This window comes from Osmerus mordax, chromosome 19 (assembly GCF_038355195.1).
Source record: "Osmerus mordax isolate fOsmMor3 chromosome 19, fOsmMor3.pri, whole genome shotgun sequence".
Taxonomy (NCBI): domain Eukaryota; kingdom Metazoa; phylum Chordata; class Actinopteri; order Osmeriformes; family Osmeridae; genus Osmerus; species Osmerus mordax.
The window spans coordinates 4,290,297-4,434,475 of NC_090068.1; the positions used below are offsets into that span (position 1 = coordinate 4,290,297).

The following is a 144,179-nucleotide window of genomic DNA, read 5'->3' on the forward strand; positions in this document are numbered from 1 at the left end:
GCTTGCTGAAGACCAGTGAGAGGAGAGCCGCCGCTGTGCTATAATTTCTTATAAAGCGGCGATAAAAGTTTGAACAGCCCAGGAATCTTTGCAACTGCTTTATAGTTGTGGTGTAGCCCACTCCAGGACTGCTGTTACTTTTGACTGATCCATTATTAATCCCTGGGGGGAGACCACAAAGCCAAGAAAGGTGGTGCTAGAAGTGTGGAACTCACTTTTTTCCAGTTTGACGAAGAGTCGATTTTGGAGTAGTTGCTGAAGCACTCGCCGGACGTGTTGAACGTGAGAATCTAGGTCAGAGGAAAATATAAAAATTTCGTCCAAATAAACAAACACAAAGTGATCAAAAAATTCCCTCAGCACATCATTAACAAAGGCCTGGAACACAGCAGGGCAATTAGACAGGCCAAAAGGCATTACCAGGTACTTGTAATGCCCCCGAGGGGTTATGAACGCTGTCTTCCACTTGACGCCCTCTCAAATTCTGACGAGGTGGAAGGCATTCCGGAGGTCCAACCTTGTGAAGATTGTGGCTCCTCTGAGACGTTCAAAGGCTGTGTTCAACAGTGGCAGGGGATACTTATTCTTCACAGTTATTTTATTCAGTCCCCTGTAATCGATGCATGGACGGAGCCCACCATCTTTTTTGCCCACGAAAAAGAATCCATCCGCAGCAGGAGAAGTGGACGGCCGGATAAGTCCATTATGGAGAGCGTCGTGAATGTAAGGATCCATTGCTTTGGTTTCAGGGATGGACAGGGAGTAAAGCCTGCCTCGTGGGAGCGCTGTGCCAGGAAGGAGATCAATTGCCATATCATAACTACAATGTGGATGGAGCAAGGCTGCCCTTTCCTTACAGAAAACCGCACTGAGGTCATGATACATGACGGGAACCTTTGGGGTACCAGCTAGGGGGGTCAGGGCAGCTGCAGCAATACTTGAGATCGTGGGCTGTTCTAGTGGCCGATGGGCTGTACAGGTAGGTCCCCATTGTGTAAGAGTGCTAGTGGCCCAATCGAAGGAGGGTTGATGGGTTATGAGCCAGGGGTATCCTAAGACAAGGGGATCTTGAGGAGTGTCAATCAAAAAGAAAACACAGCTTTCCAAGTGTGTGTCAAGTGTAAGCATCTTCAGGGGCCGGGTGCAGAACTCTAGTCATCCAGACCCCAGGGGACGTCTGTCAAGGGCCTGTACTGCTCTTGGAGCCTCACAATGAGTGATCGGCACCTGTAACTGGCGTGCTAGTGTTTGATCCATCAAATTAACTGCTGCCCCTGAATCCACCAAAGCTCGAACCCCTTGCTGGAACCCCAGGTTAGATGCACAGGCAGGGAACAGCGAGACGCGGGAGCAGAGGCGACCACTTCGCTCACCAGGAGGCCCCCGGCTCCTGGTGGGCGTGGCCTTTTCCCTGGGGGTTTGGACAGTTACTGCACAGATGACCCTGGCCTCCACAATACAGGCAAAGGCCCTGTCGAATCCGGCGCTGTCTCTCCTCTTGGCTTAGCCCGAGAAAGACCTAGCTGCATGGGCTCCTCCCCATCATGGTCTACGGGTGAACCGGCCCGAGGTGGTGGCCTTAATGGCAATGGACAATCGTGGACCCGGTTTGGCGGAAGACAGCCGGCCTTGCTCCGACTCCTTAGTGACACTTTGTCTTTTCTGAAAGACTTTGTCTTCAAAAGACAGCTAAGTGACTTGGCAGGACTAGAGGCAGGTCTCCACGCTGGACTTCTGTGCATGTTCATGTTTAGTTAGTGAGGTAACACTAATGTGAGTGAGTCCCCTCTATCAGCTACCCAGGGCCTCACTGAGCTGCACCATAAAACAGCACAACCCTGCCTGACAGGGCTCCTCTAAATGGGAAGACACACAATTGAATGTGTCAGCCAATTAGTCACTGTGCACTACAATCTACACACCAAAAGTTTCCTATTCCAACCGCCAGACACGTGTGTAGAAATTTCTATATAGGCATTGATGTTATCTTGAGGAGGCGTGTGAGTTCTGCAGATGGCTTTCTTGAAAAGCAAGTCCAAAAGGACCCAGTGACACGTGTGTGACTGCTCTTGTTTACTGTGCATGACGGAGATGGAGATCCTTGCGGTTTGTTTGGTGCACATCACCTTCCAAAGCAGGAAGTGTGCTTGCATGTCAGTAAAGCACATTAGGTTTTACATTGTTGTGGACTCCAGGTCTGTGTGCTATTTTTCTTTTACTTCTAGCAGTGGGAGTTTGTCTGGCCTTGAGTAATGATGTCATAACTCATTGCACTGCAGATTGTGATGCTGTTGTTTAGTGTATAAAAAAGGCAATTGATAAGGGGTGCTTGGCTGCATCTACTCAAACAGGCCCCTTAAAAACAGCCATGGAAAGAATCAAACCAATAATTTTTGGTTTGATTCCCCCCCCCCCGCACTTCAGTTTATCTCTGCAACTCCCTAGATTTCTCTGAGCACAGGCCCAACAAATCAATCTAATTCTCCTCCTCCTTTCAATTCCTCTTTCTTCTCTTTGTGGCTGATACATGAGTGAAATGAGTTCAAATTAGAGAGGCCTGCCATTTTGAAAGCTGAAGCCTCTGCCTCCCAATGTCAGATGGCTGAATGGTTAGGTAATCGGACTATCAATCAGAAGGTTGCCGGATTGATTCCGGCTGTGCCAAATGACGTTGTGTCCTTGGGCAAGGCACTTCACCCTACTTGCCTCAGGGAGAATGTTTCTGTACTTACTGTAAGTCGCTCTGGATAAGAGCGTCTGCTAAATGACTAAATGTAAATGTTATGTTCTTTCTCATTTGTAATTTTCCATTTCATTTGACTAAAGTTTGATTCAAAGAATATCACTTATATAATTGTGTGCGGTGTAAATTGTGTATTATCCTCTTTACCTTTTCACAATGCTTTTCCCCTCATCCCTGCGGGCAGTTACAACAAAAGGTTTCTCAGGAAATTATGACAGACATTGTCTAGAAATGGTGGAGGAAATTGCTTGATAATTTAATCTCTGGTCTGTAATAGCTGTTAATATTTTTTTTAGCCTTTTTTTGCAGGTCCACAATGTTAAAGAGGACTAGATAAAGCCTGGCATCATCTAACACCACTGTTTTGATTACGATGTATTGCATACTTTGACTTTGTACAGTACGTTCAAAATAGAATGTGCTATTTGGTTGACATCAGAGCAATAGTCAACCATAACATTCTTTCACTTCATTTTTCTTTAGTCTCAAATACAATACATGTGGTTATTATTATAATATGTGACTGTACAATACATACTGCGTAATATCTCTGCATGTTATATGGGAGATCATTTACATTTTCGTCTGCTCATTTACAGTACAGCTAGAGAGTAGAGAGTGGAAAGCGCCATCTTGTCAGTTTGAGGCAGAGAAAATGTGGTTGGCAACCCCCCTCCATGTTTGTCATTAGCATATTTAAATCAATGGCTATAAGCAACAACATAAGATATAACAGTATTTTGGCAGTAGAATTCATGCAGTGCGCCTGGTGGAGATCAAGTGCTGAATCAAGGAGCTGGAGTAGAACCTCCCATATAAATGATGAAGCAGTTGTTAAACTATGTTTTCACACAGTTAAATTAGCATTTATTTTTTTCAGTCTGTGAATCGTCTGTGAGAGATTACCTTGCATAATCTCTGTTCATGAATAACCTCATGATGTTTTATGGCAGCAAACATCACCATGGATTCAACAAAACCAATCAGTGTTTGTCACTTCAAGGGGTCTCATACAGCTTTTCTTGCCTATTGATGTAGCTGGAAACAGTATGTTTACTCTCCCCCTATGCAAACATGGATGGCATGCCTACGCCACTGCTCACATACATTGTGCAGTAATTTAGCTCTCCTTGCTGGTTCGGAGAAGTCTTTGACTTTGTGGATAGAGGACTGCCCAGATTCACTAGACAATGTATCGTTCCTAACAAAACCATTAGGAACTAATAGGGCTCTTTCTGGAACCTTTTTCAGGGTTTTTCCTGTTGTTTCTATAGAATAGGTGTAGGTGCTGATACATGTTCTTTTCCAGCATGATAGTGGATGTGGTAGCTTTGACATCTCAGCTATTTGATTGAACTGGCAAGTTGTGTCCAACTCCACATTCATCTTTTTTCAGTTATGTGATCATTATGTAACTAATAATATAGAACATAGAGCCATCTATTTAATATGTTGCTTTTAGCCTTTCCATAATTTTTTTTATCTGATAATCCTGATTTATATTGTTAGAAAGTAATGGAGAAATCATTCCCCCACTCTTACTCTCTCTATCTCTCTTTCTTCTTCTCTTACTGACCATACCATCATTGGCAGTGGTTTGTGAGGTTGCCATGGCAACTGCAGTTGGTGGAGCTTGATCTTCGTGAGCAAACAAAGTGAGCAGGCAGGAAAGCCCACGATGGTTACGTAACCAGTGTTATGTGAACAGCAGGCCCATCCAGTCAATCTCTATCTGATCGTTATTAGCTATTTTTGCACCACCAATTCAACGTGTGGGCACCGACTTAACTTTACCTCTTTGTTCCCTGTTCCTCAACCAAATACTTATTACAGTGTGGCAGAAAGCATAGGTCTTTGTACTGATCATCTGCTAAAAACATGTGTGTGTGTACGTGTGTACGTGTGTCTCTGCTGCCTTGGTTCTGCCTTTACATTTACATTACATTTACATTACATTTATGCATTTAGCAGACTCTTATCCAAAGCAACTTCCAAGAGAGAGTTTTACAAAAGTGCATAGGTCACTAATTATAACAACGAGATAGACCCAAACATTGCGGGTAGCCAAACATGATGCATACATTGTGAAAACCACATGCCTTTGCAGTTGTTATTATAGTTCTGGAGAACAATCACAATCATTGATGCTAAATGGCAAGAACCCAGTGCAGTACTACACAGTGAGCACAAAGGGAACTGCTAAGTTAGTATTGTTGTACACAGCATTAGAAGCAAGGCAGGTCCCCTCTATCAGCTACCCAGGGCCTCACTGAGCTGCACCATAAAACAGCACAACCCTGCCTGACAGGGCTCCTCTAAATGGGAAGACACACAATTGAATGTGTCAGCCAATTAGTCACTGTGCACTACAATCTACACACCAAAAGTTTCCTATTCCAACCGCCAGACACGTGTGTAGAAATTTCTATATAGGCATTGATGTTATCTTGAGGAGGCGTGTGAGTTCTGCAGATGGCTTTCTTGAAAAGCAAGTCCAAAAGGACCCAGTGACACGTGTGTGACTGCTCTTGTGTACTGTGCATGACGGACATGGAGATCCTTGCGGTTTGTTTGGTGCACATCACCTTCCAAAGCAGGAAGTGTGCTTGCATGTCAGTAAAGCACATTAGGTTTTACATTGTTGTGGACTCCAGGTCTGTGTGCTATTTTTCTTTTACTTCTAGCAGTGGGAGTTTGTCTGGCCTTGAGTAATGATGTCATAACTCATTGCACTGCAGATTGTGATGCTGTTGTTTAGTGTATAAAAAAGGCAATTGATAAGGGGTGCTGGGGTGCTTGGCTGCATCTACTCAAACAGGCCCCTTAAAAACAGCCATGGAAAGAATCAAACCAATAATTTTTAAAGGTATGAAACAAGCCAAATACTTGTTACAGTGTGGCAGAAAGCATAGGTCTTTGTACTGATCATCTGCTAAAAACGTGTGTGTGTGTGTATGTGCTGCAAACTGAATCACAAACTGGTCTCTCTTCTGCCTCGGTTCTGCCTATACATTTACATTACATTTATATTGTGTGAATGAAAAGTGTGAAAAGACACAGGCACGTTTCCCATCCTTTTCTCAAAGGTTTTCCTCACCTGGTTCAGTAGCCCCAACATGTAGTACTGCCCACAAGGCAACAGGGCATAAAGCATGGTTCCCTCTTCTTATTGGATAACAATTGTTTGTGCAGAATCCATGCAGCAGTGTGTTGTCCCTGGTGATTAGTTGTTAGTTGTGTGAGTAGCATTATCGTGAGTGGATATGAGCAGCAGGCGGGAGGAGAGCAACACTGTGACTGGATGATGACAGGACACGTATGGCATCTCCAGGGTGACCACCACACTCTTTAACGCTGTCTAAAGATGGGATGGGAGACAGGGAGAAGGGGAATGTGACGGAGTGAAGGGGTTAACTCATCCATGGCATTGAAGTATTACAGTTTTACAAGTGAGTTTAGTGCAAGTTGTAAGGACGCAATGCAAATCTGTGAGCGCCACAACCACACTTTGAGACTTTGAGAAAGGCATCAAACACAGTGTTCCATCCCAGTCTGTCAGCTTGCGTAGATAGACCCCTTGGTAGGATAGCTGCCTCGTCATGTAACCCAAGGGTCCATACAGACGGGAACAGCGGCGTGAAGGAGAATGTTACGGGTGAGGGCGGCGGTGCGGGGGAGGGGGTGCAAGGTTGCAGAGGGCATGAAGCAGGAACAGCTTGTGGCCGTTTTCCCGGCTGACCTATTCTATGCCATGAGGACTGTTGTGGTGTGCAGTGCACATAGGGTACTGCATAAACACACACAGACACACGCATGTGCGCACAGACACTCACACAGCTCCGCGGCATGATGGCCAGACTATGTGGTCATAGGCCATATGCCCGCCAGACACTCATGTACCAGGTTTCCCCTTTCATACATTCATACACACAAGCACACACAAACTCTCTCACCTAGCCACACAAAACAGGACATCATGTTTCTGTGATTTTAAATCACCCAATGCAAATCAAGCCAAATGATGCCATTAGAGGACATATTGGCATTAAAATAGTCCTCTTATGTTATCAAGACACACACATAGTATCATGGTTAATAAAGCTTGAAATAACAGTCCACCAGAAACTCATGTGTCTGTCCCTCATTAGTAGGCCAGGTTAATATGCTCCGCTGGATCTAAAGCTCTCTCAATGCCACCATGTTATGCGTTACTTATATAATGTGACATAGTCTGTAGTAGTCTCAAGTGGTGTGGATCGGCACTCTGCACACCAGCTCAACAACACGGACACTAACTTACACTAATAATAGTACTTCACTTTACAGAACTTTCCCATATATATGATGATAGAGCAAAAGAGAAAGAGAGACAATTTAGGCTGCTAATATTATCCTACATGAAACGAATATGCATGTATTCATATTTTGCCACATGCCCAGAAGAGACTAATAGTAGTAGTAGGAATAGTATCTTATGATGTGATACGGATAGTAATTCAGTTTATAACCACGATCCACTATTATTGTCCTTGAGTCTTTGGAAAAGGGAAAGTGACACACAGCCAAATAGTCTCACAAAGGTCCAGTGAGATAAGTGTTTTAGAATGTCGAGAGAACATTAATTGTCTGTTGCTCTGAGGTCGTCTTCCCAACAGATCCTGACTCATTTGGGGATTTTTGCATCTGAATTATCTTGGTGTTGACAGTCGACACTCACACACATACACACACTCAGTCTCCTGCTGGGCTCCAGGCTGGGGCGTGGGTTACATAAATGTGCTTGGCTAGGACTGTCTCTGTGTGTGGGTGTCTGACTGCCTTTGTCTCCATTTACCTTTGAGCTGTATTGCTCTTTGTAAAAGAGTTCCAGCGTTTGAGCATGTCACTTGATTCTCTCCTGAATCTCACTCAGAGGGCTCTGGGTTGTGTGAGTATTCAAGTCTGTAGACAGCCTACACTGATTAGACCCCTGAAATTATAATGTGTCTTGCCTCTAACCCTTAACTAGTTTGAAGAACCTGTGTAAAAAAAACATTCACTTGAGGTGTTGAGTGTCAGGATCAGGCAGTCTCTCAAGGCTGCTGGATAATTGCTGGGTTGGGTCGGAATAACACCTGCAACAAATTGCTTCACTACATTCAATTATCAATTAGATACCTGGGGCCAGCATTTCAAAACTTGTAATCCAGATCAGAATGATCCGATAACCAAATCCCCCTGTCGTCAGCCACGGATCAACCTGATCTATCCCGGTATTTCAAAACTTTGCCGGATTGGATCAGAGTGATCCTGATACCGGCAGATTGGGATGTCCAAATCCGTCCCGCCCCCTGGATCACAGATAGGAAACAGAAAATGGAGCGAACAATTTACCGAAAAAAGGAGAAGTTGACATAACTATTGTCTCTAAATGTAAGTATAATCTTGGTCTGTGTTGATGCGTCCTAAGACTAGATGAAAGGCAATCATTATATTAAGTTAACACATTTTGTAAATCAGCACAAATTATTAACATATTTGTTTTTCTTTACAGATGTTTGTGGAAAGAGAAGACAGCCAGTTAACACAGACCTGCTCCAAATGGCATAACCCTTGAGCTTTGGCTATGAGTGTGTGCTGAATGCATGTTAATAAAGACATTTACATTTACATTTAGCAGACGCTCTTATCCAGAGCGACTTACAGTAAGTACAGGGACATTCCCCCGAGGCAAGTAGGGTGAAGTGCCTTGCCCAAGGACACAACGTCAGTTGGCATGACCGGGAATCGAACTGGCAACCTTTGGATTACTAGCCCGATTCCCTCACCGCTCAGCCACCTCACTCCCTTTCATTTAACTGATTTTCAGTGAAGGTCTTTATCAGTGAGTATAACTTCACAAAAAACATTCATATTCAACCTTAAACATAGAAATAGCAGTTATGTCAAACAAAAGCACCAGGCCTTATCATTAATCACCAATGCTGATGCAGAAACAGTATTAGTGAACTGTTAAATGTTATGAGCTATAAACCATCATGAGAAATACAAATTGACCATGGCATTTCTAACTGCTCTTCCTTCTGGTTCATCGGCTTGATGTGGTGGTGGTGGCTGCAGCTGTGGGACTTCTGTCTCAAGTCGCAGTCTGTCCAGGTTTCCTTCGTTAAGTGGAACTCTTCTCATTTGTGCAATGTTGTGAAGAACAAGGCATCCTGGCAATTGAGAATAATTTTTTCTTGGTTTGAGTTATTTCTTCCTCATTATCCGGAAATCTCACATACTGATGGATTAGACCAGCCAGGGCTGATGCCACTGAATGCATTACGTGTCCCACTGTAGACTTTGTCACAGCCAGGCCATCTGCAATAACTTCGTAAAAAGATCCACAAGCAAAGAAACGTAGGGCAATAAGCACCTGCTCCTCCACAGTTAAGGCATGACTCCGTCTAGTAGGACGTTGTAGATGTTGGTGAAGAATATCACATATATACAAAATGTCTTCTCTTCTGAATCTATAGCGTGCATAAAGCTCATCATTTGAGTACTGCTCAAGAAGATTAGCTCGTTGGACATACTGACGAGGCTTGTATCGTCTCTGACGGTGCCGCACAACATGCACAATGGATGTCATGTTGCAGAAGCAAAGGTCATTGACCTTAACGAGCCCAGTTTTAAAGTCTGACCTGTGCTTTAACACCTGCTTTCAATTTATCTGAATGGTATAAAAGGCCTTTCTTAGTGATAGGGCTTTCTCAGACAACATGGAGAAGAACAAAGGAAGCAATTTTACTACAGCAGAGACAACAGCACTTCTGGAGGGTGTTCGTGCAAATTATCAGGCCTTTTTTGGAGCTTTTAGTGGCCCTGGACAGAGTTCTCTGTCATCCAAACATAAAAATGAAATATGGGCTGACATTACAAAGCAAGTTAATGCCACTGGTAGTGGCCAACGGCGGAATGTGGAACAGGTTCGGCTTAGGTGGAAAAACCTAAAGCAGAAGGCTACCAAGGACCATTCAGAGGCAAAAACTAAAAACAAACGGGAAACAAGGCCATAAAACGAGGGGAATTCACAGAAACTGTTTTGGACATCGTTGGAGGTGAGTTCTCAAGCTTTGTTTGGTATACTGCCAGCTGGTTCAGGGGAATCAATTCACCCCACTGAACCATTGAACCTGTCGGCTGAAATGATCACCCTCACCCCTGTGGAGCTTGCTTTTGTAGAGCCCTGCACAAGTCGGAGCCCTGTCTTGGAAGAGATGGGGAATTCACCAGCACCACCACCATGTAAATGCAAAAAGCAAGCTGAGAAAGGGGATGCCTACAATAATTTATTAAAAGTGGAAACAGGACGGGCTCAACAACAAATAATTCTCACAAATGAACAAATTAAACTGACACTGCTTAAACAAGAATAAGTTAAGCTAAGAATTCAGTTGCTGGAAAAACTGTTAAAAGATTAATGTTTAACACTTAGTGTAGCTGTCGCAATTATGTTTTTCTTTCATAATTCTGAGTTTGTAATGTCAGTTAATAGCCTATTGTTTAGTGCATTGCAGTGAACAGCGTAAAATGGCTCATGTGCTGCCGGATGATTATGTTGATGTGTATTAGTTGTTTTGGCGACGAATACGTTGTGTTTTTTTACTTCAGTTTTTCATGGTGTTTGCTGAAAAAGGAACATGCAAAGAAAATAAACATTGATCAAACAGCAGTGAAGCGTGGCTATGTCTGTATCAAACAAATAACTTTGGAAGCAGTTACACTTAGGCTGTTCAAACCTTTACATGTAATCTCCATCAAATCCCCCTCTGAGGTGGGATCAGGCTAATCCTGATTTTTAGGATCAAACTGATCCAGATTTCCCACTAAAGTTTTGAAATACTCAACAGCAGTTTTTATCCGGATCAAAGGCAGGATTGGATTCCCGAATCTGAATCTTCAGGATCAGATTTGCTTTGAAATGCCAGTTTTTAGGATCTGATCAGGATTTAATCCAATCCAGAAGGATTAATCCTGTGGGATCATTTTGAAATACCGGCCCCTGGGCATTCACCTGCACTTTCTATATTCCACCACTGATTCCACTCACGTCTCTATATAAAGTACTTATTCAGCCGTTGTGCTGTTTTTATTTGGAATTATAAAATAATAATCATTATAACAATCTTACAATGCTCCCTTTTTGGTGGACTTCAGGGTCAAAACAACATATAGTAGTTTGTGATTGGTGTTTTTTATCGATGCAGTCTTTGTGTGTTACCTGAGTGATTAGAGCTCTCAGAGTGCTGGGCAGCTGTATGTTGGCTGTGGGGCTTTTCTGTGTCCATGGTCTCTGAGACTCTTGTTTCCACCATATTGTTTCTGCAGCACACCAGCTGGCCACAGGAGCGCCGCATTTTCAGGATCAATGACCAGAGAAAACAGCAACATAGACCTCTACTTCCCTTGCAGAAGAACACACACACACAAATACCACACACATACAACCCAGTCTCTACCCGCCACACACATACAACCCACTCTCTACCCCACCACACACATACAACCCACTCTACCCCACCACACACATACAACCCACTCTCTACCCCGCCACACACATACAACCCACTCTCTACCCCGCCAGACATATACAACCAACTCTCTACCCCGCCACACACATACAACCCACTCTCTACCCCGCCACACACATACAACCCACTCTCTACCCCGCTACACACATACAACCCACTCTCTACCCCGCCACACACATTATCTTGTTATGCACTATAGTCTGATGTCTCTTCTCTTTATATCCTGTTGATACCGACACTCTGAAGCACCAATTATTTTTGAATCACACATTCATTAAGAATTCCCCCACTGACTTCCCTCAACTTTTGATACTATAATCTTAATAATTGTGCCCGTTTCAATGCCCTGCAGGGAAGCAACTGTAAAAGAGCCAGTTAACCATGACAGTAGCAGTCCAAATGAGGATAAACCCTTGTCATCATGTATTCCTGTAATGTGGTCTCATTAGGTTCGCGAATGAAACCTGCTGGATCAAAAAGAAAGAAAAAAGCGACAAGCTGGTCAAAAGAGGTCATTTGGTGATAGTCCACTGGACAGTTAATCTGTGTGTGATGAAGGCTGCCTCCTCTTCCTGTAAGGACTTGCACGTCAAATGATTAGTCGAACATTTGCAAAAGAAATGGAAATATATATATTTTTATTAGCCAGTCAGTTATTTCTAAGAATTGTTCTGTGTCTCTCTTTTTTTCTCTCACATCTCTCTCTCTCTCTTGAAAGACACTTCGTAGAATGATTAACGTGGTTAAATGTTCCCAATAAATGAGTAAGTGAACAAAGGGAGAGTCTGTTTTTCTTGATGTCATTGGATCGCTCTTTACAGTACCAATCCTAACAGTACCGTTCCTTCTAAAGAGTCACAACATAAGCTGGGCAATGTCAGAAGCTACAACTTAACATAATGTGCTTGGTATGGGGCTGGGACAAATGACATACTGTTGCCTTGCAAATATGCCCAGTGGTATACATCTAAGAGTTATACTGCATTCACAAGCCTACAGGCTGTTGTTTAGCTTTTCTCTGAGATAATACTTTGGAAAGTTAGAGGGAAACGCTTTAAAAGGCTTCTGGAGCATGGTGGCATATCAACATTTGTTGTAAACAAGAATGTGATGGTTAGCCCACAATGAGCTGAGTTGTTAACATGCTCTTGGGCAACTGCCACATTTGAATGGTGGTATTCCAGCCTAATGGACATGAGAAATGTAATGAGCCAGACATACCACTGTCTAGAGCACAAGATCACTGAATATTAGCTATTACTATATCCCTGTATATTTATGGCACCAGTATATTTTTCCAGTTACTATGTTTGTTTACTGAGACTCCATGACAATAGTAGCTAACTAAATAATGGCAAATAACCTTCCCTGGGTTAATTAGAGGGATGTGTTTCTAAGTTATCAATGGTCTGCATTAAATGTTCATTAATTAACTGTTGAAACTTTCTCAGTTTGAAAACACAAGATCCCCAGGTGTATATAATACTGCATGACATAAGAGGACGACCCGATCTAACTTCTGTCTGTCTCGTCCAGGTATGACATGCCAGGCCAGGAGTTCGTACGTGACCAGTGAGATCAAGTGGGGCTATCGTTTCACACCAGTCCTGACCCTGGAGGATGGCTTCTACGAAGTGGACTACAACAGCTTCCATGACATCTATGAGACAAACACACCCAGCTGCAGTGCCAAAGAGCTGGCGTCCCGTGTGCGCCTGCCGCTGACCTGGTCAGTGGCCAGCAGGCTGAGCCAGCAGGGGATGCTTGAGCCTGAGATCCAGGGCCGGGAGAAGAAGACCACCCTGGACACACAGAAGGAGGGTGTAGAGGAGCAGACGCAGAGGAACGGTGACATCGCCAACATGGAGAGCGAGTCCAAAGTGTAGGGAGAGATGGATCGGAGATGGGATGGAAAAAAGGAGGTCTGTGGTCTGTGTTTAGGCAGGTCATTGTGTCTCTGCTTGTGGCTGGCTAAACAGGCAAGCTGGTCCCAGTTTGGAGTTCAGGGCAAATCCCCCCCCCCCCCCCCCCCCCCCCACCCAATCATACGAAAATGGTTTGGTCCAAGGAGCCCTGCATCAAGAACATCCTTTGCCTTCAAAGGTCGTTTGTCCCTCAATGCTAGCTGGAGATGATGAAGACCACTGACCTAGACCGCTCTGTGTAGGGCAACTGCATGTTTTCAAAATATTGTTTTCTTTTCCTCTTTAGGAATATCAATTCATATTTATTATTTTCAGTTTTTTTATTAAAAGATTTAAAACCTCTCTCTATATACAAATATATATTCTAGGGCATTTGTATTTTTTGTATAAATATTTCAGTATTTGTTTTGTTGCAGAAGTGTGAATATTTGAAAGGACAATGTTTGATACCAATTCATTTAGGCCAGGTTTGTAAATATTCTATTCCTTATGTATGAAGCTTTCTTTACATTAGAGGTTTTCAGAAATATATACGCACGTACAAAAACACACTGTGGTAAATTGGTTCTATATTGTGTACATAATAGAACACCATCAGTAGTGGTAGGTGAAACAAAAGAACTCTTTACAATACTGAATGCAAACATTATTGAGGAGACCAATGGCATCCTGAGCATTTGGTGGAACTGTGGCAGTGCCCAGTCAAAGTGGTCGCCACTTTCTCATCCATTTATGAAGTTGTCTTGTAACCTGTGCCACTTGGAATCCACTAAAAAGGCATGCTTCTCTTAATCCCTCCCTTGGAAAAGCATTGGTCTGATGGGACATTGGTAAAAGCTGCAGAGGTGCATTCGCTTTCATCCATCCAATGGTGATCGATTAGAGATTACCTCAAGGAGGGGAAGAAGGAAGGCTTCCTTTGAAGTGTATTCAAATAAATGGATGTGGGCTTGAGCCTTTTTATCTGACTGTGAGACTAGCAGACTTACACCATGGCAGGATCTCGGGTCAGACTATGAACCCCATATTCCATACACCCAATCTTGATGACTTGAATCCAGACACCCCCAGGTTTCATGCAATGCCCTTTAAATTTGGACTGGTAGCTTGAAGGGAACATAATGCTGATGGGAGTTGGGCTGACAATGCAGACTGTCTGTTGGAATCAGTTATTTATGGGAGTCAGGTGGCTGAGCGGTTAGGGAAGCGGGCTTGTAATCAGAAGGTTGCCAGTTCGATTCCCGGCCGTGCCAGATGACGTTGTGTCCTTGGGCAAGGCACTTCACCCTACTTGCCTCGGGGAGAATGTCCCTGTACTTACTGTAAGTCGCTCTGGATAAGAGCGTCTGCTAAATGACTAAATGTAAATCAGTTATTTATTTATTTTTACCATCTGCTATAATGTTTTACTTTGGCTATAAAATTAACTTTTTTCAATATGATTTCGGGAACCAAGGAAGTATTTATGTCTTAAATTGGTGGTCTTAAGCAACACAGTCCAACAGAATTTGCATAACTTCATAGAATAAAGCCATAAGGAGGCCTAGGATGCTTTGACAGGGCTATCACATCATTTCTGTTCCACCATTTCAGTTGGTTTTCAGACTAGTGTGGGGATGCTCCATTCTGTCTCGTTGACAGAAAAAAATTAAAAAGAAGCTTGACTCCCATCAGAGCCCATCCTCTAGTAAATGCAGTTCTCTTAAGTGGTTGCATCTCATGTAGACCCCTAATCTAAATACTGGAAAAAAACAATGTGTCTTTCTCCAGATGCCTGTTCTCTGAAATTCTGCTTCAGTTACCAGGCAGTGTGTGTCAGCTGAGTCTATGGTGGTTGCCATGGGGACGAGTTGGTCTACTTTACAGTGTGCCACGAGCCAGTGTGACTATGGCATGTCACCCAGTGGAAGGTTTCCTTCAGACTCTACAGGTCCTGCAGTGGCTACTGGCCATGGTAGTGAAGGGGACTTAAGAGGAGCTAAATCTGTGGTTTATTTTTGTTAAGTCACTAATAGAATTAGGAGGATTCTATCAGATCCAGGTGCTTTTAATAAGCGTTAGTTAATAGGTTATAAGGCCCTAATAAGATGCTTATTAACATTAATACATGTTAATAAGACTATTTAAGTAATAATAATATAAGTAAGGGTTAGGGTTGAGGTAAGTGTTATCATAAGATGAAATAAGTGTTATTTTACAGGAAATAAAGCCCTTAAAAGATGCTTATTCACATGATTATGTGTTAATAAGGCTTATTAACTTACTAAGATCTATTATTTAACGCTTATTACAAGCAACTGGATCCAAAGTGTTACTGTGTCTACAAGGAACGGGATACATGGTACACAGTACAGCCGTGGCCAAAAGTATTGGGAGCGACATACATTTTGTGTTTGCAAAGCTAAGTTTGTAAAGCTGGTACATTGAGAAGCCATATTAGGGAAGGAGTAAAGTTTTAGTTCTGCACCTTCAACAACTACAGTTTATCCTTCCTGCTTTCTCTTATCTTATCTCCCATTATTCCTTAGATCTACACCCCTTAGAACAGCTTTAGGTTGGCATTGATTGACAGTTCGAATCTGAAGTCAAACAGGACAGGAGACAATGAAAAGCCATAGGATGTCTACCTAATACATGTATTTATTTTATCAGTAGAATATGATGTCTATGGCTTTTTGATTTGTTACCATGCATCAATGAAAAACCGACGTTTTTCCGACATTAGGTTAAATGAGATGGTCACAATATCACAATGACTTACTTGAAAGTCACTTTCGTAACTTACTGTTACTTGAAAAGTGCTGAACAGGAAAAGTTTAAGATCTTTGCTCACACTAGTAGAGGAAGGTATCAAGTGTGACCTAATGTATTGTTGGTATGGTTAATGTGGAAATTGCTGAAAATACACATTTATAGACAGACATTCAAATATGTGGTATTGGAAACACTTAATATAAAGTGTGACTAAATGCATGATTGTTTTACTGTTAAACTCTGAACAAAGGATGAACAAAACAGACATGTTTACAATACTATACTAGCTACTGTAAAGCAAATTGTATTTTTTTCTTTACAGTTCTCTCTATGTGTATTCATTTATATTGAAATTGGATGACTCCAGTAAATTCCAACATCCAGCATAGAACTTGTCTGCAATATGTCAATACTTACAATCTCTCGTTCATCTGTCATCGGTAACAATTTTACTCAATTGACACATCTTTTGTGATAATTTCCTGAAATATATTCTTGTTCTACAATATATGGTTTGTTCTGTTGAAATGCTTGATTGAAGTGGACACTCTTATTTATTATTCGGGGACATGGGTGAACTGAGAGGTCCAAAAGCAAGCAGTTAGCAAGAGTTAGAACAGGATGCTTCTTGTGTGTTAGCTTTTACCCCCTTGGTTCCTATTAATTAGTCTTCATGATGCTTCTTGGTCATTCATTTCATATATGAGCCTATCTAGCTAACCTAGCTAATCTCATTGATTCATCATTCCTTGTTATCTAACTGAATCTGAGTTTGATACATTGTAGATCTTTGAAACAAGGTGCTCCCTAGAACCTTAGGCTCTGGGATTGTCATCCAGTCATATCCACAAGGATGCCCCCCCCCACACACACATGATTTTGGAACGCTATTTTCTGAAAGTCTAGCATTATTAACAGGTCCCATCAGAACTATGTCTGGGAACGTTCAACTCTGCGTGTTGTTAATCATAGACTGGCGTTAAAGAAAGACCAGTGTTGCCTTTTACAGTTCATGTGTAATTCTGAAGGTGAGGCCACCCATTAAGATAGTGAAGGCACAAGGAGGGCGGAGGGGAATATTCATTTAAACAAGCCTTCTCATTAGCGTTTCTCTACTTGAGGGGAGAGAAGTGGGAAAACATGTGGGTGATTGTAATTAAAACTGGGCCTAGTCTACAAATAGTTTAGCAGCATAATTGCTTAACTTCAGAGTACTTGCACTGAATTGCTTTATTATGCAAATATGCTACTAATGAGCTCATTGGAAAATACTGGAAGTTTGACTGACAACGCGACACATTCTGGCTACTATAAGAGTTACTGACTGACTCCTCTCTGCTCTCCCATTATTTCCTTATTGTGTGTGAGGACAAAAGGTTACAACCTATACACAGGGAGATATGTTAATGTTTCATTCAAAGCAAACTCTAGATTTGATAAAGTGCAGGAAGTTTGCAGCTCTGACCTTGTGTATGTGTTTCATGAATCCATGTTTGTGTGTCTTTCTCTCTGTATGTGTGTGTGTGTGTATCTAGGTGTTGGGTATGTCTGTATGTATGTGTTCCTCAGCCTAGTCAAACTAAGACAGTATTTTCTATGATGATGAGGCGGCCATACAATTTTTGTGTCTCTCATGTAAAACACTCACTCCACGACTGTCTCTGAAATGTTTGTTTTAAAACTGACTGTAAACATGCAGTAACAGACCCTTTCAACAGTAACCTCAGAGTAACCTCAGAGTCTACAACAACCCATAAGTAGGTGTCAAAACACCTCAAGTTACCTTGCACCATTGATTAAATATAGATCTGGCTTTATTTTCATAACAATACGAACAGAACGCAGACTTGACAGTTAAGCAATAAAGCAATGCACTTTGCCCACAAGAACAGCCACGGCTGCCAGGTTACTGTTTGTGTATAGCAAGCAAAAGGCAGAGGAGAGAGATGATCTGTACCTTATCTGTAAATTTTCTATTTTCCTTTGCACAAACACACAGTGAGCTGAGAATCTAGGTTTTTCTTTGATGCAAAGGCCTTCTAATCAGGTGACTTCAACCATTTTCAATCATTGGATCAGACATCAATACATATCTAATTTATTTTATGATGATCATAAGTTAAATGCACAAGGAATGTTGTTTTATTTTATATGCTACAAAGCTCTGTATTAATTATATCCTTAAAATAAAACCTACGTTCTTATAAATCATTGTTAACATACTTGGCCTAGGTTTATCTCTATAATAAGAGTCCTACTAATTATTTCTAATAAGCACTTACAATACGTATTGTTTGCAAGTCTTCAAGTGTCAGCACTGCCACTTTGGCCCAGTTGCTCTCCTCGAATATCACAATAGTGAAAGTACAGCACAATGCTGGTAAGTTACAAGATCGCAGATATAGAGGTGTTGCTAACGGTCTTTTTCTTTGTAACTTCACATCTTTCTTTTTCTTTGTCTCCACCCAGCCCCATGCAGTTTTCCTGTCATGGGCTATGGATGAAAGCATGCTTTATATGAAAGCACAATAATTGTACAGAAACCTATAAGGATTATAGTGCCAAGTTTTTAAATAAATTGATACAGTATGTTTGAAAGAAACATGTTTGCGTGTTTAATTCTCATCCTGAGAGCAGTATGCCTAACCCTAAGAATGGGCAAGATGGAAGAAAGACCATGGGGATGTCTGGATGTGCTAGCTTTTCTTAGTTCTTATTTGGGCATTGGGACATTAAATACTTATCTAATGGGCATACAGAAATCACACGAATAAGATGAAAACCAATACGCCATCACAGAATCACGAGTAAAGCCAGTTCTTAATCTAGATGCCCTTTTTCGCCATAAATGATCCTTGTTTGTCTTAGAGAGCCCTCTAGTGTATTAAAATTGTACTTCTCGTTAATATCCTCAAGCCCACAGTATATGCCCTTTTGTAAACAACATACTTACAGCCTAGTCATTACAGTCCAATGAACTGAAGTTTTAAATAATAATGTATTACATGAAGTCAAGAACCTATGTGGTTATCTTCAAAACTGTTGATTGTCAGACAGCTCAAGGCTTAGTCAGGCTATCACATAATTGAATCAATCAAATTTTGTTTCTCCCATCTCCACAATTTCCATTTAAACGCTTGTTATACATCTGGATATGTGGCCCTGACAGATCATCAGCAAAACAGCTATACTAATTCTAAGTTGATGACTTTGGATCATCCAAGTCTGTGGAGCAGTTGCTTGCAAAAACAAAAGTTATGAAACTCAATGATATAGAAGCAAGACATGACAGGACCAAATTGATAGCAACGCTGTATTAAACACTAAGGGCCCAGTCATTATTGAGCCAGATTTAGAACACTTGCTTACACCGTCTTTCGTCAATGGACTACGGTTCACCTGTGTCTGTGAAATGACCCTTTGTAGTTGAGTCTTTAGTAAGATGTTGTGCCAACTGACAAGCCCATACTGGTGTCTTCATGCTGTTTTTAGAAGCCACACAGGTCATTTTAGAGAGTGGCTTAGAACAATATGAAATAAAATAAAATCTGGGATGGCCTTCAGTGGCCTTGGGAACACATTTGTTGCATGACCAAGTTCCCAGTTCTGACATTTCCTATGACATCCAATAGGCTACCTGCACCTTCTCTTTAAAAGCTGGTGACTGGCAGGTTCATCACATTCAGATCAGCTTTGTGACTCATGTTCACACACTGACTTGGTACAACCAACAGAATCTAGAATAACAGTTTAGTGCAATTATCTGAGAACACAAGAACATGAACGCACTTCTAAAGTGACCGACAAAGACCACACAAAAACAGAACAGACTCAATACAAGTTAATTAACTTTTTTATATCATACATAAGACCGTTTGAATATAATACAAAGGGTTTGTCCATTTTTTATCTTTTTGTAACATCATCATATACACAGCAAGTATTGACTAGATCTTACAATCTGTGGACACAGGTATTTCTCGTTTTCCCATGCTGTTTAAATCTTTACAGTGCACGTCAGACAACCTGTAACCAAACTGTGTTGTCAATCACTCAAAACCAGACTAGGGGGTCAGGGGACTGGGCTGGAGGACAAAAAAAAAGCCTTTTTCTGAATGGAATATGGTGCAGAGCATAAATCATACTTAACACTTGGGAGTTAATTGTTGGATGTTTGTGGTTATATTGTGTTGACTATCATGGCTTTCTACACACATGTATTAGCCTAACTTCAAAAATTGACCCACGGTTGAAGTTTAATCCAATTTCCGATGCAACAAAAAAATTGTTCCTGTAATATGTGTACATAATTGCTTATGTATTTGTTATATATTAAAACACTGCTGTCATTCAGATTCATAGACATACACCCACACACTATACCCTGTCTATAATATTTAAGGTATGAATATCTACTCTCTCCTGTTAAAATGTTTAAACCCTACAAGACTTGCATTTGTACTGGCTTTGTCAAACTACTTTGGCCTGGAAGCACTGTTACCCATTGACTAATATCACAGAAGAACTTCCACTGCATGGTCTCCACATTGACTTAAATGTAATCAAAATACCATTAGGAAAAAAGTAGTGAGTTCTAAACTTCCTTTATTAAAAAAATATAAATATATACATAAATTCTATTTCAACTATTAAAATGGGGTTGAAAAGTAAACACCTGAAGCCTGTGTTTTTTTTTTTTTTTTTTCATGGATACCTTTCCCCTAGCTGTTGCCACTCCTTTGCATTCATTTCACAACTGGCACAACACGGATGGGCCCAGTTCCACTTCCTTCTCCAGGCATCGCACGAAAAAGACTGGAGTATGTGTACAAACATCCAGCAGGCAGGGCTCACTTCTCACACCATCCCTACTAGTTTCCTTTTGGATTCAACACTCACGGTGAGTTTGTCAAACATGTGGATACACTCTAATTTTGAGAAGTTATCTCCCTCTCCTAAAAAACATATTTATTGAAATTTGAATGCGTACAGTGCCTCTGCTCAGCTAGATCAAATAGGGTTGCTTCAAATTTGAAGGGGGGGGGGGGGGGGGGGGGGTAGATTTTAGCCACTGCCGTGAAGACTGCCACTATAGGTTTCTAATGCAGCATTAGCCAAATAGGTAGGCACGTTTGAAACAGCCTATAAATCCTAGGTCACAAATTGAAGGATTAAAGCACTGTTCACGTTTAAGCCTTTCCCTCTTCTGACACGTGAACACAAGGGCTGGCCTCGACTCACAGCCACCAGACTGATACTCCGGAACCTGCAGAGTAGCAGCCAGCATCGCATCTCATGTCTCCTTCAAGTCCTTGATAACGGAAATAAGTTCTATCAATGAAAGAAATTTGTTTTTGTTAGTTTCATTTTTTGTATAAAAAAAAAATAAGAAGAATTACAACCAATTCTGTCGAGGATACAGCTAACAGTAAATTTACTGAGTTTAACAACAGTTCCAGTTTTGCTAAAGCAATAGATACAGCCATTTTTACTGACATTTAAAAAAGGTCTTGATACACCTTGTGTCAAAGTGCAGAACTGCTACATTATTGGTTACAGACATCTATGTGCTATAAAAAAAATAACAGCTTTGGTACAATAAATTATCAAAGGGAAAATAAAATTCTTGTAAAATTCACAGCATAATTGTGAGGCGGAGAAAAAAAACGGTCACATAAAATTCTGCATGTTTTCAATTTCAAGATGAACAGAAGACATTTGTGCAGAAGCTCTGTTGGAGGATCCACATGCTGAAGAAAAAAGCAAAGAAAAATAAAAGCAAGTATAAAGCAGGACAGGGACAGTTGTAGCAAATTTCATCCATCTCAAAACGAAAATACAAAATTAAACTACTTCTGTGGAACTCGCAAAGGTCCAGCAGTCAGGGGGCCTAGCAAGTCATACATCTTAAAGAAAGGCCTCTTGAATTACCATCCTAAAAACTCCTATATTTCCAATTTTTTCTTCTGATAATAATTAAGGGTTTCCTTTATCCAGACTTCAAAAATACAGGAAATATATTTTTCTCATTAAACTGTAACGTTCTTCTTTCACTTTCCTTCTGCATCTTTCAGAGAAGTAAAAAAAAAACAATAAGGCCAAAAGGGTCAAAAAAACAAAAACAAATCCACACTGTGTAGACTATGGGGCCCTGGTGGCCTGATGTTATTCAGTGCATCTCTTCAGTGTGGCCCTTCTGAGTCCTCCCATCTCTCACCACTCAGGGGCATCAGCCCTCTGCTGCCCTGGAGAACAGTTACCATCAGCCCCATGTTGCTGGCAGGCTCCGCAATGTATCACACTCCAACTAACGCACAACCTGATGGAATTTGTGCCGGCTTCCTTTCTTTCCTCTACAGGCCTCACATTGCTCCTTTGTGGAACTGCATTAACATGAAACTGAAACAAAATGAATAAATACAGAAACAATCAAAATCATTCTTGCCAGATATGGAAAGCTTATGCAAACAAAAAGTTAAAAAGTGTGGATAGGAATAGTTAAGGGGAATTGGAATGGTGTATAGCATTTCTGTTTTAAGAGCCAATGGCATAACAACTAAAAATCTAGGTTGATTTTTTTTCAACAAAAAGTTTAAACTCCAGGCTGACATTAACAAGGATTAATGCAGACCATGCAGAGTAGAGTGAGAGGTGTTTGTGAAATGAATGGATGATTAAGTATAATATGCAAGACGGTCAAGTCAATAAAACATTGGTAATAATCCCTGTGAAAACAAAGTGATGAGTCAGAAATCCGTGTGGAAAACCCAGAACCAAGGAGAGAAACTTTGGATGGAGGACAGGAGAGATGGCGGCTCTGCACACTTGTAGCGGGTCAGTAATCATCTCCCCTTGAATTTTAAGCAGCTTTTTGATCTCTATGCACTTTTCTTGTCAAAAAAAAAAAAAACAACACCACCATTTAAAAAATACACACAGAAAAAAGAAAGAAAGAAAAAAACATTATTGAAAGAAATAACAACCCATCCTCAGTTTAGTCAGGAACTGGCAACAGAACTCTGCTGTACGCAGACGCCTGCCATGGGAGACTCCTCCCTGTCGATGCCCTGTCTCATGCCCATGTGGCCCTCCGTTATGTAGTGACCGGGCCCCGTGTTCGTGTCCAGAGGGTAGGTGGGGTGGCCTGCCATGCCAGTCTCCTGTCTGGGGTTAGAGAAGGCACCCAATCCCATGGTCATGCTGCCATTCTGGCCAAAGTCCAAGGCTGCGTTGGCTGGGAGCGGGCGCAGCTGGTAGGCCTGGTTGCCCTGGTTCCCGGTGGAAGAGGAAGAGGTGGAGGAGGACGAGGCGGAGGAAGACAGGGAGGTCATGGACAGGTGGCCATGCACCACCTCCATGGAGTCCTGTGTGGAGGCGCTGTTGGTGGGCGAGTGGTAAAGGCGTGGCCGAGGCCGAGCTGGCAGGCCCTGCTGTCCATGGGGGTGGTGGTGTCCGTGGTGATGGTGTCCATGGTGATGGTGGCCGTGGTGATGGTGGTGGGAGGAGCTATTAGCACTGACCAGGGGGTGGAGGGCCTTGGGCTGCTGGGGGGGCAGGTGGAAGGTGGTCTCCTGGACGGGGTGGGTCTCCACCGTCACCTGCTGGGTCCCGTCACCGCCGTCCCAACCCGCGGGGGGGGGAAACGGCTGCCTGGACTGCTGCCACAACCACACAGCCATCACACACACACAGTCTTGACCTCAACACCTTACTGCCTCTGACTACGAACAAAGCTCAACTGACATTACTTACAACAAAAACAAGGTTCATGCTGTGTTCAAACCGAACGCAAAGCACATTTTTCGAGGTCAGATTACATGCGCGAATTCGCGCGAATGACGTGGTGTCGCGAAAGTTTATCAATGTTGAGATGTGACTGATGTTTTTGGAGGAAATGGAGGGTAAAAGTATTGTTGCCGTCTGTAGGCATCCTCTGCTATTCGACACTACTTTGTATTTAAAGTAGTTATTTTGGACTTGGTTGACGAAATTAACGGTTGGCTCCTAGCGATTAGTGCAAATAAACACAAAACAAATATTTGCTTCTCTTTCGGTGTGAACACAGCATTAGACCTGACAATAATTACTCCATTGAAAATTCCATTCTGCAGAACAAAAATGCCCTGTGCTTAAGAGGAGATTATGCCATTAGAGCCATGAAATAATGACCCGATTCTTTTTATTTTTGTCAAAAAACGAAAACCCCAGTGAGAGGCTAAATCCCTGAGTCTCACCTGTGGGCAGAGGTTGTCACAGTCCATGACCTGTACGGCAGCGCTGAAGTGTCCTCCGCTGTGCCGGTGCTGATGCGTGGGGTCTGAGCGTGCCCGCCCGCTGGTACTGGTGCCAGAGGAGCCCCCTGTGGACAGAACCACAAACACACATGGTTCACTCTCACGGGAAACAAGCACCAGGCATCCAAGGATGATCGTCATGAATTTCATAAAAATCTGTTTTGACAGGATAATGAATATGGAGGCAGAGTCAACCTGATGAGGCAAAGGTATTGTGCATTTCATTATTAATATATAAACGCCTGTAAACCAATTCTGTCTGTATGTAGAAACTAGAGATGGCACAGTCTCCGTCAACCATCGTTTGTCACGCGTGTCCCCGACAGAAGACGGGGGCTGCTGTGCTGTGCTGGCTGCGGTACCTGAGCTGGAGGAGGTGCTGGAGGTGGTGCCTGATGACTGGGACTGCTCCAGGGCCGGGCTGGTGGACACGCTGCTGCTCGTGTTGGTGCCCTCGTCCGCGGTCTTCTTGAAGAAGCTGTGCTGCAGGGCGTAGTAGGGCTGGATGCGGCTCTTGGCGTCGTAGTCCAGCATGCGCAGGATCAGGTCCTTGAACTTCAGGTAGTCGGCCACGGCGTGGCCCGACTCGCCCGCCCGCCGCCCCCCCGGCCCACCCGCCTCCACGCCCAGGATGCTGTGCAGCTTACGCGTCCCCGCCGGCTTATACTGGGAGGACAAGAAGAGAGGAACGATGTTGTACATCACCAAACAACAACAGTCTGTAGGTAAAACAGAAACCACATCAACAACCATAAAGGACAACTATCTGTAGGTAAAACAGAAGGTTAACGACCTGAAGATAGGTGTTATGGTTATAGCTAGGTTATGGATAGAGGATAAGTGAAGTTATGTCTAGATGATAAGTGAGGTTATGTCTAGATGATAAGTGAGGTTATGTCTAGAGGATAAGTGAGGTTTATGGCTAGATGGGTGTGCACCAGTAACTGAAGGCTTCTTACCCGTTTGCCATCTTTGGTCTTCTTTGCGCTCCATGTACTGTCAGACATTTTCTCAAAGAACTTCCTGGCCTTGGGTGCCTGGTCCAGTATGTGATTGGGAGGCACACCCAGCACCTCAACTATTTTATTCATCTGATCCACCTACAACATCAAGAAGTTGAGACTGTAGTGAAGCCCAACTTTAAAAAACTGGGCACAATTCTGAAAATCTGACTCCACTAAACTGCGTTTGTTTTGAATGTAGAACAAATGTCCTCATAACAAATGATACTATCAGCTTAAATTGAGTGAGAAGTTGAATCTTTGAAAAACTTTACATGGATTTCAGAATATCTTTGTATTTTGTTGCTTTAATAACAGTGTGCAAGTTCGAGCTAAACCTGATGACCCATGTTTTCCCAGGATGATTGAACAATGTTCCAGAGTTTCTTGTGATGCTTGGCTGTCTTCAATTTTTCCATTAAATGTTTAATGTGGTCTCAGGCTTTTGGACCCTACTATATACCACAAAAGCTTCCTAAAAAGACGAACCCTACCCTTTGCAAAACAAATACAATCCTTCAACACTGTACAACCCTCCATCAATTGCTAAACAGAAAATACACAAAAAATAAAGTACAAAATTAAAACTAAAATAAATAAAAAAGGTCCCCTCTCTTGAGCTCCCTCTACTGGTCAGAGAAAACAAATGTTTTCTCCATCTTCATCTAGGCCCAAGTCTGATAATGAAGTGTTTTCATACATGTCCCACAAAATGTGCCTTCTGCTAAACCCCCCATGTGTGGGTCTTGGCCAGGGCAGCACCAGGCATACAGAGAGCTCCTGCAGGAGGTCGCATCGGGGGGTGGGGGGGGACCTACCTCGTTGGCCCCGCTGAACAGGGGCTCCCCGGTGTGCATCTCCACCAGGATACAGCCCAGAGACCACATGTCTATGGCCAGGTCATAAGGCATTCCCAGCAGCACCTCAGGTGAGCGGTAGAAACGACTCTGGATGTACTGGTATATCTGAGGGGGGGAGAAACACTGTTTAGATATTGCCATTCCATAAATGACCATCTCTGGATTTTAAGAGATGAACACTTTGATTGAGTTTCTATGTATAGTGCGTTTAATACATGTTCATTTGTACATTGCAAATCTACATAATATTTGTGGGGAACACAGGACAAGAACCTTAACTACATCAAGCCCTCTATAGCTCTCTCTATAGCTCTCTCTCTCTATAGCTCGCTCTCTCTATAGCTCGCTCTCTCTATAGCTCGCTCTCTCTATAGCTCGCTCTCTCTATAGCTCGCTCTCTCTATAGCTCGCTCTCGCTATAGCTCGCTCTCTCTATAGCTCGCTCTCGCTATAGCTCGCTCTCGCTATAGCTCGCTCTCTCTATAGCTCGCTATAGCTCGCTCTCGCTATAGCTCGCTCTCTCTATAGCTCGCTATAGCTCGCTCTCGCTATAGCTCGCTCTCGCTATAGCTCGCTCTCTCTATAGCTCGCTCTCTCTATAGCTCGCTCTCGCTATAGCTCGCTCTCGCTATAGCTCGCTCTCGCTATAGCTCGCTCTCGCTATAGCTCGCTCTCGCTATAGCTCGCTCTCGCTATAGCTCGCTCTCGCTATAGCTCGCTCTCGCTATAGCTCTCTCTCGCTATAGCTCGCTCTCTCTCTCGCTATAGCTCGCTCTCGCTATAGCTCGCTCTCTCTCTCGCTATAGCTCGCTCTCGCTATAGCTCGCTCTCGCTATAGCTCGCTCTCTCTCTCGCTATAGCTCGCTCTCGCTATAGCTCGCTCTCGCTATAGCTCGCTCTCGCTATAGCTCGCTCTCGCTATAGCTCGCTCTCTCTCTCGCTATAGCTCGCTCTCTCTCTCGCTATAGCTCGCTCTCTCTCTCGCTATAGCTCGCTCTCTCTCTCGCTATAGCTCGCTCTCTCTCTCGCTATAGCTCGCTCTCTCTCTCGCTATAGCTCGCTCTCTCTCTCGCTATAGCTCGCTCTCTCTCTCGCTATAGCTCGCTCTCGCTATAGCTCGCTCTCGCTATAGCTCGCTCTCTCTACACACCCTCTGGCCCAGCTGGCAGGAGCTGCCAAAGTCCACGATCTTGATGGCGCTCCTCTTGGGGTTGCAGAGCAGGATGTTCTCGGGCTTCAGGTCACAGTGGATGATGCTGAGCTCGGGCGTGGCCAGGAACAGCAGCGCCGTGCACATCTGCTGGGCAAACTTGCGCGTGAGGTTGAGCGAGACGCCGCGGAAATTGGTGTTCCGCAGCAGGTCGTACAGGTTGTAGGAGAGCATCTCAAACACCAAGCAGAGGTGGTTCCGGAACATAAAGTGGCGCTTCAGGTGAACTGGGGAGAGGAGGGGGGGAAGGAGCCAATGGGAGAGAAGGAAAAGAACGCCATGTAAGCTCAACGACCAATGGCCACACCAGATGATAGGAAAATATGATCACATAACCTTTCCAATTAACATGAACATAAACTTAAAAACCCGCTCAACAGAATTCCTGCCCGAACATTCTACTGAACTGAAGATGTGGTTTCTGTGCATCATGTTGTATTGAACCTGCCATGGCAGTGTCTACAGTAGCACCCTGACCAGTGGAGAGATTGATAAGAGGGAGGTAGAGAGGGAGCGAGAAAGAGACTTACCTATGTAGTACTTCATCTCTGTGTCATGTTTGTTCATGAGCTCGAGGAGCCGAACTTCAATCTGGGCTTGATTTAGAAAAGCCTTCTTGTTCTTGATGATCTTAATTGCCACCCACTCCTGCTCAACACGGTCGTACGCTTTTACAACCTGGGGAGAACCCAACACAAATCACCATAAACACACATTCAGACGGGTGTAGTGCGAGTCTAACCATGAGGGGGGGACGAGAGGAGGGGTTCTGATTGATAGTGCTTATACACACAGATGCACTTATATACACACAGGGATATGGAGACGTCCAAGTTCTGCTGATTCAGCAGACGTCTGCTTCAAGAGAACAACATGCAACATTATAACAGTGTTTCTGGAAGGGCCTGGTGGAGACCACTAGCGTATCTCTGGGGAGGTGACTGAACAACAAACTCTGTGTGTACGGACACTGCTCTGTGATGAGATGATGTTAGGACAGGTACATGTGTAGATCTAACACACACGCCCGCACACACACGTTGCCTCACCTGGCCAAAGGAGCCTTTTCCTATGAGGGAGTCGATCTCGTAGCGGTCCATCCATTTCTCGCCGTTCTTGACGATGTAGTCGTAGTTGTCATCGTCGTGGCCGTCATTGTAGACCTTCCTCTCCTTCTTGTGGCTGGAGTCTTCTCCCTGGCCCTGCTGGTGACGACGCTTCTTTTTTGCATAGTAAACCTGGGAACGACAGCGCTGTCAGTCCTGTGACTGGGCCACACCTGGGGCTCTGTATTGACTAACGCTTGTCCGCTAACTCTAACAGGTCAGAAAGTTGAAGTGGGGTACAAGTGGAAAATGGTTGTTTTAAAGTTATGTGTGACGTAGCGGTGACGTGGTTGTGAAATGTGATGTGAGTTGTGTGTGTCACGGGCACAGAAACAACAATCTGTGAACACTGGCCGTGCGTGACTGAGTACAGGGGTGAAGGCGTGGCTGTGGGACGGCTGGTGGTATAGCTACCTCGTTGATGTGTTTGTAGGTTTTGATGAGGTCAATAGAGAGTTTCCTCAGGGGAGCAGAGGAAGGGTCGCGAAAGCACTGGGGCATGCGCCTCTGTAACATGACAACATCAGGGGTCACCTTCGAACACAGGACACACCCACACACATACAAGAGAGAAGAGGGGAAGGGGTTAAAAAAAAACACCACCATAAAAAGTTATTGACAAGACAAACTCACCACAGCAGTCAGATCAAAAGAATTAATTGAAAAAGCTGTGTGTTTCACTGCTGTGGGCCTGTCATGCGACTGTACAGGACTAGAAACATATGCTGCACTGAGGTACTCTGTGGTCAGGAGGTGGCATTCTAAACGTGGTCCATGATAAAGGTCTGCCATCAGACACACATATGATGGGAGCTGCTGAGCGTGTTCAGCAGCAGCCAGTAGATTATTTTTGGGTAATGGACTAGATGGTCAGCGGTAATAAAAATTTAGTGGAAAATCACCCTGTTTATTATTATTCCCCATGCCTCACACACACTGGCTGTGATGTTCCCTGAGCCCCCACCCTCCCAACCTCCTCTGACACATGGCTGGGGGGGGGGGGGGGGAAAGCTGAGAAGCTGCTTTTTTCCAGGAAGTGCGAGAGGGAAGGTTGCTTACATACTGTGTGTTGCATGTACCTCTCCAAGGAGCAAGACTGCCAACACCTTGAACTCTGTATAGGATAGGGGTGCACTTGTTTTGGGTGTGGTTCGTGGGTGGGTGCACCTGTCAGCTCCTGGAGCTGGAGAGCCTCACCTGGCTGCCGATAGACTGCTGTGCCTGCTCGCTGTGAGGCAGCGCCGGCCCGGCCGGCTCAGTGGGCTGCTGGTGCCGCTCACTGTACTGCTGGTGAGAATGGGGCATGGGAGCAGCCATGGGAGGCCCGGCGGCGTGGAAGGAAAACGAGGGGGCAGGCCGGACAGACGAAGGTTTGCATGCTGAAGTCTCTCCTCCTGGAGGGACGAGTGACAGAAGTGTTACATTGTGAAACACGAATACTGAACCTTGTACCAACAAGGCCCAACACGCTAGTTTAGACAAATACCGGGCAGGGCTCGACAATAAGGATGGCCCGATGGCCAGGGGCCAGTAAAAAGTAACGTCGTAACAGTTCAACTAGCAACTCACTGCAAATTATTGATTGAAAGAAAAATTCGCATTGTAAAAGTTAACATCCTTCATATGTTTTGCTATTTGCTAAATGCATAAATAACTTTGCAGCTCGTGGGGCGCACAGTTGTCAAATCAAGAGTTGAGTAATGAGGGACGAGTGGTTGTCAAATTGTAATTCTCTAATCTTTATACATTTTTTAACAACTGGCGCGAGACTGGCGCGAGACAATAAAGTGAAGATGGCAGCAAAGTAGAGCTACGAGCTCAAACGGAAGCAATATTTTTTATGGAACTAAGATACACTGTATTGTCTGTCGTATATTCCCGTCCAAAGCAGACAAAAGTGGATCTTCTTACACAGGCACCGACAATTTTCGAAAACAATCCCTGACCAGCCATGCTAGCAGACAGCACTTGGTTTGCGTGACAGCTAAGCGGATGGTTGACAATCCATCTTCTAGGGCCGTTGACCATGCTGGTCAGGAATTTAAATGCAGATGCCCATCGTGCACAACTTATAACAACGGCATATCAGGTAATTAAGACGGGCCAGCCATTCGCCACGTTCCCCCGGGCTATTGAACTGCAGCAGAAGAAAGGTGTCGACTTGGGTAGTATCATACTGATGAAATTCTATGGAAGCTTTTATATATTAGCATTGAGGGACCAGAGGTGTGCTTTGCCTTCGGCAAGGGCACAACCTTTGTTCTCTCACATATATATTATTATTATTTATTTTTTGCCCAACTAAAACTCAGTCAATATTTGGCCCACATAGACAACCTAAGTGTCAAAAGTTTCGTCTTGGTAGCGATTGAGTTGCTTCGATTGGCATTTACGTTCCGTTGCATGGTTTAGGCTCAAGTTAAGTTTTTGTGGCGAAAAGTGAAGCTAACGGTGGCTAATTTGCTAACCACAGTCACTGACGTTACTAAAGTCACTACGTCACTAACGTCACGAAAACACGCGTGACTACCTTTGGCAGAACATTCGTTTCGCATCTGTTAACTTGGGGGATAGCTAGGCTAACTATAGCTTTACTGCAAGGCAGCTGCAGAAACGCCACAAGAGGCCAGGGTGATAAGTATTTACTCATTTTACTTTGTGATGTGAAACACAATTGTGAAATGTAATGTACAATATTAGCTGATATTATTAAGGAAGTAGGCCCACATCTACTTTCGGAAACGGTAGTCTACTATTTCACTGAAGCATTAGCATGACATTAGCCTCTGTTGCCCGGGCAACACATACTACAGTGGTCTATGATGCATCTGTTTTCAATCGTTAAAATAAACATTCCTCACAAATACATTTTCGTTGTAGGATTTATTACGACATTACATTACAAGTAAACGATTTGTTGGTGAAATTATCATTACCTGTGGTTTCAAACCAGTGTTGCTCACTGCAACGCTGTAGCCTACGCGAGACACTACAAAAACATCTACACAGCTGTTCAGGAAGTCAAACGGCGACAGAACATGTTCGGCACTCCCCTTACTTAAATCAAGTCTTTCAATAGGTGAAACTATCTGACTACTAACCTGAACTTCATTGCCACAGCCTAAACTTTGTCAATCTGTTCATGATAATAACTAATTTCAGCCTAAACCGTACAACGGAACGTTAAATCGAATTCAACCAATGCAATCGCTACCAAGACGAACACAGCAGTAGTCAAGTACTGTACTGTAGTAGTACAATTACTGGGGCAGCTTCTCCACACAGGGCTATATCGCATTTTGCGTTGTTACTGACAATGATCGCTACCAGTGAGCTTTTTATGAATGAGCAATTTTCCACTAAATAAATGTCAAGCTTATTTACGTTTTTGGGGGCATATTTTCAGTTAGCAGATGGTACTGTTTGAATCGCGATTCTATCTTCTGCCGGTAACGTCGTAGAATAATCTTCAAAGGGGGTTCTTTATTAATGAATGAATGCAATATGAGTAGGCTAAATGCCTGAACATATCACGAGAAGGGAAAACTTAAAAGGACGTTTAAGTCATAGAGATTAGGTCCATTTTTACACCGGTCTGCCAAATTTATTTGTTTTGATTCAGCTATGAGGCTGCCTCCTGCAGGGGAAATGAGAAGACATCATATTTCGTTCTACGCTTCACTCGTATTTTGAGTTGTAAATGAGCAGCAAAAAAAAGATGCTTTTAAATCTATGTAATCTTTATAAATATTCAAAAACGGACCCCTGTGCAACCGACGCAAGCAAGCACACCCTACAATTTCCCCAGAAATTGTACCCTCTCTAGTTATGTATGCATTCTTATCATTTATGAAGATTACATAGATTTAAAAGTTTACATTGGTTGCTGCTCATTTACACTTCAAAAATAATGAGTGTATAATGAAACAGTTTATATATATATATATATATATATATATATATATATATATAAATATATATATATATATATATATATATATAAATATTTCCCTCTATATCAGCCTCCTTTAAACCTGGTCATTGATCCTGGTCCCTGGGTCAACTGTAACCCTGCAGGTTTTTAGATGTTTATCTGCTCCAAATGACTGGTTTGTGAAAACAAACGATAGATAACCTACGATTAATAAGCCCTACAACTCCCCCAACCTGTAACCATGTTCAGTCACTGCTGCTGTTGCTAGCTAAACTTCACTGATGGGATTGTTTGAATGCACCGGAAATGAAAGAAGTTTATTTATGTATATTTGAGTCCACACATTCGTAGATATAGCCCTACGTTTCAACTATATGGAAACGGATTATGAGGTTGAACCGATTAAATGAGCGAAAACTAGAAAACAATTTCCCCTCATCTGTCCATATGAAAGACGCCTATGGCAAGCTAACTAGGGCTAACTAGATAGAGCGCAGCCTGGGCATGTTATCAGTTTTCACAAACAGTGACAAAGTTTAGGCTGTGGCATTGAAGGATGCACCACACAAGATGGAGTTTAAATACATTATTTAATGTGACATTACTTACTGAACGCAATTCTTGAATTGCTTAAAATGTATGATGCTGCTAGTACACCACGGCACGATAGCCTACTTGCTGAGCAAGTCTTACTAGCACGTCGTATCTATGCATCGTTGCTCACGTATGCTGACGTTGTGATGTTAGGTCAGCACTGAGTTCCCTTGTGCCACACAAGGCACTTTTCTTTGCCACAAAAACGTTGTAAGCTCCTAAACCATGCAACGGAACGTAAAAAATAAAAATACAAGCAACGCAATCGCTAACAAGTAGGGGTGTAACGATACACTCAGCTCACGATACAATACGTATCACGATATTTTGATTTTGGTTGAAAATTAAACTGAAATTCAATTAACAGATTTATTTCCAAAACATTAAACATTTTCAATAACTTTCTTCGTTGTACATACAATTTAGTTAACTCAGTTCAAGCAATTTCTGTGAATGCAATGAATGCACGGATGACGCAGAGTAGGTCGCGTGCTGGTAGCTCAACCAATAGGATCAAACGGACGTTATATTGTAAAAATATTGCCATAACTCTACGATACATATTGTACAATTTTTGTATTGTGATATATTGTTCCACGATATATTGTTACACCCCTACTAACAAGACAAACATTTTGACACCGGTGTAGTCCAAATATTGAGGGATCCTTAGGGGTGGGAAAATGGTTGTGCTCACCGAAGGCTTGAACACACCCAATTACTTTAGGAATTGGAAAGTAATTAGTAATTAGCTTCAAAGTTGGCACAACAGGGACTGGTCTCTTGCACAAGGTCACAAAGCCAGTACACCCCAAATATTTGAACAAGGTTTCTTCTGGGTCATTGTGACAGCCCACATTGCTATACACGGATGCTGTGGAAACACACCTCTCTGGTTCTTCCCATTGACATAGGGAGAAATCTCAGTAAGAAGCCTTTATTTCCCCCTGATATTATTACTTAGTGGAAAGTAACCTATCATTACATCAATAAAACTATTTAAGAGAGGATGTTAATGTGAGAGTGCAGGTGCTTGAGATGGATCGCTGTTCAATACTGGAGCGAGTCAATGGAAACATTACAAAGATTCATTGGTAAATGGGGCCATAAAAAGGAGCAGAGCCATAGAAGTGCAATCACGGAAATCAACAGACGGGTCATAAAATAACACACACGCACACATACGCTCACACATGCAGTGTCCAATTTAGCCTTCAATGTTAACACCTCAGTACATAAATATGACCACACAAACATTTCCCACTTGACCCACTAACTTAATGTAATGGCACAGGGCTAATTGACTCTCCCCATTCATAAGCTGCATGCAACACACTGGACTGAACAGACTGCCACAGACTGGAGGTAATGCTGGTATAGCAGAGACCATACCAGGGAGATGTCATGCCTGAATACTACTAGAATAATTAATCAGATCCTGCATGATGGCCAGGAAGAAAAAAAAGCCTGCCGTGTTCACCAGATTTAAGGTTAATAATGTATTGGTGAAACTACCCCAAAACCACAGCAACATTCTTCTACTGGCAGAAGAGCAGAAAAAAATAATATTAAAAGTCATAGTGTAGTTCAATAAACATCTAGGTATGAAGATAAAAATTGCTTTAGAAACATAGGGTTAGGGCCACTGAAACTGCCTGAATAGTGGACCAAGCAAACTAGCATACACAGCAAGACTGGTACAGGGAATAGAAAAGTGGTTCCACAGTGAAATTCCATATGCATACTATAGTACTGTCAGCTTCAGAAGAATATAGAAGGAGAAGTAAATGCAAAGTTGGACAGTAGACTTCCAGTAGTAAATTGGGAATTTTCAAGTGAATTAGTTATTAATATACTTATATGAGAGAGGACACTGGTTGAAGTAAAAAAAATATGGGGTGGGCAGTGGAAACCTAAAGCACACTAGATGCCAAAAATGGCGATGTCAGAACGGCATGCAGCTTGCTGCTCCGTTGATGCACGCCCCCCCCCCCCCCCCGGATCAGGTTTCATCCTAAATGGGAGGAGACCCAGAGGACACAACCCACACAGTCACGCTTCTGTCACAAGGTTTCTCCAGCTTGCGATATCTTACTCTCTCCTTGTCTTTGTCTCTCAAACAGCTGGAGATTTCAGAGTAATAACAGAATAAGGAAATTGTAAAGGTAAAGGAGGCTGAGAAAGGATTAGGATGAAGAACATTAGCCATCTTTGATGGTGCTTGGGAGGAGACAGAGGTGCTGGTGGGGGGGCTGTGTCTGGGTCGTCTGCTGGCTAGTGACTCAGCATTGTGATGGGAGCACCGCCGAGCCTGCCTGCCCGGTTGCGTCGGCTGTTGCCTAGCCTTTCCCTCCACCTCCACACACTGAGGGCTGGGAAACTGCTGCGTCACTACACACACACAAACAAACTCATTCCCAAAAGCTGCTTGGGCAAGCACAGCTAAGACAGTAAAAAAATAAAAAAAAAATAAGGGAGAGAGACAAAAGAGGGACGTGCAGTGAGAAATGAGCTACTGCTATAAGCAGCAACCGAACAGCACCTTTCCCCTCAAATCCCTGTAATCTCTTAACGCATCACTCTGGATTCTAATTGTTCTAATCCTTGCTGTTTACTGCTCTGCTTCTCTGTAGCTGTAGTCAAATTACTTTAGATACAAATGTAATACATCACAATGTAAATCAAACCCTTTTATGTATTTGGCAAACGGACGAGGGTACAAACCTATCAAACCAATTAGGCTACCTTTGCGAAAAGGATAAATAGAAAAACAGATCATTGTTTACAGTCTTATGTTCAAAATACGAACATACGTTTAACTATTTATTTCCAATACAGTTTGTCAAGCCTGTTTGTTAATCAAGATAGAAACATTAGAAGTCCAAACTACTCAATTCAAAATCAACCAACCGATACACAAATGCCACGTATACCAAAAATGACAAGCAGTGATTTGCTTTCCCTCCCATGTTAAAGAAATTATACATTAATGACAATTCTGTGTTTTGACTTAAGACATTAGAAATAACTTAATTAGCACTTTTGTACGATTCCACAAAAATTTCTCAGCATCAACTAAAAGGCTGAATTTACACACATACAACCAGAACTTTCTGAAAACTACCCTAAGATTCAAATTAATCTTTCATGTTAAATCTACCACTTCAAACATTAACAGCATTGCCATTGACCTAATTAAGGGGCATGTCAATATTAATATATCATTTTTTTTTAATTAAATACTAATTGTGGTCCAACAACTTTTACATAATATTAAATAAACAAAATAGCATTTAAATAAAAAAAGCTAACTAGCATTTGAACTTTTAACTAGCCTAATTATCTTCCTCAAAAGGCAAATTAATCGAATATGCCTTATATTCTCCAATGCCAGTACAATTTCAATAAGAGAACAATTTAATTACACTTTGCATCTTGTTCAGGTGAACTGTCCTTTAACCATCATTTGTATAGAGACTCCAACATCACTAACAGACACAACATACAACAAAAAAATATAATTTAATACATAAATGATTTCCTTTTTGGGTACATTACATAATTTTAAACAGTAAACCAGCTTATGCAGATATACCACATTTAACAAAGACATTTTAAGACAGTCTTATGAGTCCTATGATATCCTTATTACTTTTCAGTAGGCCTAGGTCTATGGAACTAAATACTGCCAGCAACACACTTGCCAGATTTCTTATATAATTTAATCGTCTTGTATAAGATTCCTCATAAGTGAACATTTTCCCATGCCTTATTCAAAGGGTAGTTACAGATGTTCACAATTCAACAATTTTATCAACATAACTGCATAAACATAGAACATTTAGTTAATGACCAGCACATTTGCTAATTTAATTTTAACAGATGGGTTAGGGACAGTTAAAAACCTAGAAGGTAGCAGCCATGATGGATAAGATATCAGACAGACATTCACTGATTTCCGGTAGCATCGGTTGCTTTACTTGTCTGATTCAACAGAGCACTGAAAGCAAGCCTAAAGCCCTGTAATCGAATCTTCTCAGTTCTATTTTGAAATCTCAGTCTGTCTGCAGTGAGTGGGAATTCTGCAGATCATTAACTACTCATTTATCAACGTCTCTCACCAGGCAACACAATGCAGCAGAATCACAGAGTAACCACCCCTCTGAACCCCAGCAACAGTACCTAATTAGCATAGCCTACCACTAGGAAGAAACTGTGCGATTGGGCAAGCCGTAGAAAGCACAAGCCAATCAGAAGACAGTATGCAAATAACCTACTTTTGTTGCCAGGGCAGAGCTCCCATCTATTGTCCAATAGGAAAACAAGTAATAAACAAGAAAATAAATTTCACTTTGTCACATTTCCAAGCTCTTTTTTAACACATCGTTTGCTGGATGAAATGAATGTGGGATTTTAGAAGCAGGAGTCAATGTCTCAAGAACAAAACTCCAGCAACTGACCAAAGATGAAGGAGAGCAGAGCCCAACAACTGATGGGAAAGATTGACCTATATCCTGGCTGCTTTTTTTGCGTGTGCCCAAATATCAGACCTACAGTTAGTGATCAGAGAACAATTATTAATGCGCACCGATAGGCATATAATTGATCATACTTTTTATTATCAGCACAAACTAGAACATTACAAACAATGTGATTAAATTATGTAAAATTAGGGAGTCAGGTGTCTGAGTGGTTAAGGAATCGGGCTAGTAATCAGAAGGTTGCCAGTTCGATTCCCGGCCGTGTCAAATTATGTTGTGTCCTTGGGCAAGGCACTTCACCCTACTTGCCTCGGGGGGAATGTCCCTGTACTTACTGTAAGTCGCTCTGGATGAGAGCGCCTGCTAAATGACTAAATGTAAATGTAAAATTAAAAAAAGATTATAGTACTAACAAGATTATATATTTTCCCATTACTGAACAATTATACATATACTATAAATAAAAGCGTATTTAAACTTGCCTTTAATACAATCTTAGCACAAGACATTAATGCAAAATTTAAAGCTTGCTTGGTTGATTCTACTCGGCAGCATGAGTATGCTGTTGGGAAACCCAACAAGGCTGAGACAGCACATTTACGATTGCTTTTACAGTAAACTGGCTTTCCAATTTCTCCTTGACAGGCAGGTATAATCTAACACAAATACTCTCTGGGAAGGAAGGGCCCATGTCTTTTCTCTCAAAACTGGCATGAGGTTCTGAGGCAACTTCAATACGGTTAATAGTTGTTCTACTGTACAAGTACTAACACTACTGTAATACTGGGGTTCTGTTTCACAATGAGAAAATCTAATTATCTAAAGTGGGAATAATTAATTAATTGAAAGAGGTCTGATCTTGCTTGATTTTGATGATTGCAACATAAAAATTATGTAGCCTACAAATAATATAGCATACTTAATATCCGTAAAAGACTAAAGGACCCATTCACAACAAACAGCATGTACGTCTGTGATGCAACAGAAAAACCATGTCTACTAGAAACCTGCTTAAAAAAGTCACTCTTTTTAAATGTTATGAAAATACAAAGGCTTTTAAACATCAGGTGAGCAAGTTTTAGAGGAAAGTATTTAGCTGGAGTGGTAGTTCCCCTGTTACTGATTTCTTTCATGTTAATCTGATCTAAATCAAGGTAATAAAGCTCTATTTAACGTTTGCGATTTACTTTTTAAGTCAAGCATTGTGTCAAGCACTGAGGATATGTGCAACACAGTGAGAGGTATTCCCCAACATAAAACACAAAAATCAATGAGGGAGAGAGAGGGAGGGAGGGGCAGAAATGGAAAGGAGAGGGAGGGATCGGTAGCCAACCTGTAAGCATCCTTTCCTTCATCTCATGCTGGTGGATTAGAGAAGCAACAAACCACAGCATACCAAAGATGTGCTAAATTGTATTTTTTACAATTAAGGAATGATTCAACATGAACAATATTTCCCTTTCTGTTTACACCGATGCCAATATCCTTCCACCCTATACTGACTTAGCAATTTTATATTTTAATTAACAAGAATATGTAATCATACCTGCAAACTTAGAAGGTCTGAAAAAGGTGACACATTTTATAAAGACCCCCCCCCCCCCCCGAGAAGTAAATAAGTAATAATTAATAGTAAATAAAATACAAAATGTCTTCAGGTAAAAAAAATATAAAAAAAACATTTACTAACACCACTGAACACAAAACAACCGTAAAACTGGTCGAGTGGGATGTAATAAAAAAAATCTTAAATACTCTTTTGGCCTGGGCAGGTGTTTCGATCACTCATTAACGTTAAACCAGACATCAATGGGTCTTGTTTCATTACGTGTTCGTTTTCATTTAGCTCATATCTTACGACAAGATATACATAACAAATCAGATAACAATACTAATGCAGTGGAGGAGATAGCCTTGCCAAAATCCTTCACATTGAAAAAGGCTAACAACACAATTCGCTGATCTTACGTTAGCTGACAAGCCGATTAGCCGACAAGCTTGCTTTTCATTATAACGTTAAACATGTCAACAACAACATTGTCCATCAACGGCCTGTGCCTGGTAGTGGTAGCGTGAAAAGTTGAATTCACCCACAGGAAAGCTGCAGCCAGGGAAAGCTGCAGCCAGGGGGCTTCAAAGAAGACGCTGCCGTTTTCTTGATTGGCCAAATGACTCGCGTGCCGTTCACCAAAGATGTTTTATTTAGAAGATGACCGCAGTAGGTTTTTGAAACTCCCATTTTGGGAAATTGTAAAAACTCTTTGGATCTATACGATTCAAGTGGATGACATTTTCCCATTCAAAACGGCGATTTTCGCCGAAAAGCGACAAGTTTGCAGGTATGGTAATGCAGCAGCAATGGTATCAACAATGCTTTTATATGAAATGGCAGAACATGATCCAAACACTTACAAACTTTATTTTAAACTTGTGATTAAAACTTAAACAATCAACTAGGCCTAATTTTGAAGTTGTCAGGGATATCTTGTTGAAAGTGTGTGAAAGGTTATGAAATCCTTGTAGTAACGAAACAGTACCATTTTATTTATTATTGTTTAAAGTTGCACTTTTTATTTAGGAGGATGGCTATTAGTGATCAGGCACAGTTCGATTGGTTGTCATATAGTCCAACTTTGCTTATGGTTTTATTCCCCCCCTATGCAAACATTGAATGCATGTTGTGTCGTAATTGGTTGACATAGGCTAAATTTATACGCACGGCCAGGGCTCCAGACTAACACCTTATATTAACCTGCAATGAAATTATCAATGTAACTAGAGAGGGTACAATTCAGTGGCGATTTTAGACCCTTTTTAGGGGTGCTCAAGCACAACCGACACCACCACACGATATTTGCTGAGTATAACAGCGCAACAGTGCGAACACAGGCAGGGATACAGTAGCAACTCTAGTGCTAAATAAGTATTTAGCTGCTCGGCTCCATGACGCCGGGTAAGAAGGGCTCTTGAAACTGCTCACCAAAAGAACGAAGGGGAACCCACTTGTCTGGCAGATTAAGACATGTTCGTAGGAACCTAGCGAAAAATAGCCTTAACATTCCTAGACTTTTAGCTACGGTACTAATGCTGAGGGCTCGCTGATATCGCTGTCTTAAGGCCGAATTATACTACTCCGACTCCATTACGGACAGACAGATGGATGGAGTTGGACGGATTAGTTGAATTTATAGTACTGCGAAGGCTGTGGGTGCTGAAAACAATTCACCGCCAGAAGAATAGGTGGCGCTGCACTGCTAGCTAGGTTATTGAAAAGTCGGAGCAAATTTCCAAATTAGCCGTTTCATCAATAAAATAAGCACATTTTCAGCAACTACACTGCCCATTTCTCGTCACATTTTAATTCAGATGCTAATTTACATGTACTGTTTAGCTGAAATATGAATTGTAAAAACTTACAGCAATGGCGGTCAAAGGATTCTGTTCGTCTTGTTGGTCACGGCAATCCCACCCCTGACGCAAGCGGTTCTCAATACGGACCAATCACAGCCAAGGGGAATCCGTAAAATGACAGACTAGCAGACGGACAGTCAGGAAAATCAGGAGGTGCACGTAGAGCTCTCCGAGGGGCTCGGAGAGGGCGTTCCACATCGGAGAGGGCGTTCCCTGTGTCCGTCTCCGTGAAAACGGAGTAATATATTTCGGCCTTTACTAGAACGTCGTATCTATGCGTCGTTGCTAGCGTGTGGTGACGTTGTGCACACCAAATAAATTCAAAATTCTTAGGTTTGGTTGGTCAATAAAAAGTATGATCTGAACCACTAGCCTACAACCTATCCCACTTAATTATATTTAAATTATGAATGAAATGTTGCAATCATCCACAACATATTGGGTTTGCACTACTTTAACCGTATGTTTCTCAGCTAAAAAATAAATTGATGCCTGACACTGACCCATCTTGTCACAATAAAGCACCCCCATAATGCTGACCTAACTAGATCTGGGTGCACTTCGATTGTCAGACAAAGTACAGCAGGCATGTGGCAGTTAGTTAGCATTGACAACTTGAAAATGCACATGACACAGTCTGCGGCAGATTCATCTTTTAAAAGAGAAAAGTATGCCTCCTTCTATAAAATAATTGGACAAACACCACTAGCCATCTAAAAAGTGTTTAGTTAGTTATCATAGACAAATTAACTAGATATTAACATTGGGTAGTTCATTGTGTAGAAGCATAGCTAGTATGGCTGTCTACACTCAGTCGACTAGTCCATCATTTGGTCGATATGCTCTTGGTCGACTAAGATCTTTTTGTGTGGAGCTGCCGGTGTTACCATTTTCCCTTTCATTAATCTGTGTTTAGTTTTGTTTTTTTTGCACACGGCACATTAGCACAATTGTAGCTGTTAACCTAAACTTTGTCTAAAATTGGTGCTATTAATCCTTTAGGCAAAATGGCAAAGAAATCTGGGTGACTCAAAATATGTTGAATGCACACTCTGCCACCAACGGTTTATATTCCATAGTTCGACGTCGAATATGATGTAGCCTACCACTTGAAAACCGTAAATTGGCCATCAGATTTTTACAGTGTGTAGCATATATGCTAGGCATAGGATTTTTATGTTTCGGGAACGAAAGATTTGCTTATGCTGTGCTACTGTAGGTGTACGTCCATCTGCATTTTATTTTAAACAACAGCCTAGTTTTCGATTTGAGAGACTGCACGCTTTCAACAATGATGTCGGCTTTGGATGTGCTAAGTTGTTAGACTCTTGTTACTCATAAAATAGCTAGTTCTGTATACATGTGTATAATTAAAGACATGAAGCAAGATTGCAGGTTTATTCCCTAAATTGAAGTTTACAATTTGAATAATCTAGGTTAAAGATATCACATCTAAATCGAATGACATTATCTTCAACAACAAAATCTTTCTCTGTTGCACCGTTCGTCTTCTACGTAAATTTGCATGCTGCACTTTCAGGCAGTGATCAGCACGCTCTGATGATTTGCATGTTGCTGAATTTAAATGTTATTTTTAATATGTAGTACATTGTAAGAGATAATAAATAATAGCCAATCAGGCATGTTTTATTATATCAGCATTTGGTAACAACAGGACTGGTGACACAAAGCTTATTGTTAGTAGCCTATAGCAAATTTGATAGCGGCTGAGTCTGGAATGTCCAGCAGCTACATTGAGTCAGATCGGAAAAATATTTGTACATTTATCTTTGTCTAGTTGTCAATCTCCCTTCTTACGCATGTATTTCTTACGCAATTATCTCTTAAAACAGTGAGGTAAAACATCACACAAAATGGTTTGATGAAAAACATTGTGACATTTATAGAATAAAAAAAACGTTTCAAATTTAGATTTGTCGATTTTCAGAAGTGTTTAGTCGACCAAAGAAAATCTCAGTCGGGGACAGCTTTATAGCTAGCAAGCCAACATTTGCAAGATAGGCTAGTTAAACAAGCTGATAAAAAAATCCTTAAACCCCAAGAACATGATATTCAGACATTTATTCCCAACTCTTTTATCACAGTAAAAACACAGCAACACCTAATAAAAACTCTAGGCACAGAAATTCCATCAATTGTGTTTGTATTTACAAATGACATGCTTTGGGCTTCTAATGCATAATAAACAAGTAAGTTACTTGTATTTAAAATACAATATTGTCAGTCATGCTCTTCAGATTGAGCAGGTCCAGTAATTTTTGGGGTCTTAAGACAGATTCCAGGGTTTTTCCTGGGTCAAAATGGGTCTTCGGTGCTCAAATTTTTTTTGGGATGTGTGTGATTATATATATATATATACACATACACACACACACACATATATATACACACACTTTTTTTTCTAATCACTGTATTTATTCCCAGGTGTTTTGCATCTCCACCCCCACCCCCCCCCCAGAAATTTAGCCATAGAGGAAACACTGCACTATATATTATCATTCCAGGTTAAGAATACCAATGAAGGCTGCGTTTAAATCGTAAATCAAACTTTTGTCAGCATTTGAGTGGATATTCGTGCATATCGGACTGGCCCTCGCAGCGGAACGACTTTACTGTACGAGTTTAGTGGCCACTCTGTCCATTCGCACACCTCACAGTTACGTATTGATCAGACAAGAAGACACGCTTATAAACTTTATAAACTGATTACTATTGATCAAAACAGAACAAGGGTTCGGCTGTAGCCTACTTGAAACATACTATTGAGAACATATTCGCTGACATGCATTGCACACGTGATAAACACAGCTTTTGTTTTGTTTTTTCATCGCAGACTTTTTTTGCCTTTGGCGCTCGGGATTTGTCATTGGCGCTCGGGAAAACAGCTTTGGCGCGCGCCAACATTTTCTCTATGCAGGAAAAACCCTGACATCACCCCACATCACTGGTTGTGGGGTATGTGACTGGAAATACATCTAACATGCTAACGCATAACGCATCTGGCGTGTGCTAAATGACTAAAAATATCCGACGCCATCACCCAGGTGTGCCAATCACTGGAACGAGACCAAAAAAAAATAATTCAGCTTTCCCTACAGTGCTTAAACAGCCATAAATACACATACAAATAGGGCCAAATAAATTACTGACGCAATTGGAATTGACATGTCATCTTCAATGCGCCGTATTCACTCGTAGAGGAACCTGGTTTGTTTTGCTTTTCCCTCCGTTGTACCGAACTCGTACCGAACCGTGATGTCTGAACCGCGGTATGAACCGATCCGTGACTTCAGTGTACCGTTCCACCCCTACTGTTTACATTAATCTCGGGCTGGATCTAGATGTTTTCAGCTTACTGAGGAGAAACTTGGCCAAGTGCAGCCAAGTAAAAACCTAGAACCACTGCACGCTGACTGTTTGATACTCCTCACCCCTTCTATAAACCTGGACCACTTTAAGTGAAGAGACTTCAAGCTTAAAATTGGTATAAAATTGGGTTTGAGATGTGTACTTGAAACCTTAAGGCCTGATCTTTAGTTTGTTTTTGTCCTTTTGAAAACTGGACATAATACCCAGATGGACATGTGCATGTATAACAGATGTGAATGCTTGGTTTACATCTCAAGTCCAAATCTGCAAGTCCCACACTTCCATTAATATTTTAACAAGTCTGCTTTCTCAATATCACCCTGCATGTCATCTGTATGTTGACAGCAGGTCCTCCCCCTTTTCAACAATGAATCACAGGCTATGAACTCATGTCACAGACACAAAAGTCGATCATACATTACATCAGTGCATTGCCAAAATTATTATCATCAGAAACTGTCTACAGCCAGTAGAGAGAGGCCTTAAACAAATCGTTATGAACAACGATCAAACTTATTCCTGACCACAATACCACAAAGTAATGACCCGGTGTCAGCATACCAAAGCTATTCGTCCATTCAAGTCATCTGGCTAGCCAACTAATCGCAAAGTAGATGTGGTGTAACAACTGGATCTTATGTCTATGAATTCAGTAAGTCCAGCATCTCCCCTGACATGCGCCAATATTTCTCGTTTAAGAAGAGTCATAATCAACATTATCCAATTGATCCCATGCTAACGCACACAATTTTTAGTGCTACCAATAACTAGCCCACTAACTAGCTATCACTAAGCGCCGTTAGCTTACTTGCCACACGGAACGGTGTTTTGCAGAAGCATGCAGTTACGACGTTAGCCTACTTGCTAAATTGAGTCAATCACGCCATGCATTTTCAGCCAATGTTAACCTTGCAGGTTGATATGAAAAAGCTACTTAGCATTGGTTTAGCGAACCAATCTGTAAATTCGGTAAGATGGAAGTGAAGTTACAAATGTACCACCTCAAAAGTTAGCTAGCCATCTAGCTAATTATGTTAACAAGCTAGCTCGCTAGCTGGGAGGGTTAAGCCCTGAACTACAGATGTTTAGAAATGATCAAATAACTTGTGATAACTTGCTATGACCTCTGCAATCCACACACCTGGTTTATCAGAGTGATCATTTATCGTCCTTTAACTAAAAATATTACCATGCTACCAGCCTACATGTTCGCTAAATTCCAGCATTTACACAGACCCCCATCAGCGTGGCCTACTATTCAGTTGGTTGTGTTGGTATCATTTTGCGTCTCGTATCATCCTGTCATCCCACGAAACGCACATCTGCAAAGCAACAGTTGCTGAAAATGTTTAAAATGAGCAATGGTAGCCAGCTAAAATTTTCAATTGCACGACAAGCCCTCGACGTGAGCTAGTTTCACTGTTTAGTTGCTTGGCTAATAGTATATAGCTAGCTAGCTAGCTTCGCCAACTCTTAGGGTAAACTGACTCCCATTGACCAGAATCCTCGGCTAAAGACAAGTAGCGTAGGCAGTTAGCTGGTAGCTAGCCTGCTTGCACAGTGTAAACTCACCTTTGTCGGTGCCTGTCACTCTTCCTATCCGAGAAACATATCCTCATTTATCCACCCCAATGCCTTACGGCGATTTAGTAAATCCAGTCTGTTCTCCTCCATGGAGCCCCCCTGATTTCCCAACGTACAGCCTTCACTCCTATGAGTTGGTGTCAATTCTGTTTCCAAATCAACAGCGCCTCTCCGTCAACTCGCCAGCACCGTCAACAGAAACTTATTCGATCCGAGCACAGGAAAAGCAACATTTCGATGCACGCTTGCACATCGTCAGCTGGCCAAGAATTCCATGTCAGCAATAGCGACATTGTTTACAACTCATGTCAAAAATTGTGTCCAAACATTGAAGCCCTTGTTTTCTTAAAAACAGATTTTTTTTTGTAAATTTCACAAAATGGCGCGCGTTCCAAACCTGCGCAGCGAACCGGCCCGGCAGACCATAGAAACTACAGTCTGCTAACGTACAGCCAACCAATATAACGTTAGATAGCTGGAGCTAGCTAGCTCGAGTCAGTTAGCGTCGCCTTAATACATACACCTCGGTATGATTAATTGATTTAATACAATGATACATTTTAATATGGCCGTTTTAATGTAACCAGCTAGCTAGTGTCATTACTCTGATGGCTATATAAAATTCCGGCGGGAAGGATGCTTTTTGAACTAAAAAAAGGAAAGGTTCTAACAAAATGGAGGGTAAGAGTGTTACCATGACGACTGTCAATCAAACAGAAAACCTTCCGTATGGACCAATGACGCAGAAAAAGACCGCGCAGTTGTCATAGAAACTGCCAATCAAATGTACGTTTGAAAGGGGAGGATCAGAAGAAGTAGAGTAGTTACTTGACATTTCTCCTCCAAAGTATTTTTCTCATGTTCACTTCAAACTAAGTGATATTTGATTTGAGACAAAATACTTGGGGAAGGTGCACAGGATTTGTATCTTGCTCACGTCATCGTAGAAGATTATCACAGAAGAGTCATGCGCCCACTAAATGATCCATCGATTTTACCCTGCAAGTCATTATTTAAAGAAATATTAAAAGGACATTGATTCCAACTGTAGCTTCTGTGGTGAGCATCCAGACTCTGTCTCACATTTGTTTTGGTGCTGCTCAAGTGTAAATAAATGTTGGCAAGATACTTGCAGATTTATGATGGACCATATTCTTGCTGATTTTGTATTGTTATGGGAGAATGTGCTGTTTGGTTTCCATGCTCATGATAAAAATAAGGATTTTTTTAAATCTTGTTAATTTTGTGTTATTGATGCCCAAATATCAAATTCATCTTTTTGATCTTTTACAAAGAATTAGAATTATACATTCAAACCATTTTGTATTCCTTAAATGAGAAAGCTGTACAAACAATTGATGTCTGTACTCTTTATAAGGCCTTTGTATGATTCGTGCTGTGCTGTACCCCCTTGCATTCTTATGCGTTTGTATACTCTGTAATTGATTTTATTTCTGCCTTTATGCAATAAAAGAATAAAAAGTCATGCGCCCACTTTTATACATCACACATTTAGTACGTTTTTCTATGAAGTATTGGCATTTAAACAATGAATTTATGCTTTATGTTTCAAGACAAGGGGCAATCCCATATACATAAATATATACGCTAGAGGGTGAATAAAGTGCTTAACAACATCTAAACAAACCTTACCATGCATGACAATGGAAAAGAGAGGATATGTCTGACCAGTGCTGATGTGCAGGTGTTTGTCCAGCAGGCTTCAGTCAGTTTGGATTTGTTGTCACGTGACAATTTGTCACATGATCGTAGAAAGGAAGTATCGTTGCTAGGGTAGAAGGAAAAGGATTGTCCTGTGATATCTAAACCTTAAAAATGAGTGCTAGTTTGGATATTAGACTGAAAAGAGCTAACAAAGTTTATCACGAGGGGGTAAGAGAGCATTGGATTGAAACTATTAACGTGAAAACATTTGAACTGATTATTCAGCTGTAAAAAAATAAAAATAAATTCGAGTTAGGAACCGCTTTCTCGCTGTGTTGCAGAGGCTAATGCTGCAGTAAAACCTAATACTATTGGTGTGCATGCTTGTTGTTGTCACACTCAGTCAGTGTCAGTGGCATTGTCTTCGGCGTTTAGCTAGCTAGCTGACCAAATAACTTGTGACGCATATGTTCATATTTTTCACTACGTAAGAATTAATCTAATATCGGATTGAAGACTTAAATAGTGTCCTTGCTAGCTCTACGTACAAGTAGCAAAAAAAAAAAAAAAAAACTGCTACAGTACCTAGAACTAGCCTAACGTTGAACAGCCTTCATGAATTGTCGCTCAAAACTGTCTCTGCATCTTTTTTTTTTTAGAAGGCTATTCATTATTTCCGACTTTCCGATTTTACTTATAAGGCAACACTTTCCACAAATGCGATGACAGTCCAGTTTGTCATTCTCTCAAGTATATCAGATTGGGTTTTTTACTCCCTCCTAGTGGGCATCTTCGGTGAATGCACCGCTGTCAGCCGCTGTCTCTCAAATAATGAGCAGGTCGTTTATTTCCCTCTAGTGGGTTTATTGGGGCAAATGCGTTGTAGCCAATCAAGTAACACATCACCATACAAAGAAATAGCTACATTTCATAACCATAGCTTCTCCATGTGTTGTGTGTCATCCTTGGCAGGAGGTCCTAGCAGGTGTTGTGGTGTTAGTGAGTAAAGAGGCAGTGCAGCACCATGGTATCTCTCTCACCATGGAGGGCCTGGTCAACTTACAGCTGAGCTCCAAGAGTGTAGGAGTCTTTGAGGCCTTCTATAACTCTGTCAAGGTAAGAACTTAATTGTATACTTTGCCACTGTTCACCAGTTGTAACTGTGCTCTTTCTTGTTGCAGTATTATTAAGTTGATCTAATTTATTATAAACCTGTCAAGTCCTTTTATTGGCCTTGCTCAAAGTTGTGCTATTAACAGGCAAACATGCTGCTTGTGTTGTTGGGTTGTATTACTGAGTGTTTCTATGTTGGTGGGGGTTGCTGCATAGAAGCACATAATACATGCTGTCACACTGACAGATGTTGTGTATTTATATAGCCCATTCAACTGATCACCAGCAACATTGAAGTGGTCAAACCAGGCAAGGTTCCAGGAGGCAAGACAGAGATTCCCTTTGAGTTCCCCCTCCACACAAAGGGCAACAAAGTTCTATATGAGACCTACCATGGTGTTTTTGTCAACATTCAGGTAAAGTCTGTGAGACCATAACCTTCAAGCTTTAATATACATTCTGTGTCATGTTTCTTTCTCTTTGGCTTTCTCCTCGGTTAGGCAAGGCCTGACAAATATTCTAACATTTACACACACACTGCTGTGGTGCACACCACACCATTTGGTTACATATGTTGGACAGGATGTTACACACACCACTGTTTTCTGTGTGTGTGTGTGCATGGACGAGACCTTCATCAGCTAATGTTATTTCCAAGGCTAAGTCTGAGAACTTAACAGAGCTATTTTGTTGTCATGCCATCTGGCGAACAATTAAACAGTGATTGTAACCCTTGCTTCATCTGTGGCTAAATTTAGCTAATAAGGGTGTAATTATAGAGAATTTTCCTGTGTTTCATTTGAGCTTTCTTTGGAGCACCTCAGAGAAATTGTAGGGAAAGTGGAGTCGACCATTTGGTGAAAATGAATACTCTAACACAACTTCAGTATTTCTGAAGAGATCTGTAATGTTTCTATCTTCTTCAAAGAAGGATTATTCCATGGTTGCCTTCCTACCAGTAGCTCCAAAAGGGAAAATGGACACCATCTTTTTGCCCCCAGAGTCAATATGAAGTAAAGGGACCTAGACAAATAAAATAAACCTAAACAGATGAGACCAGCGATATATTTTCATCCTTAAAATTAAAATGTCTAGGGGATTTGATCTGCCAAAAGAATAGCCATGCTCATGCATTACCATCCTGTTCTCCAGTATACCCTGCGCTGTGACATGAAGCGATCCTTGTTGGCCAAAGATCTTACCAAGACCTGTGAGTTTATGGTGCACTGTCAGGTAAGCTCAACCTGTTTGTCAGTATGCGAGTCAAATATGTTAATTGCAGTAGGCTTCAGTGTTCTCTTCTAATAAGTTACAGTATGTTATGTTTTACACAATACAGCAAACAATGTAGTTTGTAGGCAACATAATGTACTGTATAATCATAAAAATGCCATATTCCTAATTCCTTGCTTAAACAGTCCTTGTGTCGTTTCACTAGCCACAGAAAGCCAAGATAGTCCCCACACCTGTAGACTTCACCATCACTCCTGAGACTTTGCAGAATGTACGCGAGGTACCCAAGAATCCTCTCCAGTCATATCAACATCTTAAAAAACGGTGATGGCTTTAGCAAAGTCACATTAGCAGTTTCCCAACGTTTTGTCTCTTTTCCAGCGGAGTTCACTGCCTAAGTTCCTTATTCGGGGCAACCTCGACGCCACCAACTGTGTGATCACTCAGCCCCTGACTGGAGAGCTGCTGGTGGAGAGCTCAGACGTAGCCATCAAGAGCATGGAGCTCCAGCTGGTCCGGGTAGAGACCTGTGGTGAGCCCCATGCTGCCAACCTGGACACACTGCCTCCTGAATCTGTGGATGCACCCTCAATACCAGCACATTCTTTCTTTATAAAAAATTATTTTAAAGACACAGGTCCCAACGAAAGCAGCACTTTGAAACTGGGCAAAACAACCACCACTACTTTATTTAAACAACTATGTATTTAAGAAGAGCAAGACAATACGATACAAAATTCAAGTTACAAACATAACAAGATAGTGAGGTTATCGTTTTTTTTTCCCATCCACTACCAAAAAGCATGATAACTAGCTACTTGAACATCCAGCCAACTCCGTTTCGAATAAAGACTCAAGAGCAGGTAAGAAGCCCTGGTTGTACTAGTAGCTTCGTCCCCGGTCACTAGCCTGCTGCTTCGTTCTCGGTCACTCGCCTGCTGCTGGATTTGTAAATCGTATTGGTCTGAGATCCTTTATCCAATTTTTTTCTTCCAGCGAACGTCTTGTGGTAGGTTTTTTTTTGTAAATCAATGACAGAATTTGTTTTGACGCACCGCCACCGATTCACAAAACCAAACTTTCTGCTAGCTATGCTGCTCTCGTACATGCTTGTTCTGGTAACTAGGGGAATTTTAATGGTCGCTGATGGTCACCGAATCAGTCCAATCGCGTTGAAGTAAGAACGATAGGAAAGCATGTCATTGGTTAGGGCGCAAAGATTTGCGCCCCAGAATCGAACTTTCAATCCGCCAATGAAAAGCTGTTCCTGCTGAAATGACAGCAAAAAGTTAACTAGCTTCCATAGACTTTGCTGTTACTGGCGCCCTTCACCTGAAGGAGGGACTTTTCTCAGTAATGACGAATGGCAATATATTATGTTTGGTCACATTTAAGTTGTTGTTGTCGTCAGGGGCTTACGGTCTCCCACACACATTTAACGCGTAAACACGGTACATTTCTTATTTTTATTATTTGGTATTTAATGTTTTTTGTCATGTCTTTAGACATATTTTCATCTCAAAATTTTAAGTGGGGCGGCGCACTTGCGCCCACTATTGACGCACCGCCACTGGTTGTACTCTAGGCTGTGCCGAGGGTTACGCCAGGGACGCCACAGAGATCCAGAACATCCAGATAGCAGAAGGTGATGTCTGCCACGGTCTCCCCATCCCAATCTATATGGTGTTCCCCCGGCTCTTCACCTGCCCCACCCTGGAGACCACCAACTTCAAAGTTGGTGAGTACAAGCCTCCACCGGCAATTTCCAGAATTAGGGTCATATGAACATTTAATTGAGAAACAATGTGTTAATGACAACACAGGGTGTATTCTGAATAGACGTTAATACATTTAGTCATTTAGCAGACACTCTACTATCCAGAGCAACTTACAGTAAGTACAGGAACATTCCCCCAAGGCAAGTAGGGTGAAGTGTCTTGCCCAAGGACACAACGTCATCGCATGGCTGGGATTCGAACCGGCAACCTTCTGATTACTAGCCCGATTCCCTAACCGCTTAGCCACCTGACTAATACACACAACTATACTTTCAATAATTGGGTGTGCTTTGCCTTCGGCAAGGGCACAACCTTTGTTCTCTCACATATTTATTCTCTCACATATATATTATTATTCTTTTTGCCCCCCTAAAACTCAGTCAATATTTGGCCTACATAGACAACCTAGGTGTCAAAAGTTTCGTCTTGGTAGCGATTGAGTTGCTTCTATTGGGATTTACGTTCCGTTGCATGGTTTAGGCTCAAGTTACATTTTTGTGGCGAAAAGTGAAGCTAACGGTGGCTAATTTGCTAGCCACAGTCACTGACGTTACTAACGTCACGAAAACACGCGTGACTACCTTTGGCAGAACATTCGTTTCGCATCTGTTAACTTGGGGGATCGCTAGGCTAACTATAGCTTTACTGCAAGGCAGCTGCAGAAACGCCACAAGCAAAGAGGCCAGGGTGATAACTATTTACTTATTTTACTTTGTGATGTGAAACACAATTGTAAAATGTAATGTACAATATTAGCTGATATTATTAAGGAAGTGGGCCCACATCTACTTTCGGAAACGGTAGTCTACTATTTCACTGAGGCATTAGCATGACATTAGCCTCTGTTACCCGGGCAACACATACGTTCCTCACAAATACATTTTCGTTGTAGGATTTATTATGACATTACATTACAAGTAAACGATTTGTTGGTGAAATTATCATTACCTGTGGTTTCAAACCAGTGTTGCTCACTGCAACGCTGTAGCCTACGCGAGACACACTACAAAAACATCTAACTTACACAGCTGTTTAGGAAGTCAAACGGCGACAGAACATGTTCGGCACTCCGCTTACTTAAATCAAAAGTCTTTCAATAGGTGAAACTATCTGACTACTAACCTGAACTTCATTGCCACAGCCTAAACTTTGTCAATCTGTTCATGAAAATAATTTATTTCAGCCTAAACCGGAACGTTACATCGAATTCAACCAACGCAACCGCTACCAAGACGAACACAGCAGTAGTCTAGTACTGTACTGTAGTAGTAGAATTTACCGGGGCAGCTTCTCCACACAGGGCTATATCGCATTTTGCGTTGTTACTGACAATGATCGCTACCAGTGAGCTTTTTATGAATGAGCAATTTTCCACTAAATAAATGTCAAGCTTATTTACGTTTTTGGGGGCATATTTTCAGTTAGCAGATGGTACTGTTTGAATCGCGATTCTATCTTCTGCCGGTAACGTCGTAGAATAATCTTCAAAGGGGGTTCTTTATTAATGAATGAATGCAATATGAGTAGGCTAAATGCCTGAACATATCACGAGAAGGGAAAACTTAAAAGGACGTTTAAGTCATAGAGATTAGGTCCATTTTTACACCGGTCTGCCAAATTTATTTGTTTTGATTCAGCTATGAGGCTGCCTCCTGCAGGGGAAATGAGAAGACATCATATTTCGTTCTACGCTTCACTCGTATTTTGAGTTGTAAATGAGCAGCAAAAAAAAGATGCTTTTAAATCTATGTAATCTTTATAAATAATAAGTAGGCCCTATGCATTTTTATATAAAATATACAGAAATATCAGTTGTAAAAATGTCATTAAAAAACGGACCCCTGTGCAACCGACACAAGCAAGCACACCCTACAATTTCCCCAGAAATTGTACCCTCTCTAGTAGTATATATTCCACAATTTGTATGTCCTGTTTACTTTCCTTACACGTTAATGTATTCCTTTCCTCCTGTAGAGTTTGAGGTGAACGTGGTGATCGTGCTCCACGATGACCACCTGATCACAGAAAACTTCCCTCTCAAGCTGTGTCGGCTGTAAAACCATCCACAAGCTAAATGGAGTGGATAACACCGGAAACTTAACACAGGACAGTGCCTTCAGTGTGCTCAGATACAGATGGGACTACAGACTATAAACTAGAGACCACCGAGGTACTAGCTGGACGTCAACCATATCTGAAATGCAAAGCATACAGGGAGGAAACCGTCTTAAGGACCTGCACCATCACACCTTTGACATCAAGACCTACAGGGAGAGAGTCGGTCCCATTATGTGGAATGTTAAATGAATGTTTGGTGGACGAACTTGATACGGCAAATAATGTTTAACAGCTGCAACTAATCCAGTAAATATTATCAAAAAGGATTGATACCTGTATGTTTGTGTGTGTTATACATGTTACGCCTAAGCTGAATGCAGCAACAATGAAGAATAATATAATAATTTTGGGAAAATCCTGCTGGTGTACCCTACTTTGTGTTATAGCCTACGGCTCTGGGCTGCGTTTCCCAAAAGCGTCGTAAGCCTAAATTGATTGTAGAATCCATCGTACGACGAATCTTAGTTTTACGGGCCGTTCCCAAAAACATCGTAGCTTAAGTGTCTCTTAAATTCGAAAGCGCATAGATTAGCCTACTCCTTACGAGCATGTTTGGGAAACGCACATAAGAAATATTGATGGTTTAGTTTTTTGCTCGATCGTTGCTACGATCCATCGTTATCGGGAAACGCAGCCCTGGTGAACTTCACTTCTGAAACACAAAAGTTGAATCATACACAATTACGTTTTTAATTAAAAATTAATTAGAATTTAAATGTGAATATAAATCTGATTACAATGAGAGAGAAAAAAAAGGTAAAGCCAGCCCTAAACATTAATTGTCTAAAAGCCTACATTAGTCTGGTAGCAATTTGTCAAATACCCAAAACTTAGCACAAAGTAACTAGTCATAAAATGTTAATATTAAGACTTTGAAAGTTGGAACAAAACGATTAACTCAACCTTTAAGGTTAGCAAGTCCTATAAATTGTTAATACCATTGTTTCAAACAATCCCAAAATAAAATGTATTAAAGGTAAACCCAGGATGATGTGGCACCTAATGGGCAAAACAAGACCAAATTATGTGCGAAAGCGGAAAGCTTGATGAAAGGATAATAAACAATGCCTTTGGTCCAAATTTGTTTGTGTGCAACAAGCATGAGTTAAAAAAAAAAAAAGTACTGGCTGTTAGAAGGAACTCCAGAGCAAACAGAATGTTGAGAATAAGGATTTTCTGGATTAGTTCCAGTATTATAGAGCTTGGAGGGCAGAGGCAGAGCGGCTGGTTCACGAGAAGGGAGTGTGGCCTCTGCGGAGCTTGCCAGGAAGACTTGGGAAGTCTTCAGGCAGGAGGGCGTGCTCTCTGCAGGTGGGGCAGGTGCTCTGCTCCTTCAGCCAAGACTTGATACACTGGAGGGACAGAACATGAACCATGAGAAGGGTGAGGAAAGACCCTCAGCTTAGACACGAGCGTGACAGGCTTGAGGTGATCTAATGTGTGTTTGTGTTGAGGCTGAGCCTCCGAGCAGGCCTGAGAGATCCAGTCTGACCTGTCTGTGGAAGCTGTGTCTGCATTCCAGCACACACATGTTCTCCTGGGTCATGTCATCGTGACAGATGATACACGGGTCCTCCATGTTCAGCTGCACAGGAAACACCAACACACATCACTCAATACAAACAATTCCCTTCAACAAGGAGTTAAAAATCCATATTTCAGTCTCCTGTTGGAAAATTCTTAATTTGATGCACTATTCCCTAATTGACAAAATCATTAATTAAAATGTGGATAAGTGTCCTGCTGCCTAAACACATCAAATTGTTTCTTGTTAAAGAAAGGGATGTAACATGAATCAACGTTGACGTGTTAACGATGCCTGACAGGCTGTGCCAAGCATCTACCCACCGCCTTGGACTGCTGGTGTCCGTGTGAGCCCAGGCTCTTCCAGACGGGGGGAGAGGTGTCTGCGGAGCGGGCTGGCGCGGGGGAGGCTGAGCGCAGGGCCGTCACACCCAGGGCCTGCCCCCCGAGGAGGGTGCCCCCACCACCACTCACATCCTGGGCAGAGGGGTTAGAAACACAGCATGCTAAGCCGAATGCAGTGTGTGTACGTATCCAAACATACAAAGAAAAGGGAGGGTAGGGACAACATTTCAATCTAATGCTTGAGTCAGATGAACAGTTAGAGTGCGTGTGTGAAGCGTTTCCCACAGAATTGGATTTTATTTGTGGTGGTAGGCAGGGGCGGAGACAGACGTTGTAAACATTAGGGGCTTAGCCCAAACCTAGGTCCTAGTATGTTTTTGATGTGAGTGTAAACCTCAACAAGTAATGCGAGCTTGCGCAGCAAATTTTTTTTGCATTAATTTGAGCGCAAAAAAGCTTTATGTAATATAAACATTATGTTTGACACATATTTCCTGAATTTAACTATGAATATTATTATATTTAACTTGAATGTATCAGTTTTGGACAGATTTGTGCACAGAATTATGATACTAAGGCCCAATCCCAATGTCATCCCTAAACCCTAACAGACTGACTTGATGTCACCTAGTAAGTGATTGAGTGCAAGAGGCTGCGAGGGCTCAAAATGCTATAAATTGAAATGGGACAGCACTTTGCTGCATTATCTGCAAAATAGTTATGTTGTTGGATCATATCTGATGAAAGCATATTTATAATTTATCAAAGGACAAACTACACACAATAGCACACTGGCTATATCAACGATCAGTGAACTTTGTGTTTTAAACTAGTGGTGGGCATAGATTATTTTTTTAAATCTAGATTAATCTCACTGTAATCTTGGCATTAATCTAGATTAAAATGGCTCATTTGAATTCCGCCGAAGGCATTCAGAATATGTGTGCTACCCAAATAATGACTAAAAGTAAGTCTTTGAGAATGGGTTTCTCAAGCCAGGTGGCGCATTAGACCAGGAGCTCATCTCCTGTTTCCAAAATGCATCACAAACTGCTTGAGAAAGCTGTTCTACTATGATAATTGGTGATGAAAATAAATTATGTTCAATAAGATGTACTTGTGTTTATTAACTGTTTATTAGATTAGTTAGCTTGGCTGATAGAGCTGAGCTGACGGGCTTGCCTCGGTTGCACTCAAACATCGTAGTTTGACGACGACTCTTCCTCTGCGCTACATCAGTGCTTTGCCCGGCATCTTCCGCATTAGCTAAGGGATGCTTTGCGTTTAGGTGGTATTTGAGACTGGAAGAACTCCTACAGTAAACTAATTCCGCATAGCACAAGGTGCAAACAACCTTAGTCTTGTCGAGGTTTCCATTGGGAAGCTTCTTAAAAATACATTTTCCCTGAAGCAAACCAGGTGGCTTCATAGCCGCATCCATGTTAGCACGTCACGTTTGATGTGATAATTTCATACACAAGGCATACACACAGGTTCGAAGACTCGTTCTCGCCCCCTACAGTGCAATTCGGCTAGGTATACATCCGCGCTAAAATATCAAGGTGAAAGTCATCATAGCTTGCGTAGTATAGACCCAGCTCCCAACGGCCCATCACTAGTTTAAACCTACTTTTATTTCTAATTATGTTTACGTCAGGGTTGGTTGCTCCTTCCATACATGCTTGTTTACCGTTCTTTTTCTTATTTTATGATGCGGGTTTGCCGGGATTTTTCTCTTGCTTCCGGGCTTCCACTGGGAACCCTCGTGTTTCATGTCACAACGTTGTGAATTATGGGCAACTCCCTTAACTAAAGACTGTAAAAATGCGGAACAACGAAAAGGGCATAAAAGGGCTCAAAATGTCTGGGAAAGAGCTGTTGCGCACTTGCAATTTGACAGTGGGACAGCCCTAAGCCCTCGAAGACTTAGCGAGAACGTGCCTCAAAGTCCATAAGTCTGGACATTGGGATTCGGGGCCTAACCGTTCATAAACTCTGGATTGATTCTCCGGCTGTCTTTTCTGAGGGAAAAGGTTGTTCGTCCCGAGCACTAATTCAGAGCATGAACGGAGAGGGGGCTATTCACAGACAGTATGTATGTATGGGGGGGGGACGGGACAGAGAGAGAGACCGCGAGTGGGGCAAGAAGGGACTGAGAATCAATGCGCTGCGTGCAAATCTATAATTATTTTTTTATTTTGCCACAAATAAATATGTATTAAGTATGGGAAACACTGGTGTGTGTGTGAGAGATCGAGTCACCACAGGTCTTACCCGGCTGCTCTCCTGCTTGTCCAGGATGAGCTGAGCCACTCGGTTGACGACTTCCTGGTAGGACAGGAAGTTTAGGTCCCCTCCATTGGCTGTGCGCGTGTCCTGGACATACTTCATCAGAACCGGTCTGGAGCCAAGTCACATAACATTACTGACACGTGCACAGCCACACCATAAAAGGCTCTGTTTGAACTGAATTTAATTGTTTCTTATAACTAGATATTTCTTCAACATTTATAGCCTTAGTTCATTGTGTTTGTGAGTATATTACCTGCTGAAATGAGGGAACATGTTGCCAAGGCGCTCCAGGATCTTTTCAAACACATTGGGCTGAGGGGCTGGGTGCCGGGGTCCCTGGTTGGGCAGGCTGGCCTGGGCGTGGTGCTGGGGCTGGGTGTGGTGCTGGGCCGGCACGCTTTGGCTGCTGCTGCTGGCTAGAACTCCAGCTCCACCCGGCTGCTCCCCAGGAGCCGGGGACTCGACAGCAGGCGGTCTGGGGGGACCCTGATGGGGGTACATAGGGCCCCTGACGGGTACGGGCCCACCGTACCCGTCAGGATACGCTGGGATCAGCTGATGGGGAGGTAGCTGCTGGGTGGGATGCAGCAACTGTTGATAGAGTGACAAGGGAAAGGAAATGTGTGATTGAACTCAATTGAACGCCTGGTAAACCATGTTGATTTGAGTAACAGTTAGCTAGTGGATGGATTTAGGTCGGGGGGGTCTTGATCTTAAATATCAGTCACAAAAAAAAGGTTGATCATCACATCACACACCCTTCCCTGACATGACCCAGCCCTGGGCCCCTGCCTGCTCTACCTGCTCTGGTCTCCAGAGGCCTACTCTGACTGGACACCCTGCCTGGCTGTGTGCTCCTGGCCTGGGCAGAAAGCCTAGCCCCGGGGGAGGCCTGGTGGGCAGGATGAAGGGGAGGGTGGGGTAGCGAAGGTGCAGGAGCACAGGGAGGGGCAACTTTAGGAAGAGGTCATTGCGTATCTGAATAAGGTGAAAGCAGAGGGGTTACAATACACAGGCTGGATTTTTTTCCTGCTGACTCTTGACATCAGGGATGTACACCTGATTCAGTCAAACTCAAAAGCTTAAAGCTGTACCGTTGTACAAGTGTATCGTTAGCAAAAGTATGATTCTGTTGTTCAATAGGCTTCAGAGCTCTTGAGATAACCAGGCTCAGCACCAACATCCAACTGTGTTGCTATGTCCAGGGCTCCAGACTAAAGGCCGACTTCTGCGTTTTTACGGAGACGGAGACACGGAACGCCCTCTCCGTCAAGGAACTCCCTCTCCGAGCCCCTCGGAGAGCTCTACGTGCACCTCCTGATTTTCCTGACTGTCCGTCCGTCATTTTACGGATACCCCTTGGCTGTGATTGGTCCGTATTAAGAACCGCTTGCGTCAGGGGCGGGGGCTGGGTTGCCGTGACCAACAAGAGAACAAAATCCTTTGACCGCCATTGTTGTACGTTTTTACAATTCATATTTCAGCTAAACAGTACATGTAAATCAGCATCTGAATTGAAATGGGCAGTGTAGTTGCTGAAAATGTGCTTATTTTATTGATGAAACGGCTAATTTGTAAATTTGCTATAACTTTTCGATAACCTAGCTAGCATCGCAGTGCAGCGCCACCTGCTCTTCTGGCAGTGAATTGTTTTCAGCACCCACAGCCTTCGGAGTACTATAAATTCAACTAATCCGTCCGACTCCGTGCGTGCGTCTGTCCGTATCGGAGTCGGAGAAGTATAATTCGGCCTTAACTTTTTTTACTAGGAGCACAATAGCCCCTGACTGAAATTTTTTGGAGCGCAACCAGAAGATTTAGGGGCACACCTTATATTAACCTGCAATGTAAATATTAATGTAACTAGAGAGGGTACAATTCAGTGCGATTTTAGACCCTTTTTATGGGTGCTCAAGCACCCCTAAATTTCATCTCGGCACCCCTAAAAATAATAATAAAACAATAAAAAATATATTGTTCATTATCATTTGATGCTGGTAGTTCATGAAGAAAGGGACATCCTTAGTTTTTTCATTAATTCAATATTTTGCATAATAATACATAAATGTATTAATTGTTATCCAGTGAAATTAGGGATTTATATTAGCAATGGGGTTTAGAACTTTTGCAAGGCACTGTATTCATGTCACATTCTCATTGGGGTCTCTAAAGGTCTGATCCTAGAATCATTTTATGGGGAAATTGTGGGGTGTGCTTACGTCGGTTGCAGATGGGTCAGTTTTTAACTGACATTTTTACAACTGATATACAGCGACGCACCACATAAGCTTGAGTTTAAATACATTAATGTGACATTACGTACTGTACATGCAAGTCTTAGCTAAATGACTTAAATGTATGATGCGGTTTTCTATCAGTCCACCAACACCACGACACATGCAGAGTATAACAGCGCAAACACAGGCAGGGATACATTAACAACGCTAGTGCTAAATAAGTATTTAGTTGCTCGGCTCCATGACGCAGGGTAAGAAGGGCTCGTGAAACTGCTCACCAAAAGAACTAAAGGGAAACCCACTGACAGATTGACATGTTCGTAGGAACCTAACGAAAAATAGCCTCAACTTTCCTAGAGTTTTAGCTACGGTACTAATGCTGAGGGCTCGCTGTTATCGCTGTCTTACTAGAACGTCGTATATATGCGTCGTTGCTAACGTGTGCTGACGTTGTGCACACCCAATAAATTCCAAATTTGTAGGTCGCACATGCGTGAGTGCTTGTAAAAAATGCTCGCACTGTCTCAAAAACTGGTAGCAAAATGCGACCATTTGGTCGCAGTCTGGAGCCCTGATGTTGTTATCGTTGCTGAATAAGCTGCTTCAGTTTCTCCATTTGAAGAATCCGTCTGAAGGGAAGCTGCTTCAGCTGGATGAGGGAAACTGAGCGATAGAACCGTGTATCAACTGTACACTTTAAAACAAACCTTTATTTTAAGAAATAGTACAAAGTAGACTCCTTAGGGTTATTGTAGTAGACATATGCAACAGGGATCAGATGAAGAGTGTAATATAATTTTAGGTTTAATGTAAAATTTATGTGGTTTGGTTTTTAGGCTTCTGTGGAAGCTCTTGGAGGAAGGATGAGCTTGGAGACACCAGAGCCCTCTACTACTTTTTTATTTTACCTTTATTTTACCAGGAAGGTCCCATTGAGATTAAATCTCCTTTTCAAGACAGGCAGCAACATAATAATACATAGTTACAGACAGTAGAGACAGACAGAAGACCACAGAAAGAGACAAGTAAAAAAAAAGTTAGTCAGTTTTACATTTAAAAGCAGTAAGTGGTATCAGTTCAATGAGTTTTAAATCATTCTGCAACACATTCATGATAAGGGTGCAGAATAAAAGCCTTTTTTCCCATTTCCGTTCTGGCATTTGGGACAGCAAGCATAAAGAAGTCCTGAGAACACAAGGAGTATTACCCGGCACTTTTCTGCATGATGAAAACACACAGGTAGTTTGGGAGCAGACCAAGGATTGCCTTATAAATGAAGGTGTACCAATGACAGAGCCTACGGGTGTCCAAAGCTACGAAGCTGGATTTAGGGTTAGTGAGGTAACTTCAGGTTTAACTCAGGATTTTTCAGTGTCATGACGGTGGTTCACTTCTTAGCAGGATAGATCACCATGGTAACTAATGCTGCACACCTACCATATTTTTAGGAAAATAAGCCGCATTTTCTATAAGCCGCACTTTGTGTTTGTAAATCGGAGTACAGGCCGCGCCGGAATATAGGCCGCGCTTTAAACGGGGCCAACGATGCCGTAGCACTGACTAGCGTTGAGCAGAACAACGCTCACGACTGTTTGCTCAGGATCAGAATTCGGTTTATTCGCCATGAATGTTATACAAACACGGAATTTACTATGGCAGGGAGGTGCAAACACTAAACATATACGAATCTTAAATTAAGTAAAGGTACAGAAGTTTAACTATTCCTAAGAACTAAACAATCTCAGAATAAAACAATTTAAATATAAAATAAAATATGTATAAAAATAAGAATGAGCAGCATGAGTGGTCAACATAGCAATAGTGCAATCAGATACTGGGTTAAATAATGAATGAATGTCAATGGGAGTCCTTGGCCTTGTTGAATAGGCCAGTAGCAGATGGAAAGAAACTGTTCTTATGGCGTGAGGTTTTGTCCTGATGGACCGCAGCCTTCTGCCGGAGGGGAGTAGCTGGAACAGGGAGTGGCCAGGGTGGGAGGGGTCGGCCACAATCTTCCTCGCTCGCCTCAGGGTCCTCGAGGTGTGCAGGTCCTCGAGGGTAGGCAGATTGCAGCCGATCACCTTCTCAGCAGTGCTGATGATACGCTGCAGTCTGCTCTTGTCCTTGGCAGTGGCAGCAGCGTACCAGATGGTGATGGAAGAGGTGAGGATGGACTCAATGATGGCTGTGTAGAAGTGCACCATCATTGTCTTTGGCAGGTTGAATTTCTTCAGCTGCCGTAGGAAGTACATCCTCTGTTGTGCTTTCTTGGTGAGGGAGCTGATGTTCAGTTCCCACTTGAGGTCCTGGGAGAGGATGGTGCCCAGGAAGCGGAAGGACTCCACAGTGTTGACTGGGGAGTCGCACAGGGTGATGGGGGTGAGTGGGGCTGTATTCTTCCTGAAGTCCACAACCATCTCCACTGTCTTAAGAGCATTGAGCTCTAAGTTGTTCTGGCTGCACCAGGTTGTCAGCTTCCCACCTATAATCAGACTCGTCCCCGTCAGAGATGAGCCCAATGAGGGTGGTGTCGTCCGCAAACTGGAGGTGCAACTGTTGGTGTACAGGGAGAAGAGCAGAGGGGAAAGGACGCAGCCCTGATGGACCAGGAGTCAGAGACTTGTGTTCCCAGGTTAACGCACTGCTTCCTGTCAGACAGGAAGTCTGTGATCCACCTGCAGGTGGAGTCGGGCACGTTCAGCTGGGAGAGCTTGTCCTGCAGCAGGGTGGGGATGATGGTTTTGAAGGCAGAGCTGAAATCCACAAACAGGATCCTGGCGTAGGATGCTGGAGAGTCCAGGTGCTGTAGGGTGAAGTGGAGGGCCATGTTAACGGCGTCATCCACCGACCTGTTGGCTCTGTAGGCAAACTGCAGTGGGTCCAGGAAAGGGTCGGTGATGGATTTGAGGTGTGCCAGCACAAGGCGCTCAAAAGACTTCATAACCACAGAGGTCAGGGCGACAGGTCTGTAGTCATCGAGTCCTGTTGGCCTTGGCTTTTTGGGCACAGGGATGATGGTGGAGGACATGAGACAGGCTGGCACATGGCATGTCTCTAGGGAGGTGTTGGTAAACACCAGAGACAGCTGGTCAGCTCAGTGCTTGAGGGTGGCAGAAGAGAGAGTCCGGCCCAGCTGCTTTGCGGGGGTTCTGCCTCTTGAAAAGTCTGTTAACTTCACCCTCCTGAATGGAGAGAGTTGTCACTGTAGAGGGGGGGAGGCCACATGGGTGGGAGGGGGTAGATCAAGACAGTCCAATTGTTTTTCAAATCTACAGTAGAAATCGTTCAGGTCGTTGGCCAGGCGGGAGTCGTTAGTGGAGTGGGGGGCTCTGGGCTTGTAGTTGGTAATCTGCCTGAGCCCTCTCCAGACAGAAGCAGTCGTTAGCAGAGTCGTCATATACACTTTCCCATTGGACAGCTTGGATAGCCATCTAAATAGACAACATTCCCAATCAGGGTGAACACTCAAATTATCTTAACTACAGACCGTAGCATTACCCATATCAAAACAAAACGAACACAACAATATAACTCCAAACAATGTTTATCTAACTAAGCTAATGCCCTTAACTTCGTAGCTTTTCAGCTTGCCGTGGGGCATTCTGGGTACATTGTCGCTACAATACCAAGCAATGCACGAGTATAGGCGATCTTACATTTACATTTATAAATTTAGCAGACGCTTTTATCCAAAGCGACTTCCAAGAGAGAGCTTTACAAAAGTGCATAGGTCACTGATCATAACAACGAGATAGCCCCAAACATTGCGGGTAGGAAGGGGCTAGCAGGTGCTTCAGCACCCCCAAGAAAGACCAAAGCACCCCGATAGCACCCCCTAAAATATTTCTCATTTGGTAATAGTATTTGGTAATAGTATGCGAGCGCGCTATGCGCCCTTGATGTGAAGTTCCGATTTCAGCTTACATAAAACCTTGACTAGGTCCTAGGCAGGGGCGGATTAAGGTGGTCAGGGGCCCCTAGGCTGCTCTTTGTGTCAGAGAAGTCCTTAATGAGGCCGGTAAAATCCAATTTGCTCAGAACATCATTTTCAATGGACATCAGAGACAGGTGATTGAGTCGGTTTTGGTCCATCGTGGATCTGAGTATTTTTAATTAGTCCCAGTTTCGAAAAAGAGCGCTCCCCACTGGCGTTGGTTACAGGCAAAGTCATAAATAGCTGGAGTGCTATGTCAATGATAACGTGAACGATGTTAGCTGATGATGCTAGCTGGCAGTCCTGCTGTGGATCATGGTTTCGACTGGATGTTGATTGAGATTCAGCAGGCTTGAAGAATCCTGTCAATTTAGGGACGTGTTTTCGTATATCTTGGTCTTTTGTTCTTTTAATTTGTGTTTTGCGTTTTAGTGCTCCACTTAAATATTTTCTTTCAGTCATTCTGCACTATGCCATATAGCAGTGAGTGATGAAAATTATTGTTATTGTCTACAAATTTCTTTTTGATATAGTACAAGTTTAGCTAGCTTGCAAATCCCGAGGATAGCCTACTGTAGCAGACCTTTCTATGTTCAACGGACACGTGTGTTTTGTCCCTTGGGAGTTGCCGTAGGCATGATGCTGACGTAAGCATTACGTGAAGTCAGTGAGGGCTGTTCGAATACCGATGTCAAGAAGAGCAGTGGTAAATACAAGTTATGAAAAGAGACCGCGTCCGTGTCTTATTGTCCACACGACCATATCAAATTATATCTAAAAAGAAGCCTGTAGCCTATAACATTTCACTGGGTCTTGCAGCTGTTTGATTTACTGAAATTATTATGAAATGTTATGTTCAATCCATTAGCAAGTCACTGTATTTCCAAGTCCTGATAGTGCAGTGTTTCCTCTATGTTGATTTTGCCTTGGCGGCCCGTATAATTTATGTTGTCAGTTCATTTAAGCCTGTTATTGTATCAGTCTATAGTTCTTGCAAATTTAAATTAAGTTAACCGGTGATTTTCGTTGTTTGTATTCTTCCCCTGCTAGCTAAATTGCACATGGCTGTTGATTCAATAGCGATTGCTGCCCTTGCTCACGTTTGTATTTTAGGCGCATTATTATGCTTTAGTAGTTTTAATGAATAGTGGGTTTATTGTTATTTACATTAACATTTAGTCATTTAGCAGACGCTCTTATCCAGAGCGACTTACAGCGATTCGCGTCGCTGCAGTGGACACGCACCGTTACTGTAATGTCGAGCCTTGAATTGTTTTGTGTATTGTATAAACATGACGTCTCAGCTCTTCGATAATGTTTAATTTACATTTCTCTGCAGCCAAAACTAGCTAATTTCATGGCAGCCTGGAAATGGCAGAGCAAGTGAAACAACGTCTAAGCCAACATTCCAAACATTCCATATGCTGTTGAAATATGATATTCATATTAATATGCACATTTTATGAATTTTCATATTAAATCATACACATTAACTGTTGACACCATATTGAAGAACAGAACTAGGGGATTTTTATGATGTGAATAAATATATGATTACTTAAGGCAAATCATATTTTATCAAGGTGATTTCAGGCAGCCATTTTTTACAAAAACTTCTCCATCCACCATACCTCATCAGACAACTTCATTTTTAACCACTTTAATTACAAGATGGAGGAAAACTTTGAGCAGGTGGAATATCCACACATCTGTGGGCAATGTGGAACAGAAGACAGATTAGAAATATCATATTTTGATTAAAAGTTATGACCATTCTAGTGACTACATGGAAACACGTGGAAACATGGGGGAAACCTACATTTCTCTGCCCCAAAAGTAGCTAGCGCTATGGCTGGATACTCCTCTCGATAACTAAAAAACGTTGGAGTTTCTTCCACAATCGACCGAATTGGCCAAACAAGGCATGTACATTTAGCTTACAGTGTATATAATCTAGCTAGTTAATGTTGTTTTTCTAAGTTTTTTAGAAATCTGCTAAAATCGAGGCTAAACAGTGCTACTAACGTCATTACTGCCTGTCCTGCCGGACACGGCAGAAAGCGAGTTTTTTTCTGGAAAAAACTCGCATCACTCCCACAAACAAATTCTTCGTAAGTAAAAAGTTTAGACTTTTAATTGACAATATTGACAACACATATTAATAAACTTGTCTTTACTCAGAATATCGTCTCAAATTTCAATTCGAAGCTGTAAATCTAACACTGTAGGCAATCTCCCATGGTCTCCGCTCTGGCTCCGCCTCGAAAAACAATGGCTGCCGTTGCAGACGATACATTTATTTTCCCCTCCCAGTAACCCCTTAACCAATGATATGTACTTTGAGCTTAACTTGTCATGAGTATCTGGCAGTTTTCAGAAATAAAATCGGTGATTGGACGGCAAAGATATTAAGGCGGGTCTTATGGGTCTTTTTCGACCCATATTTGAATGGTCCGGCTGGATAGGGTTAATTGGTTCCACCTTTATTTACACGGGCGGTGTAATTCTCCCTTTCAAGCACATGGCTAAAATTCGAATGTGGTTTTGTGAAATCCATTGAATAGGGTTATAAGTGTTATAACTAGGGATGGGTATCGAGAACCGGTTTTTGTTCAGAACCGGTTCCCAGTGAATCGATTCCTTGGAATCGTTAGCAAAATTCCTTAACGATTCTCTGAGCCGTTAAACAATTGAAATGCTAAGTTTAATAATGGATTAAAAATCGATATGCTCAGTTTAATAATGGGACACGCAAAGGTCTGTCTGAATAAACTATAAAAGTTCACGCATAGACAGACTGTAGCAAACATGGCAACTAGGAAGAAGTGTTCTAAAGTTTGGTTGTATTTCACATGACAAAATGACAACAACGCCACTTGTAACGTGTGTAAAAAGTATATTTCGTCGAAGGGAGGAAATACTACAAATATGAAGAAGCATTTGAACACAGCATGAACTACTGGAACGTCATGTGTTGGATGCATGCAGCAAGCGCAGCTAACGTTCGCGCTTCATCTCTAACTATCTAAAGTAGAGCTAAACTGCTCAAAAGTGATCACAACCACTTGTTACTGTGTGAAGCAATTTGCCTTTGTCTGTAGTCGATCTAGTTATCTTCTGTCCCGTAGTTTGAAGCATACATTTTAGCTCCGGCATTCGTCTCCCATTAGTATTGATCTTATTGATCATTTCACGTTATCGGGGCGGCGTGTGTTATCAGCAAACGTTCGCGTGTCCCATTATTAAACTGAGCATATCGATTTTTAATCCATTATTAAACTGAGCATTTTAATTGTTTAACCTTTTAATAGTCCTTTAAATATGCCTGAAAACGCCTAAACAACATACCCAAAGTACATTGAAAGCTGTTGATGAACCATTTGGAGTACATGCATGTAAATGGTCTCTTTTGAAAGGTGACACTGAAGTTATTTCCCCTGTTGTTAGGACCCCTGTAAGTCCTACTGGTGTTGAGTAATAGAAACTTGAACACAAGGAAACTGAAAGTTTCTATCTCCGACTAGATTTAGTTTTGAAAACAGAGGCCTAGAGGTGGTAGGTTTTAGCTCATTTCAGAGCCAGTCAAAGCCAGTGTGTGTGGGGGTGCAGGACGCGCAGACCTATGGCTGTAGAGGGAAACATTGATAAGAGAATCGAATCGATAAGCAGGAATTGATAAGGAGTCGGAATCGTTAAAATCTTATCAATACGCATCCTTAGTTATAACCCCCTAAAGTGTTTCTGTTTTGTTCTAAAACAGGCTATAAGCCGCTTCGAAATATCAGCCGCACAACCACAAAACTGTAAAATCGCGGCTTTATTTCCGAAAAATATGGTAACTACGCCGTAGCAGGTTGTTTGAGATAACAGATTAACATGTACAAAAGCACCGCCTACGGACCAACCAAAACCGTCTTGGAAAATGGCATCACCATTGGTCGAAGATCCCGTGGATCTAATTGGATGGAAAACATTATTGAATTTAGAGTCAGATCTACTACTGCCTTAATGAGTGATAATGAGAGGGCCATTAACTTTCGCATACAGTCGGCAATTTTCTCCCAACATTCCTTTATTTTATTGGAAGCAACAACAATGTGGCTTTTCATTTAAATGATGCTCTTAAACTCGTTGTTTTTGTTTAAAATTAATGTTTGCTCCTCTTGTCTGAAGTATGGCGCTCTGGACTTGTTTCTATTTGCAAACACGCCCCTTTTTATGTGGACGTGCTCATCGCTCAAAAGTGGGGAATCCTGGGTGGAGAGTTGATAACCACCGTGGTGATACTGAACCTGTTGTTACAACTCTGTGCGCCACAGAATCAACACCGGCCGCCACATATTGCGTTTCGTTATTCTTTTTATTTTATTTTGTTAAGGCTATTTAAAACACGCAGCGTATTCGTTCAGCTACATTTCCTTTCCCTGCTCTCCCTCCGTCTCTCGGTCACTCACGCGTCTCTCTTAGTGATGGGAAGTTCGGATCATTTTACTGATTCGGTTCTTTGAATCTCGTTCAGTAAAATGAACGAATCTTTTTTCGAGTCATTCGTTCATTTCAACGGGGGGGGGCTATCTGTCCACAGCAAACACGTATCATATTCTCATGTAGGTTAGTGCATGACATGTGCACCAGCAGATACTATTTTAAAAGAAATACCTGCATTACATTAAAATAATGTATCATGACAGTTTGTATGATTTGGTAATTTATTATCACACTAGCATTTAATTATCACAGCAAACAACTACACTGCACTAAACTGTAAGTGTAAATGTAAAGTGAAAATAACAAAACCAGTCAGTATGATGACTTGAGCGAATATCATTCACGTCTTACTAAAACAGCGGCCACCCGAAAGGGAATGAGGAAACTGTTTCCTCTACTAGAAAATACAATGCAGGTCACGTGAAAAATGATCCAAAGACTCGTAGAAAGACCGAGTCGGGAAATGAACGAATCGTTCGTTTCCTCTAGCTGCCACTACAGAGCCTATGCAGGTCACTTGAAAAAGAAAGACCGAGTCGGGAAATGAACGAATCGTTCCCTCTAGCGTTTCCTCTAGCTACCACTACAGAGCCTATGCAGGTCACGTAAAAAATTATCCAAAGACTCAAAAAAGACCGAGTTGGGAAATGAACGAATCATTTCTGTTTACTTGGACAAGCCTATGCAACAGTCCCGATGCGCGGCCACGAGAAAATGAACGAATCACTCTGAGAGGACTCGTTACTCCCGAGTACTTGTAAGGATTCGTTCAAAATGAACGAATCGTTCACGAACGACACATCACTAGTCTCTCTCACATACAGACACAAAGTCACAACGTCAGCACACGTTAGCAACGACGCATAGATACGCCGTTCTAGACAGACAGCGATATCAGCGAGCCCTCAGCATTAGTACCATAGCTAAAAGTCGAGGAAAGTTGGTCTTAATCTGCTAGACAAAAGGGTTCCTCTTTGTTTTTGGTGAGAAATCTCACGTGCCCTACTTACCGGCATCATGGAGCTGACCAGCTAAATAGTTATTTAGCACTAGCGTTGCTACCTGCATATACCAGCTCAGTTTTTCTCCTAGATTCAGACCTAGCCCCGGTAAATTGGTAGAGCTAGCCAACTACTACACTTCTGTAGTAGTGCAGTAACTAGCCTACTACACCCCACAATTTCCCCAGAAATATTTTCAGGCTTCAACCAGTGCTGCTCAAGCAGAAAGACAGGGTCAGGGAGAGAAAGAGATAGATTAATTAGGCATTGAGAAAGAAAGAGTAGGAGAGGAGGACAGCATCCAACATGCTGCTGTGAGAGTCAGCTGAAGCAACAGGTGAGGTGGACAAATAGATGTAGAAACAGGCAGGTAAGAAAGCAGGTCTCAGGATAAGGGAACCCATTTATATTCTTCTGTTTCTGGCAGATAGGACTTGAATGGGGTATGAATTTTGTATAGGGTGTTAAATGTGTGTATTTTGGGTTGGGCGTGTGATTCATTTTTGATTTATATTACTTAATATAATAAAGTTCTGTGTAACGAATTATTAACGAAGGAATTATTTTGATCCCCCCCCCGGGCAGACATGGATCAACTTTGGTACTTTGGTGGAACTTGTCTGGTAGCATTGCAATCACTAGCCAAGTTCATTCCTAGCAGGAGCTTGGCGAGATCCTTTTGAATGCCTATCTATTTTCACTGGACTTGCAGTATCAATGGACTCAAGTGATTGTTCGTTAGGGATGGGTATCGAGAACCGGTTCTTGTTTAGTACCGGTTCCCAGTGAATCGATTCCTTGGAATTGTTAACAAAATTCCTTTAATAATGGATTAAAAATCGATATGCTCAGTTTAATAATGGGACACGTGAACGTCTGTCTGAATAAACTTTAAAAGTTCGCGCATAGACAGACTGCAGCAAACATGGCAACTAGGAAGAAGCGTTCTAAAGTTTGGTTGTATTTCACACGACAAAATGACAACAACGCCACTTGTAACGTGTGTAAAAAGTATATTTCGTCGAAGGGAGGAAATACTACAAATATGAAGAAGCATTTGAACACAGCATGAACTACTGGAACGTCATGTGTTGGATGCATGCAGCAAGCGCAGCTAACGTTCGCGCTTCATCTCTAACTATCTAAAGTAGAGCTAAACTGCTCAAAAGTGATCACAACCACTTGTTACTGTGTGAAGCAATTTGCCTTTATTGTGTGTAGTCGATCTAGTTATCTTCTGTCCCGTCGTTTTGAAGCATACATTTTAGCTCCGGCATTCGTCTCCCATTAGTATTGATCTTATTAATCATTTCACGTTATCAGGGCGGCGTGTGTTCTCAGCAAACGTTCGCGTGTCGCATTATTAAACTGAGCATATTAATTGTTTAACCTTTTAATAGTCCTTTAAATATGCCTGAAAACGCCTAAACAACATACCCAAAGTACATTGAAAGCGGTTGTTGAACCATTTGGAGTACATGCATGTAAATGGTCTCTTTTGAAAGGTGACACTGAAGTTATTTTCCCTGTTGTTAGGACCCCTGTAAATCCTACTGGTGTTGAGTAATAGAAGCTTGAACACAAGGAAACTGAAAGCTTCTATCTCCGACTAGATTTAGTTTTGAAAACAGAGGCCTGAAGAGGCCTAGAGGTGATAGGTATTAGCTCATTTCAGAGGCAGTCAAAGCCAGTTTGATAGGTCTGTGCAGGACCCCTGCCTTGATAGGTCCCCTCTACAGCCATAGGTCTGTGCAGGACGCACAGACCTATGGCTGTAGAGGGGAACATCGATAAGAGAATCGATAAGGAATCGAATCGATAAGCAGGAATTGATAAGGAGTTGGAATCGTTAAAATCTTATCAATACGCATCCCTATTGTTCGTTGTTGGTTTTTATACTTTGAATAAAAGGGAAGTGTCTTGATGCAGGTGAAACAGGTCATTGGTCAGTTCCTTGACTTGCATGTTTTCCCAGGTGGTTCCTAGATAAGTGTGAAATGGAATGTAACTTTAGGATTGTGGCCTTAAAATGTTCATACCTTGTATATACTTCATAATGTATCTACACAACACTACAAAATGGTTTTGTTAGTACATTACAATAAGTTGGATACCAAGCTTGACAGTCTCATCATAATGTGAAAGTGACATTAAAACATCAAATTAAATCAACACAGTATCAAAGGAAAGGTATGCATTATCACACATCAATAATCCAGGTAGCGTCCACAAACAGTGTAGTTCTTGAGAAATGTTTTGTACATCCATAAAGTTCAGTTTTGGATAGATCCCTTTGTTTGATCCCAAGTTTCTCTGGAGTAAGTAGAGGCTGAGGAAGGTGGGCCACTTGGCTGGTCCTTCTCCCCCCCCCCCCCCCCATGGGGACACCGGGGGAGACACCGGGTTTGGTATCAACCCTTTGAAGCTCATACAGAAAGATAGTGGCATTGTGTGAGACGTCATCATGTAATGTTGGGGGTTCTTGTGCTAATGTGGTCTGCAGTACTGTGTCTCACTGAGGTGATCAAGTTATCATCATGTTGAAGGTTTGACTGTGTTACAGTAGACAGTTAGGCTGCCAGCATTTGACATCGAATGCAATGAGCGGGTTAAAACATCACTAGCTACATGGGAGTCAGGTGGCTGAGCGGTTAGGGAATTGGGCTAGAAATCCGAAGGTTGCTGGTTCGATTCCCGGCTGTGCAAATTACGTTGTGTCCTTGGGCAAGGCACTTCACCATACTTGCCTCGGGGAGAATGTCCCTGTACTTACTGTAAGTCGCTCTGGATAAGAACGTCTGCTAAATGACTAAATGTAATGTAAATGTAGCTATGATGTGAACCCACATCATTCTAGGAAGACATATTTACTTCAGTTAGATCATAGCCATTTTCTGTTCTCTTACTCTTCTGACACAGTGTCAAAGACCAACACAGGAAAGCAAAAGTGCTAAGTTGTCGTCCGCTCACAATGCTGATTTAAAACAAATGCATCTTTCTAAAATATGTATTTTTTTTATAACCACTAGACCTAATTATTAAACTATTGATATGGTGCACAATAGGCTACTGTCTTTAAAGCCACCTCACAAGATTCTGCACAGCAATCTGGGATCCAGACTGCATTTGCAACAATATTTTGTAAGTGCGCAAGCAAAGCATTCCTGTGGTCGCATTCATGCGAGTCCATGATCAAGGCATCAGATTTATGTTGCTTGAAAGTGTTGAGTGTGGAAAAGGTTTAAAGTGTTAAACGCATTGAAAGTGTTGAGTGCTACCAGTGGAGCACTGAACAACACGTGACGTTTCACCAGAAGTTTAGGAGCATGTATGTAGCGAGTTGGTGGAACTTCTAACTTTAACTGAAGGTATCCTTCTGATAGTCAGTCAGTGCAGGCAGTGTGGATAAGGAGCAACCTACCGGTATGGGTGGAGGCTGGGGGGTGTATGGGATCGTGATGGGGGGCAGGGTGTTCAGCCTGGCCCCCTTCTTCACCTGCTCCAACTGCTCCTGATACTGAGCCTGTGGGGCACAACCATGAGGCTGGAGAATCACCCACACACCTTCACCTGTGTGTGTGTGCTCACCTCTGTTGTGGAGATCTTCTCCTCAGACTCACGCAAACAGGTGCTCCAGGCCTCAATGGCAGGCTGAAGCAGATGGGGAGGGTACCTGTGTGTGTGTGTGTGTGCATGTGTGGGGGGACGACCAATGACAGATGTTTCAACATGTTCCCCTATTATTAAACACTATCAAAGACTGCATGTTGCACTGCTTGTTCCAGGTACCATACCTTGCCTTTCAAAATGGTAAGATACTCCCATTTTATTAGTACCGGTACTTTATGAATAACAGTGATAACATCCTAACTGATGTTGACACTATTGAAACAAAAAATAATTCTACATTTGGTGTTCTGTCCTCTTTTATTCAGTTACTTTTCCTGATGTTTGAGGTTTTTGCCGTGGTATAGTTTCAGAATGGGTACTGAGACAGCAGGCAGTGCAGGCACTGTATCAATGTCATTATATTGGCATTGTGACAACACTAACTAGGAAATGTGACCAAGAGTTACTGAACAGATTAGTGTGCAATAACAGCCACAGCTAAACTGTGCTCATCATAACTGCCAACTCACCTGGGAGCAACTTCCTGGAGTTTAGCCAGGATGGCCCTGGCATCAGTCACTGATCGAAACAGACAGCGCAGCCCTCTGCCCTTCTGGCTTTCCAGGATGAAAACCTAAAAGGGGAAGGAAGGGGGCCAGGAGACTCAGTGTGTGTGTGTGTGCGCGTGTGTATGTAAAAATGAGGGTCTTGCATTGCTGAAAGTAACCCCAGGGCTCGACAATAACGATGGCCCGGGGCCAGTAAAAAGTAACGTTGGGACAGTTAAACTAGCAACTCACTGGCCCGTTCGGGCCACTGCAAATTATTGATTGAAAAAATGTGCATTGTAAAAGTTAATATCCTTCATACGTTTTGCTAAATGCATAAATAACTTTGCAGCTCGTGGGGCGCACAGTTGGCAAATCAAGAGTTGAGTAGTGAGTGACGAGTGGTTGTCAAATTGTAATTCTCTAATCTCGAAAAAAAAATTAACAACTGGCGCGAGACAATAAGGTGAAGATGGCAGCAAAGTAGAGCTACGAGCTCAAACGGAATCAATTTTTTTAATGGAACGAAGTCGTATGTTCCTGTCTAAAGCAGACAAAAGTGCATCTTTTTACACAGGCATCGACAATTTTCGAAAACAATCCCTGACCAGCCATATGCTAGCAGACAGCACCTGGTTTGCGTGACAGCTAAGTGGATGGTTGACAATACATCTTCCAGGCCGTTGACCATGCTGGTCAGGAATTTAAATGTAGATGCCCATCGTGTTATTGCACGACTTATAACAACGGCATATCACGTAATTAAGACGGGCCAGCCGTTCACCTCGTTCCCCCAGGCTATTGAACTGCAGCAGAAGAATGGTGTCGACTTGGGTACATAGTATCATACTGATGAAATGCTATGGAAGCTTTTATATATTAGCATTGAGGGACCAGAGGTTTCAGTCAGACAGAGTTGTGCAGAGATGGCTGTCAGCAGGGAAGAGAGCAGGTCATGTTTGAGGTTAAAAGTCAATTGTTTTGCTGACTATTACCTTTTTATTTGTTAGCACTAGAAATGTTATTTCATTTTTGTTCTTTTTATATCCAGGATGTGTTTAATAAATGATTAAACATGTTAACAGAATAACAACTTATAAGTCTGGTTTTGTTGTAACAATGATAAATTACAACTTTTGGAGGGGGGGCCAGTAAAAATGGTCTTGGGGCCAGTAAGTTTCAAACCCACTGGCCCGGTGGGGCCAGTGCCAACATTTTTTTATGTTGAGCCCTGAACCCAATGGTGAATCTAGATCTAGCTACCCATCTAGAGAAGCACAGACGAGCCCCAGGTAGTGATTGAACATGAGAAAGCACATTCCATTGACACGATAAACCCTGTTCAGGAATGTTCTTGTTCTCTCCATTGTACACATGTCCTCCTCCATCCCACACACACCCACAAACCTGTGATGTGTGAGATCTCAGGGCAGTGCTGGAACACAGGTCTCTGCATCTCTTGATCTCGTCCTCCAGGCTCATCTTCTCACCTGCTGATTGGTTGCTGTGGGAAATAAGGCGTCTGTTCATTAAAAACAGGACTAACTGTTACTATTCAAACCAATGACATTCATAAGTAACAGGACACAGAAACTTAAAGCGCTCGGGTTGGGCCCAAGACTTATCACTTGCCTCAACTCCAAGAAACTGTCCAGTTGTGTCTCATACTCCTTCTTCTTCTCTTTGATGGCTTTGGTTAAACTGGGAGACAAAAAGGTCAACACTCATAACCCCAGACACTTGTTCATTTGAAATTGGTGAAAAGGATCAGGGCACATGTGGAAGTTCCTGGAAAGTTCATGCGAAGGATTTCTCTGTCTTTTTTACTATTCTCCTTTTCTTGCCTATAATTTTTTTTGAAGAAGTCACTCAATATAATAACCAACATGTTTCGGATCACTACATACTAGGGTTGGGTATCGAGAACCAGTCATTTTTAGAACCAAATTTCTAAGAACCATGGATGCGATAAGACACGTGCATCTCAATTCCTCACTTTGGTTCTTAACTTGATTACGAAGGGTATTACGATCCCTTGGTGGTATTTTTCCGTAGATGAAATTGCTAATTTGCGAAGGTTTCTTCTGCACTGTTGCTTGTACTCCCCCGGTTAAGCCTTTCACATGGCTACAGGCTGATTGGTTGATTTTACAGCTCAAATATAAAGCCAAAAAGTTCACAGCGTTTCCACAACATAACCATGGGAAGCCTATTCAAAATACAGTCATCCATCAACTACCACTGGAAACATTGATATGATCCTGAACTCAGCCCTTTCAAATGGCAATATTATCAGTTTTGGTCAGTTCTGACAGCCTATTTGTTCATTCTCAGCATAAGGAAAATAGGAGAATGTTGAAATCATTTTCCAAAATCTTCCTTGACATTTGACTTTTTCCTCAAATCTTTCCATGTTGTCCATGACTGGAAAATTGGTGAACTGTGTTCCAGGATGCCTGGGAACCCATGGTTAATGCTTGACTAGTGCCATACCACTGGTGGACATGCACACATCTTCCAAAGTGACTACTCTGGTTTAACAGATGGGACAGACTAAAGCAGAAGTGCCGTCTGGTCCCATTTCCTGGGACATTCCAAGACGTATGAGCTACCTCTCCTGGGACTCCAGCAGCTCCTTCATCTCAGCCTTCATGGCCTTCAGGGTCTCCTGGTTGTCCCTCTTCTCCTGCTGATCTTTCTTCACCTCCTCCTCCAGCTGTTTCTGGAACAGGGCTAGCTCTCTGTTGGAGATCTGGCAGAGAGGTTCAGCTCATTAACCTACACGCTGGACTGCCTTTAGTGGTATTTGAAGGTTCTCTGTGGTTAGTGATGAGAAATGGAAAAGCAATCCTCACCTTTATGTTTTGGTTGATGTTGTCATATTCTTCTTTGAGGCCAGAGATTTCCTCTTGGCGTCTTAGCTTCACAAAGCTGTAGTTCTCTTTCATCTGGTGGATTTGTTTCTTGAACTCAGTGTTATCCTTCTCCTTCCTGCTCATCTCCCCCTGAGGAAAAAGATCAGTAAACAATTGTAAGAGGAACTTGTTGGGTTGTATTTCAGTTACATTTAAGAACTTTATGTGAGGAAGTTTACTTGAGTTATAGACATTTGTGGTTTATAGAGAACTTGACTATAACTGACATTATTTATCTCAAAAGGCTCATATGGTTCTGTATTAACTGCCACATCATTGTTGGAGTCACAGGTTGCCTAGAGAGGAAAAAAGAGATATATTAGCAGTGAGATACGCAACAGCCCACAAAATGCGGTGCATTTCAGCTCCGTCTTGATTTCTTCATATTGACCACGAGGTTCTCTGGCTAGAGCATACATTATATACCTGTACAGCTGCAGTTTTAACAGACAACTTCCTCGATGTACTTCCAGAAGAGATGAGGGTTTCCCACACACTGTTTTCATCCACCTCGCTAACAAACTGGTCCAAATCCCCACAGTCACTGACACGGTACTGTTCATGACCTGCTGTACAGGCATTAGTCCCAACATAAAGCATAGCTTCATCTACTCCTTGGGTACTGAACGCACCTGCTAAACTGCTGACATATGTGTTAGGCTGAGGTGGACATGGGTAAAACATATGAGGATTATAAGGAAGCCGGTGATAGCCTGTCAAAACTGGCTCATGCCTCACTGGGGTCGTCATCCCTTCGCCAAAGCTGACAGTCTCGCTAAAATCATCCATTCCCATATCCCCACTACAGGGGTGAAATTCCCCAGCTGAAGGGTTTAAGTCCAGCCTGTACGAGGGGTCTCCTATGTACTCCAGGTGGTTGAGTTGTTGATGTGCGGTGGCGGTGTACTGCAGGGTTACGGCATGCTTCATCAGGCCGATGAGGTCGCCGTTCATGACGAAGCGCAGTGAGCTGAGGAGGAAGGGCTGGAGGCCCCCGGCTTCCTGGATCTTCTGCTGGGCCTCAGGCGGGAAGCTGTCCAGCAGGCCCACCAGCAGGGGGTCTTGGGCCCCCAGAGGGCCATGCTGCTCCAGGATCTGGGCAAAGTAGCTGATGGGAATGAGGGGGAGACAAAGGGAGGAGGAAGAGACGGATGGGGGACAGAGGGGGGAGACAGAAAGAAAAGGAAGTGAGAGTGTCCGAATAATAAAAGATTTGGAGTATTTGAATACATCAGTGTGTACATGTTTCAATGGAGAGCCAGCTGAACGTACTCATATAAACTCTCTTTAGTAGGGTCAGGGTTGTTGTTGGTCAGTATCTGTTTATGAAGGGTACTGTGATTACTGCTGTTATACTGGTCCTCAAATGCTGCCACTCGATCTCGAAGGCGATTGGGTACACTAAATGGATCACTAGGGTCAAGGATCATTCTGTAGAGAAAGATGGACAGGTGAGAATAATTCCAACGGAGCCTCCAATAGGAATTCAGAATTTATATGTTCTTTGGACCGGGCACTCACAAAGAATTCTCATCGTCAAAGAAATCCTCCTCATCCTCTTCTCTAGTACTTCTGACTCCCATGTAAATGATGTTCTGATGAAGAAGGAGAGTGACTTAGTATGATATTCACAATGTAGAGGGCATACACAAACACACCAAAAGGCAGCCAAAAAAAAAACAGGCACACAAATGCTCACCTTAGGTTCTTTTTGTTTCCTTTTGCGGTTTCTGTTTTTATTCTTACTAGGAGAATTCTAAAGGACATAGGAAGTAGGATCGTAGCATCTGGAAAAGTACATTTTAAAAACTATACTTTTGAATGCTATTTAAGTAATACTCACATTTAGATTTTCATTCTCTGTCTTTCTAATGACTACACAAAGGCCATCTGAAATATGAACAGGGAAGTCAGAAATCATTTACTGGGAATAAATAAACACGTTAAATAATACAAATTGAGGATTAAGTCTTACCCATCATTTCAAAATATTCATCCAATACTGAGTGGCAGGATGTATATTGCTCTCTGTGCTCCTCCAGAGTCCAGATAAACAGTCTCATCTCTTGATGCGGGGCCTGCTTCAGGTACTCTGTCACAGTCAGGCCCCCACGGCTGAAAAATTCGGGCCTAGTGCCGAACTTCTCTATGAACATGTCCTGTAGCGGGGGGAACAACAGCAGGGGGGACAGGTCCAGCTGCTCTAGGTGTTCAGCATGTCGCTCGATGAACACGCATGCTGCTTTCATGCCTGCCGTGGGGATGGGAGGGTTAGCCGGTAAGAAAGCTCATACAGGTGTGATGTTGTGGATACGTCTAAAAAAGGGTTGCAACAAACGATTATTTTGATAGTCGACTAATCTAAGGATTATTAGAATGACGAATCGTTGAGATATTGTCATTCACCATTTAATAAACTGTATCAACAATTAACTGACTGATGCAGCATTCTGCCTAATATCTCCTTTTGTATGTCATATGAATATGGAACAAAACAAAGGTGAGTGATAAGACGTTTTATTTTTGGATAAACTATAAAGAATGTAATTGTTGGAATGCTGCTTCAGCTTGCGTCATAATATTATTCTATTTCTTCCGTCGCACCTTTCAGCTCCTTCAGATTTTCGGCTATTAAAACCTTTCAGCTATCAACAAATTCAGCAGTTTCAGGGGTTGCCCGCTATGACTTTTCAGCTTTCTACCTCCAGTGTTTCCTCTATGTTGATTTCTGCCACCACGGTATCAGAAATAGGGCTGTAAAAAAAATGGGTCCGTCTATCAGCAGTGATTGTTAAAGTGCATGTTGGAGAATAGCAGACACACTCTTCACACCGCAGTTGAGATTGCCTGTGTACGTCCTTGAGAACTGTAAGTTGTATAATTTATGTTGTCAGTTCATTTAAGCCTGTTATTGTATAAGTCAATAGTTCTTGCAAATTAAAATTAAGTTAACTGGTGATTTTCGTTGTTTGTATTCTTCCCCTGCTAGCTAAATTGCACGTCTGTTGATTCGATAGCGATTGCTGCCCTTGCTCACGTTTGTATTTTAGGTGCATTATTATGCTGAAATAGTTGTAATGAATTAATAGTGGGTTTATTGTTATTATTTGCTAAAGAATGCTTAGCCTATCAAGATCAAATGAAGCAGACAGTGTACATGCTTTCGAGTACCTTAATCGATAGGCTACTGACCATTTACAATAAGTTGTTACGTCAATTATTAATTGGCAGCATTTAGGCCATTTAGAACATACTGTATGAGCGGAAGGTGTCTTTAAGTAGCCTAACCTTATTGCTTTAGGGGAAATAAGACGAAAATATGTGCAATATTACATTAGCTATTAGACCATTACATTAACCTGCTCCGAAATATAGGGTTAGAACTTTGTTTCGGCAGGGGTGGGGGGGTGGGGGGATGGGTTTGGACAGACCTGCCCCCACTCCTAAAAAATAAATAAAAATCCTATCCTCTTATGCTTGAATTAATATAAATCAATATTCATAATATTTTTAACATTGTTTTCCAATGGAGGTTTTTTCCAAATCCTCTTAAACTTCTTTAACTTTCAAATTATTCTTCTTCCTCAATCTTTCAGCTACAGCCACCATTTAAAACTTTAAAATGTTGACAAGACCCTAAACTATTTTTTGCAGCTTTTTGATATCTATTCAACTTTTTTAATTATTAATCTCCTAAAAAAGGTTTGTAAACGTTATATGGGTCGAATATTCCTCCCCTTCAATAATACCAATTGGTATTGTATTTTATATCGTTGGAAAGCCTGACTAGTCACCTTTACCTGAAGAGCCGACTATTTTTAATAGATTAATATAGCCTATACAAATGTAATGATTATGAAATAATGGGTCTTTAAAATAATTGACTAATTCAAAGAACAAAAAAATACTTGTAGGCCCAAAGGAGCACATGATCATCCTCACATTCTGTTCCTGTCATTCATACACGTGGTGTCAACCAATTAGACTGCATGAGGGAGGGCCGAGCCAACTCACACACACTCAGTAGACGAGTAGTCGAAACACAGAGCAGAGCCATAACAAATCAATGCATTTTTAAAGACATTGTGGTTAAGTGAGTTAAATGAGTATGATTTAATTTAATAATTTAATTCAAATTGTTTTCATACCCATCATAGTCAAATTCATAGTTAAAACATAACATTTTTAAAGAGCCGTTTGGGAGCCAAATGAGCCGGCTCACGTAAAAGAGACGGAATGCCCATCACTAGTGGGATCAGCTTGGGCGTGCTGTACGTGCCAGAGTGACCAACGCAAACATGTTGGCTGAATTGCGACAAATCCTGGTTGAGGAATGGGATGCCATCCCACAGCAGTGTGTGACCAGGCTGGTGACCAGCATGAGGAGGAGGTGCCAAGCTGTTGTGGCTGCGTATGGATCTTCCACATGCTACTGAGGTCCCTGACAGTGTAAAATGAATAAAGCGCAAAAATGGCCAATATGTGTTGTTTTTTCCTTATAACTGTGGGAGAGTGCAATCATCCAATCCACCAAGCAACTCAAAACGAGAGTGAATACCAACAGAAGAATATTGCAGGGGATTTGGGCTAATTTTTTGGGGCCGCTACCCACACGGTTAGCTGTGTTGCTCATTCCACTAATGCACGATCCTTACAAGTTGCACCTCGTTGTAAAGGTGACTAATCAGGCTTTCCAACAATATAAAACACAATACCAATTGGTATTATTGAAGGGGAGGAATAATCGACAGAAATAACGTTTCCGAAAAAGATTTGTGGAGTTTATTTAAAAATTCATTTCAGCTTTCAGATTTTCTGCAGGAAAAGCACTTTTTAGTTTACAATATCTTATTTCAAACATGTTAAGAAAAGTCCCGACTCCTATGCTAGATCACTTTCATCTATGCAAACCAAACTATCACTTTACTGCAATAATGTATTTTACAATAGAAATACAAGAGGACACATACAAAACTGGGGCTGGGCGGTATGGCCTAAAATGTTTATCACGGTATAATTCGTAAGCATCGGTAACGGTATATATCACAATATATTAGTTAAATCTTAAAATGTCATGACAATGCAATCCGCACTGCAGCGGCTAATCTACCGCACTCAGACATATTTGGATTGGGTAACTCCGGTGTGTCGCATGAGTTGAATTTTCCAACTTTTGCAGTAGCCTACGTTTATGTGATCGCAAGAAAACGTAATTGTTTATAGCTAACTCACTACAAATATGTATTACATGGCTGAATACTCAATTATGTTGGCCTACAATAAAATTTCACAATTCAAACCAACCTGGCATTGGATTTGTTAAACGTATTCTGGTAGATTGTTCATATTCGCGCACATGCATGGCTTTCAGGTGGTGAAAAGGTTTGCTAGTGTTTCCACTTTTGGCTACCACAATTCGACGACACAACTTACTGAGTAGGTTTGTTGGTCGATGTTGGATACAAGTTGAAACCAAACAATTTCCAAACGACAGAAGAGGCCCCCTTTTTTTACCAATTCTTCTTCGTCCGGCAAATCAACCCCACTGCAGGGTTTTTCTTGGGTCAAAATGGGTCTTCGGTGCTCCAAAAAATATATATTATATTTCTTCTTTTTTCTAATCAATGTATTTATTCACAGGTGAATAAATACATTGAAATAAATCTCATCTAATAGCTAATGTAATATTGCACATATTTTTGTCCTATTTCCCCTAAAGCAATAAAGTTAGGCTACTTAGACACCTTACACTCATAAAGTATGTTCTAAATGACATAAATGCTGCCAATTAATAATTGACGTAACAACTTATTGTAAATGGTCAGTAGCCTAGCCAAGGTAGGCCACGCTGAAGCATGTACACTGCCTGCTTCATTTGATCTTGATAGGCTAAGCATTCTTTAGCAAATAATAACAATAAACGTCTTCAGCACCTAAAATACAAACGTGAGCAAGGGCAGCAATCGCTATTGAATCAACAGACGTGCAATTTAGCTAGCAGTGGAAGAATACAAAAGAAAATCACCAGTTAACTTGATTTAAATTTGCAAGAACTATAAACTTATACAATAACAGGCTTAAATGAACTGACAACAAGTTATACGACTTACCGTACTCAAGGACGCACACACGCAATCTCAACTGCGGTGTGAAGCGCGTGTCTGTGCTATTCTCCGACATGCACTCTAACAATCAGTGCTGATAGACGGCCTAAAATTTTGTACAGCCTGATTTCTGATACCGTGGCGGCAGAAATTTAGCCATAGAGGAAACACTGCACTATATATTATCATTCCCGGTTAAGAATACCAATGGAGGCTGCGTTGGAAATCGTTAATCAAACTTTTGTCAGCATTTTGAGTGGAAATTCCATTTGCATTTGTACAGGTGTATTCGTGCACGTCGGGCTGGCCCTCGCAGCCGTTCTGTCCATTCGCACACCTCACACTTGCGTCTTGATCAGACAAGAAGACACGCTTATCAACTTGATTACTATTGATCAAAACAGAACGAGGGTTCGGCTGTAGCCTACTTGAAACACTATAGAGAACATATTCGCTGACATGCATTTCACGCGTGATGAACCCAGCCTTTTTTTTCTTTTTTTTTTATATATATATATATATATATATCACAGACTTTTTTTTGCCTTTGGCGCTCAGGATTAGTCATTGGCGTTTGGGAAAACGGCTTTGGCGCGCACCGACATTTTCTCTATGCAGGAAAAACCCTGCACTGGCGTTATTTTCAGACCATTAACGCTTGCTTACACTTGTCAACAAAAGCAGTTTACTCCAATGAATGTTTGCTTCCTCTGGAGTTGCGCTAGCTTGTTTGTTGACTTTCTATGGCTGGCACGATGCGTGCTAGCCTGGCTCTGCCCTCCTACGTACTTCCGCTTAATTTTATTTTTGCTTCTGTACATAGGTCTGGCCATGAGGTACGTAAGTCAGATTATTATTTTTTTTTTCAAGTTTTGCTGAGTTTTGTTGGTGGCCATGATGTTGTGGCCCTCCTCCCCACGGGGTTCGGGAACGGTTTGATTTTCCAGCTACGGCAGCTAGATCTGTTACAGTAGTGGTGAAGGAATTGGCTAAGGCGAACACTAGCGATTGGTTATGGCAGATCAGAGTGGCTCTGGGCAGATCCAATAGTTTTAAACTTCAACAGAGTACCCGCCTACAAGGAAGTCAACGCTTGTCAATGGAGCGAGGCCAGACTCTCTGTACAAATGCAATGTACGAGAGTCTGGTTAGGACCATGCTAGATGCGTGCAGCGTCCATCCTTAAATGTTTTTTGTAAAAAGGTACAAATTTGAACTAACTCACTAGGCTGTATCACTCAGGGGCGTAGCCACGGGTAGGCACAGGCCTACCCAATTTGTTCTAAGGCCTACCCAAACACGAAAATATCTCTGAAAAATGATGCACCGGATGCATATCGCAAAGTAAATAAGTTAAAAAAAAAACTGAAAAGATGCCCATCCATGTTTTTCTAGGCCTACCCAAAAAGATTATTCTGGCTACGCCCCTGGTATCACTTGACTTATATTTTATACCAAACAAACACTTTACTTCATACATGCATTAAAATATCGTGATATTCATGATATTGCAAAATCCATATCATGGTTCAACGCCATACCGGCAGGGTTTTCCGCAGAAAATGTGTTAGTTAAGGTGTTAGGGTGTAAGGGCTGTCAACGAATATTCCATATTCAAATATGTATTCGAATAGTGGTTATAAAAAAAAGTTTGAATGTGAAAATTAATATTTGAATGTAAAAGAAATTCAAACACAACCGCGGTAGCAGTGGCGCGTCTGTCTGCTTTTCGGGTGGGCGCGCGCCTCAGCGTCACTGCTGACAGTTGACTTGTGTGGAAGATGGCAGAAAGTGCAGAATCCATCTTGACCGCAGCAAAGAAAGTGATTGTAACCAAAAAATCTAAAGAGTGATGTCTGGAAATATTTCGGATTTTGGTCAGTTGATGGTAAACTTATTGAGCCTACAGCTAAAGTAGTGTGTAAGCAATGTAAGCCAGAGTTAGCTTACCATTCAACAACTAGCAACTTGAGGCTACATCTCCACGTTTACCACAGCACAGCTCGCTCGGAGCGTTCAATGTAGGTTCTATACTGTAAAACTTCAATTAATGTTAATAATATTTGTTTCAATCACTGAATGAAGCCTGCCATATTTGGGACAGGAATCTCAACCTTAAATTGCTTGCACAAAACTCTTGATCAGAACTCAGCATTTGTTTATTGTTGTCGTTCATTTTACACCGCTATGCGCAGAGAGCGCAACGGTGCGGGAGAGAGAGAGAAAGAAAGAGTGTGTGTGTGCGAGCGAGCGAGAGGCCAAGGTCTGCGGTCTTGGCCATTAGTTAATTGACTTTTTGTGTAGGTAATATGTTGTTAAATATGTTTAAACTTGAATAAATTAGGCCTACCTACAAGTAGTTGTATCTCGTTGTATTAATTTGTCCTGTTATTGACGTGCCTAATGGCCAACCAGAAATTCGAATATATTCAAATATGTGTTTTTTTAAAGGGAATATTCGAACGTCATTTTTGAGAAATTTGAACGATTTTCGGAAAATAACAATCGCGATTAACTTGCAATTGCGATTTAATATGCGATTATTATATGATCGGCATATTATTAATATAGATATATACTAGCCTACTGATCTCCAGTCAGCAACATAAAAGTTCAGAAAAACTAAGGAGAACATAACGCCTGTAGCCTACCTCATAGAAAATATTTTAGTAAATCAAAGCTGAACTAGAAACATATACGCTTTAGCTGCAGTTTCTTAACTAAAGCTAGCTAGCTAACGTTTCGGAAAAATAACTTGCGCTGTGGAGACAGTCGGAAATATTTAGAACTCACGCATCTAAAGGTTAAATCTTAGAAGAAAAAGAAACACTGTCTGAACATTTCTGATCCAGTCAGTAGCCGTAGTAGTAACAGAAACAGTATGGCACGGTCAGCCATAGTGATACTATAGGTTCACGCCTCCGCATCGTCCATTATCAGGTGATATTGTACACCTCGTCGAGCATCATCCCTTACATGTATTACACACAACAGCATTTCTTGTTTGAAGTTTTGTAAAACGTTCCCACACACTAGTTCAGCTTGGTTTGCACTCCAACATTCTCATAAGCACTGTGTCTCATCTTCTATTGAATTGCATATGGGAGCGTTACAGTCTAGCGCTACAGCGCCACACTGATCAAATTGCGTTATTGCAGGCCCTTAAAATAGGTCATATTAGATCGACTTTCTGTTGTGGAAAGTATCCTACGTTTGAGCTGAACAGCTTGCGATGTGAACACATCAGCTGCAGTAACAAGTGGAGTTGTGCTTACCAGCGTTGTCCAGCTGAAGGGCCCAGTCGTGCAGCCTGGGGCTGGTGTTACGGCTGCCGCTGAGGGACTGGATAAACACACGGCCCCACACCCGGTTCTTCCTTTCCAGGAGCAGCTCTGCCACCTCCCACAGGCTCTCAGGCTTGAGCCTGTCTCTGGCCCCTGGCACCAGCGCGCTGCCCTTCTGGTGGTCCAGGTCTATCCATGGCTTCAGGCTCCTCAGTAGGGAAGCTACGTTGTGGCTGTTCTCGTCCTGGAGAAGCTTGCGGTTCTCATTGATCTGCAGGAGGATGTGGTCCCTGCATAGCAGCCATGTAGAGGAGGGAGCTAGGGAGGTGGAGGGATGAAGTTGTTTTAATTCTACTTTCAGTAAAAAGGCATTCAATAACTGCTGCACGTGGATGAAAGTGATCACAAGGGCGGAATGCAAAGACACCATCTGGCGAGCATTTTACAGGAGCTGGGTTTAAGTTACACATACCTTTCTCTTCAGGCTCCACTGCGGTATTGTCATTCTTCTCCGAAGGTGTTTGGTCATTCTGGTCTGGTTGAGTCTGAGAGTTTGCTTGTTTGTGTTGCTTCCTCCTGTGTTTACGATCCTCTTTGGACTTCAACTTCTTGAGACTGAGGAGTAACAAAAAAAACAATGATGGAGGACATGCCACAGTGTGAAACGACAAGTTTGGACAACAGCAACGTAATGACTCCACCCACCTAGTACATTTCTGATTTACTTTAACTTTTACCGGACCCATAGGTTTTGTGACAGGTGCCTCAAACTGGAATTAAAGGGAAGAGATTCACATGAATGCCTGTTTCACGACAATGACCAACAGTACACTATCCAGTCCAGAGGGATACCTTACCTTGCACTTCAAAATGCCTGTTGAACCATAGATTTGAATATTACAGATGACACCCCTGCAGTCAGGTGTAAAGCACATGTCCAGCAGGAATTCCTGTGGATGTTAAAACAATCCCAATGGTGAAAGATGTGCACCTGCAAGTGAGCTTACTCAATCTGAACTTCCTTGATTCCTGTTATATGTTTACAACTTCAAACAGGTAGTACCTTACCTTTTCATTCCTATCAGAGAAGGAGGTGGTTTTCACCGTCTTCCAACAGCTGATATGGTACTCAACAATGCAATTTTGGCAGCAAACGATACGAATAAAACCCTATGAAGTAAAGACAGATGTTAAGTGTTTATGGATTGTTGACTTGAAAACCTTTTTTCATGATTAGAAGTTGGATTGAGCTGTACTCTACTTGGTTAGCCCGTTTACCTTAAAATCTGGATCCGTAAAGAAGATTTCCAGTTTTGAATGGCCAGCACAATTGGAATACCGGCAAATTGCATCTGGTTTAGGGGGAAACTTGCACATCTCAATAGATGTCTCCAGACTACCCTGATGGATCAAACAAAGAAATCATCAAAATAAGTTTATTCTCAAATCTGTTTTTCCAGCTCCACTGTAATACAAGTTTTACATGAACTTTCAATCCTTGTACTGGATTTCATCCAATTATGACTTTGGGTCTCATTCACAACATTGCGTACACACAAATCTGTGCTTGAACCGTGCGAACATTTGCAAAATCAGGATTCAACAATATTGCCTAATCTGAATTTGTTCAACAACCTCAGACCACGAGTACACAGAAATGATAAAGGACTTTCATTTCAAAAACGTAAAGACACACCTTGTTACCTAAATACATAATATTAAAGCCACATTTATCAAAAGGCTTTAATCAACAATATAGAAAACAGTAAATGTATTCATGCATTGGCCATTTAAAATAAACATGAAATTGATGCACTTTTAGCCTATCAATTTTGGTCATCATTTAATCAACTAAAAACCAGTCCTAGCTTACAATGGAGTATGTGACAATGTCATCTCTGAAGTGTAATTGTTTGGTTTTCTACGGTTTTAGAGTGCTTTTACTGGCTTCCACCTTGGACACTAGTGTTTAAATTTCTTCAGTCATTAATTTTTGTTTGTAGATATTTTGCTTTAGCGGCATGCTTCTCTATTCCAAAAATGTTCCCTCTTTTTCAATGATACACTTGTAGGCAAACATATTTCCGTCTATGGAGAAATGGGGGCGTGGCAGTATGCTGATGGCAAATAAAAGTGTGCGTCTATCAACTTAGAACAATTCAGAATCATCAAGAAATGTCAGAGCAAAATTGGCGGTGTGCACCTGTCACAAATCCAACGGTACTTTAGAGTGGACTAACTTTGTGCGCTAAGTAAAAACATTTCTCTGGACCCATTAGTGAATGAGGCCCAATGTTAGCAGTTAATCACCAACCTTGAAATAGTCTGGTTGTGTATCTTTAACAATATCCTTTGTTGTGGGCCAAGACAGTTTACCAGGTGTTATCTGCTTTTTTACCATCTGCAAAGAATAAGAAAACTGTTCCAGAGCTTTTGGAAATCTGGGAGGGAAAAAACAGAGGGGTTCATGAATTACAACTCACTGCTCCAGCACACCAGTTAAGCTGCATAGTGTGTATATATTTAAATTACATTACATTTAGTCATTAGCAGACGCTTGTGTGTATGTGCAGGGTTTCCCAGAGAAAATGTGTTAGTTAAGGTGGTCTGGGTTGGGTTTGCCATCAGACCGGGGGGGGGGGGGGCTAGTTTGTATGATCGACTAATGCGACAAAAAAAAATTACGACGTAGTTAAGTCGGCAAGCGTGTGTTGCTTAGGAAAAGTGCTGCGGGAAACCCTGATGTGCATGTGTATGTATGAGGCCTGGTTACCTGTTCCACTTCAGATACATTTTTCCAATGCCAAAATACACCAGGCACTGAAACGTTCTCTCTTCAAACAATTTGATCTTCTCAAATTCCCTTTCAGCCTCAGCAAGTTCCTACATTAAACATATTGGTTGTTGATACAACGCCAGAACATAATTTCCAGAATTGGACATGCACTTTAAATATAATCCCTGAAAGAAAATGTATTTACCTCAGGTTGGCCAATCTCCACAAGGGCTAATGCACGGCCATAAATCAACAATATTTGGTCAATAGTTGACAAACCGAGATCCTGAGGTGGAGAAGGTATATATAGAAAGTATTTGGACATACATGACTCAAAGATGTGCAAAGTTACAATGTTGCTTGCCATATAAAACAAGCTACAGTATAGACAATATTGTTGTCCACAGGTTAATCATTGAGCAAACAAAAGTTACTGCACAAATGTGCATTGTGTCTCACAGACTTGGCTAGCTAGCAAAATACTATGCTAGTGAAGTTGTCCCGATAGATATCTTGTAAACTAGTTGCCTTGCATTGATGCCTTGCATTGATGAGCTCAATCTGATACGCAGAGTTTGTATGAGAGGCTTCTCTCCTTGATGTCAAGAGGTCATGCTGTGGAATTAACCCCAGTATACATTTAGACAAAGGTCCCAAGGGTAAGAGGAACAGGCTTCACTAAGTTACAAATGACAGTTATTTACATTTACATTTAGTCATTTAGCAGACGCTCTTATCCAGAGCGACTTACACTAAGTACAGGGACATTCCCCCGAGGCAAGTAGGGTGAAGTGCCTTGCCCAAGGACACAACGTCACTTGGCATGACCGGGAATCGAACTGGCAACCTTCGGATTACTAGTCCGACTCCCTCACCGCTCAGCCACCTGACTCCCAGCTACCTGACTCCCAGTTATACCCTTTAAAAGGACAAACTTGCTGACCACCTGTTGTACACTCTAAGGAAATACATACAATATTTCTACTTGTCTTTTTGTATAAAGGCTGTTTGTAACCCATGGCCTGCATTCATTTGACCACTCTGCCCTGAATGGTCATATGATCCGGCATCGTTCTAATAAACAAAGTCAAACCTTGTAATTGTTGTTCATCTTTCCGGCCACCAACTGAAATGATCCTATCACCATCTATCTACATAGATAACGAGTTGATTACTTAAATTCTTAAGCTAATCGACTGCCCAAATATAAGTGATATGCAATCACTTCCATTTGTTGGCAAACATTGACGTGTGAATTCACACAAAAAGTTGTGTAATTCATCCAGATCTATGACATACGATCTGGATGTAGCTAACTGATAAAATCTTTGTATCCAAGTCTGGTATGTGGAAACATGTCAAAGGTCAACAAGGAGATGGCTGAGACTCATTTGTGAAACCTATGCAAACCAAGCTTTTTAATAATGATCTGTTTCAGACCTTTTAATTGCATATATACCTACTTAGACTTACCTACTTATACTAAAGTCTTCCATACGAGTTTCATCACTACACTAATAAAAGCGGACTTGATAGGCAGCCAACAATTTTCTAGAGCAGTGGGTTTTATGCCAGTACAAATAAATCCTTTACGAACATGACCAAATAGTTCCATAGTTTGTCACAGGTTTTTGGCTGAGTGGCACCATGTTACAGCATATCATAGCCATGAACGAGCATGTCCTCCTTGTTGGCGTACCTTGGCTGTGCTGAGGGCCAGTACGCCCAGGGCTCTGGAGAAGGCCTGCTCAGCGTTGCGGCTGCGCTGGTCGGTCAGGGCAGCGCAGGCGTCCTGCACGGCAGACCGCACTGCCTCATACTGGCTGCTGCTGCTGCCAACCGCCTGAGGGGACAGCTGGAGGAACGGCCAGAAAGTTACTTGTGACTTTTAAATTGTTACTTTTACATCCACACAAACGTGTATATATATATACACACACACACACATACATATCAGAAATATTCAACCCACCAGATTTGATCAATTACAGTTTTTTTCAAAGAGCAAGATTCTGCTTCCGATGTCTTCTTTATGAGTTGAGTGATAGACAAATCAACACATAAAATGCAGGATTAGGGATGCGTATTGATAAGATTGTAACGATTCCGACTCCTTATCAATTCTCTTGTCGATGTTCCCCTCTACAGTCATAGGTCTGTGCGTCCTGCACCCCCACACACACTCGTTCTAAACGAATTTCTCCAACTGGCTTTGACTGGCTCTGAAATGAGCTAAAACCTACCACCTCTAGGCCTCTGTTTTCAAAACTAAATCTAGTCGGAGATAGAAACTTTCAGGCATGTTGAGCAATTTTAAATGACTGTTCTGCCAAGCAAAGTGTGCTACAGTTTGGGTCACACTCTGATCTGAAAGTTTGTGCTGGATCTGTGCAATAATACTTATTTCAGTGAATCCCCATTTTAGTCATGGTTATCTTTGCCTTTTATCTTAAAGCTCGGCATTTAGCTTATCAGTTAATAAATGTGTGTGGCAAAGTTATTTTGAAGTAATTTATTAATTATGTGAAGACAAAAACATTATTAGCCCACATCAAGTGCAATTAACCATGGCCTTCTTCAGTGTTTAAAATTTTATCCTACAATTTTCAATTGCTGCCACGTTCTTTTTTGGGCTATTATTTCTCAATCTCCTGTTGAGAATATTGGCCATAGGCTACTGTCAGAACCGTTTCAGACAGCTCATCAAATTACGCTAATTATCAGTAGGCCTAACTGCATATAGTTATGTTAAGTAGATTTGGTAGACCTACAATTTACGCAATATTACGGTCGTAATGGTTTGACAAGTTGTATCACTTACCGTGTTAATTGCGGCAACATTGTCCTTTTTGGGGACAACTCCCCCAAAAATCTATTTACGCTGCTGAAAATAACAACCCTCTGCTGGTTTACGCTTGGCTTTTTGCGACAGAACTCCTCTTTTTGACGATCGCCTGATCTGGGCTGCACAGTCTAAGCTTATTGAGGTCTAGCTTGAATTAGCGTTGCCTGTTAGTGCAACGGAACGTTAGTGTAACGGCTTGAGTCTTAAGTCTAAGTTACATTTACATTTAGTCATTTAACAGACGCTCTTATCCAGAGCGACTTACAGTAAGTACAGGGACATTCCCCCTAGGCAAGTAGGGTGAAGTGCCTTGCCCAAGGACACAACGTCATTTGGTTGGCATAGCCGGGAATCGAACTAGCAACCTTCTGATTACTAGCCCGATTCCCTAACCACTCAGCCATCTGACTCCCCGTAAATGAAAGGTAAATGTAAATGTAAGTCTAAGTTGACGTTTACCCAAGTGAGACATATTCGTCTTAGCGCAACTTGCATTAGCGATGTTGATGCAACACCCCCCTGAAGGGCCTAGGTATAAGATGTCCAAACATATTCCAAAATACACCATTGGGAGCATTATAAGGAAGTTTAAAACTTATGGAACAGATATAAATAATTTTTGTTGTTTAATAAGGTTTTTTGTCATTTGTCATTATCTTTCATCCACATCACTATAATGTCTTTTGAGGTGAGGGGATTGACTATTTGTTGGAATGCTGCTTCAGCATTCCAAGTATTGTTCTTTGAATATTTATTCAACTTCATATTCTTCTATTTCTTCCTTGACACCTTTCAGCGCCTTCAAATCTTCAGCTATTAAAACCGTTCAGCTATCAAAAAATTCAGCAGTTTCAGGCTATGACTGCTATGACTTTTCAGCTTTCTACCTCATGTTTGAATTAATATAAATCAATATTCATAATATTTTAACATGGTTTTCCGATGGAGTTTTTCAAATCCTCTCAAACTTCTTAAAACTTCTTCAACTTCCAAATCCTTCTTCTTCCTCAATCTTTCAGCTAGAGCCACCATTTAAACTCAAATGTTGACAAAACCCTAAACTATTTTTTTTTTTTTATCAGCTTTTTTATATCTATTCAACTTCTTTCAATATCACTGATTATGTTTCATGACTTTTTCAAGCCGTTTCTGAGATTTACATGAGTGTGTACGTGAAACCCTAGAATGCAGACTGAAAAGCTTAGCGTGGAGGGGAGCTTCGGATGTCGTAGAAAGAATATTTTTTCTAGTTTGCCAGCATTGCCACAATTTTCGCTCTTCATGCTTCATTTTTGGATCAATAGATAGCTAATTTTGTGCTGGTCGTAGACAGTTGTCTGTTGAATCCAACAGACGTACACATTTGTTCAGAGCCCCACGAAAGCGAGACAAAGTCCAACTCTCGCCCCATAGAGACCAATGCAAATCTGGTGACAAAATCGTCAGAGAAAGCAAAAAGAACAAGATTTTGAAACTGCCGGTAGAGTCGTATTTCTGACCGCACAGAAATAAAGGACATTTCTGGTTTCGGCAGAGTATTGGGTCTCGGAAAATATCCTTATTTTTTGGATTGGACGTATAGTTTTGCGTCTAAGTTAACTTGTTTGAGGTGTGGATTCTAGCTACATTTCTGTTATTCTCTGCCCTCAGCGCGTTAGCAATCATAGCTGCACCATCACCGTGGCAACGACAGACACACACCACTCAGTCTCTCACGCAGGTGATTGGTATTAGCTGATTAGTGGAGTCACAAGACAGAGTTTGATAGTATTTCAACCTAATACAATTTACAAGAGGTGACTCTGCAGGTGCTGCTAATATCTCTTTTACTACTATTGCTAATGGAACTGTTTTATTCTACTACGCCACTGAGTGCGTTTACTTGACCATGAGAAACCCGATTACTAGCAAATTGTCGGTTTATACCAATAATACGATTACTCCGTTTACATGTGTAATTAGTTATGCGATTACTCAATGAACGCGTCTACATGATTCTTTTTTATTAATCGTTGTATGCTCCACGGACAAAACTTGCACCATCATCCTTCTGCAACAAAGTGTCGCCGTGTCTTCCTGTATCGGCCCTACTGCTGTATGTTTCATTCAATCAACACATTGAATCCTACTAAGAAAGCCGAGTAAACACACTCAATGCACACATCTGCTACTGCTATTACTATCCCAACTATAATTTCAGCTGTTAAGACTATATTCTTTTTATTTACATTTAGTCATTTAGCAGACGCTCTTATCCAGAGCGACTTTTATGACTAGCTAGCCTAGGCCTACTTCTTCTGTTTAACAGTTCAGCTTTCAGCTTCTCCCGCATTGTATTTCAGCTCTTAGCGTTGTTAGATGATGCAGTTCAGTTTCCACACTGCCTCTTGTGTGACTCACACATTTTTGACATTCATTTCAGCTTGCGGGTATTTTCTCATTTCTGTATTTTCTGCAATTTAAGAAAAATAATTTCATCTTTCAGCATTCCAACGCATTTTCAGCAGGAAATGCCTTTCTAGTTCGGATTGCAAATGTATCAGGGAATATGCAGGAATCCTGAAGTTAATTTCAATACCTTAAGTATTTTTGAAGACCTTCTAAAAATATTTAAGAGTGGCTAGAAATTGATGTGTAAACCAAGCCCTGGGTATTCTTCTCCGCCTTTGAGAAAATGAAAGCTGAAACGCTCGGTTTTGAAAATGCTGGTTTTATGACATCATAAAACCGAAGGTTACCCCCCCTTTCTCTGCTTTGCCTGCCCAGAGATCTGGCAAGCCCATGAGAAACTGAGCTACTACGACCGTGCGAGTGCGATATCGTTTTTTACTCTAGTCTAGACATCATGGCTTGCAAACAAACGGAGTACACGAAAAGTTGCTCAGTGTTTTGATGTACAAATGAAAACCAAAATCGTTTTTTAGTTCCTTCATCTGAGCCTCTGAAGACCCAGTGTCTTAATTTAATTTTCTCTGGAAATGCGCCGACACAATTTCCCAAAGTTTTGTATGTCTGCGCCAAACATTTCAGCCACGACTGTTTCCTCAACTTGGGCCAATACAAAGCTGGCCTTGCTGACCGTCTGAAATTAAATTTTGTATCAGTACCAACTCTCCTTGGTCCAGCTACAAACCTCGGACAAATAAGTCAACTAACGCTATATCATTTTGTAGCTTTACTGTATATACAGTTAGGTCCGTAAGTATTTGGACTTTGACACAATTTATCATTTTGGCTCTGTATACCACCACAATGGATTTGAAATGAAACAATCAAGATGTGCTTTAAGTGCAGACTTTCAGCTTTAATTTCAGGGTATTTACATCCAAATCAGGTGAACGGTGTAGGAATTACAACACATTTTATATGTGGCCCCCCCCTTTTTAAGGGACCAAAAATAATTGGACAAACTAACAATCATAAATCTAATTGTCACTTTTAATACTTGGTTGCAAATCCTTTGCAGTCAATGACAGCCTGAAGTCTGGAACCCATAGACATCACCAGACGCTGGGTTTCGTCCCTGGTGATGCTCTGCCAGGCCTCTACTGCAACTGTCTTCAGTTCCTGCTTGTTCTTGGGGCATTTTCCCTTCAGTTTTGTCTTTAGCAAGTGAAATGCATGCTCAATTGGATTTAGGTCAGGTGATTGACTTGGCCATTGCAGAACATTCCACTTCTTTGTCTTAAAAAACTCTTTGGTTGCTTTCGCAGTATGCTTCGGGTCATTGTCCATCTGCACTGTGAAGCGCCGTCCTATGAGTTCTGAAGCATTTGGCTGAATCTGAGCAGATAATATTGCCCGAAACACTTCAGAATTCATCCTACTGCTTTTGTCAGCAGTCACATCATCGACAAATACAAGGGAACCAGTTCCATTGGCAGCCATACATGCCCACGCCATAACACTACCTCCACCATGCTTCACTGATGAGGTGGTATGCTTTGGATCATGAGCAGTTCCTTCCCTTCTCCATACTCTTCTCTTCCCATCATTCTGGTACAAGTTGATCTTGGTCTCATCTGTCCATAGGATGTTGTTCTAGAACTGTACAGGCTCTTTTAGATGTTTTTTGGCAAACTCTAATCTGGTCTTCCTGTTTTTGAGACTCACCAATGGTTTACATCTTGTGGTGAACCCTCTGTATTTACTCTGGTGAAGTCTTCTCTTAACCCTTGTGTTATCTTCGGGTCATTCTGACCCATCAGTCATTGTGACCCACCGTCGTATTGCGACACATTTACCTCATACAAAAACAAAATGAAGCATTTTCTTTTAACTGTCGGGCTGTCTCAGACCCCCCACATTGGAATGGTTAAAAGAAAATTATTTTTATTTGTTTTTGTATTGGGTAAAATTGGGTAAACACAACGATGGTTCGTTATGAACCTTTGGGTCATGTGACCCGAAGGCAGCACGAGGGTTAATTGTTGACTTTGACACAGATACGCCTACCTCCTGCAGAGTGTTCTTGATCTGGCCAACTGTTGTGAAGGGGTTTTTCTTCACCAGGGAAAGAATTCTTCTGTCATCCACCACAGTTGTTTTCCGTGGTCTTCCGGGTCTTTTGGTGTTGCTGAGCTCACCAGTGCGTTCTTTCTTTTTAGGAATGTACCAAACAGTTGATTTGGCCACACCTAATGTTTTTGCTATCTCTCTGATAGGTTTGTTTTAATATTTCAGCCTAGCGATGGCTTGCTTTACTGATGGTGACAGCTCTTTGGACTTCATATTGAGAGTTGACAGCAACAGATTCCAAACACAAATACCATACTTGAAATGAACTCTAGACCTTTTATCTGCTCCTTGTCAATGAAATAACGAACTCCCTTTATGAGGGAATAACATACACCTGGCCATGGAACAGCTGAGCAGCCAATTGTCCAATTACTTTTGGTCCCTTAAAAAGGGGGGGGCCACATATAAAATGTATTGTAATTCCTACACCGTTCACCTGATTTGGATGTAAATACCCTGAAATTAAAGCTGAAAGTCTGCACTTAAAGCACATCTTGATTGTTTCATTTCAAATCCATTGTGGTGGTATACAGAGCCAAAATGATGAAAATTGTGTCAATGTCCAAATACTTATGGACCTAACTGTAGTTACCTAGCTTGCTACCCTTAGAATGTGGCTGTAACGTTAGCTCTGCAGCTAACAGCTCAATTGCTGTCGCTAATGTAAAAGTAGATAGCATCAAGTATGTGTGTGAATACACACACTGTAACGCGAGTGTTGTACACTTGTTATTTGGATAACCATTCTGCTGTTGGTGTTATGGTGCTCGCGATATCCGCCTTTACCCTCATTGAAATGACTAAGAGTGTGCACCTCTGCAAACCAGGATGATCAGATGAGAATGGGCCATTTTGAGGCATCTTACAGCAACGGGGCTACGAGCCATTGCGAGACATCCACTGTAAACATTAGCGCATGATGCCACCTCTCTCCTCCTCATTAGCATTTAAAGCTACAGACACAAACAGCGCGTCCTGAGGAAAGCTCATTGAGGGCCTGCTCGTAGTGGCTGTAATTCTGCACCGAAGCTGAATTTCGGGAAAGAGACTTCAGATACAGTATCAGGGGACCACGAAGGCCTATATAAATGCATCCAAAAACAGCATGTCATAGGACCTTTAAGACTTTTTTTATACCTTTTAAGGGCCTCGATTTCCCCAAAATGGATTTATCAACTTTTAGTACTTTTTAAGACCCCGCGGATACCCTGTGTATATACAAACACAAGAAGAATTCTCTCATTAAAAACATTGAGTTTTTGTGTGAGAAGCTTCTCTCCTTCTGAGGTCGATAGGTCATGCTGTGGAGTTCATCCCAGTATACATATACAGGTGCATCTCAGTAATTAGAATATCGTGGAAAAGTTTGTTTATTTCGATAAGTAAATTCAGAAGGTGAAACTCATTATACAGAGGCATTACACAGTGAAACATTTCAAGCGTTTATTTGGGTTTGATGATTATGGCTTACATCTAATGAAAACCCCAAATTCAGTATCTCAGAAAATTTGAATATTACATAAATCAAATTTAAAAAAAAGGATTTTTAATACAGAAATGTCAGCATACTGAAAAGTATGTTCATATACATATGCACTCAATACTTGGTCAGGGCTCCTTTTGCATGAATTACTGCATCAATGCCGCATGGCATTGAGGCGATCAGCCTGTGGCACTGCTGAGGTGTTATGGAAGACCAGTTTGCTTGTTCCGGGAGTACAACGGCACTTAGGAATGCTTGGCTGGACCTGATGTTAGTTTCCTCCAGGATCACAATGACTCGTATTGAGAGACTTGTTGCTCTTGTTGGTTAGTTGTAACGGTTTCAAATTATTGTACTCGCTGTGAAATATTTTTACTGTTGATTGTTTTTTCTACAGGTACACTTTTGCACTTTTGTGGGGAGTTTTATGTTGTTCAATTGTAACTTGTTTAACTGCATGCTCTTATGGTTCTTCCCTTTAGCACTTATTTGGTTTTCCACAATGTATGCTTCATGTTTTGGCTGCTCGCAATGTTTGGGGCTATCTCGTTGTTATGATCAGTGACCTATGCTCTTTTGTAAAGCTCTCTCTTGGAAGTCGCTTTGGATAAAAGAGTCTGCTAAATGTGTAAATGTAAATAATGGCCATCAACTTGTCTGCATTGTTGGGTCTGGTGTCTCTCATCTTCCTCTTGACAATAATTCAAGCACAGTGACATCATGGTCATTAAACCAGGTTCTGGTACTTCTGGCAGTGTGGGCAGGTGTCAAGTCCTGCTGGAAAATGAAATCAGCATCTCCCCAAATTTCATCAGCAGATGGTAGATGGCTGCATTGACTTTGGACTTGATAAAACAGTGGACCTACACCAGCAGATGACATGGCTCCCCAAATCATCACTGACTGTGGAAACTTCACACTGGACTTCAAGCAACTTGGATTCTGTGCCTCTCCACCTTTTTTTCCCCAGACTCTGGGACCTTGATTTCCAAATGAAATGCAACATTCACTTTCATCTGAAAAGAGGACTTTGGACCACTGAGCAACAGTCCGGTTCTTTTTCTCCTTCGCCCAGGTAAGGACGCTTCTGACGTTGTCTCTGGCTTGACACGAGGAATGCGACAGTTGTAGCCCATGTCCTGGATACATCTGTGCGTGGTGGCTTTTGATGCAATGACTCCAGCCTCAGTCCACTCCTTCTGAATTTCCCCCAAATTCTTGAATGGCCGTTGCTCACAATCCTCTCAAGGCTGCGGTTATCCCTGTTGCTTGTGCACCTTTTTCTACCACACTTTTTCCTTCCACTCAATTTTCTATTAATATGCTTGGATACAGCACTGAGAACAGCTAGCATCTTTAGCAATGACCTTTTGTGGCTTACCTTCCTTGTGGAGGGTGTCAATGATTGTCTTCTGGACAACTGTCAGGTCAGCAGTCTTCCCCATGATTGTGTAGCCTACTGAACCAGCCTTAGAGACCATTTAAAGGCTCAGGAAACCTTTGCAGGTGTTTTGAGTTAATTAGCTGATTAAAGTGGGACATCATAAGTCTACAATATTGAACTTTTTCACAATATTCAAATTTTCTGAGATACTGAATTCATTAGATGTAAGCCATAATCATCTTAATTAAAATAAACACTTGAAATGTTTCACTCCGTGTAATGCCTCTGTATAATATATGAGTTTCACCTTTTGAATTTACGTATCGAAATAAACTAACTTTTCCATGATATTCGAATTCACTGAGATGCACCTGTAGACAAGGGTCTCAATTGTTGAGGATTAGGCTTCAGTGAGTTATGACAATGACAGGTATACCCTTTAAAAAGAGTACAAACATGCATATCACCTGCTGTGCCATGTAGGGAAATATTCTGTGGAAACTATATTTGAAATTGTTTAATCCAGTGAATATAAGGCTGTTTGTAACCCATGGCCTGCATTCATCTGACCACTCTGCCTTGAATGGTTCCATGATCTGGCGTCGTTCTAATAAACCAAGTCAACCCTGTTGTGCGTCTTTCCAGCCACCGACTGACAGAGACATGGTAGGTCACAATAGGTCATTTTGTGAACTTCCTCATATTATGTAAACACGTGACAAAATTGTAACTATGACATGAGGCCTCGAGACAGCAAGGAGACAGGAGGACCTTTCAGTACATGATCAGTTACAATTTTGTCACATATCTCTTTGAAAGATAGAAGACACTTCTACTTGTTTACTCCATTGTATGAAAGTCAGTCTGTAACTTAACCTCTTCACTCATTAGACTCATCTGTACCATGATTTTGTAAAGCAAGTTTAGGCTTTACATTTAGATTTCAGACTAACGGTATGATGCATGCTATGGTTAACTGGACAAAACAATCTGTACCTTCTCCTTTGGCTTCTGGCTTCTGCCCTTAGATTTGAGTTTCTCTGTGGTGTTGTGCTCCAATCTGTCACTCTTTTTATCAGCAGTATCCCTTAGAAAATACAAAAGATGAGACTTAAGACATCACAACTTTTTCTTACAAGCCAAACAAAATGTTGACAGTCAACACTCACGTTTTAGTTTTAAGCCCATTAGTTGTATCTGCTGAATATGTATCCCCTTCATTCTTCACTGTGGAGGAAAACAATGACTTTTGACATCCCTGTGGCAAAAGCATCCCGATCATTGACAGCTTGGTGGCCATATTTCAGCTTATTACTTAAGAATGTTCCTACTGGAGGCTCAAGTCAAATGAAATGAGGTTCTCAGTTTGCTCCTGCTTTACATTTAGTCATTTTAGCAGACGCTCTTATCCAGAGCGACTTACAGTAAGTACAGGGACATTCCCCCGAGGCAAGTAGGGTGAAGTGCCTTGCCCAAGGACACAACGTCATTTTGGCACGGCTGGGAATCGAACTGGCAACCTTTGGATTACTAGCCCGACTCCCTCACCGCTCAGCCACCTGACTCCCTCCTGCTTTATCTAGGCTGATGGTCACATTCCTGACGTCAGTCCCATAAGAGGGCAGGAAACCTGAGCTTTAACAGAAACCAGACGTGTGTCCTTGAACTTTAGGACTAACAGGTCTAATAACTGGAGAACCAATCAAATCACTTAACCCTTGTGTTATCTTCGGGTCATTCTGACCCATCAGTCACTGTGACCCACCGTCGTATTGCGACTACTTTACCACATACAAAAACAAAGTGAAGCATTTTCTTTTAACCGTCGGGCTGTCTCAGACCCCCCACATTGCAACGGTTAAAAGAAAATGCTTTTAATTTGTTTTTGTATCGGCTAAAGTTGTTGCAACACAACAATGGTTTGTTGTGAACCTTCGGGTCATGTGACTCGAAGGCAGCACAAGGGTTAAATACATAAGACACGTAGGTCCATTGGTTGCCAAACATGTTTTTCACTGACAAATCTTTACTGAAGCAGCTATCTTAAACAGTTAGAAACATTCTTGTGAAGCCATCCTAAGGCAAGTTGTTAACATTAGCTAGTAGGGGTGTAACGATACACTCAATTAACGATTCGATAAGCATCACGATACTGGGTTCACGATACGATATGTATCTAGATATGTTGAACCTCTAAAAGATTTACTGAAATTTAACAACTTCAAGAATGTGCAATATTTCAGGATTTTATTTAAACTTCTGTAAGTAACAACATTTGTGTTTTAATTTGTGTCACTGAACAACAAAACTGATGTTTTACATGAAATTAGTTATGGATTATAATTGAAGAAAAAAAACTTCTGTTCAAGTAAGTTAAACTCAACATAAACGGCTTTCAAATTTGGGTTTGTTTGTTTGGGTTACTTACTGGTTGTAGTCGCACCCATTGCAAGACTTTTTTGTTGTGGTACGGTTTTAAATGAGACAAAATGAGGTAGCCTGAAACATAAATAGAAGATGCCCCGTCCACTAATAAATCTGACGTCTGGCAGCATTTCGGCTTTCCAGTCACTCGAGAAGAGGACAGTAAAAAAACAAGACGTCAGAAGCCAGACTTATAAGTGGACAGGGCATCTTCTATGCTGCTAGGCTACTGCCCAGTTCAAGCTGTGAACGCTCAATGCTGTGAGCACACGTGACGCAGGTGCAAGAGGTTGCGTGTTGGTAGCTCAACCAATAGGATAAAACGGATGTCATATCTAAAAAAAAATCGCCATGACTCTCCATATCGTTACATTTTTGCACCGCGATGTATTGTTCCACGATATATTGGGAGTCAGGTGGCTGAGCGGTTAAGGAATCAGGCTAGTAATCAGAAGGTTTCTGGTTCGATCCCCGGCTCTGCCAATGACATTGTGTCCTTGGGCAAGGCACTTCACCCTACTTGCCTCGGGGAGAATGTCCCTGTACTTACTGTAAGTCGCTCTGGATAAGAGCGTCTGCTAAATGACTAAATGTAAATGTAAATATTGTTACACCCCTATTAGCTAGCAAATACTTTTACATGCAGAACTTTGACAAAATACTTATCAAGCTCTTTAAATATATACATTTGTTTGTTGACTAAATGTTTCTAAGACCATTTATATTAGGGATGCACCGATCCATCGGCATCGAACGATATTTAGCTTGTTAATGGGTGACATGCACCTGTTGTTTGACGTGTGTGAATTACTGCATTTCAACACCAATATCAATCCCAGAAAACCCTGACATTAAGACTTGCTTTTTTATGAAGCACTCAGACCAAATGGTCCAGATCAGGAGGTTAACACATCCCTCTCTAATCTCAATGTAAATGTATCCTTCCACAGGCCTCCTCACAAACAGATAGTACTAAGAAACCACTCACCTGTATGTGTCCGAGTGTCCCTCTCAACTCCCAGACTCTGAATTGGGAGATATGGGAGAGTGGCTGACAAATGAATGCATTATATGACAAATTCATAGACAAATACTCATTCCAAGCATCATAAATCAGATCCAGGTCGGAGATAGCCGTGGTAGTCTAACCTTTTTCTGAAGGGCTTTAGTGGTGCTCTGAGGTTCTGTCTTGCTTGTAGATTTCACACCCTGTGATTTATCTTCTTCCAAATATGTTCTGGTGGCACTATCTGGTCTACAAAAAAAACAAACACAATGAATGATTATCAGAATATTTTATTTAGGTTGACATGATGCACAAAATACAAAGTCAATACCTACCTGTTACTTGGGGACTTCTTGATTTGTTGTTTTTTCTCAGCTGAAAACAAGCACAGGGGGAAAATATGAACATAGTCAGATTGCACCAACCTGGTGAGATTGTAAAACAACAGGGAGAACACATTTACATTGTGGATAGGCAGTCCTGGTAATCAGTGCTTCTGACAGTGCCACGTGTCAGTTCCCTGCATGCTGTGATGCTAGTTAGTACCATGAAAACCAATAGTTCACAATTATTGCATATTTTTACGGACCTGTCACAAAATGGTGGGTGTAGCAAGATATACTCGTCATTTGTTACACATGAAAATAATGCTCATAATCATGATAATGGCGTCAGATTTATGTTGCTTGAAAATGCTGAGGCGCGTTACAAGTGACTAATCCCATGGTTTCCGCCCCCAAATTGTAATGTTACCCAAGTATGTTGACTTGCGCAAGTAGACATGAACTGGGTGTGTTAACCTGAGAGCGTGGCAGCTCTCTCCAAGCAGTCTCTCTCGCAAGGTGCCTTCTGTCTCTCCCTGTGTTTGTTTCTCGCTCAGGGCTGCCTGATAAACTTTCGGTTGTTTCATTTGTATACAAGGACTTCTATTGTGCGAGTTGCAGTTCATATCGGCGCATGTAAAATAAAACATGCTCCCCATAAGTCAAATGTATTATGACGTTTACGACTTTTGACAAATCTGACACCCTAGTCAATCTTCATCAATGTAATGTAGGGTATGCAAATTAAGACAACTATGCATCAGCATGCAAGGTCATTGATTAATACCATGTTGTACCACAACAAAAGGGTGCGACTAAATCAGGTACTGGTGCGACCAACTGTGAAAGTTTAAGATTAACAGGGTGATGAAGAGGTTAGGAAGAACATTCTCGAAGGAGGAAGGGGGGCCAGGGTGACTAATCTGTGACTTATGTATTCTTGTCTCAAAAGGGGTTGTTATGTGTCTGGGAGTGAACAACATCTTACCAAGAACAGAGGAAAGGGAAGCAGCCAAGGGGTAACGGCTGGGAAAGCTCAGATTTGAAGGCCCTGTGTTTGGGTTACTACTGTTCTGAGAAATTATGTAGCTCGTCTGGAGCCCTGCCTAGACATGACCATCCAACGCCGCAATTGCATGCAATTCAGTTAAAAGCAATACATTTGTCACACAAATCAAACACATGCTACTGTAAACAGGAAACCAACTTCAAAGATAGGCATTTGTTGATAAGCATCGAATGGTTGCGTCTGTCCAAGGTAGTCAGTAAGTTTACCTTTGATTTCTTCAATCTCAATGGAAAACTTGGCATATTGCTGTTGGAGGTCTCTCATCCCGTCGGTGTCCTCCCTACACAGGCTTTGGGCCAATATATTGCTGTCCAAGGCCCGTCTGTGCTCCTCAAGGTTGAACAGGGCCTCACAGAAGCGGTAGTGACCCTGAGACACACAGACCCAGAGTGATTCAGCGAGGAAGCTTGTAAAGACCATGTGTGACCCAGCGTAAACATGAGTGTTGTGAGTAGTGCAGGAGCAGACACGGCCGTGCACCGTGTCTGAGGTGTCTGCTGACAGATGTAATTCACTGGCGTGCACTACTATTATCTCACATTCATTATCATTATTATTATTCCCACCCTAACTAGCGTACTACAAATCTTTCACGAGTGCTAAGAATACACTGATCTAGTTGGTTTGATTTGGCTGTTAACTAGGACAAAAGTAGGGCCTTTGAGACACTATTTCGGTGAAGCTTTCCATGCGCCAGGCATGCGCTGGGCTTTGTGTATCTGTCGATAACCGATACCGATCCGATACCGTTGTTGAATTAATAATAAACTGTATATCTTCCACCTTATACCTTCCTTCCACCATGTGGAAGAGACTAAAGGCATCCGACTTTCCGAACTAAACATTACTTTTCCTAACTAAGACAAAAACAGAACTACAAAGTCCTTGTAAACATTTTCAATTATACATTTAGAAAGATATAGCCAAAGTTTTTAGCATGAGTGCAATGCCAGAACAGGTGAACCACTGTCTCTGGGTGCTCGTCACAGAAGGTACAATTAAAAAGTAAACCCTTTTTAAACTTCCTCATGTAATGACTTCCAGGATAGTATCTATGGATAATCTTAAAGGAAACCTCTTTAACTTTGTTAAATAATAAGTATGTTTGGGGTAACATCCAGACTTTTTTCCAACAAATATTCTCAACAAAACAATTCCAATAGGGAACTACAGAGGGTACAATTTCTGGGGAAATTGTGGGGTGTGCTTGCGTCGGTTGCAGATGGGTACGTTTCCAGGGTGTGAATATCAACACCCTGTATTTTTGTACACCCTTCGACTGGTTAGCTCCTGCAATTCCCACACAGTATTCACACACACGATTCCCAGTCTAGAAGTTAGCTAGCTCTACAATTTACCGGGGCTAGGTCTGAATCTAGGAGCAAAACGGAGCACAGCTGCAGGTATATGCCGGTAGCAACACTAGTGCTAAATAACCATTTAGCTGGTCGGCTCCATGACGCCGGGTAAGTAGGGCTTGTGAGACTGCTCACCAAAAGAACGAAGGGGAACCCACTTGTCTAGCAGATTAAGACATGTTCGTAGGTACCTAGCGAAAAGTAGCCTCAACTTTCCTAGAGAAAGGGCTCGCTGATATCGCTGTATGTCTTACTAGAACGTCGTATGTATGCATCGTTGCTAACGTGTGCTGATGTTGTGACGTTAGGCTAGCACTGAGTTCCCTTGTGCAACACAAGGCACTTTTTGCCACTAACACTTAATTCAAGCCTAAAAAAACATTTTGACACCTACGTTGTCTATGTAGTCAAAATATTGAGGGATCCTTAGGGGTGGGAAAACAATAATAAAGATATATGAGAGAGAACAATGACCCCAACGACACTGGAAGAAGATACAACATTATACAACTCTTCCAGCATGCGACACACGTGCTGCTGACGAATGACGTAGGATGTGCTGCGATGAAAAAAATCATTATCAGCCCGTGGATCTGTTAATTTTTCCGATCCCCGATCCAGCTATTTTGTTAATATCGGGGCCGATATCCAATCTTAATATCGGATCAGTGCACCCAGGGCCGGAGTGGGACTCATTTTCAGTCCTGGAGTTTCATGCCTTAGACCGGCCCACTTTAGTTCACGACTGACTATATTAAAATAATGTAATTAAAACCGTAGAATACAAGTATGCAATAGTGCACTGTTCTCTGCAGCATTGTAATTAATTGTTAACAATTGTAAACATTTATTTCTCACCACAAATCTCACCTTTTTACAAAGCTTTCAAATTAAGTCAACTCAGTTTCATTAATGTATTTCTGAATCATCAGGTATCATTAATTATCTCAGGGGATTTTTCATTGAGCAGGTGTACACACCATGCTCTTCATTACTATTAGTTCTTTTAATTCTTATATTTACTCAATGACAATCCTACCTGCCCATTCTGGTGTGTTGGGCTCATGACTGGAGCTTGATAACGTTACTGTACTGGGCCTGGGCCTGGCTCGTTACTGATAGCAGCAAACAGGACTAGAGGCTGCTGAAGAGCTACAAGAATAAGTTTGATACATGAACGGTGGTTTGCAGACGTTTTTTTTTGCACGGCCGCCAGCATCTTGCACTGCTCCTAACTACCTTAGTGTTATCTTTTGGTCGTCTCGTCGTCTTCATTTGTCGTTTTGAGAAAAATTTACTCAGCTTAGAACATTTGGCCGCGTCAGTTTCTAGATCTTTTTTTTATTCTGGCCTTTTCAGCGCCGCCTTTGCGCTTTCTGTTCTCTGACATTTTTTATTTTGAGCACGGTGCCCTTGTCAGGGGCGGGGCCACAGAATCAAAAGATAATCACGTAATCATTAACCTGCAGGCTCCACTCAGAGTGGGGCTGCGACAAAACAATAAATTTTTAAAAGTGTGGCCGTGGTAAAATAAAAATAAAAAAGTCTGGCCGCGGTAAAATAATAAATTAAAACAGAAGGGCTGCTGTGAGTGCAGGCAGCCTAGGGACAGCATCCATGTTTCAACCCAGTGCCATGACAACACCGGCCCTCGCGGCCCAAAAAAAAAAAACAGACGGGCCCGACGGGAGTGCTCCCGATTAGCCAATCCGGGCCTGGGTGCACCCCTAATTGTGACCATACTTAATTGTTAATTTTCTAATGTTAATTAGAAAATATCAATACAAACACATGGCTTTTTCCAATTATATCGTCTATGTTTGAAATGATCAATGATCTGCTTAGTGAATAATTCGACTGGACTCGATATTGTTAACTACTTCTCCTTTTCGGCCATTTTATCAGCCAGTACTGAATGGTTTCCAGAAAAACAGGCACTTGGGGTTGTTCATCTAAATGCACTGTGATTGTGCTTCTTTAAGTTTTCAATGATGCCAAAGTCAACCAGTCAAATATAGAGTTTTACCTTTGACCATCCCGGTTTAATCAATGTAGCCCTTTTCCCATCACCAACAGCCTTCCTGCAAAAAAAATACAAAAAAAGTTAATAAACCTACTATTACTACCTAAATCTTAAATAGGATTTGAACTTGTAGAACTTGCTGATCTTACAGGTATTTCTCACTGCGTATATAGCACAATGCTCTGTTTCCATAGATTATATGGTTTTCAGGGCTGTAGACAATAAGACAGTACAAGATTAGGAAGCCCATGTAAAACTGATGAAAGTTTAACATTTTTAACACGCAACAAAAACCTAACCCCTCTATTCAACTCAGGTTATATAAGATTTTGTCACACATGCTTATCAGATACACACTTACTGATATTTAAGGGCTTTGGTGTAATACTTGACAGCCGACTCATATTTCTTCTTTTGAAAGTGATCATTTCCTTTACTTTTCATGTCTTCACTTTTCTATAGAAGACATTTTGAAAGAAGTTATTAATCTCTCTGTCACGAATACAAGTGAGCACAGACAGTTTCTTACCTCAATAAACCATTGGCTTGGACCACTGCTAAGCTCCTTGATCATGCTCTTCTTATCAACCCCCATGGCTTGTGTATGGTGGGCATCTGATGTTTGGGAAAATAATAATAAAAAGATAAATCAATTTAAGATGTTTCCCAAATTCTGCTAGCCTGGTCCTAACCAGACTCTCGTACATTTCATTTGTAGAGAGTCTGGGCTCTCTCCATTGACAAGCGTTAACTTCCTTGAAGGCGGGTAATCTGTTGAAGTTTAAAACTATTTGATCTGCCCAGAGCCACTCTGAATCTGCCATAACCAATCGCTAGCGTTTGCCTTAGCCAACTCCTTCACGACTAACGGAGCTAGCTGGAAAATCAAACGAACCCCGTGGGGATCAAAGATTGTTCTTGCTCCGGCTTTATCTTCTGGATATTCGGCAGCATTGCCACAACGGACCGAATGGCTTCGCTCGCATCTTTCTCCGCCGCCATTACGGAACTACACCACAGCCTAGCGCACAACATCAACGTCATTGTTCTCAGCCACTCCCTCTGTTCGCTGATTGGACAGGTAGAAAGTTAACTGGAGACATCTGACTTACATACCTCAAGCCCAGACGCAGTACAGAACCAAAATCTAAATTGAGCGGAAGTACGTAGGAGGGCAGAGCCAGGCTAAAGTGCTGCAGCATTTTCAAATAAGTAACCGCTTGTGGTGACCTTTCAGTCACAACACAAGCACACTGCCCCTCCCATGTGCTGCCTTAAACAAGAGGGTGCTTGTGGAGTCATGCTCTATAAAGTATGTCAGTGGATGACAGACGAGTAGCCTACACGTGCTATTCAACAAGCTCAGATTTTACGTAAGTCCTTCATTTGGTGTGACTGCCGTGTCGTCTTACACTCTGAGAAGACCATCTGCAGGGCGGTGTAGACGATGCCTTGGTGGCCCAGCTCCAGGACTCTCTGGCGGATACGGGGCTCTCCCGTGCGCTCCAGCCATAACAGCGCGTCGTTAAGGACATCCGGAGAGTGCTGGTGGGTCAGTGGGATATTTCATCATGGCTTGGTAGACAACATAGCTGCTAGCATCTTATGTTCTCTATTGATTACAGTGGACTGGATGCATCAGGTCAACAGTGACTTTACGCCAGGGTTAGTACTGCTTGAGCAGGTTACCTAAAAGCCATCTTCTTTATCTTAACCCTTGTGTTATCTTTGGGTCATTCTGACCCATCAGTAATTGTGATCCACCGTCGTATTGCGACAACTTTACCGCATACAAAAATAAAGTGAAGCATTTTCTTTTAACCATTGGGCTGTCTCAGACCCCCCACATTGCAACGGTTAAAAGAAAATAATTTTTATTTGTATTGGGTAAAATTGGGTAAACACAACGATGGTTCGTTATGAACCTTTGGGTCATGTGACCCGAAGGCAACACAAGGGTTAAAGACTGATTTCTTTGTGGAATCCTTAAAGGCAGGGTAGGTAATGTTGAGAAGCACTTTTTGTCACATTTGTTGAAATAAATCCTGTCTGCCTGCCTGCCTTATGAAAGTATAAATGTCAGTTCATTATTTTTATATTGACAGGTAGAGGGGACAAGAAGTTGCTCAATATGTATGACATGTTTATAATAGAGGCTTGAATGACATGCAGAGTTCCTTCTTACCAAGTTGAACTTGTTGCTTATCCAGACCATGTGCCTTGTTTGGTCATCTCGTAGCTGGGAAGGCAAACATTTATTAATAACGATAACAATGCTTCTAATGTGAAATACATCGGTAGAAGAGCCTATTCTATTAATGACAAACACACATACAACAAAAAGGAATCGTTGGACATGCTAGCTTAATATTTAGATAACCATGTGTGTAAAAGGATAATCATGAACAACTCATGTGAATTTAAGAAGTACTTGTGTTATGCCCAGCACTACTTACAGATCCTTTCTCCATTGCTCTGAGGACTGCTTCCAATATCTCTATTTTATGCAATTTCTTCAGACTCAAGTCATTGCTGACACTGGAAAAATAACAAACTTCATTCTTCCATCTCAATACAAACTGTAAAGATTTGACAAATATAAAACATTGATTAAAATTGTTATTATTATTCTTACTTTGAGTCTATAAAGCCCACTTGCACAGCCCAACGGGTGATTCTGTTACATTCCTGGCGTGATAGTACAATATGGTACCAGAAAGCGGCCACATTCATCAACTCGGCAACTTTCTTCTTCACGCTGATGGGAATTTTATTCCACCTCTCATAAATGACATCTGTGAGAAACATATGACAATACACAAGCAAAGTACTGAATTTGTTCCTGCATTTGTACCACTAAATAAAACAATCAGAAAAACTATGAAATTCGTCGCTTTGCTCTTTACCTGGAGGCTGAAGCGCCACAAAGGGACCGTCTCTCTCGTAGATCTGATAAGGAAACGTGGTTACGCCATTAAAGAACATGTTAGCTACAGCAGCAATCACTACTTTGACACTTCATTACTGAGTAACTTGGTCTGCATAAAATATTTACTAAATACTGAATGACTAGCTACATCCATTACAATACCGACAGTCAAAATTGTTGGTGAATTTATTGACTTCAAAACAGGTTAACTAGGAATTAAGGCCACATCCTCGAACGTTCGCAGACAACTTACAAGTTTTGCCCCGCGCTGCATGTTCGTGCATTCCAAAATCTCCGAACCGGAATCCTCTGAATCTGACATTTTGTTAGAAAAGCCTGCAACAAATTTTAGAAGAGTTTTTAGTCAATAAAAGTATAATTTGTGAGTCGAAGTTATGAACGTAGCTGTTAGTTTCCTGGTTGAGCAACTTTCTACACATTCTTTAATAAGCTTTGTCATACAACATACTACCTGTAACTTTACCAACCTGACATTCATTTACCAGTAGCCAAATTCACTGCTACTTAGCGTTCTAAATAACGTTATCGTCTAGTAAATCTGGCTAATACGACGACGTAGCAACGTTATGTTAGCTTGCTAAGAAGTAGCGGGCTCGCTACCACTCCTCATGCTTTCCTCACTATGCTTTACATTAGAACACTATCCCATTAAAATGAAGCATATAGCTATCTAGCTGACCAGGTTGTTATCGAAAACCTTACGAACGAAGGAATCAAACTAGCAGCGAAGACACCCTGAAGCGCAAACAAATCACTCAAATTGCGGGCTTGAGGTAAAAACTATGACGTAGTGCAAACAAAACAAACCTAGTTGCTCACTTACACTTTTTTTGATGAGTTCCTAAAGAATCATTCAGTCGTAGAGTTCGGTACCATGCTCAATTGACCAGGGATCAGACGGACGAGTTGTGTCTTTGATGGCTAGTCTAAAAGCACGTAACTACACTACTAGCTAGAGCACACATTCAATAAGCTAGCCTTGTAAACCATGATAACAAACGTCTCTTCCATAAGTTATCCCGAACCGCCCCACGGTGTCTAAGGATACAAGCAGGGTAGTTTATTTTCAACGACTGAAAATGCACAAAGACTTGTTTTTAAAAGATAATAGTCTACTGATCTTTCGATATGAGTAGGCAGGCGACCACAACAAACAGACACGAGTGCGTCTGCAACATGCTTCGACATGTATAGTTCAATAAACCTAATAACCCACCCACCCTCTACCATTTCCGGAAACACGGCAAAAATTTGACACATCTACAAAAATTTCCACACTTGCACATGGTTAACAATACTTTGGAATCACATGGCATCTCAACAACCATTCGAAAAATAACCTAAATAAGAAAATACCAAAATGATAACTGCTAAGCAAACGATACAATTAAGAAAAAATCCAAAGCATTCCCATTCAACACAATAATATGATTTACATTCGGATGACAAAAAAGAATAATAATAGCTAGCTCTTGTTCATTTATTTATTTATTACCGTGTGTGGATGATAATTATGATGATAATATACCAGAGAATGTCACTCTCGGGAAACTTCCGGGGTCTGAACTGGTTGCAGTTCCACTCTGGTTCCATATGAGGGCGCTCACCAGTGAGTGCAGAATGAATGGAGGTCTATGGAGCTATACCCCTCTAAATCCACTTTTCTCAGGATATAATTTTTTGTCTAGTAATTTGAATGTTGCATTCTAAATGGAAGGCAAAGAAAATACACACTGCTGGGTGTTAGATTTTTTAGAAGTCGCTTTTTGTTCTAAAAAGCCTTTTAAAATGGAAATGACGTCATACAATCAGCATTCATTAGCAGAATGCTAGCTTGTTATGGGCAACAACGACTCACCCTGTAAGAAATAGAAAGGACATAAGTACTCGTTCATTCAACTTTCGACCTATAATCCATTTTGAACTTGCAAAAACTACAATCAAATCTGAGATTTCTCAACGACAATCAGGCAAAAGAGACAAATTTAGCCGTCTAGCTCCATTGACTCCCATTCATTTTGCACTCATTGCCTCATGCCGGCGATCGCCCCCAGTGGAACGTTTGTGGAACTGCAACCAAATCGGAAAAATGGGGCTTAAAGATCCTGTAAAGTAAATTCCATGTTTTGCTTCTAAGTACATTATATACATGTGAAATGAGTTCCTGAAAGCATGTGCAAAGCGCTAAAACTTTTTCACACTGAAATGTGGAGTTTAACCGAAGAACAGTTTCTTTTCCGTTTTCAGATCAGGTTTTAATGGGCGGAGCCCAAAAATGCCCTAACTACGTCAGATCACTGAATGGCTCCTCCTGCTGTACTGTTATTGTAGCCTACATCAGCTAGCTAGCTAGCTTCAGTATGTCTCCCACCACCCGCAACTGTATCTTCCCTGGATGCAAGAACTCCAGCTGCGCTGCAACGCCATTTAAGTTCCCTATTGATAATGAAAGGAAAAATAGGTGGATAGATTTTGTGAAGAGCCACGCTCAAGGAAAGCTTCGGATAAACTCCAACAGCAACAGCCGCTGCACTGACCATTTAACGGCGGACAGTTTTAACATGGACCAGAGACAGACGGGGTTCACCAACACACGGCTTCTCTTGCAGCGCGGAGCCGTACCGAGCATCGCCCCTCCGGCCGTTCATCCTCCGGTCGCACCTGGACCATCCACCGCCGCCAGCAGTTTATCACTCAGTTCTGTGTGCTTGTTATAATTATACTACATAACTTTTCCAGAGGTATCTCTGCTATGAGTTAGTGCAAACCGCTAAATTGATATTAGGCTATACTCGGTGTAGAATGATGGTATTTTGGTGAAATAGCTCATGTGTTAGAAGTAGCCTAGTTGGAGAGCTCACTGTCTGCTGTCTCTGGTGTCCATTGTTACTGTTACAGCTCCGGGGATTTCATTTATATGGATCTGTATGTTTCACTCATTGAACAAATACATTCTAATTCTATACGGTTCTGTCGGCTTGACATTGCGTCCATTATCTGGGTCGGAGGTAGGCACTAGGCAGCGAGGGGCGGAGCTTCAGCTCCTTCAGGCGACACGCCCCCCCAGTCTCAAGCAGAGAAGACTGCTGATTTTTTCACGATTTCAAAGTCTAATTTAACATACTTGTCGGTGTTATTTTTTCATTCGAATTTGGATGGGTAATAACACATTATTCTGTGGTGTGGTGAACTTAAAACTCGTTTCCAGGTCAACTTTACAGGATCTTTAAGAGGATTGAGAGGATTTGGAAAAAAAAAACTAAATAGGAAAACCATGTTAAAAATATTATGAATATTGATTTATACAAACTGTACAAAGCTGAAAATTCATAGCACCCATGGCCTGAAACGGCTGAATTTTTTAATAGCAGAACGGTTTTAATAGCTGAAGATTTGAAGGCGCAGAAAGGTGTCGCGGAAGAAATAGAAGAATAAGAATATGAAGAAGTTGAATAGATTCAAAGAACAATACTTGGAATGCTGAAGCAGCATTCCAACAATAATCATGGTTCACTATACTGTATCCCTTATGACACCACAGTGAGTTGTTTATAGTGATCTACGTCAGGGATTCCCAAAGTGCATCAATAAGTGCTAGTGACAATCCTTTAACCCTTGTGCTGCCTTCGGGTCACATGACCCAAAGGTTCAAAACGAACTACCGTTGTGTTTACCCAACGATTAAATGTTTATTTACTCGTCTTTATTGTGTGGGGAAAAACACTGTAATTGTAATTATCAGAACGCCATTAAATTTTTCATCTCGCGCACCCCCTAGCAAAACTCTTTGGGAATCCCTGAAGTAGATCACTATAAACAATTTATGGATGAAATGCTAGCTAGCTAACAGAACAACAATATAAAGTAGTTATACTTTAAGTATAAATCACTGAATTGTGTTACATAAATGTGTTTACTGATGTCAAACAAACTCTCAACTATAATCACCAGCATGCATTTACATTTAGTCATTTAGCAGACGCTCTTATCCAGAGCGACTTACAGTAAGTACAGGGACATTCCCCCCATGCATCACGGACATGGGCACTATTCCTACCACTTAAGCCTCCTTGGTCGGCAACTGTACATGCAAGCGCTGTATGGTGAATTAGGCTTAACCATTGTGCATGTAATGACTTAAATACAGATTGTATCTGTCAATGGAAAATAAATACAAACATTTCAAAACAACAACATTGTATTTGTATTTCTTTCTGTCAACTCTGTTTTGATAAATAGAACATTCGGTTGACTTCACTGATGGAGACATCCTTTAATCTGGGCAAACCCGTTTTCTGGCAATCATCCATATGCTGTCCTTTGGTGTAGATATCTGAGAAGAGTCAAGATAATTATAACCATCTCTTTAGGAGAGGATTTGCAAGGTAATAGTGGACCCCCAGAAATTTTATTCACATTTTTACAATTGAAATGTATTCCAATTGTATAAAGTGTCAGTTGGAAGCAGCCTGGGAGATGAAAGGACATGCATGCAATTTCATCATCTAATGCAATATTAAGAGTCTCTCTTTATAATTACACAGGGTATCCTGAGCAAAATACTTTATACTATATCCTCATATCAAATTAATGTGTTCTAATGTTAAATGTAGTCAGGAACTAGAAGAACCCCAATGCTAGGAAAAACTGAGCATTAGAAGTACATTGCTGGCAGGTCTGACTTGTCCAATAATGCTCAGTTGGGAAAAGCATCTTTACAAACATTTAGACCATTTTCTGTAGTCATGATAAGTGGCGGTCAGATAATCACCTTTAATGTTGTCCACTGAGTTGAGTGGAGCGGTATTGATCATGTTCACCCCAAACAACGTCACAATTGCAATAGTCAGGGCAACTAGCAGATAGATAGGCATAGCAAGGGCCCAATATCTATGAGAAGGGAACATCAAAACAATATTGGGCAAATTCAATATCATGGAAAGTCATTACGTTTATTATAGCTCTTTTCAATGAACAACACCAAACTATACCTCTTCACACTTACTTTTGAGGCCAGTATGTCAGCCCTACTGAATAAAGCCATTCATCAGGAATGTACGCCCATACCACATACAAAACTAAGGAAACAAGATAAAACAAGCAAACATGATGGCATCTTCAGTTAGTCATAATGTCTTCTCAAACATTACTAAAATAGCAATGATGCATATGTGAAGTGGCTTTCGGTCAACGTAGACGGATGAACTTCAGTGTATGTTTTGATCGTCTATGATTTTGGCAAACTTACAAAAGCCAAATTGTGATCCAAGAAAAAGAACAAAACCGTAGATGGCTCTCTCCGGCAGAGGTGAGGGAGAATTTACAACCATAATCTGAAACACGTTGAAAATACATATATATTCATATCACCAGCAGTAGGCTACTAGTAAGAAAAGCATTAGCATTGTAACCAGTCAACAACGGAAAATATTCACCAGAATAGATGGAGCACAACATTCGTCGGCAGGTTACAAAGCAAGGAAGACACTACTTTGGCAAATATCATAACTAGGGTTTGTAATTCCTCGCTGAAATAAAAATATTGTCAGCCAGTCACCTTTAGCATTTCCGGTTGATTAGTTCAAATTGTTTTCAAAATAAAAGTCACGAGACAAATTGACGTTTTCATCGCTTGACTAATATTCAGAACCCGTTTACGGAGATCCACTCCATAATTAAAAATCCTGTAAAGTGGACCTGGAAACAAGTTTTAAGTTCGCCACACCACAAAATAATGTGTTATTAACTACCCATCCAAATTCGAATGTTGTCTAATTTAACATTCGAATTCGAATGTTAAATTAAACTTTGAAATCGTGAAAAAATCTGCAGTCTTCTCTGCTTGAGACTGGGGGGGGCGTGTCGCCTGAAGGAGCTGAAGCTCCGCCCCTCGCTGCCTAGTGCCTACCTCCGACCCAGATAATGGACGCAATGTCAAGCCGACAGAACCGTATAGAATTAGAATGTATTTGTTCAATGAGTGAAACATACAGATCCATATAAATGAAATCCCCTGAGCTGTAACAGTAACAATGAACACCAGAGACAGCAGACAGTGAGCTCTCCAACTAGGCTACTTCTAACACACCAAAATACCATAATTCTACACCGAGTATAGCCTAATATCAATTTAGCGGTTTGCACTAACTCATAGCAGAGATACCTCTGGAAAAGTTATGTAGTATAATTATAACAAGCACACAGAACTGAGTGATGAACTGCTGGCGGCGGTGGATGGTCCAGGTGCAACCGGAGGAGGGGCCGGAGGGGCGATGCTCGGTACGGCTCCGCGCTGCAAGAGAAGCCGTGTGTTGGTGAACCCCGTCTGTCTCTGGTCCATGTTAAAACTGTCCGCCGTTAAATGGTCAGTGCAGCGGCTGTTGCTGTTGGAGTTTATCCGAAGCTTTCCTTGAGCGTGGCTCTTCACAAAATCTATCCACCTATTTTTCCTTTCATTATCAATAGGGAACTTAAATGGCGTTGCAGCGCAGCTGGAGTTCTTGCATCCAGGGAAGATACAGTTGCGGGTGGTGGGAGACATCCTGAAGCTGGCTAGCTAGCTGATGTAGGCTACAATAACAGTACAGCAGGAGGAGCCATTCAGTGATCTGACGTAGATAGGGCGAAATGACGTAGATAGGGCATTTTTGGGCTCCGCCCATTAAAACCTGATCTGAAAACGGAAAAGAAACGGTTCTTCGGTTAAAATCCACATTTCAGTGTGAAAAAGTTTTAGCGCTTTGCACATGCTTTCAGGAACTCATTTCACACGTATATAATGTACTTAGAAGCAAAACATGGAATTTACTTTACAGGATCTTTAAACTTCTTCAACTTTCAAATCCTTCTTCTTCCTCAATCCTTCAGCTACAGCCACCATTTAAACTTTAAAATGTTGAAAAAACCCTAAACTATTTTTTATAACATTCAGCTTTTTTATATCTATTCATCCATCCATCCATCATCTTCCGCTTGTCCGGGGGTCGGGTCGCGGGGGCAGCAACCTAAGCAGGGAGGCCCAGACTTTCCTCTCCCCGGCCACTTCCACCAGCTCTTCCTGGGGGACCCCGAGGCGTTCCCAGGCCAGCCGAGAGACATAGTCCCTCCAGCGTGTCCTGGGTCTTCCCCGGGGCCTCTTCCCAGTGGGACGTTCCCAGAACACCTCACCAGGGAGGCGTCCAGGAGGCATCCTTATCAGATGCCCGAGCCACCTCAACTGGCCACTCTCGACGCGGAGGAGCAGCGGTTCTACTCTGAGCCCCTCCCGGATGACCGAGCTTCTCACCCTATCTCTAAGGGAGAGCCCGGACACCCTGCGGAGAAAACTCATTTCGGCCGCTTGTATTCGCGATCTCGTTCTTTCGGTCACTACCCACAGTTCGTGACCATAGGTGAGGGTAGGAACGTAGATCGACTGGTAAATAGAGAGCTTCGCCTTTCGACTCAGCTCCTTCTTCACCACAACGGACCGATGCAGAGCCCGCATCACTGCGGACGCCGCACCGATCCGCCTGTCGATCTCGCGCTCCATCCTTCCCTCACTCGTGAACAAGACCCCGAGATACTTGAACTCCTCCGCTTGGGACAAGATCTCCCCGACCCGGAGATTGCACTCCACCTTTTTCCGGTCGATAACCATGGCCTCAGATTTGGAGGTGCTGATTCCCATCCCAGCCGCTTCGCATTCGGTTGCGAACCGCTCCAGTGAGAGCTGGAGGTCATGGCCCGATGAAGCCAACAGGACCACATCATCTGCAAAAAGCAGCGACCCGATCCTGAGGTCCCCAAACCGGACCCCCTCAACGCCCTGGCTGCGCCTAGAAATTCTGTCCATATAAGTTATGAACAGAATCGGTGACAAAGGGCAGCCCTGGCGGAGTCCAACCCTCACTGGGAACAAGTTCGACTTACTACCGGCAATGCGGACCAAACTCTGGCACCGGTCGTACAGGGACCGAACAGCCCCGATCAGGGAGTCCGGTACCCCGTACTCCCGGAGCACCCCCCACATGAGCCCCCGAGGGACACGGTCGAACGCCTTTTCCAAATCCACAAAACATGTGTAGACTGGTTGGGCGAACTCCCATGCACCCTCCAGAACCCTGCCGAGGGTATAGAGCTGGTCCACAGTTCCACGGCCAGGACGAAAACCACATTGCTCCTCCTGAATCCAAGGTTCGACAATCCGACGGACCCTCCTCTCCAGCACCCCTGAATAGACTTTGCCAGGGAGGCTGAGGAGTGTGATCCCCCTAAAGTTGGAGCACACCCTCCGGTCCCCCTTTTTAAAGAGGGGAACCACCACCCCGGTCTGCCAGTCCAGAGGCACTGTCCCTGATGTCCACACGATGTTGCAGAGTCGTGCCAACCAAGACAGCCCTACAACATCCAGAGCCTTAAGGAACTCCGGGCGGACCTCTTCCACCCCAGGGGCCTTGCCACCGCGGAGCTTTTCAACCACCTCGGCGACCTCAGCCCCAGAGATAGAAGGGCCCCCCCCAATGTCCCCAGACTCTGCCTCCACGTCGGAACGCGTGTTGGTGGGATTAAGGAGGTCTTCAAAGTATTCCTTCCACCGATCCAGGACGTCCCCCATCGAGGTCAGCAGCGCACCATCCCCACCATATACAGCGTTGACAGTGCACTGCTTCCCCCTCCTGAGTCGCCGGATGGTGGTCCAGAACCTTTTCGAAGCCGTTCGGAAGTCATTCTCCATGGCCTCGCCGAACTCCTCCCACGCCCGGGTTTTTGCCTCCGCGACCGCCAAAGCCACATTCCGCTTGGCCTGCCGGTACACATCAGCTGCCTCTGGAGTCCTACCAGCCAACAAAGTCCGATAGGCCTCCTTCTTCAGCTTGACGGCTTCCCTCACCTCCGGCGTCCACCACCGAGTCAGAGGGTTACCGCCGCGACATGCACCGACCGCCTTGCGTCCGCAGCTCCGGTCAGCCGCCTCAACAATGGAGGCCCGGAACATGGCCCATTCGGACTCAATGTCCCCGGCCTCCCCCGAGACATGGTCGAAGCTCTCCCGGAGGTGGGAGTTGAAGCTCCTTCTATTCAACTTTTTTAAATATCACTGATTATGTTTCAGGAGTTTTTCAAACCGTTTCTGAGATTTACAAGGGTGTGTATGTGAGAACCTAGACTGGTCCTAACCAGACTCTCGTACATTGCATTTGTACCAAGCCCCCACCCCTCGCCCCTCGGCTTGAAGCAACGGCCCCGGTGGATGTAGGTGGTATTGCATTTCGTGTTTGACTTCCGGCTCTTCCGGTCGTTTTTATTCTATTAACTCCAGTCAACATTTACAAAACTATCTCCCCCAATAATTTTTGTTCGATTCTCGAACCTGGCTCATACTACTAGCTTTTTCATAGAAGATTGATTTTTGCTAAGTTTGAAACCAATCCGAAAGGGTAAACTAGCACCCCATTTATTTGCTTACGTCAATAAAAGTTGCCTGCAAATGTGCTCGCGGATACTAACAGGGCACGAGCACAAAAGTTCACATTGGCCGATAGCCGATTTACCTGGAGCTGAAAGAAATGGCTTGAGTTGCCGGCCCTGTTGTAGCAAGTTTAGCAAATGGTTGTCACACATACATGAAATGTTGTTAATATAGTTTATTCCCGTTATTTTAAAATAGATTTGATTTTTCGTAAAAACGTTCATGACATGATGGCAAATATTATATTATGTTAAGCGTGAGCAGATTGTTGACATGTCTATCTGGAGCAAAGACGAAGATTAATAGTACTTTAACTGATAACCACAATAGGAAATTATATATATTTAAATAATATTAGTCTTGCCTTTATAAGCTTTTGTTAAACACACTCATTATTCTTTTTTTGATCGTGTCAAAGCCAGACTGCTTTTGTGGGACAATGAAGGTCCTCAGTGACTATACGTTTCACCCCCACTTATATCTGATGGAAACGTCTTGTATATAGTTCTGTTAATATGCCCCTTTCAAAGGCACGTTCAATAAAGTAGATTATATTTTAGACACACTTCTCAATTTATTACATTATTACCAAGTCTTGTTCGATCATGTTATAGGCCTATCCATTAATAGGCGTTTGGGTTAGGGTTAACCCTTGTGGGTTGAACATATAAAACACAAGCCACATTTCTACACTGATGTTAAATTGAAGGCAGTGTGATTTTCGTGGCATTTCGCAAAAATAAAATTGAGCGGAAGTACGTAGGAGGGCAGAGCCAGGCTAATACAAAGGGCCATGAACAATGAAATTGCTTGCAGCCAACAGGAATAAAAATTAGGCAAAGAAATGTTCTGTAAGGACCCGGTTCCAAATTTCTCAAAAACCGAAGATCAATAAGGTCCGAGCTTATCGATACCGCTATCGAGGCTAGGTAGGCTAATATAATGTAACTTATGTCTCGAGAGAGAAGTTATATGTCATTTAAATTTACATTTACATTTAGCAGATGCTTTTATCCAAAGCGACTTCCAAGAGAGAGCTTTACAAAGTGCATAGGTCACTGATCATAACAACAAGATAGCCACAAAACATTGCGAGTAGCCAAAACATGAATCACACATTGTGAACAACCAATGTAAGTGCCAAAGGGAAGAACCATGAGAGCATGTAGTTAATTACAATTAAACAACATGAGCCGCTATACGTGCAAGTGTACCTGTGGAAAAAAACAAGCAACAATAATAAAAACAATATATCAAATCAATCAAAATCAAAATAAATCAAAATGGGAGTCGGACTGGTTATCTGAAGGTTGCCAGTTCGATTCCCGGCCGTGCCAAATGACGTTGTGTCCTTGGGCAAGGCACTTCACCCTACTTGCCTCGGGGGAATGTCCCTGTACTTACTGTAAGTCGCTCTGGATAAGAGCGTCTGCTAAATGACTAAATTTAAATGTAAATCACTGGTGCACAAACATACATCGATTGTCTAATAAAATTACTAAATTCAATTGAATGGCCTGCCAACCGCCTTTAAACTAAAAGAAGAAGAATTTAATTTGCTCACGCCCTACTTCGCTTAAGCGTGTGAAGCGCGTATCCATGCTATTCTCCGACATGCACTCTAACAATCACATAGACGTCCTAATATTTTGTACAGCCCTATTTCTGATACCATGGCGGCAGAAATGTAGTCGTGGCGGGCCGCCACGGCAAAATAAACATAGGAAACACTAACGTGCAAGGTCCCACCCTCTATTTGACAACCATATCCATCCATGTTGACAAAAAGCAGCTACCTTATTAGTGTAGAAGGATCACGTGTCGAACCGTGCCACCAAAATCCTATTACGCTCTGAAGAAACTAGTTCTGCATAAAACATAGACGCATTGACAATCGACTGGAATTTCAGCGCCAAACTTTTTTTTGGTAGCTTAGCAGGACTCGTTCTTTTTTATGAGCTAAAGATGTGTAGATGCCAGACTGTGGAGCGGGTTGAAACGAGAACAGGGTTCACCTTACGGCCTATCTGCGCCACTGACCATTTCACGGCGGACAGTTTTAACATGGACCAGATACAGACGGGGTTCACCAACACACGGCTTCTCTTGCAGCGCGGAACCGTACCGAGCATCGCCCCCCCTGCCGTTCATCCTCCGGTCGCACCTGGACCATCCACCGCCGCCAGCAGTTCATCACTCAGTTCTGTGTGTTTGTTATAATTGTACTAGATAACTTTTCGAGAGGTATCTCTGCTATAATTAGTGCAAACCGCTAACTTGATGTTAGGCTACTCGGTGTAGAATGATGGTATTTTGGTGAAATGGTAGCGAATGTGCTAGAAGTAGTTAGAGAGCTCAGTGTCTGCTGTCTCTGCTGTAAATGTTTACTCCTGTGTTACAGCTCAGGGGAATATTTCATTTATATGCATCTGTATGTTTCACTCATTGAACAAATACATTCTAATTCTATACTGTTTTGTTCGGCTTGACGTAGCGTTCATTATCTGGGTCGTAGGTAGCTTACTTGAGAGAGGCGGCGCCTTCCAGCGAGGGGGCCGAGCTTCAGCTCCTTCAGGCGACACGCCCCCCCAGTCTCGAACAGAGAAGACTGCTGATTTTATTACGATTTCAAAGCCTAATTTAACATACTTGTTGGTGTTTTTTTTCATTCGAGTTTGGATGGGTAGTTAATAATACATTATTCTGTGGTGTGGTGAACTTGAAACTCGTTTTTAATTCCACCTTACAGGATCTTTAAGATGAGCCTATACATTTTTCCAAAACTTACGCATTTAGCTTATCGGCAATTTTTTGCCAAGCTGTCTTTCTCTGGCAGCGGTGGAGGTGTTTGACTTAGCCATAATAATATGCTTATTGTCTTCGTCGAGACTCATTATAATAGTTTGCTTGGATGGCGAGAATAGCCTATCACCGCTCTCTCTTTCGTCTTTTTCCGCCATCATACCGTTAGAAAATCACGGTTTTGGTGATCGACCTTTCCTGCCTTTTGAAGTAGGACGTGCACGTGCAATTTCCCTGATAAGTTTAGCCTGATTGAAATTAACCACATGATTTGGATGCGGATCAGCCGTTGAGGAACCGATATTTGCTGTTCTCAATCAGCTCGCTAATGTTAACGGGCTAAAGGGACAATTGATTAACTTAGCTTCAACCTTCTAGTGATCTGAAGGTTGCCAGTTCGATTCCCGGCCGTGCAAAATGACATTGTGTCCTTGGGCAAGGCACCTCACCCTACTTGCATCGGGGAGAATCAGAATTAGAATGGGATTTATTTGCCATGAAAGTTTGCACAGACAAGGAATTTGCTTTGGCAGGAAGGTGCATACAATAAACATATACCTAAAATTTAAATATGTGGACTATCTATACTAAGGGTACATAAACTAGCAGTACTAAGTGGGATTAGAATAGAATTAAATATACAATAAAATAAAATATAAGTTGCTGTAAATTACAATATAAAAATACAAATATTACAAAAAATACAAATGTCCCTGTACTAACTGTAAGTCGCTCTGGATAAGAGCGTCTGCTAAATGACTAAATGTAACCCTTACGATGAACGGGGCCCTGTAGTGGACAATTGTAGATTTAGCCAGAGCCAGGATCCATTGTGCAAATATGTGCTCCTTTTTTCCAGCCTCCACCTGAGAGCAACACATTCCCCATGTTGTTGGAATGCTGCTTCAGCATTCCAAGTATTGTTCTTTGAATCTTTATTCAAGCATCTTCTTCTTCTATTTCTTCCAAGACACCTTTCAGCGCCTTCAAATCTTCAGCTATTAAAACCGTTCAGCTATCATAAAATTCAGCAGTTTCAGGCCATGGGTGCTATGACTTTTCAGCTTTGTACCTCTTATGCTTGAATTAATATAAATCAATATTCATAATATTATTTACATGGTTTTCCAATGGAGTTTTCTTTCAAATCCTCTCAAACTTATTAAAACTTCTTCAACTTCCAAATCCTTCTTCTTCCTCAATCTTTCAGCTGGAGCCACCATTTAAACTTGAAAATGTTGACAAAATCCTTATTTATTTTTTTTTAATTCATCTTTTTGATATCTATTCAACTTTTTTCTATATCACTGATTATGTTTCATGAGTTTTTTAAACCGTTTCTGAGATTAACATGGGTTTCTATGTAGAGAGCTAGAGTGAGGCATTGGAATGTTGCGCAAATTCAGTGACAGCAGAGTCCGAAACCGTTTTTTTTTTTAAATGGCACTTTTGCCCTCACGGCCACAATATTAACTTTTCAAGGGCGGATCTACCGGGGTGGCATGGGGTGGCAAATGCCACCCTAAAAATAGCCACCCTCCCCACACCGCCCCCGAAGTTGCTTTCATTTGAACACAAGGAAGGCGCAAACTGACCATAGAAGGCTTCAACTCAAGGAAGAAATCGTCGGCACGGACAGCAGACCACACAGGAGGAATGATGTGTTAAACAATTATCTATTAATGACTACGAATAATTACAAAAGTGCAGGGCTATACGGAGTTGCAATGTTACTTTTCCAGTTGAATTGAGGTTAATTGAGGTTAATAACATTAACTCGTGAATTCTTTGGGCAACAAAGCAACAACAGAGATGACTGTGGTAAAGTTAGTTTGAAGTTCGATATTCAACAGATATTCGGACGCCCAGTATTGTGTTATTTTAACCGTGTTTAGCACTGCTACGACCGGCCGCGTAGCCAATGCTTTTGGCTGCCTAAACAACGCGTGCGTTTGCGTTTAGGGACCGTCAACAAATTACACATTTCAAAAGTCAATAGCTTTTCAACAACATGAACTAGGAGCGTCAAAATAATGTTAAACTGTTGAAGATGTATGCATTCATGCTGCAAATCCTTTATTTTTTTCATTTTCATCTCAGATTATTTTATTCAAAATAAATCTTTAAACTTCAATAGCTTTTTGGTCATGTGACCTATAATCCTCAAATTCATTTGTGTTCACTGACTATGCATACATGTTGCACAGCCTTTAGGTTACTCATTTTGATCTCACACACATTTGCCACGGGATGCCACCCCTCAAAATCTCCTGCCACCCTCTTGCCACCCCATTAATATTTTTCTAGATCCGCCCCTGCATATGGGTATGGAAACCCACAGTTATTTACTTTTTGCGTGAGGAGCCCGAGAGTGAGACAAAGTCTGCATCAAGCCCCATAGAGACTAATGCAAATGTTGGGACAAATTCGTCAGAGAAAGCAGAAAGTAGACGTTTTTAAAACTGCCGGTAGAATCGTATTTCTGACTGCACAGACATATAAAGGACATCTCTGGTTTCGGCAGAGTCTTGGGTCTCGGAAAATATCCTTATTTTGGGGTTTGGACACATAGTTTTGCGTCTAGGTTAACTTGTTTGAGGTGTGGATTCTAGCTACATTTCTGTTATTCTCTGCCCTCAGCGCGTTAGCGATCATAGCTGCACCATCACCGTGGCAACGACAGACACGCACCACTCAGTCTCACGCAGGTGATTGGTATTAGCTGATTAGTGGAGTCACAAGACAGAGTTTGATAGTATTTCAACCTAATACAATTTACAAGCGGTGACTGCAGGTGCTGCTAATATCTATTTTACTACTATTGCTAATGGAACTGTTTTATTCTACTACGCCACTGAGTGAGTTTACTTGACCATGAGAAACCCGATTACTAGCAATTGTTGGTTTATGCCACACGATTACTCCGTTTACATGTGTAATTAGTTATGCGATTACTCAATAAGCGCGTCTACATGATTATTTTTATTAATCGTTGTATGCTCCACGGACAAAACTTGCACCATCATCATTCAGCAACAAAGTGTCGCCGTGTCTTCCTGTATCGGCCCTACTGCTGTATGTTTCATTCAATCAACACATTGAATCCTACTAAGAAAGCCGAGTAAACGCACTCAATGCACACATCTGCTACTGCTATTACTATTCCAACTATAATTTCAGCTGTTAAGACTATAATATTCTTTTTATGACTAGCTAGCCTAGGCCTACTTCTTCTGTTTAACAGTTCAGCTTTCAGCTTCTCCCGCATTGTATTTCAGCTCATAGCGTTGTTAGATGATGCAGTTCAGTTTCCACACTGCCTCTTTTGTGTGACTCACACATTTTTGACATTCATTTCAGCTTGCGGGTATTTTCTCATTTCTGTATTTTCTGCAATTTAAGAAAAACTATTTCATCTTTCAGCATTCCAACGCATTTTCAGCAGGAAATGCCTGTCTAGTTCTATTTGACATCTGTTTTACTTAAGTTATTGTTATAAATGTTGTTCAGTAATCTTGTTTACATAAAGCATGTGGCGTGGGTTGTGTGGGTGCTGCTATATGTTTAACATTTGCCAAATTCATTCATTAAGATGGTGGTTAGCTCAAGCTCACCCCAGAAATATATCGATAGTGGTATCAATAAAGACTCGGATCGTTAAGCAGTCTCGAAAAATTTACGATCCCCATCCCTATTTGGAGGTACACTTTAGAGTTGTTTTTCCACTTGAAACACAGATGGTGAGAGTGTGTGAACGTGTGGCTGTGATTGAAGTGTCTGTAATGACTTGTTAATGGTGGTGGTCTGAACATGAGACACAAGTCCTTACAGTGCTAATTTCAAATATGACTCAATTGATTAAATTGCTATGGTGTTAAAGTCCGCAGGAAGAGGAACTTATTCCTCCCCCTGAGCCTAGGGCTTCCACTTCAAGGCCAAGACAAAAACACAAGGTATAAGCAATGAACCTTGAAACACAGTAGTCAAATGGACACCTTCAACTTTCTCCAAATGAGCCTTGCAAAGGGACAATGTTCTTTATTTGTTTCAGGTTGGATGTGAGGGCCCTGTATAAAAGAACCCTGGAGCTCAATATAGTAAGTAAGTAAGTAAGACTTTATTTATATAGCACATTTCATACAAGAATTGTAGCTCAAGGTGCTTTACATAAAATCAATAAAAACAATAATACAAGTGATAAATAATTCAAACAATAATAAAAATCCCAATAAGATCTCTGTTCAAGAGAGAAAACAACTTTAAAAAGTAGGAAAACCCTTTTGAGATAAAATTACTTAAATGCTTCGGTAAAAAGGTAGGTTTTAAGCTGTCTTTTAAAAATGTCTAGAGTGTTAGCTTCCCTAATATTTATGGGTAATTTGTTCCATAGTTTTGGGGCGTAATTGACAAAGGCCGAATCACCAATCTTCTTATGACTGCTTCTGGTGACCTCTAATAGGCCTGCATTTGATGGTCGCAGTGTTCTAGCTGGTGTGTAGTTTATAAAGGAGTTAGCAATGTAGCTAGGTCCTTGTCCGTGTAGAGCTTTGTATGTGAGGAAAAGGACCTTAAAGTCAATTCTGAAGGTAACAGGGAGCCAGTGTAAAGTAGCTAGGACAGGACTAATGTGTTCTCTCCTTTTAGTTTTGGTTAATAATCTAGCTGCAGAATTTTGAATGAGCTGTAGTCTTTCAGTGGTTTTCTTGGGAAGACCAGTGAAAAGTGCGTTACAGTAGTCCAGCCGGCTGGATATAAAAGCATGAATTAACTTCTCTGCATCATTTTGGTTTATGAATGGTCGTACCTTTACTATATTCCTCAGGTGAAAGAAAGCTGTTTTGGTCACTTTATTAATGTGAGAGTTGAAATTCAAATCTGAGTCCAGGATTACGCCGAGACTCGTCACCTCTGGTTTAAGACAGGGGGTTAAGCCTCTAAGATTCTTAATAAGCATCTCTCTTTTGGATTTGGGGCCACATAGTAGGACTTCGGTTTTGTCTTCATTTAATTTAAGAAAGTTATCGTTCATCCATTTGTTTATTGCCAACAGGCAGTTTGTAATGGAATTGATGGCCGTTGCATCGTTGGGTTCAGTGGATATATATAGTTGTGTGTCATCCGCATAGCTATGGAAATCTATGTTATGTTCTCTGATTATGTCGCCGAGTGGTAACATATAAAGAGAAAAAAGTAATGGACCTAAGCAGCTTCCTTGAGCAACCCCGTAGCAGTTCTCATGTTTCTTGGACCTATGGTCACCTAAACTAACATAAAACTTCCTTCCTGTGATAGATGATTTCAGCCAGTTCAATACATTATCTGTGAACCCAATAAGCTTTTCCAGTCTATTGATTAGGATGTCATGATCAATTGTATCAAATGCTGCACTGAGATCTAACAGGATAAGGATAGAGACTTTATTTGCATCAGAGTTTAGTCTGAGGTCGCTAATTATTTTGGTGAGAGCAGTTTCAGTACTGTGATATTTCCTGAAACCTGACTGCGAGACTTCCAGGATGTTATTTTCTTCAAGAAAAGAATTTAATTGGACTAAAACTATCTTTTCCAGTACTTTACTAATAAATGGGAGGTTTGATATTGGTCTGTAATTTGCAAGTAGACTGTTATCCAATTTGGGTTTCTTTAATAGGGGCTTTACAACAGCTGTTTTGAAGGCATCTGGGAAGACACCAGTTCTAAGGGATGTGTTTATAATCTCTAGCACCGGACCTGAGACACTATCAGACACTCGCTTAAAGAATGTTGTGGGTATAGGATCAATATCTGAGGTTGTGGGGTTAGATTCGCTGACAATTTTGGAAAGTTCACTAAGTGTGATACAGGTAAATGTGCTCATGGTTATGTTGCAGAATCTACTGATGTCAGTTTCGACCCCACTATTAATAATACTCGCTCTAATCAAAGTGATTTTGTTCTTGAAGAACAAAGCAAGCTCTTCACATTTAACTGCTGAGGATGGAGGTGGGGCAGGGACAGTGTTTAGCAGCTGGTCAATGGTGGAGAAAAGAACTCTGGAATTTCTGGCATTTTCTGTAATAATGTTGGAGAAATATTCTCTCCTTGCTAGACGGATGGTTTTGTTAAAGGTGGTTAGTGTATCTTTGTAGATATTGTAGTGGATAGTGATCTTTGTTTTCCTCCATTTTCTCTCTGCTGCACGGCATTTTCTTTTCGTTTCAACATTTTTATTTCTCAGCCATGGGGAGGTTCTGCTTGTGCACTTCTTTTTGGTTTTCAGTGGTGCAACAGAGTCTAACACAGATAATAGTGCATCATTGAGGTTCTCTACCATTTCATTCAGAGAGCAATCATGGTAAGTCGGCTCATATAGAGCAAATTGTTCAGAAAATGTCATCATAGCTGTATCGTCTAAATATCTTCTATGGACTAAGAATTCTTTTTTGGTTTTTGTTAGGATAATTTCCACATAAAAAAGTATATAATGATGGTCTGAGAGGGGTAGATCAGTTATTGAAATATTATTGATATTTAGTCCAGTTGTTATCACTAGATCTAGTGTGTTTCCGTGCCGGTGTGTTGGGTCTGTTATGTGTTGAGTTAGATTGAAACTGTCAAGGAGATTTAAGAGCTCAATAGTTCTTGGGTCTGCTTTTTTATTTACTTGGAAATTTAAGTCTCCGTTCAAAACTACTTTGTCATATCTAGTGACACATAGTGATAATAGTTCAGAGAATTCTTGTATGAATATTGGCGAGTGCTTGGGTGGCCGATATATAATAACAAAAAGTATTGATTCGGTTTTGAGCTCTATAGCAAGATATTCATATGATGTGAATTCACCTAGCTCAGTGATTTTGAACAACAGTTTAGAGGAGAAAATAGCTGCGACTCCTCCACCTTTTTTTGATGTCCTTGAAACTTGGTGAAAGCTGTAATCAGGCGGACACGCTTCTATCAAAGTTGCTGTTGCCGTGTCATTGTTTAGCCAGGTTTCTGTTAGACAGATGCAGTCTAAGTTGTTTTCTTTGACCAGATCATAACTAGAAATGTTTTGTTATTTAGTGATCTAACATTTAGAAGGGCCAGTTTCATCTGTGGGGTATTAACAGATAAAACAGGGGTAGATAAATCTGTTGGAAGAATATGGATAGTTCTGTGACTTCTAACACTAGTTTCAGGTTTGTAACCATGCATTTTACCATGCCATTTTCTGTTTGTGATGATGACCGGTATGTCCAATGAAATAGCATGGTGGCTGTCCTAGCGTAGCTTTTCTTTGGGAAAGTCTCTGTCACTGAGCTGTTCCATCACAAGGGAATTCATCCGGGGGGTGCAGATCTGTGCAGGGCCCATGTCCTTGCAGGAGGCTGTTTGAATGTTCTGTTCTGTTCCATGGGAGGTTGTTTGGGATGTGTCAGTCAGCTTAGACACAACAGGGATAGGGAAAGCTTGATTTGTGGTCAGGAGCACGTGATTGATGTTTGCTGTTAGTAGTCGAGGTCCTCTACGGTTTGGGTGGAGTCCGTCAGCTTGAAAACGGTCTGCACAGTTCCAGAACACATTGAAGTTATCGATAAATCTCAGTTTGTGTGTCAGACAGACAGATGCCAACCATGTGTTGAAAGATAGTAGTCGACTGAAGGCTTCTTTTCCTCTGCGAAAGCATGCAATCAGTCCACTGATGAATACATCTTGATATCTGTTAAGTGTGTTCAGTAGCTGGGTGAAATGTTTTTTAAGTATCTCAGTGCCAGTTTTCTTGTGTAGGATATCAAACGAGCCAGTGTGGATGATAATCTTAGGGTTGTTTGGTTTATTGTTGAGGATTGTTTGTACCTCTGAGGACAGTTCCTCAACAGATGTGTTGCTAAGACAAATATTTTCTGTCTTTGCCAGTTTAACATGTGCTGTCATGGCATCTCCAATCAAGATAGTGGCCATATGTGGTGTTGTGTTTGCATTTCTAACGTTTGCCTTATTAGTAGCTGCGGGGCCAGTTCTTATCTTATTTGGGTTAGCAATGATAGGACCTTGTGCTAGACCAAGGTTAGACACTGCGTCAGTGCTAGCAGTAGATTCTATAGTGCTAGCAGTGTTAGCTCCTCTAAGTGTTGATGGGCTGTGGGTAGTCTTAGCATACCTTGATAATCCTGTGATATTGTTGTCTGATTAGGCTTGATAGGGGGTCGAACAGCGCCCCGAGTGGTCCGAGAGGGGCTTGGAGTGAAATGGGGGACTCCCGGTCGCAGCAGACGATGATGTGTTGGATTTGCATGTGTGTAGTAGCTACCATCATGGTGTGTCGGCGATCTGGGCCCTTCATGTTTGTTAGCTGCGTGGCTAGCACTCCTGTGCCTCTTCGCCTTGGATTCCACACACAAGGGAGAGAAAGTTCCCAGTGGTTCAAAACTGTTTCTGAGTGTGACAGGAGGAGAGGTGATGCGGGAAGAGTTTCTGCCTCGCTTTTTTTGCTGTTTATCCTTGGTGACAGTCCCATCTCTGATGAAGGTAGAAGCGGCGCTAGGCCTCTTTGGTTTAGCGCCGAGAGCAGGCCATGACTCATCCGGTCCAACGGCCGGTGGAGAGAAAGCTGGTTCCAAGGGTGGCTCATTGGCAGGTAGCTTAGCCTCCGGGCTAGGTAGCATGGAATCTATGAAGTCTTCGGTCTCTCTGATATCTAAGAGGGTTCTGACTCTTAGCTCCAGTTCCATATAGAGTATAAGAGGCTCGATATAGATGTCAAGTTCTATCTTCGACATTGCTGGTCCACTTGGCAAGACCCAGGAAGAGACAGAGAGACGTGAGGCTCAACTCGGCTTAGTGCTTTTTATTGGACTTTTACTCCAGCAGAATAAGCAGGTTGAAAACCTTAAAGAAAGAAACATATTCTAAGCATTCCAAATAATAATTACTAGGGATGGGACGTACGGCACTGACGCATCGATGCTTGTGTCGCAAAACCAATACGCACAGTTTCGAAAAAGTGTTTTGGAGCTTGTATCAAATTACGAAACCACGTGATAGATGACGTTCAATGCTTCAAACGTCACAAACTGGTTCGAAGTTTTGCCGCTCTTCTGAACCAGAGCCATAGAGGGAACGAAGCCACCGCTTCTTGTTAAAGACAAATCTCACATTGCCAGAGAAGCAGCACCAGGCATCGCTCGAGTTTCTTCCATCAGTCATTATTATTTAGCCAAATCCGTATTGTAATAATTATAAATCCGTGCACTTGAGTGTTGTGTTATTTTATTGAAATGAAACGTAACATGATAGGACTAGGTAGGTCTATACAGTGCCCAGAAAACAAATGTTGATAATTCGTTAACAGTAATAATAATTTGTATAAAATAAAGTCCCCCCAGTTCACAATAGGCCTATCACAAATGTTAAGAATAAGAAAAAATCTGTGTAATCTAGTTTAATTGATATAAAAAACGTATCGTATAAAGTCCGTCCACCCGGATCGACAAATAACGGCTTTTTCGGTGGTGTAGCTGGTTAAAGCGTTGTACGACAACGTAGTAATAATGCGAGTCTAGATACCCGAGTTCACGCCCCAGTGCAGGGAACCTCGGAATATATACTTTTGTGTGCCACTTACTCCGTATGAATAGGTTGGGGCCTGACAGTTAGTACAATTTTTTCCAAAACTCGTTGACCTCTGCCAGAATAGCCTGGAGCCTTTTGTAGGTGTAGCCTTCATAGTTAAAGGTTGCAGGATCACCGTTTGGGCTGGCTCGTCCAAGCAAGAGACAGTTTGGGCTCACATAGCGGACACAGTCCTCTCTGCTTTGTATCCGGGGGACTATTGGTCTTCCATTAACCAAGTTTGCTGCCATGAACAGAAATATTTGGAACTCACTCCAGGTGAAGATGCCATCACCAGCCAGGTTGTTCAGGGCCCTTTTAACCAGACGAACCGCTGCCTCAGCCACCCCATTTCTGTGTGGAGTCTGCTGGGTGGATTATCCATGACCATTCTGTTCCGTTCTTGGTTGCTTTGTTCTCCAGTTCTGACTTGTTCAGCTTGCTGAGGTACCTGTATAACTCGTCGAATGCAGGCTTGGCTCCCACAAAGTTTGACCCAGGATCAGACCACTGCTTTTTGGGATGTCCTGAGTGAGGTGAACCTGTGGTAGGCTAGTAGGAAACCTTCAGAGGACTGGTCGCTGACCAGGTCAGTGTGAATCGCCCTTGATGCCATGCAGCAGAAAACAATGGCCCACACTTTGAGTTTAACTCTCTTCCTCACCTCATCCTTCACTAAGTACGGTCCAAACAAGTCTACAGTACTGTATTCGTATGGATTGGCAGGAGTTACTCTTTCAGGGGGCAAATCGCTCATGATCTGCTGGCATTGCGTTTCCTGCAGGTAACACAGCTGTCAACAGCGCGTTTCGGCCCTTAATCACCCACGCCTTTTCCCTCATCCTGAGAAGGGTTCGCATTGTGGGCCTCTCTGGCAAGCAAGGTGGAAATCCAGGGTTCAAAAGGCAGCAGTGGTACAGCAGCTTGTCCTTCAGTAAACATTTGGAACCTGCCTCCACATACCAACAGGCCTTTGCTGTCCCGATAGACAACGAGTCGATCTAGGGATGTGTCTGTAAACGTTGCACCTTCTTGAGCCACCAGAAAAAGGTATTTGAGGGCATCCTGATGCTCAACAGCTGTAAGCACAGGTAAGCATTTTGCATCTCTTCCTTCTTCATCCAGTTCGTAGAGCCCGCCAGGTCCATGCAACAACATCCACAAGCTTTTGTAAACTGCTGAACCTCTCCACAGTGACAAGTTTGTCAACCCAGCCAGCTGGAGCTCTTCTTCTCTGTTTACTTACAGGGTATTTTTCTTTGCCGTCTTGGTCAACTGTCTGTGGTGTTTGTTTGTCCTTGTATCGTTCCGTCTTGCTTCTGGTGATAGCAGCTGCAAAGGATTTTCTTTGGAGTCGGTCTACATTTTCTTTGGCCTGGGCTGTGACTTCCCCAGGTGATCTTATAGGCCATTCATCCACTGGCAGTTTCAGGAAATCTGGTCCCTCTTGCCATATAGATCCTTCATTCAGGTCTTCGGTTGTACTGCCTCTGGTGATTATGTCGGCAATGTTTAGGTCGCCAGGATTCCACCACCAATCTGTGACTGGTGCAGTCTTTTGGATTTCACCAACACGGTTCGCAAAGAATGTTTGGTACCCATAGCTTTCTCTTTGGATGGCTCCCAACACAGTTTGACTGTCAAACAGATGCACCCAGTGCTCTACTTGCATCCTTGAATGCCTCTCAAAGTACTTACGGAGGCGGGTGGCAAAGACTGCTCCACAGATCTCAGCTTTTACAGCTTCACCTTTCTGATCCAGTGGGGTTAGTTTCACTTTTGCTTCAACAAAGCGTATCTCAGCTCCATGTGCAGTGTCCCATCTCAGGTACATTACAGCGCCATATGTCTTATCGCTTCCGTCAGAGAAGGTGATCACCCAGGGCTTGCCTGTCCGGTCAGCCGGTGTGAGACTCCTCTGGAACTTGATCTGGCTTAACTCTGAGTATTCCTCAAAGATCTTAATGGCTTCCTCTCTGAGGCCTTCAGAGTGGCATGTCCCAGGTTTGACTCGTCATCTTTCCACCACCAGTTTCTTGGAAGGCCTACCTTACAAGGATGGCACCTTTCTGTTTCAGAGGTGTCATCAGGCGGATGGGGTCATAGAGTCCAGCTACTTGGCTTAATAACTCTCTCCTGCTTAGTGGATTAGGCGTCCCAGGCCTTACCTCTTCTTTGCAGAGATTATTCCGAAGTCTCATTTTCTTTCTCTTCTTGGAGAAGTTGACCGAGGCAAGCACGTACAGCTGGTCCTCTTCCGTCATATACCCAACTCCATGGGCTCTATTTTCCTCGTCCCTCATCTGGTTCGGAAGAATGACGGTTTTGCTTTGTGACTCCCTTTGAAGGGTTGTGTCCTTCGACTTGATGTCACCAGACTCCTTTTGCCTCCCACTTTGGCCAGACCACAACCAAGGTCTGAGAAAGAAACCTCCTGTCCCCCTCCTGTCCCCTTGATCCTATCCCCTCACCTCTCTTTCAAACCATCTCCCCCTCCATCATAACTTTTCTTCTCCATGTCTTAAACTCCTCTCTTACCTCTGGCACCTTCCCCTCTGCCTTCAAACAGGCTAGAGTTACCCCTCTACTCAAAAAACCCTCCCTTAACCCTGCCGTCCTCCAGAACTACAGACCGGTATCACTGTTACCCTTCTTTTCAAAAACAATTGAACTGTAGAGAATTGTATCTAACCAACTGTCTAACTTTCTCTCTCAGAACAACCTGCTTGACCCCAACCAATCGGGCTTCAAGACTGGCCACTCCACAGAGACTGCCCTCCTTTCAGTCACCACTGCCCTCCAGTCTGCCAGAGCGGCTTCCAGGTCATCCGTCATCATTCTGCTGGACCTTTCTGCAGCGTTTGATACGGTTAACCACCAGATCCTGCTCGCCAGACTTTCTGAGATGGGCATCACTGGCACTGCACTCCAGTGGATCTCATCCTACCTGTCGGGAAGATCCTACCAGGTTTCCTGGGGAGGCAAACTGTCAGGACCTCGCCAGCTCTCCACTGGCGTCCCACAGGGCTCCGTCCTTGGACCCCTCCTCTTCTCTCTGTACACCACCTCACTTGGACCAATCATCACCTCCCATGGCTTCTCCTACCACTGCTACGCTGACGACACGCAGCTGTACCTGTCGTTCCCCCCGACCGATCCGGGAATCTCAGCTAGGATTGAGGCCTGCCTCACAGACATCTCCGCCTGGATGACCGAGCACCACCTCCAGCTGAACCTCGCCAAAACAGAACTTCTCATCATCCCGGCTAAACCCTCCATCTCCCACGATCTCTCCATCACCCTGGGATCTGCGACGGTGACCCCTTCATCCTCTGCCAGGAACCTTGGGGTTACCATGGACGACGAGCTCTCCCTCACGGCCCACATTGCTGCGGTCTCCCGGTCGTGTAGATTCACCCTCTACAACATCTGACTGTCTCTCCACCTTCAAGAAAAGGCTCAAGACGCACTTGTTCCGGGAGTACAACGGTACTTAGGAATGGTTCGCTTGACCCGATGTTAGTTTCCTCAAGGATCACAATGACTCTTGCTTAGAGACTTGTTGCTCTTGTGGTTAGTGGTAACTGTTTTAAATTTTTGTTCTCGCTGTGATATATTGTTTTTATTACTGTTGCTTGCTTTTTTCCACAGGTACACTTGCACTTATAGAGGTTCATGTTGTTTAATTGTAACTTGTTTAACTACATGCTCTTATGGTTCTTCCCTTTGGCACTTTCTTTGGTTGTTCACAATGTGTGCTTCATGTTTTGGCTACTCGCGATGTTTTTTGGCTATCTTGTTGTTATGATCAGTGACATATGCACTTTGTAAAGCTCTCTCTTGGAAGTCGCTTTGGATAAAAGCGTCTGCTAAATGAATAAATGTAAATGTAAACCTCCCGCGTTAAGTATTCCCTCAACTCCTTGAGTTACTTTATTTGGTATTTGGTTTAGTCTTCTTCTAGGATTCTGCGATCTTCTTGAAGATGAGAAAAGGTAGGTAGCCTAGCTGTCGCTCTCATGGTCAGTTGAGCAATGCACCCTGCTGGTCTGTCACCCATGTTTACTCTGGTGATGGCGTATTCTTCAATGTCATCCTCAGAATGGTCTCTCCAGAGAAACCTATGCAGATGCATTTCGCGATCCTCCAGCCAGACAGAGTTGTACATTTTTCTGATGTCTCCTAAGGCAGCATGCACACCTTGCCTGAATCTCAGCAGGACGGCTCTGATGGGATTGAGAACATCTGGTCCTTTCAGAAGAATGTTGTTCATATTCAGCCCTTTGAATTTCTGACTTCTGTTCCACACCAAGCGAACTGGAGTCGTTACACAGTGAGGATTCGGGGCAACCAGGTGGCTTATGTACCAAACAGGGACTTTCCAATCTCTCCTCATCTCAGCTGTGAGTTTGATGGCTGCACGTCGTTCCACCAACTCATGGACTTGGGCAGTGTATGCTGTCTTCCACTCAGGCTCTCACTCCAGCTGTCTTTCTGTCCTCAAGAATGTGGCTTTGACTGCAATTCTGTTATCTGGGAGTGTAGCAGGATCTTGTGTCCATTAATACTTCGAATCCCAATGTGGTGAGTTTACATGACCATCTTCCTTCACATAGGTAAGTCCTTCTTTTATTATTTTGAGTTCCTTCTCCTCTGCCAGGGTCATTTCTTTGCTTCCAGGCTGACAGGTGCCACATCGACATCCTCCGCATCTTGGTTCGCAGGAAGCACCAATGCTCTCCCATCTCCACCATTCAAGAAAGTCAAGGGCCTTGGCAACTGTTAGCATCGTGCTGCCTGGCTTGTGTCGCAGAGTTTGCTTGAGCTCTGTGTGCTTGATCTGCTCATACTTGACTGCTGCCGTTCGCATGGATCGAGCCAAATGAGTTCTGGACTGGTGTGTTGCCATTTCAATGTGCTCAAACTGATCTGGGTGAGCTCCACCTACTGTGTTCCCAAAAGGGCTTTCCCACAAGACAAAATCCCCAGTTACTCTCACTCTTTGGGGAGTGTGAAGGGAACATTTTGGTGGCACTGTGTAGATCTGAATAGTCAAGAGATGGCGGTTTCAATACAATTTATTTAGCTTGTACAATAACATATGATTAAACAAAGTACTTTGTGATCAGTCATTACGAAGGACGTGCTAGCTACAGATCGTTCGCAAGAGTGATGAAGAACAACCATAAGCTTGTGCTTTATATACACTTAGAACAGATGTCCTAATAAATGCAATGCAGTGGTCTCTGTAATTGGCTAGCTCTAGTCAGTAACAATAAAACAATATAACCCCCCAGGCCAAATGTTCCAAGTACCTTGATGTAGCAAATACCTCTAAGTCAGGAGCTAATTAATAAAACAAACAGGATGTCTGACTTGGCCATCTGATGCTCAAAAAGGTCAGGACAGCTGGATCATTTGATCCATCTATGACTGATCCTTAGGTCACGGGAACTCAAGGGTCCCCCCAACCCCCAGACCTCTGGCTCTTAAGTTAGGTATCATAAAACAACATCATAAATACCTTAAGACCAACTGCTACATCCATTCTACAGAGCTTGCATCCTACAAAGCCCCAGTTCATTACATTATCTATCTATATAAAACACATACATTGTAACTATATTCTAAAATTCCAACACAGGAGCAAGTCTTCCCTTGCGGTGACTTATCAGTAGCTCGACTTCTGATGGTCTTTTCAGTTCCTCTAGTCTGGCTTCTGGGAAGAATGTGTGAAGCTTTGATGGTTCAACTTCTTTTTGAACTTTGGCGATTGTGTCCAGTCCATAACAAATCAGTTCATGTGCCTTCACCTTACCAGTGGCCGTTTTAATACGCACTGGGAGGAGGTATCTTTTTGTTCCAATGCTCATGGTCATCCCCCCGATGCCATACAGGACCAAGGTTACTTTCTCACTGCGCAGCCCAAGACAGTCAGCAGCCTGGTGGGTAATATAGTTGGTATCGGACACCAGGTCTATACGAGTCCCAATCTTCTGACCTGTGTTGGCTGTTACCTCTATCAGCATTAGAATGACTGGTAGCTCAGAAAGTCCATGCTTTTCCAGCAAGTGAGAGTTAGCATCAGTCGATCTGCTCGTTCGCATGTTCCCATAGGTGAAGGCCTTTTTGCACCTCTCTGCCATCTCAGGAGATAATTCAGACATAAACCCCTCCTGCTCAGCGGTCAGATAACCCCTACTCACACTGCTCCTCGGATAAACATCACTTTTCTTGGTAGAACAGAGGAGGTAGTGATGATCAGCAGAACCTCCCCTTCTGCACTCCTTGTTCCTGCAGAGGTATGCATCTCTGCAGTCTCCGGGCTCTGAATGCCAGCCAAGGCATCTTTTACATGCGCCAAGCCTTTTCAATGTGGCCATCTTCTCAGGGACACGTACCCCCAAGGTCCTTCTTCGTGGCCTTGGTGGAGGCAAACCTCTTCTCTGGCCTTTTTGCAGGGTAACTGGTCATTTTGTTCGGTACTTTGAGTTGCTCCAGCCTCTCCAGAAGGCCTTCCTGCTTCTTCAAAAAGGTGAGCAGCTTGTCAAAATGGTTGTCAGTAGTCACATTGTTGGCAGCTTCTAGCATATACGTGAGCCATTCCCTTTTCACGAAGTCCAGAAGCTTACTTTCTATTGTCTTTATGACGAGTGGATTCTTAATTGCACCAGTGTTCGCCAACTCTGTAAGGTCTGCGAGAGCCTTTTCGACAGCCTGGATCAAATCAATGACCTTCCTTGGCTCATTCCCTCTAACAGGTGGTATTTTGTCAAGGTCTTCCAGGATCTCAATGGCTATGAAAGTCTTATTGCCATACCTGTTCTCGAGTATTCTAAATATTTCCTCTGCAGAGGGGTATGTTGACAGTGTTAGACCTTTTAAAATCTCGCTCTCAATGCTGTCCAGGAGTTTAATCTTTTTTACCTCACTTGATCCAGTAGGTTTGCCTTGTCTCTGCAAACTCTCCCAGTCCTTCCTCCATCTGTGGAATTCCCTCCTGTTACCATTAAAGATCCTGTAAAGTAAATTCCATGTTTTGCTTCTAAGTACATTATATACGTGTGAAATTAGTTCCTGAAAGCATGTGCAAAGCGCAAAAACTTTGTCACACTGAAATGTGGAGTTAAACCGAAGAAGTTTGTCTTCCGTTTTAAGATCAGGTTTTAATGGGCGGAGCCAAAAAATGCCCTATCTACGTCATTTCGCCCTATCTACGTCAGATCACTGAATGGCTCCTCCTGCTGTACTGTTATTGTAGCCTACATCAGCTAGCTAGCTAGCTTCAGGATGTCTCCCACCACCCGCAACTGCATCTTCCCTGGATGCAATAACTCCAGCTGCGCTGCAACGCCATTTAAGTTCCCTATTGATAATGTAAGGAAAAATAGGTGGATAGATTTTGTGAAGAGCCTCGCTCATGGAAAGCTTCGGATAAACTCCAACAGCCGCCTCTGCACTGACCATTTCATGGCGGACAGTTTTAACATGGTCCAGAGACAGACGGGGTTCACCAACACACGGCTTCTCTTGCAGCGCTGAACCGTACCGAGCATCGCCCCTCCGGCCGTTCATTCTTCGGTCGCACCTGGACCATACACCGCCACCAGCAGTTCATCACTCAGTTCTGTGTGCTTGTTATAATTATACTAGATAACTTTTCCAGAGGTATCTCTGCTATGAGTTAGTGCAAACCGCTAAATTGATATTAGGCTATACTCGGTGTAGAATGATGGTATTTTGGTGAAATGGTAGCTAATGTGTTAGCTAAGCCTAGTTGGAGAGCTCACTGTCTGCTGTCTCTGGTGTCCATTTTTACTGTTACAGCTCAGGGGAACATTTCATTTATATGCATCTGTATGTTTCACTCATTGAACAAATCAATTCTAATTCTATACGGTTTTGTTCGGCTTGACATAGCGTCCATTATCTGGGTCGGAGATAGGCACTAGGCAGCGAGGGGCTGCTCCTTCAGGCGACACGCCCCCCCAGTCTCAAGCAGAGAAGACTGCTGATTTTTTCACGATTTCAAAGCCTAATTTAACATACTTGTCGGTGTTATTTTTACATTCGAATTTGGATGGGTAGTTAATAACACATTATTCTGTGTTGTGGCGAACTTAAAACTCGTTTTCCAGGTCCACTTTACAGGATCTTTAACCCTCGTGCTGCCTTCGGGTCACATGACCCAAAGGTTCATAACGAACCATCGTTGTGTTTACCCAATTTTACCCAATACAAAAACAAATACAAATAATTTTCTTTTAACCATTCCAATGTGGGGGGTCTGAGACAGCCCGACAGTTAAAAGAAAATGCTTCACTTTGTTTTTGTATGAGGTAAATTTGTCGCAATACGACGGTGGGTCACAATGACTGATGGGTCAGAATGACCCGAAGATAACACGGGTTAAACGTAGGGAGTGAGGTGGGTCTCATCCTCACAAGGGGATTAAATGGTCCAGGAGTCAGAGGTGCCCCATTCCTCCTGGTTTCTGCAGTCTCCTCTGCTCGCGGTGCAGTGACGAAGACAGCCTTTCTCAGTTCAAGTTTACTTTTCATTCTTTTTGTGTTTTGAATCCTGACATTAAGCTCCCTCCTCTCCTCTTCTGGCATCCAGCGCTCCGAAGACAACATTGTGTCTATGACTTCTTTAAGCCTTTTATCCAGAAGAGTCATGCGGACATCATAGCCTTCAACGTTGGTGCTCAACACAGGTAAGTCACTCGCAACTTGCCCAATGGCCTCAGCCTCCTCGATTGCTGCATCAACTTCCTGCCTGCCATACCTTAACCCTCGTGCTGCCTTCGGGTCACATGACCCAAAGGTTCATAACGAACCATTGTTGTGTTTACCCAATTTTACCCAATACAAAAACAAATAAAAATAATTTTCTTTTAACCATTCCAATGTGGGGGGTCTGAGACAGCCCGACAGTTAAAAGAAAATGCTTCACTTTGTTTTTGTATGAGGTAAATTTGTCGCAATACGACGGTGGGTCACAATGACTGATGGGTCAGAATGACCCGAAGATAACACAAGGGTTAACCACAAGTGATCCCGTACAGCCTCTCTTGCAAGTTTGAGTTTCTCCTCAGCCTCTCTGGCTGTTTTTTCAATCTCCTCTTGCTGTTTGAGATCTTGTGCCTCCTCCTCTTTTGTTGTTTCTGACAGCAGTCCTGCCAAATAATCATCATTGGTATCACATGGGCCTTTGAAACATTCAGACAGTTTGTTGAATCCGTCTTTTAAGTCTCATTGGACCATGTCTCTGTGTTTTCCATGAGCATGTTGTACTGTCGTGTGAAGAGGCGATTGTTCGCCCCTTTTTGAGCTGTTTAATGGTCTTTTCTTCAGCCATTTGTTGACCTTGCGCCCGCGCACTTGGATTTCTGAAAGCCGTTTATCTTTCCTTGTCCTGTTATTGTGGAGCACGTTTGGTTTTCAACTGTCAAGTTCTATCTTCGACAATGCTGGTCCACTTGGCAAGACCCAGGAAGAGACACAGAGAGACGCGAGGCTCAACTCGGCTTAGTGCTTTTTATTGGACTTTTACTCCAGCAGAATAAGCAGGTTGAAAACCTTAAAGAAAGAAACAGATTCTAAGCATTCAAAATAATAATTACAACTAAACCGTTCTACAACACAAATACAGGCTTGCAACTAAAATACAGGCAACTGAATACATGGTTCCAGCTAAGCTACTCACCAGTGGCATCTCAGTGGTCTTCCATGCATTGTCTGTGCATGGGAGCTACGCACCCATGCTACGCAAGATGATGTCATCTTGGATGTGTCATTTGATCTCGGATGTAATAAGCGACGTAAGGAGAACGAGCCCCTGGTTTCTTGAGCCATACGAAAACATATATAGCACCCAGCTACGGCAGCGCAATTAGCCCAAAAACAATTCCCTTAAAGATACAGGTGCCAATTACATCAATAAAATATCAATGAAGGTAAATAGCAATTATCAAATAAGAACCCAACACTAAATACAAATAAATCAACAATCATGGATTTAATTGCATTATATATTAAAATATTAAATAGGCATATACCTACATTACCGGCTTGTAATTGTTCTAATAATGCAGCAACTTAGAACAATTACCACTTTTCTGAAAACTTTCAAAGAATATCAAGAACAGACAATTCACATATCTAAACATTCAATGTTTAAGCACATGAAAGGAGTGCCTTTGATAGGCATACTAAATTAATGTCCTTCAGTCAAATTTACAAACAAAGGAAATGAAGTCCACTGGCAATCCATCTTCAAACGAAGCCTGAAAAAAGAAAGAAAGAGAAAGATAGAAAAAAGAGGAAATAGCCAGATAGAAAGAGCCAGAGGTTGCTAGCACATGGCTCATCGTGGGGGCTCAGTCTTTACCACTGGCCCGGTCGGACCCCAAAAGCAGACAGATATTTGTGATGGGTCTGTCCAAAACATTGGTCTTTGTCTATATCCGTACTCTGCGAACAAGACCTTTCTTGTCTGGAACTGTCTCAACGATCTTTCCCATAATCCATGAATTCCTTGGTGCACAGTAATCTACGCTGGCGCTCCTGGAGTTGAGGTAAGTATTCTTTTATCCATCTTTTCCAGAATTGATTGAACATATATTGCACCTGCTTCCATTTACGCCGTGTGTAGAGGTCATCCTGGTTGAACAATCCTGGAGGTAAGGTTGGCTTTGTTTTCAGTAACAGGAGATGATTTGGCGTCAACGCCTCCAAATCATTCAGATCACTTGATGCTTTTGTGATAGGTCGGCTGTTGATGATCGACTCTGCCTCGCAAAAGACTGTATGAAGGCCTTCTTCTTAAAGGACTTGCTCTCTCACAGTGGAGTTCAGCACTTTCCTTATGGATCTTATGAGCCGTTCCCACGCTCCACAACCTGAGCTAAATCAGAGAATTTTTTAAGAAAATACACACTGCTGGGTGTTAGATTTGTAGCACAGTCCACAGACAAAGCACAGTACCATCTCACACCTTCTCCTACCCCCGACAAGGAGAGGGTCTTCCCCCTTTGTCCTTTTCCCAGAGCAGAAGCTTCAAAGCTTCTGGCCCAGCATGGGGTCAGAAACAGAGGCCACACGGCTCACAGTATCAGACAAAGGATTTATAAGGAAGAACTTTCTTATGTGGATTTACAAACATATTCTCAAGGACTACATGGCTCATGGACACTATTTCAATGACAGTAGTTGATGTGTTATAATGTGTGTTTTTTTCTCATTTACTTAGAACATTGTTTAATTGAGGTTTGATTATAACTTCCCTTCAAGGATAGTTAAGTCAGCCAATCTTGATATCAAAATGATTGTACCATACTAACAAAACCATTTATGAATGTTGTATTGTTATATTCTGAAGTTTAAGCATTCCATGGACAGTTTGAAATAACAGAACTCAAAAGGTACAGATACTTCACACCTAGGCAGATCTCAGGACGACGCCCAGGTGGGGGGGAACTGACCAATGAAAGAGGTCACCTTCACGGGGACCCCCCCTTGTTCTTTGGAGTATAAAACCCCCAAACGTACAATCACCCTCGCTTGTTCGTAGGATTAAACCGAGGTCAACCGGTCACTCTCTAACCTATTCCTCTCAATCGGCACATTCACTGAGCGCCCGGAACTTTGACGAGAGATTCCGCTTTCTATTCGTTGGACATAACGAACCTTTGACTCTTTCTTCAAACCGACAAAAGTAACTACGATTTGCAATATTTCTTACTTGTGATATATTGGCATGTTGTGATTAAATTGTTGATGTTTGTTTGTATTTTACAATTTAGCTAACTTAACCCTTGCTAAGTCAGTTACCCTTGCTCGTCCATTGTTACCCCAAAGGCCTACCTGTCCCTCTCTACCCCTCTCTCTCTCTCCCTCCCCCCTTCACACAGCCAGTGTTGCTCGCCCTCATTTGCATACAGCCACTGTACTACTCTGACTAACCCATAACTTACCTGGTATTTGTTCATTATAATTACATTCTCCTGAATAAATCATTGTGTATAATCCTCACGTATCACTCCCGTTATCTGATCTGCTCTACTTTCATAGAATTCACTACTTAAGATTTGATTGATTATTACGAAGGCTATTATTTCAATATTATTCAATAAGGTTTCCTCTATCCCTTTAACAATAAGA

General features: G+C 42.2%; 5 protein-coding genes across 11 annotated transcripts in view; 2 read left to right on the top strand and 3 right to left on the bottom strand.

Annotated features, from left to right (window-relative positions):
- The window catches only part of kcnj6 (potassium inwardly rectifying channel subfamily J member 6), an 18,699-nt gene extending 5,515 nt beyond the window's left edge, over positions 1-13,184 (top strand). The window contains exon 2 of the mRNA XM_067257819.1: positions 12,835-13,184. Within this exon, the coding sequence (XP_067113920.1) occupies positions 12,835-13,184 (350 nt within the window). The remainder of the gene's footprint in view (positions 1-12,834) is intronic.
- Positions 13,185-19,814: 6,630 nt separating this feature from the next.
- Positions 19,815-46,171, bottom strand: dyrk1aa (dual-specificity tyrosine-(Y)-phosphorylation regulated kinase 1A, a). 4 transcript variants are annotated; one of them, XM_067257812.1, is made up of 12 exons: positions 45,831-46,171; positions 40,875-40,990; positions 29,646-29,842; positions 28,863-28,982; positions 28,392-28,580; positions 27,873-28,020; positions 27,283-27,569; positions 26,091-26,237; positions 25,231-25,371; positions 24,634-24,937; positions 24,212-24,336; positions 22,244-23,635 (listed from the first exon to the last, which is right to left on the bottom strand). In XM_067257812.1, the coding sequence occupies exons 3-12, from the start codon at positions 29,763-29,765 to the stop codon at positions 22,976-22,978; spliced, it is 2,241 nt and encodes a 746-aa protein (XP_067113913.1). In that variant the 5' UTR covers positions 29,766-29,842; positions 40,875-40,990; positions 45,831-46,171; the 3' UTR covers positions 22,244-22,975. The 4 variants fall into 4 exon arrangements, with proteins under 4 accessions (XP_067113915.1, XP_067113913.1, XP_067113914.1 ...); XM_067257814.1 differs by lacking the exon at positions 40,875-40,990 and having other exon boundaries at positions 19,815-22,376; XM_067257813.1 differs by lacking the exon at positions 40,875-40,990 and having other exon boundaries at positions 22,244-23,632.
- Positions 46,172-47,623: 1,452 nt separating this feature from the next.
- vps26c (VPS26 endosomal protein sorting factor C) lies at positions 47,624-54,015 on the top strand. The gene is made up of 8 exons (XM_067257820.1): positions 47,624-47,735; positions 48,480-48,623; positions 48,887-49,036; positions 49,773-49,853; positions 50,059-50,133; positions 50,235-50,385; positions 51,439-51,591; positions 53,606-54,015. The coding sequence occupies exons 1-8, from the start codon at positions 47,679-47,681 to the stop codon at positions 53,686-53,688; spliced, it is 894 nt and encodes a 297-aa protein (XP_067113921.1). The 5' UTR covers positions 47,624-47,678; the 3' UTR covers positions 53,689-54,015.
- Positions 54,016-54,420: 405 nt separating this feature from the next.
- ttc3 (tetratricopeptide repeat domain 3) lies at positions 54,421-111,331 on the bottom strand. Of its 4 annotated transcripts, none has more exons than XM_067257804.1 (46): positions 111,013-111,331; positions 110,422-110,504; positions 110,146-110,188; positions 109,875-110,034; positions 109,696-109,777; positions 109,425-109,478; positions 108,652-108,784; positions 107,769-107,854; positions 107,601-107,695; positions 107,389-107,451; positions 107,243-107,297; positions 104,065-104,227; positions 102,802-102,841; positions 102,610-102,715; positions 102,449-102,485; positions 100,206-100,263; positions 100,033-100,123; positions 90,506-90,661; positions 89,012-89,092; positions 88,804-88,913; positions 88,345-88,471; positions 87,309-87,431; positions 87,099-87,200; positions 86,888-86,980; positions 86,736-86,800; positions 86,503-86,645; positions 86,022-86,348; positions 78,618-78,893; positions 78,486-78,532; positions 78,342-78,398; positions 78,164-78,237; positions 77,915-78,073; positions 77,069-77,750; positions 76,870-76,938; positions 76,583-76,732; positions 76,340-76,479; positions 75,360-75,428; positions 75,135-75,231; positions 73,710-73,813; positions 73,159-73,243; positions 72,992-73,093; positions 58,164-58,501; positions 57,893-58,019; positions 55,598-55,750; positions 55,242-55,334; positions 54,421-55,101 (listed from the first exon to the last, which is right to left on the bottom strand). In XM_067257804.1, exons 2-46 carry the CDS (start codon positions 110,488-110,490, stop codon positions 54,979-54,981), a joined length of 5,607 nt encoding a protein of 1,868 aa, XP_067113905.1. In that variant the 5' UTR covers positions 110,491-110,504; positions 111,013-111,331; the 3' UTR covers positions 54,421-54,978. The 4 variants fall into 4 exon arrangements, with proteins under 4 accessions (XP_067113905.1, XP_067113904.1, XP_067113906.1 ...); XM_067257803.1 differs by lacking the exon at positions 111,013-111,331 and adding an exon at positions 110,657-110,779; XM_067257805.1 differs by lacking the exons at positions 89,012-89,092; positions 111,013-111,331 and adding an exon at positions 110,657-110,778.
- Positions 111,332-113,527: 2,196 nt separating this feature from the next.
- pigp (phosphatidylinositol glycan anchor biosynthesis, class P) lies at positions 113,528-115,753 on the bottom strand. The gene is made up of 5 exons (XM_067257821.1): positions 115,625-115,753; positions 115,438-115,522; positions 115,195-115,267; positions 114,961-115,079; positions 113,528-114,522 (listed from the first exon to the last, which is right to left on the bottom strand). The coding sequence occupies exons 2-5, from the start codon at positions 115,517-115,519 to the stop codon at positions 114,407-114,409; spliced, it is 390 nt and encodes a 129-aa protein (XP_067113922.1). The 5' UTR covers positions 115,520-115,522; positions 115,625-115,753; the 3' UTR covers positions 113,528-114,406.
- Between the last annotated feature and the right edge of the window lie 28,426 nt (positions 115,754-144,179).

Excerpts from the sequence above, each read along its gene's own strand:
- dyrk1aa (XM_067257811.1), bottom strand. The coding sequence starts at position 29,765 with ATGGCTGCTCCCATGCCCCATTCTCACCAGCAGTACAGTGAGCGGCAC. Across the intron at positions 28,983-29,645 it reads AGCAGTCTATCGGCAGCCAG|GTGACCCCTGATGTTGTCAT; the intron begins GTGAGGCTCTCC and ends CTGTGTTCGAAG. Across the intron at positions 24,938-25,230 it reads AGACCAAAGATGGCAAACGG|TATAAGCCGGCGGGGACGCG; the intron begins GTAAGAAGCCTT and ends TTGTCCTCCCAG.
- vps26c (XM_067257820.1), top strand. The coding sequence starts at position 47,679 with ATGAGTGCTAGTTTGGATATTAGACTGAAAAGAGCTAACAAAGTTTAT. Across the intron at positions 47,736-48,479 it reads ACAAAGTTTATCACGAGGGG|GAGGTCCTAGCAGGTGTTGT; the intron begins GTAAGAGAGCAT and ends CATCCTTGGCAG. Across the intron at positions 50,134-50,234 it reads CTTTGCAGAATGTACGCGAG|CGGAGTTCACTGCCTAAGTT; the intron begins GTACCCAAGAAT and ends TCTCTTTTCCAG.
- ttc3 (XM_067257803.1), bottom strand. Across the intron at positions 104,228-107,242 it reads TTAAACCGGGATGGTCAAAG|GGTCACTACCGCTTCTGTGA; the intron begins GTAAAACTCTAT and ends TGTGTGTCTCAG. Across the intron at positions 86,349-86,502 it reads AGTGGAGCCTGAAGAGAAAG|CTCCCTCCTCTACATGGCTG; the intron begins GTATGTGTAACT and ends CCACCTCCCTAG.
- pigp (XM_067257821.1), bottom strand. The coding sequence starts at position 115,519 with ATGGTTGTAAATTCTCCCTCACCTCTGCCGGAGAGAGCCATCTACGGT. Across the intron at positions 115,268-115,437 it reads TGGATCACAATTTGGCTTTT|TTTTGTATGTGGTATGGGCG; the intron begins GTAAGTTTGCCA and ends TTGTTTCCTTAG. Across the intron at positions 114,523-114,960 it reads CTCAGTGGACAACATTAAAG|ATATCTACACCAAAGGACAG; the intron begins GTGATTATCTGA and ends GACTCTTCTCAG.